This window comes from Syzygium oleosum, unplaced genomic scaffold, assembly GCF_021117445.2.
Source record: "Syzygium oleosum isolate NSW1041296 unplaced genomic scaffold, Sole_v2.1 Sole_v2.25, whole genome shotgun sequence".
Taxonomy (NCBI): Eukaryota; Viridiplantae; Streptophyta; class Magnoliopsida; order Myrtales; family Myrtaceae; genus Syzygium; species Syzygium oleosum.
Window position 1 is genome coordinate 3,265,207 of NW_026607509.1, and position 137,549 is coordinate 3,402,755.

At 42.4% G+C, this 137,549-nt stretch overlaps 18 protein-coding genes across 26 annotated transcripts in view; 6 read left to right on the forward strand and 12 right to left on the reverse strand.

Annotated features, from left to right (window-relative positions):
• Positions 1 to 1,564: 1,564 nt before the first annotated feature.
• Positions 1,565 to 3,200, reverse strand: LOC115671469 (1-aminocyclopropane-1-carboxylate oxidase homolog 4-like). Its single transcript, XM_030593039.2, has 2 exons — positions 2,202 to 3,200; positions 1,565 to 2,046 (listed from the first exon to the last, which is right to left on the reverse strand). The coding sequence occupies exons 1-2, from the start codon at positions 3,051 to 3,053 to the stop codon at positions 1,780 to 1,782; spliced, it is 1,119 nt and encodes a 372-aa protein (XP_030448899.1). The 5' UTR covers positions 3,054 to 3,200; the 3' UTR covers positions 1,565 to 1,779.
• A 5,188-nt stretch (positions 3,201 to 8,388) lies between these two features.
• Positions 8,389 to 11,797, reverse strand: LOC115671638 (beta-fructofuranosidase, insoluble isoenzyme 1). Its single transcript, XM_030593263.2, has 7 exons — positions 11,416 to 11,797; positions 10,680 to 11,130; positions 9,931 to 10,333; positions 9,576 to 9,734; positions 9,130 to 9,374; positions 8,953 to 9,043; positions 8,389 to 8,802 (listed from the first exon to the last, which is right to left on the reverse strand). The coding sequence occupies exons 2-7, from the start codon at positions 11,123 to 11,125 to the stop codon at positions 8,611 to 8,613; spliced, it is 1,536 nt and encodes a 511-aa protein (XP_030449123.2). The 5' UTR covers positions 11,126 to 11,130; positions 11,416 to 11,797; the 3' UTR covers positions 8,389 to 8,610.
• Positions 11,798 to 28,224: 16,427 nt separating this feature from the next.
• LOC115663441 (pentatricopeptide repeat-containing protein At2g33760-like) lies at positions 28,225 to 31,780 on the reverse strand. Of its 2 annotated transcripts, none has more exons than XM_056302758.1 (2): positions 29,600 to 31,780; positions 28,225 to 28,359 (listed from the first exon to the last, which is right to left on the reverse strand). In XM_056302758.1, exon 1 carries the CDS (start codon positions 31,537 to 31,539, stop codon positions 29,674 to 29,676), a length of 1,866 nt encoding a protein of 621 aa, XP_056158733.1. In that variant the 5' UTR covers positions 31,540 to 31,780; the 3' UTR covers positions 28,225 to 28,359; positions 29,600 to 29,673. The 2 variants fall into 2 exon arrangements, with proteins under 2 accessions (XP_056158733.1, XP_056158732.1); XM_056302757.1 differs by lacking the exon at positions 28,225 to 28,359 and adding an exon at positions 29,148 to 29,364.
• Positions 31,781 to 31,984: 204 nt separating this feature from the next.
• LOC115663442 (uncharacterized) lies at positions 31,985 to 35,068 on the forward strand. The gene is made up of 3 exons (XM_030585439.2): positions 31,985 to 32,938; positions 33,895 to 34,063; positions 34,357 to 35,068. The coding sequence occupies exons 1-3, from the start codon at positions 32,135 to 32,137 to the stop codon at positions 34,800 to 34,802; spliced, it is 1,419 nt and encodes a 472-aa protein (XP_030441299.1). The 5' UTR covers positions 31,985 to 32,134; the 3' UTR covers positions 34,803 to 35,068.
• A 4,681-nt stretch (positions 35,069 to 39,749) lies between these two features.
• LOC115671639 (auxin-induced protein 15A) lies at positions 39,750 to 40,640 on the reverse strand. Its single transcript, XM_056302760.1, has one exon. The coding sequence runs from the start codon at positions 40,554 to 40,556 to the stop codon at positions 40,170 to 40,172; it is 387 nt and encodes a 128-aa protein (XP_056158735.1). The 5' UTR covers positions 40,557 to 40,640; the 3' UTR covers positions 39,750 to 40,169.
• A 5,626-nt stretch (positions 40,641 to 46,266) lies between these two features.
• Positions 46,267 to 49,313, reverse strand: LOC115671429 (uncharacterized). 2 transcript variants are annotated; one of them, XM_030592990.2, is made up of 6 exons: positions 49,044 to 49,313; positions 48,260 to 48,439; positions 47,814 to 47,895; positions 47,623 to 47,730; positions 47,125 to 47,283; positions 46,267 to 46,643 (listed from the first exon to the last, which is right to left on the reverse strand). In XM_030592990.2, exons 1-6 carry the CDS (start codon positions 49,293 to 49,295, stop codon positions 46,447 to 46,449), a joined length of 978 nt encoding a protein of 325 aa, XP_030448850.1. In that variant the 5' UTR covers positions 49,296 to 49,313; the 3' UTR covers positions 46,267 to 46,446. The 2 variants fall into 2 exon arrangements, with proteins under 2 accessions (XP_030448850.1, XP_056158734.1); XM_056302759.1 differs by having other exon boundaries at positions 47,125 to 47,286.
• A 7,369-nt stretch (positions 49,314 to 56,682) lies between these two features.
• LOC115671428 (rho GTPase-activating protein 5-like) lies at positions 56,683 to 60,963 on the forward strand. Its single transcript, XM_030592989.2, has 5 exons — positions 56,683 to 57,506; positions 58,861 to 58,981; positions 59,201 to 59,320; positions 59,577 to 59,807; positions 60,080 to 60,963. Exons 1-5 carry the CDS (start codon positions 56,854 to 56,856, stop codon positions 60,665 to 60,667), a joined length of 1,713 nt encoding a protein of 570 aa, XP_030448849.1. The 5' UTR covers positions 56,683 to 56,853; the 3' UTR covers positions 60,668 to 60,963.
• Positions 60,964 to 62,159: 1,196 nt separating this feature from the next.
• Positions 62,160 to 65,783, forward strand: LOC115671431 (uncharacterized). Of its 4 annotated transcripts, XM_030592991.2 has the most exons (9): positions 62,160 to 62,325; positions 62,502 to 62,674; positions 63,077 to 63,252; positions 63,627 to 63,694; positions 63,775 to 63,876; positions 63,990 to 64,145; positions 64,649 to 64,768; positions 65,367 to 65,493; positions 65,597 to 65,783. In XM_030592991.2, the coding sequence occupies exons 2-9, from the start codon at positions 62,565 to 62,567 to the stop codon at positions 65,701 to 65,703; spliced, it is 966 nt and encodes a 321-aa protein (XP_030448851.1). In that variant the 5' UTR covers positions 62,160 to 62,325; positions 62,502 to 62,564; the 3' UTR covers positions 65,704 to 65,783. The 4 variants fall into 4 exon arrangements, with proteins under 4 accessions (XP_030448851.1, XP_056158869.1, XP_056158868.1 ...); XM_056302894.1 differs by lacking the exon at positions 62,502 to 62,674; XM_056302893.1 differs by lacking the exon at positions 62,502 to 62,674 and having other exon boundaries at positions 63,632 to 63,694.
• Positions 65,784 to 65,976: 193 nt separating this feature from the next.
• Positions 65,977 to 68,775, reverse strand: LOC115671427 (putative pentatricopeptide repeat-containing protein At3g11460, mitochondrial). The gene has a single exon (XM_030592988.2). The coding sequence runs from the start codon at positions 68,702 to 68,704 to the stop codon at positions 66,767 to 66,769; it is 1,938 nt and encodes a 645-aa protein (XP_030448848.1). The 5' UTR covers positions 68,705 to 68,775; the 3' UTR covers positions 65,977 to 66,766.
• A 1,000-nt stretch (positions 68,776 to 69,775) lies between these two features.
• LOC115671489 (signal recognition particle subunit SRP54, chloroplastic) lies at positions 69,776 to 78,873 on the forward strand. The gene is made up of 15 exons (XM_030593069.2): positions 69,776 to 70,038; positions 70,439 to 70,571; positions 71,992 to 72,059; positions 72,141 to 72,242; positions 72,888 to 73,040; positions 73,183 to 73,260; positions 74,002 to 74,127; positions 74,255 to 74,357; positions 74,678 to 74,778; positions 75,501 to 75,638; positions 75,843 to 75,986; positions 76,641 to 76,716; positions 77,386 to 77,471; positions 77,599 to 77,724; positions 78,490 to 78,873. Exons 1-15 carry the CDS (start codon positions 69,838 to 69,840, stop codon positions 78,592 to 78,594), a joined length of 1,740 nt encoding a protein of 579 aa, XP_030448929.2. The 5' UTR covers positions 69,776 to 69,837; the 3' UTR covers positions 78,595 to 78,873.
• Positions 78,874 to 81,224: 2,351 nt separating this feature from the next.
• On the forward strand, positions 81,225 to 87,268 carry LOC115665931 (ABC transporter B family member 29, chloroplastic). Its single transcript, XM_030587749.2, is given in 11 exon segments — positions 81,225 to 81,865; positions 82,203 to 82,289; positions 82,375 to 82,482; positions 83,070 to 83,177; positions 83,179 to 83,337; positions 83,659 to 83,742; positions 84,614 to 84,830; positions 84,958 to 85,043; positions 85,445 to 85,632; positions 85,782 to 85,911; positions 86,769 to 87,268. Coding segments are annotated over 11 exon segments (1,920 nt in total). The 5' UTR covers positions 81,225 to 81,259; the 3' UTR covers positions 86,916 to 87,268.
• A 5,150-nt stretch (positions 87,269 to 92,418) lies between these two features.
• On the reverse strand, positions 92,419 to 94,076 carry LOC115671490 (uncharacterized protein At3g28850). The gene has a single exon (XM_030593070.2). It carries the CDS (start codon positions 94,042 to 94,044, stop codon positions 92,722 to 92,724), a length of 1,323 nt encoding a protein of 440 aa, XP_030448930.1. The 5' UTR covers positions 94,045 to 94,076; the 3' UTR covers positions 92,419 to 92,721.
• Positions 94,077 to 100,249: 6,173 nt separating this feature from the next.
• LOC115671491 (uncharacterized) lies at positions 100,250 to 101,612 on the forward strand. The gene is made up of 2 exons (XM_030593071.2): positions 100,250 to 101,423; positions 101,455 to 101,612. Exon 1 carries the CDS (start codon positions 100,332 to 100,334, stop codon positions 101,181 to 101,183), a length of 852 nt encoding a protein of 283 aa, XP_030448931.1. The 5' UTR covers positions 100,250 to 100,331; the 3' UTR covers positions 101,184 to 101,423; positions 101,455 to 101,612.
• A 5,883-nt stretch (positions 101,613 to 107,495) lies between these two features.
• Positions 107,496 to 110,772, reverse strand: LOC115671377 (heme-binding-like protein At3g10130, chloroplastic). Of its 3 annotated transcripts, none has more exons than XR_008814443.1 (9): positions 110,281 to 110,772; positions 110,084 to 110,170; positions 109,893 to 109,963; positions 109,462 to 109,563; positions 109,226 to 109,330; positions 108,646 to 108,781; positions 108,096 to 108,182; positions 107,867 to 107,977; positions 107,496 to 107,773 (listed from the first exon to the last, which is right to left on the reverse strand). XR_008814443.1 is itself a non-coding variant. In XM_056302890.1 (9 exons), exons 1-8 carry the CDS (start codon positions 110,522 to 110,524, stop codon positions 107,903 to 107,905), a joined length of 930 nt encoding a protein of 309 aa, XP_056158865.1. In that variant the 5' UTR covers positions 110,525 to 110,771; the 3' UTR covers positions 107,496 to 107,773; positions 107,867 to 107,902. The 3 variants fall into 3 exon arrangements, 2 of the variants coding, with proteins under 2 accessions (XP_056158865.1, XP_056158866.1); XM_056302890.1 differs by having other exon boundaries at positions 108,073 to 108,182; positions 110,281 to 110,771; XM_056302891.1 differs by having other exon boundaries at positions 107,496 to 107,977.
• An 803-nt stretch (positions 110,773 to 111,575) lies between these two features.
• On the reverse strand, positions 111,576 to 116,214 carry LOC115671505 (1-(5-phosphoribosyl)-5-[(5-phosphoribosylamino)methylideneamino] imidazole-4-carboxamide isomerase, chloroplastic). Of its 2 annotated transcripts, XM_030593095.2 has the most exons (9): positions 116,072 to 116,186; positions 115,891 to 116,013; positions 115,714 to 115,778; positions 114,728 to 114,935; positions 114,364 to 114,449; positions 113,868 to 113,969; positions 113,489 to 113,622; positions 112,403 to 112,451; positions 111,576 to 111,954 (listed from the first exon to the last, which is right to left on the reverse strand). In XM_030593095.2, exons 2-9 carry the CDS (start codon positions 116,003 to 116,005, stop codon positions 111,778 to 111,780), a joined length of 936 nt encoding a protein of 311 aa, XP_030448955.1. In that variant the 5' UTR covers positions 116,006 to 116,013; positions 116,072 to 116,186; the 3' UTR covers positions 111,576 to 111,777. The 2 variants fall into 2 exon arrangements, with proteins under 2 accessions (XP_030448955.1, XP_030448954.1); XM_030593094.2 differs by having other exon boundaries at positions 115,891 to 116,214.
• Positions 116,215 to 118,527: 2,313 nt separating this feature from the next.
• LOC115671503 (cell division protein FtsZ homolog 2-1, chloroplastic-like) lies at positions 118,528 to 125,286 on the reverse strand. The gene is made up of 8 exons (XM_030593093.2): positions 125,014 to 125,286; positions 123,552 to 124,324; positions 122,632 to 122,931; positions 121,366 to 121,456; positions 120,389 to 120,513; positions 119,613 to 119,705; positions 119,171 to 119,236; positions 118,528 to 119,033 (listed from the first exon to the last, which is right to left on the reverse strand). Exons 2-8 carry the CDS (start codon positions 124,206 to 124,208, stop codon positions 118,914 to 118,916), a joined length of 1,452 nt encoding a protein of 483 aa, XP_030448953.1. The 5' UTR covers positions 124,209 to 124,324; positions 125,014 to 125,286; the 3' UTR covers positions 118,528 to 118,913.
• Positions 125,287 to 125,927: 641 nt separating this feature from the next.
• LOC115671553 (RNA polymerase sigma factor sigE, chloroplastic/mitochondrial) lies at positions 125,928 to 129,404 on the reverse strand. The gene is made up of 5 exons (XM_030593173.2): positions 128,706 to 129,404; positions 128,401 to 128,547; positions 127,477 to 127,713; positions 126,792 to 127,055; positions 125,928 to 126,413 (listed from the first exon to the last, which is right to left on the reverse strand). Exons 1-5 carry the CDS (start codon positions 129,402 to 129,404, stop codon positions 126,216 to 126,218), a joined length of 1,545 nt encoding a protein of 514 aa, XP_030449033.1. The 3' UTR covers positions 125,928 to 126,215.
• Positions 129,405 to 137,012: 7,608 nt separating this feature from the next.
• Positions 137,013 to 137,549, reverse strand: part of LOC115671666 (transcription factor SPEECHLESS) — a 3,070-nt gene continuing 2,533 nt past the window's right edge. Inside the window, exon 3 of the mRNA XM_030593283.2 lies at positions 137,013 to 137,347. Within this exon, the coding sequence (XP_030449143.1) occupies positions 137,282 to 137,347 (66 nt within the window). The 3' untranslated portion in view covers positions 137,013 to 137,281. The remainder of the gene's footprint in view (positions 137,348 to 137,549) is intronic.

The following is a 137,549-nucleotide window of genomic DNA, read 5'->3' on the forward strand; positions in this document are numbered from 1 at the left end:
CCTTCCCTTCTTTTGACCTTACTTTTTACCACTGGTATTTAAGGATAAGGTCTTGAAAAGAAGATGTCTGGCGATCTACCGAAATTGATAAGGCCCTTCTATTCTGTTGCTTCGATTGGAAACTCAACCTCGGTTTTTGAGGTGGACTAATCAGCTTTTGATCAGCTTCTGGTCTCCATCCACTGATTGTTTTTTCCTTCGCTCCTGGCATATGACCATTTCTCTTCTTGATGTATGTGCCATTACCGGTTTAGTCCTTGGGGAGAAGATCCAGGTCATGCTGACTAAGCCAATTGTCCGTTTTTAATGAAGAATCTGGAGAGGTCACCCAAGAAGAGCATACGGCTTGCCTTTTGCTACGGCTATGGAAGTGTATCTTCTATCAGCAGGCACTACATATTTATAGTGTGTCCGTTTCTCGAAAAATCGGTGATTTGAAAAATATTTTTTGAAAAATAATCACTTATAAAAAAAATGAACGAAAAAATCGCCCACGAAAATAGTTACGCATAGATTGTTATCGATGATAAAAATATTTTCCGTTGACTAATTTTCTAAACGATATAAGCAAATCATTTTTCAGAAAATCTTTTTCAAATAACTCATTTTTCATGAAACGAATGACCATTAAAGTCAAAACCTACTCCCACCGAAATGAAAAATATTCTGGTTATCTTTTCTAAAGTGGCCCTCCTAATTGGGGTTTTGCATTATGATTCACGTAAGTCATCACGAGTGATGCTCGGGATACAGAGAATTTGTCATAGAAGGTTCTTTTTTTCTTTTTGACCGATAACTAAAAATCGAGACAAATTGTGATGAGCAGTATTCCAAGTGTTAGGCAGGACATATATTCAAACACCCAATAGGGCCCTATCTCGTCGTTTTCTCTAGTAGCTCATGAACCGATTTGAATTTCTGTAAGCATTTGTTGTCGGGATGCTATGATACTCTTGACGGAGGAGACACATTAATCTATTATGTCTCTGCCATCTTATGCTTAATATTGTAATCTTTTCATGCAATAATTAGATAGCTTATCGCTGGAGATTTTATTAAAGAGTCGCCATCTCGTGGTACATATTAACTAATCAAATAAGTATATTATCGTAATTTCGATTTTCTCTCGTCATATGTGCTCGATGCTTTGATTAGATCATTTTTGTTGAATAGGTTAACACGATTAATGGTACCATAAAACCTTCCAACGATAGGTTTGCATAGCTCAAGGCAATTCGAGCTTCTTATGTAAGTTCTCATATCTAGAGATATCAACTGGGGAGTTATCAGATAAGAGAGGGTAATGCCTCCATTCGACGACTCGCTAAAAAGCATCTTCTTGCGTGGTGAGACGCGTGTATCTAAACTTTTGAATATCTCGATCATTACGCATCTATTTGTTTGGAACTAAATTATTATCCAAATTTTGGAAAATTATGGAAAAAACGTATGTAGAATTAAGTGTCAATACGAGTGTCGTCCTAAAAATTTCAGAAATTTTAGATTTGGAAGAGTTGGGAAATTTAAATTAAGCAAAACCAAAAAGCAAAGGTCGATCAAGAGAGACTGAAATAGCAGTGCTAAATTAGCAGCAAAATCCAGTAAAAAAGAACAAAAGGTTGAGAAACATCGTGATGCATCTTCTCTTGTCCATATCCCATGCCGGCGCACACCTCCGTCAGAGAAGACTCACTCTTCTCTTTTCCAAAGAAGAGTGCACATAATGAACCAGAGAGACACGAGAATGGAGTTTTATTATCTGTGCGGACCCAAGCGCATTCAATTTGGGATCTTGATCTTCTCGATCATGGACTTGCTGTCGAAGCCCTTGCTGAAGAGGTTGTGGAGGAACTCCTGCTCGGTGAAGTCCCTGTAAATGGCGGGTCTCTCAGGACTCAGCAACTCGGGCAAGGGTCCATAGTAATTGCTCGATCTGCTCCGCCACTTCGCCAGGTTGAAGAACATGACGATTGAGATTCTTGGCTCTTCGGCCGAGTTCGCTGCCACGCAGTGCTCTACGCTTTGGTACTCCCCATTCGACACAATCTGTCAAGTGAACAAAGCAAAACGCACTGGTTTCAGTAGGCAAGGTTAATGGTAGTCAAGTCCACTGATTAGTTTTGTACCAAAGATGTGACCATTTAACTCACCAAACTAGAGATATCAGAAAAGGAAGAGCAAAAACCAAAAGAGAAGTGCACCTGGAGGAAATCACCAACGTTGACGATCAGCCCTCCACGCACAGGGCTCACCTCCACCCACTCGCCGTCGTGCTTCACCCTCAAACCTTTCACCTGGTTCTGCATCAGCACCGTCAAGAACGATGAGTCGCTATGCGGCGTCAGGCCCACAGTCCGATCTGGCTCCGGGCACGGCGGGTAACATAACCCAACGAGAAGCCTCTTCTCCGAGAACGTCAGCTCCTTGAACCTCCCTCCCTCCAGCCCTAAGCCCTCGCCCAGAAGTTCCATCACATTCTCCGCCACCTCCGTTGCGTGGCGGTCCCATGTCACCACCTCCCCCCGGCATACCTCCGGTATCTCCTCCGCCTCCGGTGGATCCGGTCCCATCCACACCTGCAGCGCGTCGTGCCACGTCGCCGCCTTCGACCGGTACAGGTCGTTGTTGCTCGAGTACATGACTCCGCGCCCCTCCTCGCGCCTGTAGTACTTGGACTTCTCCTCCTGCGACTGCTCATGGAAGGCCTTGATGGCCTCAAGGGTTTCGTTGATCGCTGAGACGGGTACGCCGTGGTTGATGAGCTGGAAGAAGCCCCAGGTTCGGGCCGCGTCCTTGATCTGGGTGACGATCGCGGGGCGACGGTCGGTGGAGTTTAGGTCGGACAGGTCGATGACGGGGATTGAGAGGGTGGCAGCGTTTGAGGATGGCTTGAGCTTTGAGAGAGTCTCTGGAGGGTGGACGAAGAATTCGGGTATGGAGGTGATGCCCGAGTCGGAGAGGCCCTTGACGCCCGATTTGGACTCGTCGAACTCCTTCACCGCCTTCATTCGGTCGTCGCTCGGGGCAGCGGTGTCAGTGTTGGCGGCCGTCATTGACGTCGAACTTTTATGATCGGCTTGACGAAATGTGCTTGTAATTCTAATATTGGCGATATCAGAGTATCGACTTGCTTACTCCGGAAAAGACATAAGCGTGGAAGGACTTTATATCGTGATGCGCGGATGGTCAAATTGAGAACAAGAAAAGTAAAAGCAACTTTTTTCTCTTTTCTTACCAAAATTTAAAGTACGCCTTAAGCTTTTAAAGAGAAGATACGTACAAATGACAAGACCTGTCACCAAGGCGATCTTATCCTGTGACACATGCTAATTTTGAATATAATTCATAGATAGCTAACCTAATTTCCGCGTCTATACCATTATTTGATTGAAAACATTCACTTGTGAATATAATTTCTGGCACGCGTCTAAAGTACTTGATCTCTTATTTGATCACGAGCATTAGATTACGTCAAACACTTTCATAAAATGGTCAAGCGGGCTCAAATGCTCCAAAAGAACGTAAGAACTGCCCCCAAAAGATAATTACTATGAGATCAATGTAAAATGATCATCGCAATAGAAGGACTTCATGTTAGAAAGTTTGGATCTCTCGCAAGGGGTCGAGGCAAAATTTTCGTATGGACTCAAAATAGGGGAACCTATTTCGTTTCTATCATTAAATAATGCATGTCTCACACGACCTATAAAATGTAATAGTTGAAGTGTGAGTTCATGGGGTTGCAGACAAGACTTTGTGGCAAATCGAGAACAATGATGGAGCTTACCGACCAGCACTCGGCGGCGGCTCGGAAATAGACTGTGCCAGTGGGGCTATGGAGGGGAGAAAGCCACCGCTGACTCACCTACCCCCAGAAGCTTTCTATTATCAAATCCCCTTTGAGAACATCCTTCAAACCCACCACCGCTTAAAGCGCAAATAATTAATTATCAATCGATCGGTTTCGTTCTTTTCTACTTCTGTAGTTAAACCCGTTCATATCCCATAAACTCTTATCTCTTTTAAAGCTCTCCCGTAGGTTCTCAGTTACTGTTTCTAAAGTTGAGAGCCTGCTTAGTCTTTGATTTTCCTTTCCTCTTTTTTTGATTGCTTTTTCTTTTGTCTCCTGATCTGGTTTGGGAGTTTGTGTATGTGAATAAATTTCTGTAACTTTTTTTGGGTGAACGTGAAGATCAGTTCGGCCTTTCGTATAGTCAACAGCCACCGAGAGAAATGTTCATGATATGACTCCACAATTTCTTCGAGATTAAGCTGATTATCTCTCCCAATTTAGATTTATATTTATATCTAAGAATTTTACTCTCTCGAACTATATTTAGATATAGATCTGTTCATGAGGTATGAGTGTGCTTATTGATGCAGACTATGATTTGTTATTCGCATTTTGGCATTTGTTTTGTTCTACAATTATTTGGGACTTGATAGGCTTGAAAGCCTTCAATGTATATGAATGGAATCTTTCTTTAGACAAAAAAAAAAAGTGCAAATAATTCAAATGTGCACCAAGCATCTTACCTAATCTATGGATTTGTAAGATATCGCATGAATCTGGGATTTACTTACCTAAGATAAGTACCATTGTCATAAAAAATTATGTATCCGCAACAACTAATTTGTTTGTTTTTTAATCGTGCGTGCTTTGTTATTTATACCCTGAGTTAATGAGCCATCCGGGACGTGCTTTGTTATTCACACCCGAGGCCTGAAGCGGGCCATCAGCATTGCTTGGCTTGTCCCAAGACGGACCTCTCATCGAGAGCATCATGTTCTCGACAAATATTGATCCGACTAGTTATGTAAGATGAACGATTAACGGAAAATCATGTTCAAGCACATATATTATGCTCAATTTGAAGTACACAATGTATACATGAAGAGGGGACGAGTCCCTCGTAGTGTACTCCACAACTATGATTATTCAACGAAGATCATCGAACCATGACAATATGTTAATTAACCAAATACTACTCATTGGGTGCATTTAGTTCAGCATTCTCAAGGGACTTTCGGGGAATACAAATACCTTTAACTCAAACCCCCTTCGGGAAAATGCAAATAGCGTTTGGTAAAAAATCTTTTGTGAAGTTACTTTGGTCAAAGTAATGTTTGGCAAATCTTATTTTGCAAAGGGCTTTGGATTTTTTTTATAAAAAAAAAAAGGTTACCCTTCACCAGAGCCGGCGATGGGCTATAGCTGCCGGCGAGCCAGATCTGGCGCCAGCGGCTGTCGCCCAAGGTTGGGCCCCCAACATCGGGCCACCGGGGGTCGTGCGACCTCAGACGGCCGTCGCCTAGGTCGCGCAACCCCGGTGGCGACTGCTTGGGTCATGAGACCCAGGTGACGGACGCCTAAGGTCGCGCGACCTAGACGATGGCTGCTTGGGGTCACGTGACCATCGTCCGAGGGGTCACCCGACCTTCGGCAGCCCGAACTTGGGCGGCTTGACCTTGGGCGACAACTGCCGGCGCTAGATTTGGCTCTCCGACAATTGTAGCCCATCGTTTGACCAAGGCGGCCGTCGCCTGGGGTCTCGCAGCCCGCCGGAGTCGAGCAACCTCGCCGGTTGCCCTCAGCCCAAAGAAGATGAACAATCATGAGGGGCAAAATTGGAATATTGAAGAATTAGTGAGGGTAGTTTGGGAAGAAAAAAATATGAAAGCTCAAAGCTGGTCCGGACTAGCCTTGGGCTTTCAGCATTCACAATTCTGACTTTCGGCCGAAAGCTAATTGTAAATGCTTGTCAAACGCCTCAGTATTTCCCCAAGGGGCTTTCGAGGCCGAAAGCCCCTTGGGAATGTTGAGCCAAACGCACCCAATAAACGCCCATGAAATCCTTCCATCTCTCTCTCCGTCCCTCCCTCCCTCGGCCGCCAGCTCTTGATCGAAGCATGACCTTATTGGTATATGTTCAATGCGTTTGATATCTCATCGAGATCTTGATCGCAACGCCGAAATCTGAAGGAGATGTGTCCACCAAAAGCTCGTCACCATCGATGAGCTTGTCCATGGCACCAAGAGTGAGCTCCGTCAGGGAGCTTTGTCGCTGTTGTGTATCTGAGGAGAGACACTCGTGGGACAGAGTTGAGAGACAATGACGCCGCAATGGCATTAGCAATGTCACTACGGATAATGTTGGCGCTAGTGATCGATGTGATTGTTGGTGGTGGGGGTAGGGAGCATGGAAAGTACAAAAAAAAGTTCTAAAACTATTGTATTGGTACCGGTTGAGTTTTAAACCTTTTAATCTGGTCAATTTAGTCCTCAACCTTTTGTATTTATACCAATTGAGTCAATTCGACCAATTTTGGCTAGAAATCGTTGACGTGGAAGTCAGTTGTCTTACGTGACACGATTGGTGTTAACGTGGACAATTTTTAATAATTTTTTTGAAAAATTTGAATTTATTAATTTTTTTTCTTTTTAACTCTCATCGACCATTGGGCGAGGGCTTGCTAGCCCTCGCCAGCCGCTGGTGTGGGGGATTTGGGCAAGGCCACAAACCTCGGTTGTGGACCGCGACCCTCGCCGACGGCGGCAAGGGCTTGTTGGCCCTCACCTAGTGGCCGGCGAGGGTCACCAAAATGAAAGGAAAAAAAGAAAGAAAAAAACAAAAATCAATAAAATAATAAAAAAGAAAATAAAAACTATATTATTAAAAAATTATTTTAAAAAGTCCACGTCAGCATCGTCTGTCTTGACACCTACGTCAATAATTTCCGGCCAAAATTGACTGGACGGACTCAATTTGCACAAAGGCCAAAAGTTTATGACTAAATTGGTTCAATTAAAATGTTTAGCACTAAATTGATACCAATGCAATAGATTTAAAAATTTTTTGGTACTTTTTCCGTAGGAAGCATAGGGAGAGAGAGAAAAAAAAAAGAGGGTCAGGATTAGATTTTCCTGCGGAACAATAGAATACTAATCAAATTATAAACCAGTTTTCGGATTACAACCTGCTAACTGTAAATCTTTTCACTTGCTGGTAATTCAATACGTATTGATTTGTGTTAAAAAAAATTGCTGCTTAAAGAAAAGGGCCAGAACTTACTAAAGTTTGATTGTTCTTTCATTGAGTTCCAACGTTAATTTGCCTTAGTAACTCTTATTTACTAACTTTTTTTATAGAGATCACCAACCTAAAATAGTGTCACTCACCAACTTTTTTCCCGTTAAATTACCATCTAGTAATGGGTTAATGACTCTCGTTTGCGTAACTTAGGTGCACTTATTTGACTTTTTTTAATTTTCCAACATTTTACTATTGTTTACAAATTTTTATCTACATTTCTTAGCAACACGTTTATTTTTCCAACTTTTAGAATTTACCAATCTTAATTAAAGTGACTTACCGATTGTTCTTTTTACCGCCTCGTTTTAGAGCATATTTGTTTATGTTTCAACAAAAGCAAAATACAATTTTTTGTTTTCTCCATGAAATTTTAAAATATAAACCGAATTTAATAAATTATGAAAAATATATGTGATTGAAGTCTCAAAACTTGTATACATTGAATTTTTTAGGTGTTATGGTGTAAGAATAAGTAAAAGTATCTCCGTTGCAAAATTTTAATCAAGCAAAAGCAAAAAGTATAAACCTATCTAGTCAAACCCTTAGTTTACTAACTCTAATTCGAGTTAATTTTCAAGTTTTATTTTGCTTACTACCAAATTTCCTTATCATTTATCAACTTGTGCATACATTTCTCAATTATGCCCTAAATTTACCAACTTTTATGTGAATTTACTAACTTTAATTTACGCGATTTATCAATTTTTCTTCAATTAATTCATCAACTAATTTTGGGTTATCAATCCTCATATGAGTCAGTTACCAAGGTTTATATGTTTTTTTTTAATTTATCACCTTTTCTTTTGGGTTACTTAGTAGAAAATAAGTGGTAAATCTATATGATATTTGGTAAATTTAAGATGTTGGCAAAAAATTATAATAAAAATTGGTAAATATAAAAGGAAGATTTTTTTAACAGAGATAAGAGAAGTTTGGAAAAAAAACCGAATGATGGTTGCTAATTAACTTCGAAAGGGGTTAGTAATGCAAAATTAATTAGTAACTTAATGTTGAAAAAGGTTGGTAAGGCAGATAAAAGTAGCAACTAAATAAAAAAAAGTAGGAAAATTTTGAAAAAAAAACAAATAGAAATTAGTAAGCTACTCAAATTAGGGTTGGTAACCTAAAATAAGAAAGTATTTTATTGGAGAAAAGTTGGAAAGATACACACAAATGTAAAGTTGGTACGTTCTTGTAATAGTCGGTAAATTTGAAAGATAAGAAATTAAAATAAAATTGGCGAATTAAGAATATCAAACAAACATTAGTAAGTAATTCAAATACGAGTGGATAATTAAAAATATTACTTTATTTAGATGACCATTCGAAGTCTCTAATTAATGCAAGCAAATTACTTATCAGCTGTCTACAAAGAAGATCTAGGCAGCCATCGCCTCTCGCTCAAAGGGCGATTATTTACTAATCCAAGCACTCACTATTTACACCGGCATCAAACAAAGCCACACTCCTCTCCCTAATGTTTGCCTAGAGTCCGAGACATACTGACGGTTTTACTCTACTCAAGAGCTTGGTTCATCACGGGCCGGTTCATGCTCCAGGCGTCGAGCGTCTCGATCGTGATTGTCTGAGTCCCGTTGTTGAAGGCAAAGAGACGGGCATTGTCGGACAACGCGAGCGTCGGGTACACCCTGGATGTGATGCACGTCTTGCCTCCGGCCCCGAAGCTCTCCACCACGGAATGATCGATCTGGACATTCATATCTCACATTACAATTTCGTATACAAATTGAATGGATGCACATTCACTGAATTCCGCCCAGTTTTGGCGAAATCACAATCAACCCTCCGACTGGAACGAGAAATGAGTTAAGGATTATGGATGGATCATATCACTTACCAGACTCCTCAGAGAAATCTTCCCATCACTCAGATCCACGTCCACGAAACCAGCAAAAGATGGTTTATAGATATCTGATTTTAGAGACGAGCTGCATTTATCCAAAAACCAAAAAAATTAAAGATGTAATCACAATATTGGTCCATCAAGAAGCTTATTATGAACAAGATGACAAACCTCCTTGCATCAGAGCACATGAGGACCTTGTGCTTGTTTTGATCATTGGCCTTGAAGATCCTGAAGAAGACAGGCGTGAACTCTTCCAAGTGCTCGGAGGCCAGCGTCAAGAGCCCGAAAGGCCCAACGTTGCCCACAACTCCCGAGCCCTTTAGGCCGCAGAGGTCTTGTGCATTCACCCAGCTCGAATCAAATTGCTCAGCCCCGTCCAGGCTTGAGAACGAGAACACCACGTCCACATCAGCCTGTGAACATTCACAATGACAATATAAACTAGGAGTTTTCTTCACTGAAGCACGTGTTATTATGTAAAAATCTGCAAAATCCTAATTTGTCCTAAGTAAACCCATCAACATAGGAAACAAATGCTAAGACGCCGTCAGGTAAGGATCATCAATCAAATTTTTGGCACACTGGACTAAAGATTATAAAGCAATTATGTGGACCTGAGCGGCTGTGATTCCCTTAATCTCGACATGTTCACCATTGTTGAGCTTGACACCGCTCATGTGAACATTTTGTCCCCTTAGAGTCTCTAGCTCTTCAATAGGCCATTGCAACAGTTGCTTCCCATTGCTGTCGAGCCATATTTTCCTTGGAATCGCCTGCACAAAGCAATTCCATTCAGAAAGTCGAAGTGGGATCAATTAATAAAGTGGCGTGTGATAGTCATAAGAAAAATGATTATCAATCTCGAAGCATATAAACCAATTTAGGTTTTGTGTTGTTTTAACTAAACAGTTCTTGAGAGAATGAATAGATTGCCCCCAAAAGAAGATTAGAGTATATCTCTTGAATCACCTGAATCCCAGCCCATCCCTTTTGGACATCAGATTGGACAGCATCGGACTCATTGGCCCAACCCCACATAAGCCTCCGGTTCTTGACCGGGTCGAAGAATGTCTTGGAAGCGTAGAAGTTACCGTAATCGTACCTCAGCCCGCTCCAACCATCGGCCGAGGTGTTATCAGGCACGTACCTATCCTCGTTGGGGTGGTAAGTCCCGACCGTGTAATACTCGTACCGCGTCAAATCGAGGCTGACCTTTAACACGTGTTTCACGCCCTGGCCGAGCACCGACGTGTCCAGCCCGTTGGCACTGTTCTTCGAAACCGGGAAGAAGTCGGGGCACTCCCACAAGCCGGTTTTCGGCGCCGAGTGCAGTGGGTGCTTCGCCTTGATCCAGTGGACGAAATCCTTGCTCCTGTACACGTAATTCACATTTTCGAGTCATTATCGGGTTGCTGTTAAATGATAAGCCTAACCTAGTCATAACGCCCTTTATAATTGTACTATTGAATAATAAATTGCATGATGCCGAGAAGTTTGTCATATTTCAAATATAAGTTCTCACCTAAAATATGAAAAACAAAAGCATGCTTAGTGTACATAAAATGTACAAATAAGATATGATCATTGCAATCAACCGGTTCGTTGACAGCTTAGTCGGTCCTACTAGAATGCGAAGGGAGCATACGATTAACACAATATACCCAAACCAACATGTCAGCATTGTGTAAATATGTCACACCAATGAATATTCACCACACCTGTACAAATATGCCATCCCCCGATGCTTCCTTCTACTGCCGACAAGGATCTTCCAGTGCCCGTCCTCGAACCACGCGGTGGTTGGGTCACGGAAGGCGCTGGCATTGATGCCGGGCCCGGGGACTACGAGGGGGTTGTCGTTGGGCTTGGTCCACTCGCGGAGGTATGGGTCGGAGGCGTTGGCGGGGACGGCGTAGTTTTGGACCTGACGGTGCTGGGTGTCGATTCCAGTGTAGAGGATGACGGGGCGGTTGCCCGGGAGGATGGTGGCTGACCCGGACCAACACCCGTTAATGTCGAATGGCTTGGTTGGGTAGATGGCGGGAGGGAGGGCCTGCCAGTTGATCAGGTCCTTGGACACTGAGTGGGCCCACACTATGTTGCCCCACACCGCCCCTTTTGGGTTGTATTGGTAGAAGAGATGGTACAATCCATTGTAGCGCATGGGTCCTGCTCAATTCAATCATTCGATTTCACTCACATAAGGAAAAAAAATATGATTAATGTAATGTAGAATGGTTGCAAAACTTAATATAGAATAAAAGTAGGAAGAAAGGAAAAATGGGATCTTCATAAATTTGATGTACTCAACAATATGACAGATTCAAGCTAACAATTGAATAAAAACTCGTCAATATCCTATAAGAATATGACACATCAATTTGTACATTAAATAATGGACTAATCTTAGTATACAGTAAGCAATATGCAAGAAAAGTTGGGTGAGGAAATTACCATTTGGGTCTGCCGGATCATTACATTCGAGGTGGAGATTTCGGAGCGCACAGCAGGATAGGAGAACAAACAAACAGAAAAGTAAGTCGGGTTTAGTTGAAGTGGGTGATATCGCATGAATAAAAATTCAAATCGAAACCCTCAAAACATAGATCGTAGCATCAGGCAAACAAAATGGGAAAATAGGGTTTTCATTAACGACTCCTTTTTCACAGTAACAGGCATGCAGCATTACGAAAATTACTTCCCAAATTCATCCTTTTTAACCAACTTTTGTGCTAAGATCTAACAGAGACCCAACAAAGATGCACACGGCACTCTCCATCCTTGTCGCGCCAAAAGCTTATCTTCGAAAATCGACCCCAACATCTCATTGTGGCCAAACTTGTGGACCTGAACTTTTCGTCGGGGGGGGGGGGGGGGGACCGACCGAGGCTGTATCGGTCCCATCAAACTTCTGATGAACAAAAACACGAATCTCATGACAATCCCCTAGACAATTTCCAGATATTTTATGTCCACAAGCTAAGGCGAGGAGGATAACGCTAAGTCAGGCGCGAAAAACAGCAGAGTGTTTCGTAAATTTTTCGTAGATATTACATTGTTTCTTTCACTTCTTCCATGCAGCATTTCGTGGATTTAAGCTAACGAAATATATCTATAATGGCATTTTTTTCCGATATTTTTTCCCATCCTCATATCTTTTGGGCTCTCCGAAAGTTTGCGGGACATTACATCACAAGGACTCCAAGAAGCAACAAAGGAAGAGAGTGAAGAACGATTGAGAAGAGCCCTTTAAGGCAGAAAATCATAGGACTGTCAAAGGGATCATTCGCTACAGAACTCAGCAATAATCAAAACCCTTTGACTGTCCAAGTAGTCTAATGCCAACGAAGGAGTCGCCCAGGTGCAAAAACGAGGACTTTTGCTCGCAAAACGACACGTGCAGAACAATCTTAATTTGGCCCTGACAATGAAATTGATTGGAATGATCGTGAAATAGTAAATACAAAAGGCAAGAGGAAAGAAACAAAAGTCATATGGTGTGATGGCCCCGCAGACCGATCGAGGATCTAGACCTCCTCCAATGACCAATCGTATTCGTGGTCCTCATGGCTTAGACGGACGGACCACGATTTAGAAATATGATGTAATTGTCAATGATTCATCATCCCTAGAGAGACTATGGCATTTGCTCCACGGCTCAATTTGGTCGATTACGATCTATGTGGTCATGTCCCTACCATAATTCTTGATTCGAAAGTGCAAACCAGGATGGGTAAGAGTTGGCCCAGCCGCCTAGGTCTCAGCTCTACTCTAATAAACATTTGAAAAGCGAGTTTGTGTCATCATCCTGGCAAAGACGCCTCTCCATTAGATGTTGCCTGCCACTTAGGGCCGCCATCTACAAATTGATGTCCATTAAACTAGATTTTTTTGGCTAAGTATGGCAAAAAATCAGATGGGAATATAAAGAACATCTTAGTCGCCTCCCCTATTTTTACATGCTCTAAGATAAGGGTGCCTTTTTATTTATTTATTTTTGAAGAATATTGAACTCAACCACCATGTTTTGGCCCATCCATTCATTGCTTCGATCCCCACCTCCCATTGGCTCTTACTCCCAATACCCAGAAGATGAATCACCCTTTTTATAGAAAAGAAAAAAAAAAAAGGAAAATTGAAGAAGAATAACTTGTGAAATACGCAAAAGAACCCATGCAGAAAACCGCTACATCGGATCTCTACAAGGGATGACTTCGCCGAATATAATGTAGTTCCATGCATACCTGACCTACATTATACGATGATGTATTGTGGAAGACTTTTAGAGACGAAGTTTTGCTGAAGACAAGGAGAGTCAAAGCGCTTGACCCTAAACAATCAGCATCTAAAACGACGAATAACACCGTACAGATGAAACACGCGAGAAGAACGTAAAAAGAAGAACATGTGTGATATCTTGTTCCAGAGGGAAGAGCTCAACAAATAAGTATACGAAGTCGTACCGTTGATCCAGTGCTTAGGAGGTTGAAAGTGGTAGCCAGTCCGGTGGGCGTGCTTCACCGAGACGGCAGGGAGGGATTGATACTCGGGATAAATCCGGTGGCTGGCCTCGACGGCGCGGTTCTCGCCGCCGAAATCCAAAGCGACGATCGCGAGAAGAAGATAAAAGACCACTGCAGAAGATCTTCGAAGAAACCACGAAACGTCCATGGCGAAAGAAGAGGCTCAAAGGGAAGAGCGTGAAAGAGAGAGAGAGAGAGAGAGAGAAGTTATTGTGGATGAGGTTGATGATTTTTAAGTTGAGGATTGCTCGCTTATTTATAGGGAGGGAGAGATAAGAAGAGAAAGAAAGTGTCCGGTGGAGGTTTAGAAAAATAAGGAGTTTCTTTTGGATATATCTTGGCACTTATTTAGGTAGATTTTTGTTTTTATTTTCGAGAGGCGATGACGTGGGTAGGCCCTCGATTATTTTTTAACATTCGATATGATCCCTGAACGGACTTTTTCTGTTCAATTTAATCCTTAAATTTTCAAAATCCACTAAATATATTTCTTTCATTGAAAATCCTGATACTCTTGACTGCCATGACCATGCAGTCCACGTGGCTTCCATATGGCTTCGACATAGCAGTTCACGTCATTATATTAGGAGAAAATATTGCGTGAGTGGTATTAGCCCAATGAACAGGAAAATCCATGAAATGACTACATTGAGCGGGTTTTTTTAAAAATTCAGGGATCAGAATAAATAAAGAAAACATTTAGGGACTACATTCAATATTGAAGAAAAGTTTAGGGACCATCCATGTTATTACTCACTTTTTATTTATTTATTTATTTAAGGTTGTGATTCTGTTAAGCCATTGACTCAATTTAAGCATTTCATGACATGGAAGGCCTTGGATTTAGTCAATCTTACATTCTCCTCAAATTGAGAGAGGATTCCAAATTCTTTTTTTAGTCTATTTCGTGTTAAAATAAATCTATTAACAGAAGCAACGTCCGTCTTGTGACACGGGCATAGGTTTGATTCCTTTTTTTTTTTTGGTCAGCAAACATTATATCTTATACTAATTCAAGTAAAAGTTTGCGACAATATACATGATTAAGAACAAAGCAATTCCAAAAGACAAGTAGGGGGATAAGCGACCCAATTAACCGGTAAATATTTATTACGGTGGGCTTTGGCGATCCAATCCGCAACTTGATTACTTTCTCTTCGGCAATGGGTCATCTTTAAATTGCTGAATAACTTTGCGCGGGCCTGGGCTTCGGTGATCAATGCATAAGCTTCCCAACTCACTTGATCTGCTCCCTCGCTCATCATCTCCACCAGATCAGTTCGATCTGTCTCTAACACGATCTTCAGTTCATTTTTTGCTTCAAAATGTTTTAGGGCTTCAAGTACAGCAGTGGCCTCCGCTTGAATCGCCGACGAGACTGTTACCGATCAAGCAAACCCATCTATCAAGATACCCCGGCTGTCTCGACATACACATGCAATGGCCCCTTCCCCTGTTTCGGCAACAAAAGACCCATTTACGTTAATTTTAATCACCCCGGGAGGAGGAGGGGTCCAAATCGGAGGTGATTCTTTCTGTGTTAGCGGTTTTCCATTCGTTTTCTCTGACCATTTGCTGAGGTTTTTCTCCGTGGCGATAACTCACTTATTTTAGTGCAGTTCCATAGTGGTACGTGAAAAATAAAATCTCTCCAATCATAGTTAAAATTAATAAAAAGCATAGTTTATTTCAGCTTTTCTGACGTCATAATCCCGATAAATGTTTCTATTTGCGCTCTTTTGATGTACATGAATTTGCAAAGATGAGTGGAATGTTCGAATAAACACAATTTATCATAATTAAGATGTTCTGAGAACATAGGATTATGCCCACATTGATAATGGCTCCACTTGATTGGTAGTAATCTATCGCGTTGTTACAAAGGACTTATCTGATTTATCATATGCTCCTATTTGACCAGAATTAGCTCAAGGATTTGCTTAATTCCCTTGATATAAACTGTTGAGTAATTATCGCCACAAAGCGTAATTAGCCTAATTGTCGCCACACCCGCTTGCCTACCGCGAGGGTACGAGTTCAAATCCCTAGATCGAGATGAATTTCGTGATGAGAGATGTTCATCTTGTAGGTAAAGAATTTGCTTGGACGATTACTTAATTAATTTTCGTGAAGTTACAATAAAGGCTTAATCATTAGTTATAAGACAAAAATGAGTGGTATATTACTAGGGATAATTATCCAATCAATCATAATGTCGATTCAGTCATAGACTTTTCAATTTTATCAATTTAGTCATAAATCTTTACATAGAATTTCAATCTAGTCCTTCTGACCAGTTCTCATTAGAAATTGCTGACATGACGATGTGCCACGCAGGACGGCCAGCAATAGCCGAACTGCCATATCAGTGATTTCCGGCGAGAATTGGCTGTAAGGACTATATTGGAATTGCGCGCAAAGGCACATGAATTGACGAAATTGAAAAATCCAGAACTAAATTGGCATCGGTACAACCGCTTTAGGACTGATCGGTAATTTTTCCTGAAAAAAAGTAAGAGAGGACAAATCAATCACACTCTATACGTAGCCAAAATGGGTTGATTTAGGGCACATTCCCTTTCGGACTTTGCTTATACCGAAAATGTCCATTATTTCTACATTCGCATCGGCAAAGAGAATCTTTAACCTGAAAGATTCGAAATACCCGATCACAACCCGTTTCGTCAATTGGCTTAATCGCTTTTCCAGCACGAGACACAGATCGGTTGGCCTCGTTTCTGCTTGAGGGTTTCTTCATTCACGCGATTCGCAAAAAGTCTTAGTGACATCTCGACTGTTTTGAGCATAGTATTGGGTGGGGGTGGGGGGTCATCAAGGCTTGAAAGCTACGTCAACAAGTTCTCTGTGTGTCTTTCGACAAGGTTCTTTGTTAGTGGGGAAAAATTTGTTTCCTGTGTGCAGGTGGACAATTTATTGATGTCTTAGATCGAAACTTTGGTCCGGATTTGAAAAAACAACAAGTTCTCTGTGCAGGTTTTTCCCGGAACCGAGATAGCGAGGCCCGATTGAAAAAATAATACTGTGAGTTTAAGGACCCGGGTAGATAAACTATGACCTCGCGCATCACATCGAAAAAGAAATCTAAGTACGAGTTGACATTGCAGTGTGGTTTGCGTAGGTCCTGTACGCATGAATGGCAAGACAGGGAAGAGAGTGTGGGTTGAGGGCACTCCTTTTCCGGGAGCATATTCATCCTTTTCAGAGAGAATTTTTCTTAGGCACCGTCCACTTCATTTGTCAGGCAAGACAAAGGACAAGAACCTGAAGGTGTGGACACTGGGAAAATGCAAAGTCATCAGATCTGGTGCTTCGCTCCCTGCCACTTTTTATGGGAAAGACGACAAACACACCCTACATACACACTCCGATCCCAAGCCCAATCCTAGAAGGTCTTTAGAAGGTAATGTGCTGTCACAGATTAACACCAACACGAACCACCTCTCGTCTAGTCTTTTGCGTGCTAAGTCTGCATGGAGACTTGGCACTTGGGTGACCATCGAATCTGTTTTAGGACATCAGGCTGTCCGGGGCAAATCCTTATATCGATCTGGGTCCATTTGGATCGCCTTTTTTTTTGTAGCCATTCATTACGTGGGACTCGCACGATCGTACAAATTCGATCGTTTGGTGTTGATGTGTATATATACAAATTTGATTGTCAGGCCTACATACTCAAGCTATTCCCACAATTTAAAGTTCTAATGGCAATGTCTGGCCATTTTTGTCTATCGAAAGGGCTGGTAAAGTAACTCAAGACATATCCATGCTATTATTCATGTTTGTGCAAGCTGGAAAAGCTATGGCTTAGAAGTGAGATATGCAGTGTTTTCGAGGGGAGAGGCGAAATTTTGCCTAAAACTTCAGAGATTCTTCTCCACATGAACAGAGCAGGAAAAGCACGACGACAACTCATACAGCTGGTGGTAGGAATCCACTCCCTCTTCATGTCTGCCACCATTCTCGTGGATCCCCAGAACACCGCCCCCCCCCCCCCGACCCCAACAAATGCTGAAAGCCTCTGGATAGATTGCACTCGAAAGGTGAATTGGATTATCACAACCTTTATATGATTTGATCGATGCCCTTGAGAACTTGTTATGTAACTCGATACAATCTACTGTAATTTTCAATGGAAAAAATTATCAAAAAAATCATACATCTATTGCATTTTTACCAATTTAGTTCTAAACTTTTTAAATGTGCCAATTAAATCCTAAATATTTTCATGGTTTGTCAATTGAATTCATCTAGCTAATTTTGACCGTAAATCGCTGTCGTGGATGCTAGTTGTCCTACGTGTCGTCTTACATGGCATTGCCGGCATTGACGTGAATAATTTTTAATAATATTTTTTTTCAATTTTTTATATTTATCTATATTTTCTTTTTCCTTTTTTTATTTTATCTTCCTTCTTTACTTTTTTCTTTTTCCCTTTTTCTTTCCGCTACCCTCGGGTGAGGGCCGCCCTCGTCGGCCTTGGGTGAGGGATGCCCGGGCCTGGGCTAGCGAGGGCTGCCCTCGTTTGAGGCCGGCGACCTCTGCCAGACGGCCATTGACAAGGCCCAGTGGAGGGAAAAAGGAAAAAGAAAAACGAAAGAAAAAGAAAAGAGGAGAAAAAGGGAAAAAAAAAGAAAAAAATTTAAAGAAGGAAAAGGATAAAAGAAAAAATGAAAAAAAATAAAAATAAATAAAAATTAAATTTATCTACGTCAGCGTCTGTCGTGCCACGTAGGACAGCGTCCACGTAAGCGAATTTCATCCAAAATTGATCGAATGGACTCAATTGGCAAAACGTAAAAAGGAATATGACTTAATTGACACAATTAAAATATTTATGACTGAATTGACAAAAGTGCGATAGGTTTATGACTTTTTTGACAATTTTCCCATTTCCAATTTATTAATTTTCTAATTAGTATTTTAAAAATTGAAACTTTGACCCAATTAATAGTAGGAACCCAAATTAATTTCATATGTTTCTTCTATGGGACATTATGGTGGAGTTTATAGTGTTTGACTCTGTTTCTTTAGCAGAAAATATTCTCCGAAAAACATTTTTCTTATTTTCCGGCGTTTGAATTGCTTAGGAAAATGAGTTAATGAAAAATGCTTTCCAAGTCAACAGAAAAGGTTTTTCTATCAAAACTTAAATTTAGAAAAATGATATTTTTTAATTAAAAATCGGAAATCATTTTCCAAAATATAACTAAATATTGGCTCTTGGATCAGAAACTCTACAATTGAGCATTAAAACCCCAACGCTCGTTCCTAAGCCCTTGGCAGCACCATGTCCAGGTCCATCGAGGCCGGGCCTGGCACCCCAGCTCAAGTCCATCTAGGCCATGCCCGAGACCCCGGTTGTGACACCCCAGAACGTCATGCGCGACACTTATCTTTTTCAATTATTACTTATAATTATTATGATCACATGTAAGCACATTAAAGCATTCACAAAATTCCATACGAGTTTAATAAAATACATAAGGATCTTTTTATATCAACCACAGTATTACAATACAACGTCCAAGCAAAAAATATAAAATACATAACTCCTGGGGAGAGTCAGGGGCACCTAACTTTAACATTGTAATGCTACACTCCAAAGGCTGCCTGTACAAAAGTCAAGCTACCCATTACGGGTAAATAAGTTTGCCCATCAACTTGTTGTTGTTGCCATCAAAACCCTCCAATGGTCCAACTAGTTCACCCTTGATATTCAAGTACCACACAACAAATCGATGGAAAATCCACTCTAAAAGCTCTACGTCGACCCATATAGTGGAAATACACTTAGGGTGCGCATGACAATGTTTCTATGCCGGGGAACTATTTCTACTCAGAAATGGTTCTTTTTTATTCTATGCCCAGAAACAATTTCTAAGAATTTGAAGGCGTTTGGTAACTGTCCAAAATTTCTATTCCTGGGATAGAAAAGAACAGAAATACATTTGGTAACTACACAAAATTTCTTTTTATTAATAATATTTTAAATTGTTTAATATTTTTTTTCTTTCTATCCTTCCTTCTTTGGCCATGGCCGGTCGCCGGCGCCGGCGACCGGCCACAGGCCAGGGCGTCGCGGCCCTGGCCGCCTGCCTCGCCGTCGCGACCCACGGGGAGGTCGGCTTCGCCGTGGGTCGCAACGGCGAGGCTCGGCCTCGCTAGATCTGGGCGAGGTCGACCTCGCCGTCGCGACCCACGACGAGGCTCGGCTTCGCCCGATCTGGGCGAGGCCGACCTTGCCATGACCGACGGCGAGCCGCCTCGCCCAGGCGGCGAGGGTCCAGCCCTCGCCCTCGCCGGCAAGGGGGACCCTCACCTCCGCCGGCGAGGGCCGTGACGCCCTCGCCGGCCCTGGGCTGTGGCCGGTCGGCTGCCGGCGGCGGTCGGCGGCCGGACCGGCCACAACCCAAGAAGAGCAACTCAAAAAGAAGAAAACAAAAAAAAAGAAAAAGAAAAAAAAAACTGATTCTCAAAATTGTGCCGAGAAACAAGAAGCAACTTTTTTTTACTTCTTGTTTCTCTTCCAAAACTGTTTCTAGGCACAAATTTTTGCAAAAATGTGCCAGGGAACAAAAAGTTTACCAAACGCATTTCTGTTCCCAAACTATTTCTGGGAACAAAAGAACAGAAATTTTTACTGTTTGGCACGTTACCAAACGGGCCCTTAGTATATACTATTGGTGATCTAGGTATAAGCATATCTTCATAAACATAATCAGAATACGTGGAAGCTCCAAAAGAGGTGGCGGTGGGGGCGGGGGGGGGGGGGGATCCATCTTAAAGTAGGATATCACCTTATCACTCAACCTGGTGCTAGCAATAGCATGAGTTCAAGACAATACAAAGGCATCATGTATGACGAGTGCAAGAATACATACATTACATTTCTTATGATGGAAACCGATAACAACATTGCATGATAACATTTACTCAAATACAAGAGGATGACATAACATATTATGAGGCTCGATTATAACGAATTAATTCACTAATAAACATTTGTGCCCATATATTTCAGTATATGCCTATAAATATGCATTATATTCATTACTTCTTCTCCTGAACATTCCCGAGTCATCTTGACACACGGCGCATCTCGACTCCCGAGGCATATGAACGCACGAGGCATCCCGACGCACTGGGCATCGTCACCTCTATTATATGGCAACGGAATTATATAACATATTACTTCCGTATATAATCACATAGCAATAGTGCACATAATAACACTAAAATCTTATGATCTTCCTTACCTTAGTAATGAATTCAACACTCATTTATTATTTCTCCCATGGCCATTCTCAAAATTAACATTCGGTACACAACATCATCTTATACAAATTATTACCTAATCTCAATTGCCATGTCTTTTACATATATTACTTACACGAGTAATAATTACATCTAAGTAATCAACAACATGAACTTTGACGACTCAATGAATTGACTATGTGAACATCGAGAACATTTAGTTAGTAAAATGATAACTTAGTATTATCGTTAGAAAATGACAAGTTAGAAATCGACCACTTTGGGAATGACCTTTTGAAAATCGGTATCTCAACAATTAGCCAATTCGTTAATATCGACGAATTGGTCAAGAAACCAGTTCTAGAGGAGAAATCAGTAAATTATTTAAAATCGATGAGGTGATCGAAACCGACGGAATAACGGAAATTGGAAAAAGGTAAATTTTACACAATAGTTAGAAAATCAACAACTTAAAAACAGAAATTTGTATCTCGGTAAAAGTCGATGAATCGACAACAATTTAGTTAGCCAACACTTAGTTAGAATTTCGTGAATGTCATTACCCTTTTTCTCATCCAATATACAACCACATCTTTTGGGAAGTCAGTTTAAGTCAAATGAACATGACAAATCAACATGAAATCATCCAAACTTTCTCACACTCAACTTCAAAGGTCAACTAACATTAACAACCATCAAACAACGAAGTCAAGAACACCAAATAGATCAATCTAACGTAGTCCATAGAGTTTCACTTACCTTAAGAAAGGCTTAACAACTTCAAAGCTCTAGTCACCTCATCGATGACCGAAAGATTGAGATAGAAACTTCAATATCACGAGTGTGGGACCTTCGCTTTTACTCGCAAGATTCGAAAATGAAAGTAGGGGAAAAGTTGGAAGTTGGAAGTTAATGGAGTGAAGACTTTTATCTTTGGAAGTTTGAAAGCTCTCCAAGATCAATACTATCGGCCAATATAAGGTTGTCGGAACGAGAAAATTAACCAAGGTTAAGCTAATAAATGTCTTGGGTTGAATAATTAGGTAGAAGAAAATGTGTTCCAATAGAAATGCTTTAGGTCCCTGAGTGAGTAGCTAGGGTGTACAAGTGATCTAATAATATTAACTTCAAGGAGATATTTTGATTCAAATGATGATATCTCCTTCTCGACTAAGCAAAGAGGGTGAGTCAACAAGGCATTTATGGGCTAAGGTTAACATAGATGATGCAATGCATGATATCACGAATAAGGTTAACATAGTATGTGGCTAAAGATGATTGGTGGAAAAATGAAGAGAGGTGGCGCAAATAAGAATGATAAATGGCTCGGCTATAGTTTCCAATGTAAATGTTTTGTTAAGTTACCCAAAATATCTTATAAATCAGTACGTAAACAGGAAAATCAGTATTCGTTATAAACATTGTTAAATCGAAAAATATTTTGGACCCGCTAAAATTATTTGTGAACACTTCTGATTGTTAGGAAAATTTCAATTACGTAAATTTAAACTTGAAAATTCTCAAATTGGAAATTTGAAGTTTATCCATCCACATCTACAACTAATATAGCACTAAATCAATCCCCGTCTCATTACACCACCAATATACATGTCAACCTCTCATCGAATTAATTCTAACGCATCGAACTTTGGGCGACTACGTTGCGGAAAATCGTTCTAAATTTTATTACTAAACATGGAAAATTCCGGATGTCACAACTGTTCCTTTCTCGAAGAAATTTTGTCCTCAAAATTTAGAATTACCTGTCCATTCAAATAGTTGTGGATACTTGCGCCTCATATCATCTTTGCTTTCGCACGTTGCTTTTTCTGATTTGTGCCCTAAATTGTTGACTCAAAATCCAGCACATGTGTAGAATTTGGTTCATACTTCCTTAACATTGATACATGGAAGACATCCTGTATATTGGAAAGTCTTAGCAGTAGTGGTAATCGATAAGCTAAGTCACCAATCTTCTAGAGAATTTTGAAGGGTCCTATAAATCTTGGACTTAGGTTACCTTTCTTTCCAAATCGCGACACTCCCTTCATTGGAGACACCTGAAGGAACACATGATCCCCAATGTTAAACTCCAATGGCTTTGTTGCTTATCTGCATAACTCTTCTGACAATTTTGTGCAGTTTTAAGTCGATCCCGAATCACTTTTACTACATTCGAAGTGATTCGCACTAACTCTGATCCTGTAAGTCTTCTTTTTCCCACTTCATTCCGGCAAATAGGAGTTCTACAAGCTCTTTCATACCATGCCTCAAAGGGAGCCATACTGACACTTGTCGAAAACTGCTGTTGTAAGCAAACTCTACTAAATGCAAATTATCATCAACTACCTCTAAAGTCGATCACGCATGCTCGCAACACATCCTCCAATGTTTGTATGGTCATTTCTAATTGACCATCAGCTTGGGGATAAAAGCGGTACTTTATTGAAGTAGCAAGTTGGAGCCTCTGCCGAAAATTCATAGTAAACTTTGGGTCTCAATCATATGTGATAGTTATAAGCAGTCTATGCAGTCGAACTATTTGTTAGACATATAGTTCTACGTATTTCTCCAATGAATAGTCTACCCGTACTTCCAGGAAGTAATTACCCAAATGGAATCGTGACATTTTGGTGTTCTTGGCAACCCTAGGACAAAATCCATCATTACATGCTCCTACTTCCATTCAGGTATTTCCAGTGGTTTCAACATTATACCCGGCTTACGAAATTCAGCTTTCATTTGTTGAAACGCAAACATCTAGAGACATGTTTGGCAATATCAACCTTCATACCATTCCACCAATAGTGCTGACGAAGATTCTGATACATTTTCGTACTTCTTGGGTGAATACTATAATTACTTCGATGAGTCTCGTATAAGATTTCGTTCCTCAAATCAACATCATTAGGTACGCATAGACGTCCATAAAATCTTAAAACTCCATCCTCTGATACTTGAAAGTCCAGTTTTTTTCCTTCGAAAGCCTCTCCTTGGATTTTTAAATTTCAAGGTCCGTTTGTTGCAAGGTCTTGATTTTTTGCACTATTTCTGACTCAATTCTAAGAGTAGCTATCATACTTGAAAGACCACACATATCAAATCTTAACTCGGAATCTCGAGTCTCTTCAAGGAAGGTTCATTCCTTGACCACTATATGTGTAACTACTTGTGTATACTTTCGACTGAGAGCATCCGCGACTTTATTCACCTTTCTAAGATGACTCAAAATCTCACAGTCATAGTCTTTCAATAATTCCATCCAACGCCTCCATCTCATGTTCAATTTTTTTGGGAGAATAAGTACTTCAAGCTGCTATGGTTGGTGTAGATTTCAAACTTTTCTCCATACAAATAGTGGCTCCATATCTTCAATGCAAACACAATTGTATTGAGCTTTAGATCATGGGTCGGATAGTTCAACTCATATGGCTTCAACTGTCTTGACGCATAAGCAACAACATTTCCATGTTGCATCAAAACACAACGAAGTCCCTTATGCGATGCATCGCTGTAGATTACAATACCTCTAGATCCTAATGGTATCATTAAGATCGGAGCCGTAGTCAATCTTCTTTTAAGTTTTAAAAAGTTTTGCTTGCACTTATTCGATCACTCGAACTTCGTATTTTTTCTTGTCAATTGAGTCAACGTAGCGGCGAGGCGGTAAAATCCTTCTACAAATCTCCGATAATTTCCGGCTAGACCTAAGAAACTCCGAACTTTAGGGTCGTCGTCGATCTCAACCAATTAATCACTGACTCGATTTTTGTTGGGTCAACAAATATTCCTTCACTTGAAACCATAAGGCCTAAAAATACCACACAATCCAACTAAAACTCGTATTTGCTAAACTTAGCATGTAATTTGTGCTCATGAAGTGTTTGGAGCATGAGCATTAAATGTTGCTCATGATCATCCAGGCCTTTTGAGTACACTAGAATATTATCAATGAACACTATTACAAATTGACCCAAAAATGGCTTAAACACTATATTCATCAAATTCACAAATGCTGCTGGAGCATTAGTGAAACCATAAGGCATGACTAAGAACTCATAATGACCATATTGAGTTCAGAAAGCCGTCTTAGGAATGTTTTCCTTCTTCGACGACTCAACGAATTGACCATATGGACATCGACAACACTTAGTTAGTAAATTGATAACTTAGTATTATCGTTAGAAAAAGACAAGTTACAAATCGACAAGTTGAATTGGGTATTCAGAAATCGATCACTTTGGGAACGGCCTTTTGAAAATCGATATCTCAACAATTAGCCAATTCGTTAATATCAACGAATTGGTCAAGAAACTGATTTGGCATGAGAAATCAGTAATATATTTAAAATCGGTGAGGTGATCGAAACGAACAGAATAACGGAAATTGGTTAAAGGTAAAATTTACATCATAGTTAGAAAATCAACAACTTAAAAACATAAATTTGTATCTCGGTAAAAGTCGATGAATCGACAATAATTTGGTTGGCCAACACTTAGTTAGAATTTCGTGAATGTCATTACCCCTTTTCTCATCCGTTATACGATCACATCTTTTGGAAGTCGATTTAAGTCAAACGAATCTAACAAATTAACATGAAATCATCCAAACTTTCTCACACTCATCGTCAAAGGTCGAACAAAAACTAACAACCATCAAATAACCAAATTAAAAGCACCAAGTAAATCAACCTAACTTAGTCCCTATAGTTTCACTTACCTTAAGAAAGGCTTAACAACTTCAAAGCTTTAGTCACCTCGTCGATGACCGAAAGATTGAGATAGAAACTTCAATATCGCTGGTGTGGGATCTTTGCTTTTACTCGCAAGATTCGAAAATGAAAGTAGAGGAAAAGTTGGAAGTTGGAAGTTAATGGAGTGAAGACTTTTATCTTTGGAAGTTTGAAAGCTCTCCAAGATCAATACTATCGGCCAAAATAAAAGTTGTCGGAATGAGAAGATTAACCAAGATTAAGATAATAAATGTCTTAGGTTGAATAATTAGGTCTAAGAGGTAGCTAGGGTGTACAAGTGGTCTAATATTATTAACTTCAATAAGATATTTTGATCCAAATGAAGATAGCTCCGTCTTGGCCAAGCAAAGAGGGTGAGTCAACAAGGCATTTATGGGTTAAGCTTAACATAGATGATACAATGCATGATATCAATACTAAGTTAAGCTCAATGTCATCAAGAGTATGTGGTTAGAGATGAGTGATGGAAAAATGAAGAGAGGTGGCGCAAATAAGAGTGATAAATGGCTCGGTTCTATAGTTTCCAACATAGATTTTTTTTTTTTACATAGATGTTTTGTTAAGTTACTCAAAATATCTAGTAAATCAATATGTAAACAGGGAAACCGATGTTCGTTATAAACACTGATAAATCTGAAAAATATTTTGAACCCACTAAAATTATTTGTGAACACTTCCGAATGCTAGGAAAATTTCAATAAAGTAAATTTAAACTTGAAAATTCTCAAATAGGAAATTTGAAGCCTACCCGTCCACATCTACAACTAATATAGCAGTAAATCAATTCCCATCTCATTACACCACCAATTTACACGTCAACCTCTCATCAATTTAATTCTAACGCATCGGACTTTGGGCGACTACGTTGTGGAAAATCGTTTTAAATATTATTACCAAATATTGAAAATTCTGGATGTCACATCGACCACTGCGCCCAGGTCCAACAAGGTCAGGCCTATGTCCTCGGGCGCTCCTACTCGGGTACATCAAGGCGGGATTCCTGTGCCCGTGTCCAGGTCCCCACCCCCCGTGCATCAATGCTAGACCATGTCCATCAACACCGAGCCCATGCCCCGGACCCCGATCGCCCACACCTGGGTCCATTGAGGCCGGGCGCCCGGGACAAGGTCCCCAATGTAGGCACTAGTACTGGAGTCTCTAGCTTGGCCTCGATTGACCCTGCCCCGTGGCACCGACTAGGGTCTTGGGCTCGGCCTTGATGGACTCAGGCTGTGCGCTGGGGACCTGGGCTCGGCCTCTGTGGACCGGGGTTGGGGCACAAGGGAGTCGGGTATGGGCACCGAGTTCTCGGACTTGATTTCGGTGGACCCAAGACCAATGCCCGTGCTCATACCCGGGAGTCGACGATTTGAGCTTGAGACCCTGGTGCTCGTGTCGGGTTTTTTGGCTACCCATGCGCAAGTTATTAGCACTCAAATAGTATATATTTATTGAAGAAAACCAAATAAGATTTTTCTTACCAAATGACGAAAAATATTTTTCAGTTCACTTTTAGGTCTTAGCCAAACATCGAAAAATATTGTCATTACTCTAGAAAATAACTTACCGGAAAATATTTTCCAGAAATGTCACATTTTCCGTGAAACAAACAAAACCTTAATTGAATATGGAATTCTATTCTTGTTGCTTGAACTAGTAATGGAAATCTTGTGAGGATATAAAACATAGCACTAAGTTCCATTTAGTGCCCCCCCTATACTGCTAGATCGGGGCTTGTTTACAGTGCCTGTGCGTTTTTCCACGGCTAATTATCATGCAAGCCAATAACCGTCGGATCAAAGACAATGAATGTCGACCGTCCAATGAGAAAGTTTTGCTATCAACCATTGGATCGTCCACAGCAACTTGGCCGGGCGAAGCATCACGGCACGGGGGAACAATCTCTAAGCAAGAATCAAAAGCACTCTCAATGCTGTTTTTCAGGTACAAGCAACCATTTGCGAGAAGTAAGCCACATAACATCAATGGACGCCACCATGATAAAGACTCCCCCTTTCATTATCCAACCCATTGCTGTCAATTTGTCATCGTGCTTGTTGCTGTCTAAAAAATTAGTGAAGAGATTTATATCAGCTTCAGCTAGATATAGAACCCGATACAATCGCTAGAAGACTTCTGAGAAAACTGTCCTTTTAAACCCGGGCAGAACACGATCTGTGACGAGGTGCGGCGGGTGCAAATAAAAAATCGAAACCCAAAAAACCCGGATCATACCGGCCCGCCTGAAATGACCGAGGCAGTCTTTGGGCCTATTTCAATTCTTGTTTTGGGGTGGGATGAGATTTTGGTCTTCATATGGTGAAGCTCGAGATGGCGTAGACCTGCCCGAAATTTCATATTTCTAACAAATACGACAAAGTAGAAAATGCTGCCCTTTGAGGCTGCACCAAAGTTTGCAGCAAAAGAGGATAAAGAGAGTCAAACAAGTAGCCACTCCCGCATTTTAATTCGAAAAGAAGTCTGAGAGAGTAGCAGTAACCGCATCAACATGAGAAAGAGCATTTAGGAAGGCATCGGCTATTAGCCGGCATTCTGCATCCATCTTCTGTTTATCATGAAATTGACGAAGAAGTACTCGGAATGCCATTCCCCTTCTTCTAGGGGAGGCATAAAACAATCCAGGAGTTCATATTGAAAATTCTCGCTTCTGCTACTCTCTCCTGCAGCAGGATTCTTCAAGTTCTCTGAGACGAGGGCTCATACAGATCCATCGCGGTACAATGTTGGAGAATCCAGGCCAACAATGATGTGTTGACGTCAAGCAGATCGAAAAGAACTCCCCTGAAATGATGAGGATGCGCTTGCATGCTTTGGTATACAAAGGACCTGCCGAAGCATTCTAAATCCATGAGCTTAAGAACAGAATATAAAGGAAGAGTGCATTGAGATTTCTTCAACTAGACTGCAGTTCTTTTGTTAGCTCTAACTCCTTGGATGTATTGCCACTTGAAATATTCTTCCACGATTCCATTTACGTGCCGACAAAAGGCTGAGTGGCCAAGTATTATGCAGAAACAATTATCAAGATAAAGTGAAATTTCTGCTGGCTTTTGGCTTTTCCTAACAAAAGCTAGATTCAAGTCAACTCATTTTTCTATTCTTGTCACTGTTCAGTTGTTATCATTGGTACAAGTCAGCTAAATTGCTTTTAACACTCTAAATAAAACACAACAAAGAATTAACAACGACGACAATAACAACAACGGCGACGACAACGACTACAATGTCCATTTTCTTTCCAGAGGTGCTTTCCAAATGGAATAACAAAGTTTTGACCGTCCTGAGAACTTCTGAATAAACAAGAGCTAGTTGCATCAGATTCTAGCTACTTACTATGATCTCATCCATACGAAAAACAAATATTCTGGTCCTGGAATGGAACAGCGTATCCTTATTGGGTCCTTGTTAATAGAGGACACGGCAAAGTCGAAGAAGTAGGAGTACTAGTAACTTATCGTAAATTCCCTGGAACTGTACAATATTTCAAACACAGGTGATTATCCAAGTTTCTATTACCAAGGTCACATCACATGTATTTCCAAACTTAAAGCGGCTAGTCATTCTCTAGGGACTATGAGTCTTTCCACAAAGGGAATAACAATAGTATATTCGCATTTTGGGCAGCAAATGATAATTGCTACCTGAACATCCCCGAGCTGTTGTTTTTTAAGCTTGACTAAAGCTTCTTTCACAGGCGAGCAATCTCACCAACCGAAATTTTAGCAACTCTTTGTTAGGAATATCAACATGAAGGTCAACCAAGCTAGACAGCTTTTACATCAGTGCCATGAGAGCCCATCTGTCCAGCTATTTGAATCCTAAACAGTGGCTCTGCAATACATTATAAAAGGATGACATTAGAGGAGGAAAGCATGGTATTTGAATCCTCACAAGATATCAGTTTCTAACAGCACTTTTACAACGCCTCTTCTAATTATGCCCCAGAATGAATTTAAACGCTTTCTGGAGAACAAACCGACAGTATTTGACAACTTCACTTCAATTATGCTACACAAGCAATGAATTTAATTCTTTTTAAGGAATCTTTTCCTCTGATTTCTGTTACCTTTCTCTTTTTCTGGGGATGACTCGGCATCCAAGGAGAAGAGGTCACAGACGTCCAGAAAGCCAAACGATCAGTTACCAATAATCTCCACAAGAACAAGCACCTTCCTCGAAGTGATGAAATCTGTTTGCATCTCGGACGACAATCGCCCTCTTAGTGACTGCTGATACAAACTTAATAAACGTGTGACAGTCCCCACAAACCCTTAGATTTTTTGTGATTCTGATACAAGTACCCTCAGGAGTTGCAAGAAGCCCAAATGCAATTGCCAGTTTCTCACTGTGTGTTGATAGAATTCCTATCTTAACTTCCTCGTCAACGTCATGCAGTACAAAATCTGTATCAGGGGAATAGCCAGCCAACTCTAATTTTTCAAACAGGTTCCTCAGGAAAAAGTAAATCTCCTGAGAACGTGGATGATTAGTATCTCCAACAGCAAACCGATAAACCTTGTTGGCCACTTCAATCCAAGTCCAACCGGGAACTTTTTTCAATCTCCGTTTGGTCATGAGGTCCCTAATCTTGGCCATGTCTTCCCATCTACCAGCATTTGCATATATGTTCGAGAGCAAAACATAATGCCCTGGATTATTTGATTTCAACTCAAGAAGGGACTTTGCCGCTCTTTCTGCCAAGTCTATGTTCCTGTGTTTCCTACATGCACCAAGAAGGGCTCCCCACAAACCTTCATCCTTCTCCACTGTCATATGGTCTATCAATTTCAGGGCCTCGCCAAATCTCCCAGCGCGGCCTAAAAGATCAACCATAGAAGTATAATGCTGCACATCTGGTTCTAAACCGTAGTCATTTTGCATCAAAGAGAAAATTCGAAGACCATCCTCAACTAAACCTGTATGACTACATGCATACAGCAACGAAACAAAAGTGATCTTATTCGGCAATATCCCACAACTTAACATCATCGGAAACAAGTCAAGAGCTTTCCTTCCTTGCCCATGATACCCATTAGCCGCAATCATGGCACTCCACGAGATAACATTCTTTTCCTTCATAGTCTCAAAAATTCCCCTTGCAGAACCGAGACAGCCACACTTTGCATACATATCAATCATAGCGGTCTCCAATATCACATTGAGAGTTATACTTTTCATGCGTATGTAGTTGTGGACTTCTCTAGCCTTATGCAAAGCACCGAACTTGGCACAGGCATGAACAATATTTACCATAGCAACCTTATCGGGAACAATTCCTTCACGTCTCATCCGATCAAACAATTCCAGTGATTCGTCAGCATCCCCAGAATCTGCAAGCCCGCCAATCATGACAGTCCACGTCACGAGGTCCTTCTCCGGCATTTCAGCAAACAACTGCCTCGCGTCCTCAATCACCCCGCACTTGGCATACATTTCTACCAGTGCCGCGCACACAAACCGATCCAAACTCAACCCATTTTTCCACGCAACAGTTTGAACCACTCGACCCATTTGCAAGTCCGAAGTATCTCTACAAGCCCTTGTCACCATAGGCAATGTGTAGTTGTCAGGCTGAGCTCCCGAACGAATGAGTTCCCTGAAAGTCCCATAACACCTGAAAGAGTCGCCTACTTTAGCGAACCCACCAACCATCACACTCCACGAAACGGGGTCTCTCTCTGTCATCACTCCAAACAGGGCATACGCATCTCTTAGAGCTCCATGGTAAGAATACATGTAAAGGAGCTTGTTCACTACGTACAGGTTACGGAGCATCCCAGCGACGGCGACGAGCGTGTGAACTTGTCTGATAGTTGGAACGCCCTTACAGTTCAGTAGAGACGAAACCCAGAACTTGGGGACGAAAAAGTTCGCATCTTCAGACGCTCGATGGTCACGAGAGTGAGGGAGAGTCTCCGGGGCCGAACGAGCCAACGAAGTCGAGCGAAAACGAAGCTTTCCATCGCTTGGCGCCAGAAGAAAACAGCGGCCTTTCCGTTTAAACATCAAATTCAAAACGGGTCTGAATTTCTAACTTAGCTTCGCAGCGCAAGGAGACTCCTTTTGTTGGGCTTTCCCTCCTGCCCTGCTTCTTTTCTACAGTCGCCGTCACGAGATGCGCAAGCGTAAAGGCAGGTTAAACTATCTTGTCTACGAGACCAAATTCATCCGCAGCTCAATCCTGCAGCGGTAAAAAGCGTGTGATTTATTGATTTTTCACGTTCGGACTAAACAAGGAAAACCTCGGGCGTACAGATGCAACGTCAAAATCTTTGAATTTTTCCACCAGCAAAACTCCCATACGCAACTCTGGACCCAGATGCTCTTGGACTCACGCGAATGAAAGGGACAAAGAAGTACTACAAAAGAGTAAGCAAAATAATTGGATCATCGCACTGTCGCGTGCGTTCTTCCGATCAAACGTCACATGTCTGTCCCATATTATATTTTCAGACAATGAAATCTTAAATTAAAGGGAAAGATAGTTAATGCCTTGCGGCTTGCAGAGTGCTGCTGGATGCTGCTACTCTGAGTCGGAGTCGCACCCTCTCTTGGCGGTTCTTGATATCCTATCCTCCTCTTCCTTTCGCCCTCGCCGTCGATGTCTGATCAGAGCCCCGACCCCCCGCCGCCGCCGGAGCCCGCGACCCGAGCCGTGGGCGGCACCGAGTACAGCTGGTGCAGGGCCGTCCCCGGCGGCACCGGCATCACCGTCCTCGCCCTCCTCCTCGCCAAACCCCCCGACCTGTCCCTCCTCCGGAATGCCCTCCACGACCTCCAGAAGTCGCACCCCATGCTCCGCTCCAGGATCCGCTTCGACCCCGTCGCCAACGCCTTCTCCTTCGTCATCCCCTCGTCCCCGCACCTCGAGATCACGCCCTTCGATCTCTCCTCCACGTCCCGCATCCTGAGCGGCGAGGACGGCGACGGCGCGGACGGCGCCGGGACGGCGCCGTTACACGTCATCCTCGAGCACGAGATGAACCGGAACGCGTGGCGCGGCTCCGGCGACGACGACGCCGACGCCGACGCGGACGTGTTCCACGCGAGTCTCTACCACCTGAGCGAGGACCGGTGGGCGCTGGCGCTCCGGCTCCACACGGCCGCGTGCGACCGGGCGGCGGCGGCGGCGCTGCTCCGGAAGCTGCTGCTGGCGGCGGCGGCGGAGGGGCGAAATGGGGAGGAGCTGCAGGAGGAGGAGGAGGAGGCTTATCTGGGGATCGAGGAGCTGGTTCCTAGCGGGAAGGCGAACAAGCCGTTCTGGGCGCGTGGGATGGACTTGCTGGGTTACTCGCTGAACTCGTTCAGGCTCGCGAACTTGGAGTTCGTGGAGGCGGAGCCGCCGAGGTGTTCTCGGATGGTGAGGTTGAAGATGAACAGAGACGACACTCAGAGGCTTGTCGCCGTAAGTTCCGATCAGCTTTACTTTTTGCTCTTTTCCTCTTGTCCGTTTTGACAGTCTCGTTCGTTTGAGTTGAAATATCTACATAAACTACAGCAGTTCTTTTCAATCCTCGGGAAAAATTTAGATACAGAACCTTAGAAACTGCATAAATAAGATATTGAATTGCATGTAACAATGCCGGATATCACGGTGAACTTGATTGGAATGGACAAGTTACAACCATGGAGTTGGGCCGATTGGAAGAAGGAAAAAGATGAACACACGGCGGGGACATTGCCGTGGTCCAGCTAGAAACTCTTGATCCTTTCGTGACGGGAGGGGGCCTAGGATGTCGACTGTATCGTTCAGGATCATGTCGCATTGTCGCTCGCGCACGCAAATACGATCATCTACCGACAGACCGTCCATGAGCCGAACATAGGATCTCTTGTGATCCGGCTGGGGTCTGTATGTTTCATCGTTTCTTCACTCTGGATATGGGCTAGAGGAACTATCTGGTGGTCCTTTTGTTTGTCGAATTCTCGACGAATTAGAATGCTCCGAGTACTTGTTTTCAGGGGCTTGACCCATGTGAAATGACCGAGGCATGACCATTGCATTTGAGAATTTCGAATACTTATTTTAGGGAGAGGAAAAACTCCCGCGTTCCGTTGTTCAAGTCCGAGCTGTTAGCATTGAGGTTTGTTATTGATATCGATCGATAGCCACACATCCTTGTTGCAGGATATGTGCTGTGTATGTATTGGCTATAGGAGAATCGGTGGGCATTCTCTCTATTAGGATTCTTAGGTTGCCCGATCTGTTTGTATTGGATGCAAGAAATGTGTGTAGGGCTATTGCCGAAATGGGGAACGTCTCGCTGCCTATGAATATCTTGGGAACGGATTCAGGTGATGCTTGACGAGTGATTTCATCTGATACATCGCTCAAACATACTAAGTTGCGAAGTACTGCAGGGATGCAAGTCGAGAGAGATCAAACTGTGCGGCGCTTTGGCAGCGGCCGCCCTGATCGCGGCACATGCCTCTAAGCAACCTGCCGATAGTAAATGGGAGAAATATGCTGTTGTCACCCTTGTCGACTGCCGTTCGTATCTCGACCCACCTCTTTCTGTTCAACAGCCCGGTAAGCCTAATCGTCTTTTCTTCTCAGATGAAAACTTTTGAGTACCTTTTGTCTATTCAAGGAGTATGAAACTACTCACTTGGGTCATATTGTATAGTCTGCAACCTATTGGCATTTTTAGTTCTCTTCTCTATTCTTTAGGCAAAGATGGGGTCTTGGACCTTACTCTGTTCATGCTGCATCATTAGAAGCTATTAGTGCAAGCTGATCTCTCCGCATTTTGTATGTAGCAAGTCATCATAGTTCATCTCTAACCCGAAAAATTGCTCATGCTTTGTTCATATTCAATTCAGGGTTCTATCACTCGGCCATCCTCAACACGCACGATGTATGTGGAAGCGAAAAGCTATGGGACCTGGCAAAGAGAACCTACACGGCCTTCGCGAACGCCAAAAGTTGGAACAAGCATTTCACCGACATGGCCGACCTCAACTTCCTCATGTGCAAGGCCATCGACAACCCAGGCCTCACCGTGTCTTCGTCCCTCAGAACAGCCTTTGTTTCTGTGTTTGAGGATACCGTCGTCAACGAGTCGAATCCACTGCACGAGGAGATCGGAGTGGGAGACTACATCGGGTGCGCCTCTGTACACGGCGTCGGCCCGTCTATTGCGTTCTTCGACACCATACGGGATGGAGAGCTGGACTGCGCATGCGTGTACCCGTCTCCTCTGCATTCGAGGGAGCAGATGCAAAAGCTGATTGATGATATGAAGAGAATTCTTGCAGAAGCTGATTGACAATTGATTGCATCATATTATGACTTGGTCCCTTACCCAAAAACCTGTCCAACAAGACTGGTACTCCATTTCTCGATGCCCTTATCCATGACCTCTTCAGGAGGCTTCAAAGCATTCCTTCCATTAACAGTTTGAGGCGCATAGAACATTAGCTGCCTGCGAGGACTGCCCAGTACCTCAGCATCACTTCTCAATCCATTCATCCAACACAACCGAGTCAATTTGTTTATCAATAAGTTCATAATCAATTGCCTCTTTGCCTTTCATATCGTGCACACGCTCTTTCACGAGTTCCATCAATTTTACTTCAAATGGATGCAAAACTCCGTCTCTGAAAAGGTTCTGACCAAACTCCGATCTCACATGCATCGTGCCCATGATATGAGTAATCAAGAGCAACAAAACTCCAATTAGGCGAGTTCATATACTAAAAACTGAGTTTCTGGTGTCTGTCCTTGGTGGAAAACAGAGTTTGAGCCAACTCATGACAGATCATAAAACACTGATCATGGTGCCGACTTGTCGCCAATCAAAAGCTTCGCAGAGACATGAGCACACGCACGAGTCGAACAACTCAATGGGATATTTGAACCAGGGAACAAATGAATTCAATTGAATCCATCTTTCGCAGCTCAAGCTTACTGCATCCAACAAGTCGAATTGAAAAGCTTGCATCGAATCCCCCATTAGATTCGGCAATCGAATCCTGCCATTGATTAAAACCTAGGGTCAAAAGAATTAACAAGATATGGTACTAGTAAAGTGGTGCCCATGTGGACACAAGTAGAGTCACAGTTTGCAATTCTTGCCCTCTGCATTATTAGTGGTGAAAGAAGGGACTCGTATACGTGCATTTTGTGTACGCCATAGGTTCGTTTCTTCGCCGTCCATCTTGACTGCTTGCTTCTAACTTGATCCATCACCTTAGTGGAAATATTTCACGAGCCCGCTCCACACTTTTCTAGCAAAGATACTTTATAATTCGCACAACCCCATCTTCTTTGGTATTCTTTTTTGTTAACTGAGGTGAAGGCACATGCTTCTTGGCCGAGGAAGCTCTGTTTCGCATGAATTATATACTAACTATGCGTTCGTAATAACTTGTTCATCGATATTAATATCAAAACTTAAGTTTAAGTACACAATCTATTTAACTTATCTTTTACACAATTTATGGTCGTCGTCATTGATTTCGCGAATTAGTTATATCTGCAAACCGTAAGTATCTATTAATGGTGGTACACATGGGTTGTGTAACAAATGAGGAACATGTGTCTCGGAACATATAAAAAAATTTAATATTACAATGACGTTTCGCACTTATTGAGACGAAAAAAAGGGAGTACTGTTTTTTACTTTTACTAATCAAAGCGAAGAGTCAATTTGAGAATATTCTCGTATATTAAAGGATTTGGGTTCATACCATGAAATACTCCAAACTGGTATATCTGTGACAATTTTACCCTTAACTAATTTTTTGACCACTAAAAAATCCAAACTAGTACACATGTGATAAATTTATCCCAAACTAAATTTTTTCACTACCATAAACCCAAAACTGGTACGTTTGTGACAAATTTATCATTTGTTAAATTAGATTAACACAAAAAAATCATAAATTAGTACACCGATGCCAAATAGAGGGTAAAACCTCAAAATGATATATCCGTCAACTGTCACGTGTCATTTAACTCAGCAATTTGACAGTAAAATTTAACGGAAATTAACGAATGATAAATTTGTCACACGTATACCAGTTTGGGGTTTTTCGTGATATTAACGCTAAATGATTTCCATATGGTTTCCACTTTTCGTTTGACCCGGTCGAAGGCGCATGCCGAGTCTCACCCTTTGGCTTTTCAAAGGTTTTTTTTTTTTCTATATTTTTTTAGTGCTAGCACAATTTGATTTATATATATAAAAGCAAGACCTTGTGTGAAAGGGGGGCTATTAACAGCCGTAGAACGTGGGCCGTCGCTGTTTTTTACCAAATCAAACCCAACTTTTTCCAAGTCCCGCGAATGGGATCCGGTCCCCTTTTTACCGGGTCAAACGGAATCGGAATCGATGGGTTAAATGAATGAAGGAAGAGTTGAACGGAGCACCTTGCACTTGCACTTGCACTTGCACTTGCAATTGCACTTGCTGTCGCTTCATGGAATCTCCGCCGAGCAATGGCGCACGATCGGGATTCAGTTCGAAGACCAATGAACTTTTTCGGCAATGTTTGCTCGTAACTTGTCTGTTTTCATTACAGTAACGGAAGGTTTCACAAATGCGTTTCTTATTCTAATATGTCGGTGCCCGCATGCCCCGCGCCTCCAATTTCTTCAAATCTTTAAGATTTTTGCATTTAATTGATTTCCGAACTCCGAATGAAAATAAAGATGAGACCTTTTAATATCTTACTTGGGACCAACCATCGTCCCATCAAAGTACTGATGTAGTGGTGTTCGCTGATAATGCGCTCGAATCTCTGTTCTTAGCCCGACATTTCGTGTCCTGCCTGGGGAGAATATGAGAACTCAATATTCCGTTGACCATTTAAAGGCAAGAAGTGGGGATGTGAATTTGGGAAGATAAAATTAGGCAGACCTGTAGGAGTAGGTTTTGCTCTAATCAGGATTTTTTCCTCTCTCATGAAGTATACTGACTTGGGTTTTTGTCCGCCGAAGTTGGGTCGGGTGCCGGCTCGGCCTGCCTGGGCTCTCGGCCTTGAATGCTCAGGCGCCTTGTCTCCTACTTCCTCGCACCACGGGCACCTCGAAACACATGCCTCGGACTCGTGTCGATCTCCCGGCTCAATCCTAGCTCTAATTTTTGGTAAAGATTTTGTGACGTAGATTTCAAGCGATTGTTGGGTGGGAGAAACAGACGCTGAATTCTTTACTGCGCACTGTACTCCTATCAGTGTTTCGACAAATCTAAACCGTTGACTTGTGAAATGAAATAGTTAACGACCGAGATTCGTTGAGGCATCCGTGGAATTGTGATGTAGAGAAAAGTGCCAAAAAAGTCCTAAACCTTTTGCATCAGTGCCAATTTAGTCATAAACCTTTTTTAGTGCCTTTTTTAGTGCCAATACTAAATGATTTAGTCCAAAAAAGTCCTAAACCTTTTGCATTAGTGCCAATTCGTTGAGGCATCCGTGGCCGGCGAGGTCGAGCTCACCGGCCTCTGGCCTCTGGCCGGTCGTCGGTGGCGACCGGCCAGAGGAAGGAGGGGGGGACAAAAAAAAGTGGAAAAAAAAAGAAAAAAAGGAAAAAAAATAAAAATTCAAAAAAATATTAAAATATTATTAAAGTTGTCCACGTCGGCGCCACGTCGGCGCCGGTGACCGGCCGCCGGTTGGCAGGCATCCACGTCGGCAAATTCCGGTTAAAATTGACCGGAAGGACTCAATTGACACAAAAACAAAAAGTTTAGGACTGAATTGGCACCAATTTAAAAAGTTTAGGACTTAATTGGCATCAAAAAAAGGTTTAGGACTAACTTGGCACCAATGCAAAAGGTTTAGGATTGAATTGGCACCAAAAAAAGGTTTAGAACTAAATTGGCACTAATGCAAAAGGTTTAAGACTTTTTTGGCACTTTTTCCTAGAGGGTCTTCATCCGAACGCCGGGGTAAGTACAGCGCAAGTGCCATAACTTTTGTACGGAGGACACTTAAGTGCCATAACTTTTTTTTGGCTCACTTAAGTGCCATAACTTTCAAAAAAATGATCACTCAATTGCCACTTACGAGCTGATCGTGAGGGCCCGAAACCGCGGCTTTTCCGATCGAACGGTGACCTTCCCGGCGAGGCGAGCACCACCAGCTTGAAGAGGGGGTGTCGGTGAATCATTCCATGGCCTCCGTTCGTCTCGAAATTTCCGTTTTAGCCTCCGTTGACGAAGGTAAAAATGCTTCGTAGTCACACAATTTGTCTCAACAAATTGTGTGACTACGAAGCATTTTTACCTTCGTCAACGGAGGCTAAAACGGAAATTTCGAGACGAACGGAGGCCATGGAATGATTCACCGACACCCCCTCTTCAAGCTGGTGGTGCTCCCCTCGCTGGAAAGGTCACCGTTCGATTGGAAAAGTCGCGGTTTTGGGCCCTCACGACCAGCTTGTCAGAGGGGTTGGTCGTGAGGGCCCGAAACGTGGCTTTTCCAGCCAAACGATGACCTTCCCGGCAAGGCGAGCACCACAAGATTGAAGAGGGGGTGTCGGTGAATCATTCTATGGCCTCCGTTCATCTCAAAATTTCCGTTTTAGCCTCCGTTGACGAAGGTAAAAATGCTTCGTAGTCACACATTTATCGAGCCGATTTGTGTGACTACGAAGCATTTTTACCTTCATCAACGGAGGCTAAAACGGAAATTTCGAGACAAACGGAGGCCATGGAATGATTCACCGACACCCCCTCTTCAAGTTGGTGGTGCTCGCCTTGCCGGGAAGGTCACTGTTCGACCGAAAAAGCCGCGGTTTCGGGCCTTCACGATCAGCTCGTAAGTGGCACTTGAGTGATCATTTTATTGAAAGTTATCGCACTCAAGTGAGCCAAAAAACAGTTATGGCACTTAAGTGTCCTCCGTACAAAAGTTATGGCATTTGCGCTGTACTTATCCCTCCGAACGCCTATAAAGTTCTCATGGACACGAATGGGGTCTCTGTCAATGAATCGAAGGAACCATCTGTAATGAAATCGACTTACGAACTAAAGCATAAAACAAACCCCAAAGTTTTGATTAGGCATCATGCTTGCTCTACGTCCAACAGATTTATTTTCGTTTCCGACAACCACCTAGATAATTAACCAGAAAATCACCCCTTCCGCATGTTCTTGTACCCAACACAATACTTGAAAGTTGTCTCGTCCAGAAGAGACGTCGAAACAAATTGCTTTGTAAAATAATTTAGCTGCTAAGTTTTTTCTCCTCTCTTTCTTTCCCAGGTTAAATCAGATGCTAATCTTTAGCTTAACTTCATTAACATCATAATGCGGTTATAGCAATGCTTTTGTTTTTCTGTGGCCTGGACGGTTTCATGAATGGAGAGAAGGTATAGCACTCACACTAATCAAAATAATTTGACTGTCCTAATGTATTGAAACTTTCTCATTCCTTAACGATTTGAGCTCGACCATGAATGGATTACATGGTGGGAGCTGATGCTAGATCACATATGACACATTTCCAGTATGTTTTTTTATTTTTTGGGTAAGGCACATTTCCAGTATGTTCATGACACTCTAAACCAAGAAAAAAAGGGGAGATCAAGATCATATCGATTGCTCCAAAAACTTTCAACTCCCTCACAAAATCACCTCTCTAATGCAAAACCTGTTTGTTCAACATCTGGTAGCTTCATCATCCATGCACTATATGAACTCCTCCACCAATTTCCCAAAGTCAAACCTCCCATTGCAGCCCTCGATAGCACCCAACACCTCTTGGAATGTGGACACGCTGCATGGAACCACCAGCCTCTCGCGCCGCTCGAACCCGAACTCGTTGGACGCCTTCTCGAGCAGCATTTTGAAAAGAGGATGCGAGAGGTAGCTCGTGGGCACTGCAAACCTCCGGTGCTCGTCCCCCACGTAGACCGCGAAGAAGCCATTGGGCGTCTTCGGGGACGAGGGCGCTTCCTCCTCGGACTCACCGAGCAGGAACTCGTGGTGCGGCGACTGCTCACGGTCCACCCCGCCGCCCATCGTCTTGGCCTTCTTTGCTAGTTTCTTGAAGGAAACCATCTTTTTTCCCAACATATGTCAGTTAGATTGGGAAGGAGAGAGAGAGAAAGAGAGAGAGAGAGAGTTTTGAAGTGGGTGAAGAGTTATAGAGATGGTGATCTGATGTCGAAATTATTGCTTAGAAGTAAAGGGTGAGAAGGAGAGATTTATACATATGTTAGGTGATAAATGGCAAGGAGCGATTGTCTCACAATCAAGAGTGGTCGACGTTTGACTTTTGCGGAAATATATTAGAGGGAATCTCTGACTAGTAGTGGAGTTTTCTTCGTTCTGACTTTCAAATAGATCGAAGCAATTTATAAATAATTCTTTTTGGAGATCTGTGTATCAAATGAGAACACAATGATGGAGGGCAACATTTACAACCACCTCGTAGCACTTAGGGTTACCATTGATGTGTTGATGCATTTGCTGGGTGGCTATACAATTCTTTGCACTCTTCATCGGCGTCAAAGGAAGAAGATAATGATTGAGAATAGTACCAATTCCAAGCCACGAATTTTCCTTTTTGTCTCGTGTGCATATTGACAGTTGACGAAGACCATGCATTGTAATTTTAAAAGGTAAAGTCCTATGAATCGTATGGGGTTACCATCTTTTTTCATTTTTTGGGTCAACATGAAATGAGGGCATGTGTTTCTGATCGAGAAAAGTAACGATTACATCGTTGTTCTCCGACCCTCCTCAACTGGCTTGTGTATATGGAAGAATGTCAAGAATCATTTCACGCAATCCCTTTTAAAATTTGCATATACATATCAATCCACCATATAAAAAGGCATATATATATTCGAGTTGAAACTTTTGAAATGGTATCGGGGTCAAGTTTCAACTTTTCCTATAGCTCATTTAATAACTCGATTTGTGCGTATTGTCTTGCTCGTCTTACTATATTCATTTCGTTAATTGCAGAGAAGGAGAAACGATCTATTTCATCTTAGTTTGTACATGAGAGGGGGCCCATGTTTTCTTCCACCATTATGGTATTATAGACTATCATACTCAAAACAATTAAATGCACCACAGAGTTGGGATTACAAAGTCGAACGGATACGCTTAAATAGCATATCTCCTAGTAATAATTCAGCGTGGAAATAGATGCTTATCCGTCATTAATGAGACCCAATTGACTTTGCACCTAAAGCACCAACCACAACCATCTCTCAAAATGACATAATTAGACCTAAGACAAATATGAAACCTGCCTCCCCACTTATCGGTCATGATCTTATCTACTTTCGATTGTGGTGGTGTTTGGACTAGGAGAGGTGGCATGTCGCGTCATTCATAAAAGGTGAAAAGCAAGGAACACATCGTAATATTCACCAATCGTCAGTGTGTACCAAAAGTGCTTTAACACAAGATATATACCAAAGTCTAAAAAGCCTAATAATTCTCCTTTTTTTCCCCTAATTTCAACCTCAACTTCAGCGGAGAGAGAGACAGAGCTGGTGTGGCCGTTTGGGCGTGACAATGTTTATGCATACTACGAAGAAAATCATAGAAGCAGTTGAAAATAGAGATTAAGAACAACGGCAAAAAGCAACATAAAATAATATAATAAGAGAAAAATTATCGAAAAGTCTTAAATATATTGCATTTGTAATAATTTAGTTCTATATCTTTTAATTTGGCCAATTTAATTTTAAACATTTTAACAATTTACCAATGGAGTCCATTCGGTCAATTTTGATCGAAAATTAATGACGTGAAAATTAGTGATCCTACGTGCCTCGACCGACGCTAACATGAAACATTTTAGAAATTTGTAATTATTTGTATTTTCTTTCTATTATTGTTAAGGGCTTGCGAGGGCTGCCGAACGAGGCTCGGTGGACCCCACAGGCCACTGGTCGAGGCCCGGCGAGCCCTCACCTATATCCGAGTGAGGGTCGCGGCCCTCGCCCATTGGTTGGCAGGGGTCACTAGGCCTCGGCTAGTGGCCAGCAAGGGATGACCGGTGGCCCCTGCAAGCCCTTGACAATAAAAAAAAAGAAAGAAAAAAATAATTACAAATTTCAAAAACTATCAACATTAGCACCGATATGTGCTCCTTGGGGATAGACAGCTTCCACATCATTATTTTCTATCAAAATTGGTCGGATGTACTACACAGATAAATTGCCAAAATGTGTATGATTAAATTGGCTAAATTGTCAAAAGGTTTATGACTGATTTGACATAAGTACAATATGTTTAGGACTTTTTCGATAATTTCCTCAAATAATAGGAAAACGGGATTCCCGTGCCACTCGGGACGAGAAGAAACATCAACCGTGAAGAATCGCTTCGCTTTGAAACGTTTGCATGCGGAATTCAAAGCCGCCCATCATTGGCCACGAGAGAGAGAGAGAGAGAGAGAGAGAGAGAGAGAGTTTGACAATGGAGCATGGAGCAGCCTCCGGTCTAGAAGGAGACGAGAAGCGAGTACGTACCTGTCCTTCGGAGACCAAAGAACCGCACGGTGTGAACGGGACGACCGTAAATGGCGCGCCACTACGAAATGCGACGACCGACTGGGGGATCGACTGCGACGGGAGAGCGGACGCCTGGCTAGTCAAGGGTCGTACATGGACGAGCTTTATTATATTCCAAAATCTCACCCGTCCTCCGGACAGAAGGTGCTGTATGTATCTGTACCGGCTTATCCACGGACCACGTGGTGATAATCCATGTGTTGTATAGAGCGAGTTCGTGTTCCAAGTTGACGAACTTATATTAAGGAGAAACGAAGGGAGAGATGTGCAGAGGGCGTCGATTTTCTTCGTTCCTGAGGTCAGCCCGGTCGGGCCAGGTCCTTCCGGAGAATTTTCGTGTGCCTGCTGCCAATTTTTTCTTTGCTCTTTTCCCGTCAGATTTGTCGCAAATGTTGAACACGCCTGACGGATCTTTATTGCGTGATTGGGATGTGTCTTGAATCATCCGATAGCTTATCATGCCATTCTTTTTCTAATCCCCCCCCGTGTCCCCCCCCAAAATGCGTTGTTTTGTCTATTGAGAAGGAGAGATGGAATGCTCGCGAGTTTGACCGGGACCTGTTTTTGAGTGCAAGCCTATATGGACAATAATGTTAGGAATATTTAAACGTTAAACCACGTAATCATGCGATGGATTAAGCAAGGTAGGAGGTTCCGAGTTCGAATACTTTGAGACGGGAGGGACAGAACATTGAAATATCGAATTACGCTTTCATCTAATAACTTAAAAACTGTAAGAAATTACCCAAAAAAGTCTAAAGCCATTGTACGGACGTCAATTCAGTCTTCAATTTTTTAATTTGGCCAATTTCGTTCTAAACATTTGACGATTTGTCAGTTTAGTTATTGTGACCAATTTTTAATCGACGATCGCTAACGTGGCGATCCAGTCAAGGCCGGCTGTCCTACGTGGCCGGATCGAGCGAGGGTAGCCCTCGCCAGCCCCCAGGCAAGGGTCAACAGCCATTGCCAGGGCCTCGGTGACCTCGCAGACTAGAAACCGAATGAAGGAAAAATAAAAGAAAAGAAAAGGAAAATAAGTATTTTTATAATTTTTTTTAAAAAAAAATTAGAGAAATTGTCAATGTCAGCTGCTCATGCCACGTAAGACTGGTTACCACGTTAGCGATTTCCTGCCAAAATTGACCGAAAAGGACTACATTGACAAATAGTCAAAATGTTAGAACTAAATTAGCAAAATTATAAAGTTTAAAACTAAATTAGCCGCTGTACAATAAATTTTAAGATTTATAAATTTCCCTTAAAACATATTGGTCCTAGACGCGTGAGTATGGAAATAGCATGTTCATATTCTTCAATTTCTTTGACTTTCCATATAAGATGCTTATAATGATAGAGAACATCGAAGCCTAGATTGTGCCTAAGAATTTTCGATGCGTGATGACGTACAAGTATCATCTATTTTCTTGCACAAGAAAAACGTTTTGTTGAAATTATTTATTACATTACGTCACCAAATTATCATACCACAACCTTCTTTGATTTCGAGTTAAGTAATTTGAAGCAAGAAAATAGAGAGTTAGAAAATTCTCGTCGATTTTTTTTTTTCTTTTGACATGAGCAATCTCTTAATTTGTTAACTAACTCGAATAGTTTTAAGTAAGGATAAGCATGGTTTCAAGATAAAACCTGAAACTTGACCGGTGGGAACCTGCAAGTTATAGGTTTCAAGATATGCAGGATAGGTTCCGGGTTTCAAAAATTAGGAAATATGTTTCGACGAGTAGGTTCAGGTGGAACCTGGAACTTGAAACCTTAAACAAGTTTTTTGTGTTTTTTTTTTGTACATGTCTTCGCGTGATCCTGCGGCGCTCGATGGCGTTAGATGATAAGTGTATAATTTGGAACCACTAATTTGAACTTTTATTTTATGATTTATTAATATTTCATATTCTTCGTGTGTCTAAATATAAGTTGTTGTAAGTGGATATAGCAGCAAGTGATGGTCATTAAAGGTAATGATTCATTGTAATTGTTCAATTAATAATACATGTGGAACCTGGATAGATACTAGAACCGATTTTGGAACCTGTGACAAAGTCGCTTTCGGATTCCAAGGTATATAAGGTAGGTTCTAGGTTTTAAAAAATGAGAAACATGTTCCCATGGGTAGGTTTCATGTTTCAGATGGAACCTGTACGGAACCTGAAACACTAGAACCTGGAATAGCTCACTCCTAAGTTTACGAGTAGATACCTTGATTTTGAAAACCAAACAATTTCATGGGTTTCGCGAATTTTACCATACTTATCAAGTTTAAATTAGTTGCTTCTATTATAATTATTCATATTCTTGACCATTTCTTAAAAATAAAAGCACTACTTAATCTTTATTTTTCACTGAATTTGGCATATAGTGCTCACAATAGTTTATCCTGATCCGCTGTTTAACGCAGGATTTGAGAAGGAACTATTCAAAAGGATGGACAAGAAACGAGCATCGGAGAGGGAAGCTTACCTATGGTCAGTGGCGGATAGGTGACTGTTTCCAGGCAGTAAGATCCAGGGCTTCTCATCTTCTGTTTGGGCGTGAAGTCTGAGAGAAATCAAGTAGATGTGCAATGCTCCTACGCTTTCGAGAAGCAATTGGTGGGGATGGTGCTCTCGTCTTTGGTGCACAAAAGGTAGCTCTTCTCTGTTTTGGCGAAAGTCTGATCTGATGGATTTGCTTAATTTCTCGAATGCACTGGACTTGTGGAGTCCCTGTGGTTATATAGACCTATAGATTATGGCATTTTGTAAATGTCTACTTTCACATATTGTTGGGGGAAGATAGAGAAGTGTCCCAAAAAAAAGAGATTTCATTGAAGGGTGCATATAAGTTTTGTCCGATGACGACTATGCTGGGGGAATTCATTTTTTATGTTTGCAATCGACAGGTAAGGTCTCACAACCGTTGCGTAGATTGACTTCGAATGGTGCACAAAGGTATTGATGAACTAGTGTTTTTTGTGTTTATATCATATGGACTGTGTAGCCAATTGGGCAAAATATTACAATGCTGTAAAACTTGCTTGTAACAACACTCTTTTTCTCATGCCATTTTAGTACATGTGATTAATTTATGCAAAAGCTGCAGCTCTAGAGGATCGTCGAAGTCAGACTGCTCCTGTAACTTTCTATCTGTTTCGACTTTGAGAAGGAATTTTTTCACATATCACTTGTCCTGTTCCTTCTGCCATGCGATCGGTGCGACGAGATTATCTGCTGTTCCAAACACGGAAGCAGTAGCTGCAAAAGGCACGTTAATTCGTTCTTATGTTCATAATTCCATCACAAGTAGCCCACCCACGTTACAACTTCAACACGAATTTGTCTTGTTCATTGAAGCCGATGGTACACTGACAACTCTTTAAGGGGCTTGTATCCAGATGCTGTTTTCAGGTCACTGGCACAGGTGCCACGACTTCAAGGAAGGAGCAGTATCTTGCCAATGTGTTTGCTACTCTCAATGAGCCGGTGCGCTTCCACTGCTTCGGATAGAGAAAAACACTTGAAAACCACAGGTTTCACTTTGCCTTCTGCAACTGCTGGCCAAACGTTCTGCTCGACCTCCTTCACGATCGCGGCTTTATTCTCTGAACTTCTGTATCGCAGGCCGGCGGCTACAAATGCATGAAAATACAATGGTAAAATCATATGTGAGCGACACGAAAAAGGGGACAATGTCTATGTTCTGCAGAAGGAAAAAAAGGGGGTGCAATTCTATTAGCAGAGTCATTAGCTTTTTCCAAAAGGAAGGTGAGGAACAAATCATCACTAAAAAAAAGAGAACTTAAACATGTTCAAATAATAATGACACTTCAATGCTTTGCGACGGAGATCTCACCCTCGAACCTGAAATTAATTTCCTCAATGTGACATAATTATTGTAGCATCACGAGTTCCACAGAAAGCTCTCAGGGTAGTCGAAGAGAAGTTTCTTTTTTATAAGGTGAGATCCACTCATTCAAATGATACATGCATTAGAGACTGGTTATGAACTGAATTAACCATGATAGAGCGCAAATGTTGGTTCACATAATGACCAGAAACCACAAGAAAACTGAAGTTAAAATCCGGCCGCAAATATAGTAGTTTCTGTACCTTGGACTGTCAGACTTCTGGCGAGCAGACCTCTCAGATCGACCTGTGTCGCTACTCCACTCAGAAAACCGATGATGAAGAGCCTCCCATCGAAATTCAAGCAATCGAGGTTTCTCTGGAAGTAGGACGCTCCGACACAGTCCAAAATGACATCAACCCCTGCTGTCGAAGCAGTTTTTTTTGTAGCGAGCCTTTTGTACAATTACGATAGCAAAACACAAGTATTATGCAATGCTGCAACATCATTTGCGGACAAATAACTTGAAAATTTTGTAAGGGTGGTCAAAATCTGGGTTTTCAAAGGAAAAATTCAACGCGATTCCTCCACACGCAGCTTTTTCGGGTGATATCAATCATATGATGAAGTTGCACTAATTTATGCATAGCTGTTTAAGAAAATCTCGAATCTATAATGAACCAGAAACACATAATTGAAGGGATAAGAATTCTATGAGCGTGGAGGCAAAGGAAATTGCAGTTAAAAAGGGCGTTATATACCTCTCTGTTCTGTTTCTTCCTTGACTCGCGCGACAAAGTCCTCGGTCTTGTAATTGATGCATACGTCAGCTCCAAGATCCTTGCAAGCAGCTAACTTTTCCTCACTACCTGACGTTTAAGAAATACTGAAGATAGATCAGCAAGTATAACACTCGGTACAATCAGTTTGCAAGAACGAAACTTTGACGTACCTGCCGTGACAAAGACTCGGGCACCGTGGTACTTCGCTATTTGGATTGCGAATGTACCGATTCCGCTGGAACCTCCATGAACCTAGACGTTGTAAGGCAGCAGTTCATAGTTTATGTAGTCATTTGTGCAGGAGAGACTCGTTTAGGCAAAAGCATAATGGACACTAAAACATTGGAAGCTTTGTGCTCTCGTTATCTATTAAAGAACAGATTGTACTGATTTGACGATACAAGGACTGATGAACTTCGGCTGAAATGAAAACAGCAGAACAGCTGCTAAAGTCGCATCATTGAACGACTCATACATTCTACCAAACTTAGCAAAGATTAAGAATAAACGAAGAGATGATGAAAAATCACTTCAAAGTGGATGTTTTAACTAGGTATAATAGTCAAAGTTCTGGATAATACACCAATAGATTCGACAAGCAGGAGAGAAAAGTTACCAAGAACATTTCTCCTGTGGAGAGCCGACTCCTCATGAAAACGGTGGACCAAACGGTGCATGCCACCTCAGGCAAACTCGCCGCATCCGTGACAGAGATGCCCGGTGGAACCGGAAGCACTTGTCCCTCTGGCACGGCGACTTTCTCGGCATATCCTCCCCCGCTGAGAAGAGCGCAAACCTGTAGTTAAACCATCCAAATAAATCACATCACTCATTGAATGAACAATACTGGGTCACAAAATCTGGAATGAACTAAAATGCAGTGGATCAAACTAATCACATATTCATCTCAAAGAACAACATTTTGCACTCAAATGGAATCGAACCTGTGATCCCCACATCCTGATCAATATCATGATTGGTGTCATTACTCATGTCTTGCTCATATCATCCCATAATTTCTCTTGAATCCTTTATAATGAACTTTGCCTCATCCTCAAATGGATAAAGCAGGAAAAATTGCAGATCTTTTTCTTGCTTTTGGGTACCTGCTTGTAATTTTTCTGGACTTAGGGTCAGAACACGGATTGATATCACATTTCAGAAGTCTATCTTTATGAGCGACACCTCTAGACCAATCACCTATCGAATGAATCACTGATCAAACCTCATCTATGGAAATAACTTTTCCGCGGGCAATGTCTACAATTAAGCATCTTTTAAAACATTCATCATCCTTTGTGAACATGAATCACCCAAACAGGCAACACTAAGCTGTCATTGACCAAACAGATAGGATCACAGTACTGAGAGCAAAATTCGTTCGCCAAATCGAGAATCACCTGATCTCCGATTCTCCAACGAGAGACGTTCTTGCCCACGGCTTCCACGACACCGGAGCATTCAAGGCCCAGGTATGTGCTCGATCCTGGTGGAGGAGGATAAAGGCCTTTCCTTTGGAATGTGTCAGCTAAATTCATTGCCGAAGCCAACACTCTGATCAGCACCTCATCTTCTTTCATTTCTGGGTCTCCCACTTCTTGAATCCTGAGAACTTCTGGACCACCTTCAGTTGTTATCACCACAGCCTTCATTCTCTTTTTCAGCACTTGTTGAATTTCTGGCTTCTTTAGAAAGATTTTGCAAGTGAAAAACAAGTGTGCACTCGTAAAATTGTCCAAAAAGTCGTAAACCTATTACACTTTTGTTAATTCAGTTCCAAATCTTTCAACTTTGCCAATTGGGTCCTAAACTTTTTCATTTCTTGCCAATTGAGTCCATCCGGCCAATTTTGGCCGAAAATCGCTGACGTGGACGCCGGACGGCCAGGTGGCGCTGACATGGACATTTTAAAATAATATTTTAATAATTTATGATTTTTTAATGTTTTTTGTCTTCTTCTTTTTTCCTTTTCTCTCTTTGTTTTTCTAGTTCTGAAATTAGGGCCGGCGAGGGTGGCCGGCCGACCCTCGACGGCCACGGGCGAGGGCCACTAAGCCCTCGCCTGGCCAGATCTAGCGAGGGCGTCGCGGCCCTCACCCAGATCCGGCGAGGGTCACGATGCCCTCGCCAGCCCTAATTTTAGAACCATAAAAATAAAAATAAAAAGAAAGAAAAGGAAAAAAAAAAAGAAGAAAAAAACATTAAAAAAATCATAAATTATTAAAAAATTATTTTAAATTGTCCACGTCAGCGCCACGTGACCGTCCAATGTCCACGTCAGCAATTTTCGGCCAAAATTGGCCGGATGGACTCAATTGTCAATAAATAAAAATGTTTATGATTCAATTGGCAAAGTTGAAAGGTTTAGGACTGAATTGGCAAAAGTGCAATAGGTTTATGACTTTTTGGACAATTTTCCCAGTGTCAACTCTGATTTATGAGAGTGATATACCAAAATCTGTGAATTTAACACCACACTTAGGACAAGATCAATGACATCTGGACCTGCATTAGGTAGTGCAGAGACATTTTGTTCTCCAGTTTAATGAAAAGACCAATCGACACAGAGTGCCAGCTGAGATTAATCATCAGCGATTGATCACACTAAAAAATTGTATACATGGTTCCAAATGTCTATGATGGTGACATTTCTCTTAACTCTACTTCGACGAATCAATATCATGATGAGGGCCAAACATATTAAATTAAAACAACTTGATAACTCAAATGGAATCACACATTCAGGATCAAACAAGCACGTAACATTGAAAAGAAAAATTGTGCCGTTTCGGCATTACTTGCAGCTACACTGATGGACATACTGGTCAAGAAACTGCGACTTTGGCCTGTAAAACTATGAGAATGATCTTTCCCCTGATCAACAAGAGTTCTTCTGGGCTGGCTGTATGCTCGTCTTAAGTAAATGAATTCGGGCTAGACAAAAATCTCATTAATCTCATGTATCAAGTAAAATGCGAGTTAAAGTCAAAATGCAGGGTCGCCAGCATGAAACTAATTGCATTTTGTGGCATGAGGAGTCAAACTTGATCCAGCAACTTTTATCGTCAATAGGTTCGTGATCTAATTTTCTCTAAAACCCCACCAAAATTCAAACTTTGAATCTTGTGGATCAAGTAAAATGCGAGTTAAAGTCAAAATGCATGGTCACAACATGAAACTAATTGCATTTTGTGGCATGAGGAGTCAAACTTGCTCCGTTGCACATTACGCAACTTTGCCCAGTTCATGATCTAATTTTTTCTTTAAAACCTCACCAAAATTCCATTTTTAATCTCGTGGATCAAGTAAAGTGCGAGTTAAAGTCAAAATGCATGGTCACAACATGAAACTAATTGCATTTTGTGGCATGAGGAGTCAAACTTGCTCCGTTGCACATTACACAGCTTTGCCCGGTTCATGATCTAATTTTTTCTCTAAAACCCCACCAAAATTCAATTTTTAATCTCGTGGATCAAGTAAAGTGCAAGTTAAAGTCAAAATGCATGGTCACAACATGAAACTAATTGCATTTTGTGGCATGAGGAGTCAAACTTGCTCCGTTGCACATTATGCAATTTTGCCCGTCAATTGATTCGTGATCTAATTTTTTGTCTAAAACCCTACAAAAATTCAATCTCGTGGATCAAGTAAAATGCGAGTTAAACTCAAAATGCATGGTCACAACATGAAACTAATTGCATTTTGTGGCATGAGGAGTCAAACTTGCTCCGCTGCACATTAAGCAACTTTGCCCGTCAATTGATTAGTGGTCTAATTTTTTCTCTAAAACCCCACCAAAATTCAATCTTTGAATCTCGTGGACCATGTAAAATGCGAGTTAAAGTCAAAATGCATGGTCACAACAAACTAATAGCATTTTGTGGCATGAGGAGTCAAACTTGCTCCGTTACACGTTACGCAACTTTGCCCGTCAATTTATTCATGATCTAATTTTTTCTCTGAAACCCCACCAAAATTCAATTTTTGAATCTCGTGGATCAAATAAAATGCGAGTTAAAGTCAAAATGCATGGTCACAACATGAATCTTTTTGCATTTTGTGGCATGAGGAGTCAAGCTTGCTCCCTTGCACCTTACGCAACTTTGCCGGTCAATTGGTTCACGATCTAATTTCCCCTAAAACCCCATCGAAATTCAAACTTTTAACACATTCCTTAATTAGCAATGGCCAATGGGCCATACCGGCCCAAGCACGACACGACACGATTGGTCTCGTACTTGGCCGGTCCCGCAGTACGAGGGACCGGGCCGGGCCCATTAGGAAGGGGCCGGCCCATGATAAGCCCCTTTGCTCCTGGCCACTGCATGGATGGGCCTGGGCCGGCCGAAGCCCAAAAAAGATGATTGGGCCAAATGTGGCCACATGAGCCCAAAAAGAATTAAAATGGGGCCTCAAAGGCCCGGCCACCGTGGCCACATGAGAAAGGACCACCAACCCGCGTGGGTTCAATTACAACTCGAACCGACTCCATTTCGACAGCACCAGTACTCCCCACAAGGCACAAACCAAAAGAGGATCGATCTCCAAGTGCAGACACATGTAAGTCAAGTGTAAGAAACCATTCCGACCAAAAAAAAAAAAGCATAAGAAACTATAATTTTCTAGAAGTAAATTGTACAGATAGGAAAAATTATATTCTTGGAGCCCGTTTGATCAGCTGGAACCCCCGTTTTGAAAAATATCTTCCTAAAAACGATCGCTTATATCGATTACAAAAAGATACAAACGACAAAGTCCACAAAAATATATGAAACATTTTTGTTGGCTAATTATTCCAACCGATACATACAATCAATCATTTTTAAAATAATATTTTCCAAATCGTTCGTTGTTCACGAAATGAATGGATCCCGAATGTTTGGGGGTCTCTCCCGGTCTATTATTAAACCTAATCTCACTTCAATTATCCCAGCCAGGCTAGTATTAAACCCGGCATCTAGCTAACAAGGGTTCGATTCAAGGTGCTGAACATTTCTGGTTCGAGACCAAAGGCTATCATTAAACAGCAAAAGTGTCAGTGAGTTCCAGCTCTGCTGCACTCTTCGGTGTACATGCGGTTCAGTGGGTCAGAGAAGGACTGAAAAACAGTGGACGACTCCATTGTCTGTTGCTGTTGCTCCTCTTTAGCTGGAAAAAGTTGATCTCTTTTCGAGGAGCTCTCCCTCTGTGCTGCCAACCAGGGGTCGGGCGAGCTGCGCAATTTGAATTCAAAAACAGTGCGATGCTTGAGGAGCCGGGTCGCAACGGCTGTTTTCCTCTCTCTCAAAAGCTGCTTTTTTCCTTTGAGCCAGCCACCAGCGCACAACAAGCGCAACGTCTTCCGGTCCTCCACTCCTCCTCCTCCATCGGCAGCGTCCCCCCATTCACTTTCCTCTTTTCTACGTTTCCCAGGTCTTCTGGGACACAGGCACCCTCATAAGCAGCAGTAAAGATCCTCGCAAGTTGTTCCTTTGCTTTCCTGCAACGGGCAAGTCATTTGACAAACGAGAAACTTTGTCCATTATGGAAAGAAAAGGGACTTCACTGTATATCATTGGGAGAATTTTTATCGTGCTCTCGTTTATCGTATCCCGACACAGTCCTTGTCTCGACGGTCGAAGACAGCCTAACATCTTATATTTGGAAAGAGAGATGAATAATAAAGGTCTTATATGAATTCCTATCGGAGCCTGAAAATATAGATAAGTCCAATCTATTTGAAATCCTCCAATGGGGCTCCAAATCGAAAGTTGGAAGTAAGCAAATACGAGTAAAGAGCGTTAATTGTTTGCAATCAGTATACATGATATACCTAATCTAATGAGAAGAATATCACATACTTTGATCTACACTTCAATATTTTATTTCGAGTGAAAGATACAAGAATTCCAGCTTCCAAGAATTACGTTTCTTATTAGGGTCATAAAATTAAAGCCAAAAATCAAATGTCATTTGTAAGAAAATAAAGTCAAATGCCACAATCGCATCAGACAAACTCCAACGTACATGGCCCTTCATCTCACGAAGGTAATAGGAAGCAAATCGACGACTCCACCGGGCAGGTAGATCACGGGCTTTAGAATATGATGCCACACGATAGAATAAGAGTCCCACTCAACACAGTGAAATCTTCATGTGATCTCATGATCATTTCAATTGCTTCGATTTTTTTTCACTTGTTAAACCAAGTTTGATCTAGTCAATTGAACCCGCTGTTCCCAGTTATTTCATATCCCTGATGTAGGGCTTCTTTCGCCTCACACCCTCCGAAGTACACCTTAACAAATCTCTACCTCACGTGTGGGTATTTTGTGTTAAGTCCGTTTCCCCTTAATCCAGATAATCCTTCAACACGAACATTATCTCAATTCGAATCTCCACATTGGCCGGACTAAGTTTGGCCGATGTTGGAGAAAGAAACAATGTCCGCTCTATAGACTCTGCTCTCATCGTCTTGGCTCAACCAAGTGCGGTATGAAGCCGGAAGAAACCATTCGCCACCTCGATTAAGAAGTCACATCCGAGATTCCTTTTTTGAGATGTTGACAAAACACCGACCCACATTGGGGCCCACCAATCGATCTCGTCAACACATCGAATTTACCTTCGCTCGAAAACTTAAGCAGAAGAGTTCTTATTTAACTAATATAAATTGACCAAATCTCCTTGTTCTTACGCTTGTGGACCCAAATGGTTCACGGCATCGAACCATCTCGCGTGCCGAGATGACCCCATTTTTCCAATACAACTTCCACGGAAAACCGCAAGGGACGTTTTGGCGATCCGGACATGATAGACGCCTTCGTTTCATGGGGTCCCCCCTCGGGAAGAAAAGAACAAGAAGAAACAAAAGTACAAAAGAAGCAGGGGCCCTTGGTAATGATAATCTCTTTGCAATTGATATTTTAATCGCATAAGCACATGATCATATTGAAATTTAAGCAATTATTCGGTAATCGCGTCGTCTTTGACTAATGGCCCTCGCGAAGTCGCTTTCGCCCCCGCAGCACATATGTACGGGGTTCATAAAGCGAGTTTTAATCGTCTTTAGAGAATTTCTTGAACGGCTGCTCGTGATCATGGAGTACCCTGTTACTGTTCATATGTCCAAGCAACCAATGCAGCTCGGTGTTTTGAGCCTTCAATAGAATGAAAATCTAATCAGAATGAGGAGCTTGATTGTATTTTCAACCACTTCATAAAACAAAGTCAACGCAGCATAGGCAGAGTGAGGAAGACGGCTCTGCCATTGAAGATCCAAGTGCAAATGCTGTTCCGTCAAAAACCCCACAGGAGCCAATGATGGAGTAGCAGAGCATCAATCGTTTGCCTTCATACCAAAGTTACGAGATAGGTGCAAGACGACATACAGATTAGAAGGCACTTAAATTTTGTGAGTGCACTCTTAATGGAGTTTAGTGTTATGATTTATCATAATTCATTAGTTTTTCTTATCAGTCATCATTATTTTTAAGTTGCTTGAGGGAAAAACCTTAATTTCTTGTCGCCCTATCGATCCTGGCCAAAGTGTTAGAAGGGGAAGGCGAGGTCAGGAAATGCCGGTCCCCATCTCGCACCTCGCCTCACCTCACCTCACCTCTCCCCTCCTCGGCGGAACACTAACCCCACCTCGTCCCATTACCGTCCCCGTCGACGCTCCGAACCCGCGATGATACAGGGTGTCCTAAGACTGGTGTGCAGTTAGGACGCTAAGAAGACCAAGGCAATAGGGTTGTTACAATAAAAGGAAATCGGTGGCCCCCATGGAGACAAGTCCAAGACAAGATGTTTTTTCGAAGAGAGAGACAGAGTTGGGTGAAGTGTGAAGGACCGGCCTTCAGAATTTTGAAGACTGACCAATTTAGCCAGTTTTCTGGTTCTGGGTCTCTTACCTGTCAAGACCCAAGTCTCTGCAAGCGAAGCTTAAGCTTTTTTTAATGGGAATTAACCCAGTACAAAACACCAAATTACGTCATTATCGCAGGGTGGACAAGAGAGAACACCCTGTCACCCCTTCATCTTGAACAGAGACATGCTATCTTCTTTACTCCGATCGCTTGAGGAGAATGGATTATTATATCTAAATCTCATGCGAAATGACGAATCATTACCCATTTCTGTTTGGGATAATGACACAAACAGTCCCTAAACTTTGGCTTAATGTGCAATTTGATCCCTAAACTTTTAATTTGTTCAATGTGGTCCCTGAACTTTAACCCAATGTTCAATGTGGTCCCTGAACTTTCAATTTGTTCAACTTGATCCCTAAACTTTTAGTAAATGTTCAATTTAGTCCCTGAAATATATGAAAATATACAATATAGTCCCTGAACTTGAATTGATTGAAGGACTACATTGAACATTTTTATAAAGTTCAGGGACTATATTGAACATGTACCAAAAGTTCAAATACCACATTGAACAAATTGAAAGTTCAGGGACCATATTGAACATTGGGTTAAAGTTCAAGGATTACATTAAACAAATTAAAAGTTCAGGGATCAAATTGCACATTGAGCCAAAGTTCAGAGACTGTTTGTGTCATTTTCCCTTTCTGTTTCCAAGCCCAGATTTCCTTGCGTTGGGGTTGATCTTGAATGGACGTACATGGCAGCCAAGTTCACGTGAAAGTGAATTCTTTCCGTATTTGTCAAAAGTGGTTCAAGATGATCACATCCTCACTAAAAAAAGAACATGCAGCGGTCCAAATCTGGTGTGCTGTAAGACTCGATCGAATTTGGGTGATTGAGAATTTAGGACCACAAAATTGGCTCCACTCTACCCTAATTCTAGTTTCTTTTCTCTAGATGAAGATTAATCTTTGTCTCTGCCCAAACCAAACGGGACTGAGCTGTTCCAATTACTTGTAAGAGATGAGCAAATTTGTATGGATCTGATGACCCTACACGCGCGCGCACACTGTCTCTCCGCTTTTTTTATCATCTTTTTCTTTGTTTAGTATCTTGTTCTCTGTGGTCCTTTTCTGTATAGGATATAGAGACATGGAACAAATCTAGACCCTTTCTCTCTCAAGCCTCTTCCTCTTCCTCTGTACCAAACACACTCATTCTCTGTCTCTCTCTCTCTCTCCCCATAAGAAAATCTCTTCTTCTACCGCTTCTGTTGCCGTTTCAAAAGTGCCCACAGCTAAGCCAGCCAAGAAAGCGAGTATGAAGGGAGGAAGAGCAATAAAATACATTGGGTAAAGTGATGATAGTCACGTCCTACCATACAAAGACCTTACTTCAATCCAACTCTTACTCCTTATTCAATTCCCACATCTTGGCCTGTCACTCAAGTTCCAGAGAGAGACAGAGAGAGACTCCTTTCTTGGCCAAGAAAATAATTCTATTTCTTGTTTTTTCGTGGGTGCCTCAAGAAATGACCGAGGTACTCCATTCCCCATCTCACTTCCCTTCACCAACAAGCTCGTCCACAGCTCCATGTGCACCCCCCAATAATAATACCCATCATGACTCGTACCACCGCCAACACCCCCTTGGCCTCGGCCCTTCAATACAAGGCCTAGCGGTATCCCAACAACAACAGAGAGTGTTGAACACCCAACCAACACAAATAGAAGAAGAAGAAGAAGTAGAAGAGAGAGAAAGGGATAGAGAGGGAGAGGAGGGAGATCAGCTGTCTGTATTGGCCCTTTTGGTAGCCGCTTTTAGGAAGTCACTGGTTGGGTGCAGCGTTAGTGGGGGTGGGGGTAGCAGAGATATTTGTGCTGCAGCAATGGAAATTGGTGTGCCCACTGATGTTAGGCATGTTGCTCATGTCACCTTCGACAGGTTTGATGGGTTTCTTGGCCTTCCTGTGGAGTTTGAGCCAGAAGTTCCCAGAAGAGCCCCAAGTGCCAGGTGACTCTTTTTGAAAATTCTCTCATTTCGAAAATTCTCTTGTTGATGGGTCCATTTTTCTTCTTGGGAAGAGGCCTGGTTGTTTGATCAAATGCATTCTGAAGTTGGTATTTTCCTTCTTTGCATTGGGAATTCGAATTTGGGGGTATTATATGGCATTTTCTATGTTGAATTTTGGAAAATTGTGTTATGGGGGTCTGATGATTGTGATTTGTCTGAACAAAAGGAGCATTCCAGTACAAATTCTGGGGTAATTCTAGTTCATCTCTCTTCTTATGCATAAATTTAGAAGTTTGTTGGGGAGTAAGATACATGGATTGCCCTACTTGTCCCTTTTTTGCTTGCAACTTATATGGCTTTGATGATTAGATCCTTTGATCAGCATCTTCTGAGTCACCAGAATTTGTAGCTGAAAATGCTTCCTTTGTTTTTGTGCTTTTGGTAGATATTGCGTAGTGAAGATGCTGTAGGATGCGGTTATCTAACCATGTATCACCGATCTATTTTTCTTTGTTCGAGGAAAGCAATTGTTTGTGCGGTTTAAATTTCAGTTATCAAAGTGAGCTGATTGTCAGTTTCCCAATTCTCTCCTTGTTTTACTTTTCTGTCAACATGTATATAGTTATCACCAACACTGTGTTACTTTTCTCCAAATAAAAGTTATATTTTCTCCTTTTTCAAATTTTGATATCTGAATGGAGATGTAAACCACCATGAGTTGTGTTTGTTTGTGTTGAAAATCCATTACTGAATGAACGATGTTTTCTGGCCCAAAAAGATTAGCTAAATTAGCTTGTCCTATACTAATTATTCTCTGTTGTTGTCCGCAATCAATCAATGGTTTGAGTTTTATCTTTTACATAAATGAATTACCTTCAAGGGTTGGCAATTTTACTGCTGCTTTTATGTGGATACATCATGGTGGGAGCCATCTAAAATTGACTTTCTGGCCGTTTGATGTACTATCGGCTAGACTAATCACTCCTTTGTCGGCATAAAAATCATCTTCTTGATGATACTTACTGTTTCGGAAGGATCTTGAGTACTATGATGAGAAAATCAGTTTAGCTAGCAAAATAATGGAGAAAGGAAGATAAAATCAGTTGGAGCAAAATGTGTCCTTCTCTGTGTCATTGCAGTCTGGATCTTTCATTGTCCTCTGCAAATCAAGGCCTCTCTGTGGTCATGTTGACAAACACCATGCAACAAAAGAAAGTTTCTTGTACCCTGGCCCAGCAATGAAAGATTAATCAAACCGTTTATTTTTATACTCTCTGCCAGAAAATGTCTGCACTCGGTTTTGTAGCTTTTTGTTGGCCAGATCAATAATGTGTTTGTTATTTCGTATCTGCAGCACGACTGTCTTTGGCGTTTCGACGGAGTCTATGCAACTTTCATTCGATTCTAGAGGGAATAGCGTGCCTACGATACTACTCCTGATGCAGAGGCATTTGTATGCCCAAGGAGGCCTCCAGGTACCTAGATGGAACAGTAATTCCATATCCTCTCTTTTTTTATCATATCTTCCGGTTTCAAAGCTTTTGCTTTGAATTCAGTTCCTTCCTATGAGTGCCTGCCTTCCTTGAGCATAACCACTGTTTGTTTTGGAAGATTGCTGCAAATCGTGGAAAACATGTGGGGTCTATTGATCTCCTTAATTGCAATGTTTGACCATGTTGTCTTTTATTGTTCAGACGGAGGGAATTTTCAGGATTAATGCTGACAATGGCCAGGAGGAATACGTTAGAGAGCAATTGAACAGAGGAGTGGTACCTGACGGTATTGACGTGCACTGTTTGGCTGGTCTTATAAAGGTGACTTTTGTGGCCTTTCTTTGAAGTGTGTAGCTTTTGATTTCTGATAGAAATTAATCTCGAGATCAAATTTTTTATATGTGCTTGTCTGGCTGGCTGTCACGGATGCATAGGGTTACCAATTTTCACAAGTTGTTGATTTACCTGTAAGAGAAACAAGTTTCCCAAATGTGTTCTTCAAGGTCGCTGGATTGGTCTGTGATTGAATTTTGCCGGTGTCTTTTCTTCTTGATGAATGAAATTGGTCTTTGTCCAGGCTTGGTTTAGAGAACTCCCCAGTGGCATTTTGGACTCGCTCTCGCCAGAACAGGTAATGCACTCACAGTCGGAAGAGGATTGTGCTAGGCTCGTGACGCTCCTCCCCCCAATGCAAGCCGCTCTCTTCGATTGGGCCATCAATCTAATGGCTGACATTGTTCAGTTTGACCATTTGAACAAGATGAATGCACGGAACGTCGCCGTGGTATTCGCACCCAACATGACGAAGGTGAGTGGATCATGTTTTCAGTATGATGGTGACTTAGCATGCTGGTGCCTAGGGCCTTTAAATTTGGAGTCAACGGGATCGATGGTCCCGCATGATTGTCGATAGATTTACATTAAAACCTACACGACACTCTGTTCTCATCAAATTCAAATGGAAGTCAGACTTTAAAGGAATTGCAATTCTTCGTTTCTAACAGGAGTAAGATTTGTTTGAATTATCTATATGAGCACATAGTCTAATACATTATTCATATGGTTGTGCTATTTGAGCAGATGGCTGATCCCTTAACAGCTTTGATGTATGCTGTTCAAGTGATGAACTTCTTGAGAACTCTTATTGAGAAGACGCTGAGAGAAAGAGGCGACTCCCCCGTTGAATATCCGCCTCCTCTTAATGTGGATCCTTCTGACGGCACTGGGCCCCAGAGTTCTTCTGTCCCATTGTCCGAAGAAGCCGAAGCTGAAGAGGGACGCAGAAAAGAGGAACTTTATGTGAAGGAAGAACCTGCTGCGGAGTGTTCTTCTCGTTCTGCTGATAACGAACTTTTAACCGGAAGTGAACCTCAAAAGTTATCCTCCATTGAGAATATAATCCCCAGTGGAAACCGCACTCTAGTTGACAGTTGCCCCTGGGAAGCTGCCTCCCAAATCGGTTCGCTAAAGAGTGAAGTCTGCAACGGTCCTTCGGGCGGTTCAAATGGGGCCGTGCTGAGGATCATTCCAAAGAGCAGTTCCAATTTCAGGAGAGGATCAATGAAGGTGAAAGAGGTGCAGATCATTCAGAAAGCAACACCGGCCGAGAAGGGCAAAATCATCGGTAACATAAATCCGAGGGCAGAGTTAAGGGAGGCTTGGCGATGAAGGGGGTCTGGGTCCACGGGTGGGTTCGATTTGGGTTGGGAAATTGCCCAACTGACCAAAAGTTGGCATGCTATGTATTACTGTCCTTTGAGAAGTGCTTTTGTTTTCTAATCTCAACGTGTGCTTGTAGAAAAAGAGGTCCTTTATCTGTTGATGTTCTGGAACATTTCCTCACAGGCTCACATCATGTGGAACAGTCCCTTGTGCATTTCTAACATGCTGCTAGACTCGGACTGAATCATCCCAGTCCTTTGTGTTCAATTAACGTGAAGGAAAGCAGACCCTTGCTTCAAGTAGACTTTGGATTCACAGTACAATGGGTTGTGTTAGTTTATTCTTCAATATGACCAGTCAAGATGTCAGTCAAAATCCGAGTAGATGGTCAACATAAAGGAATGTTTGAATTTTGTTGTGTAGGGACTCGAACCTGTGTTATGTGTGTCAAGTCTATCTACAAAACTTCATTCTTTAACCACTAAGCCAATTCCATAGAGTTAAGAAAGAGTTTCAAAAGAAGACAGAGTGTTTTTTTTTCTTATGATGAGTATGACTCTCACTTTCATGGACCGGAGAGTTAAATGCATCGTGGGAAAATGACACAAATAGTTCCAGTACTTTGGTAAAAATGTGCAATATGATCCTCAAACTTTTAATTTATTCAATGTGGTCCTTAAACTTTAACTTAATATTCAATGTAATCTCTAAACTTTTACTTTGTTCAATGTGATCCTTAGATTTTTGGTACATATTCAATTCAAGTCCATGGACTACATTGCATATTTTCATATAATTCAGGGACTGCATTAAATATGTACTAAAAGTCCAGAGACCACATTGAAAAAATAAAAGTTAAGAGATCACATTGAACATTAAATTGAAGTTCAATGATTACATTGAACAAATTAAAAGTTCAAGAACCACATTACACATTGTGCTAAAGTTCAAAAACTGTCTATGTAATTATCCCATGCATCATCTCATCTATTGGCTTATATATAATCCCTCCGTACTTAGCCACAGCCAAATCTTTTCCTCATTGATTCACACTCCTTCGTCTCCTTCTCTCATCTTCATGGGCCATAAGAAGGTTGGCTGTAAAGAAAATCCAAAATCCTATCAGTTATCTAGTAACTGATAAGATAGTGCTGAGAATCGATATGGTGCAATTTCCTTTAAAAAAGAAAAAAAATATATGGCACCGGTTCCATTTATCCACCAAACATCGGACCCGGTTTCAAAGAACGAGGAACCGGTCCCACCAGTCTGGTTCCTGGCTGGGAATAGGACCGCCTAGGAACTGATTGCCCTGAGTGTTCGGGAATCGAGAATGCCCCGACCGACCGAGAAAATAAATAAATAAATAAAATAAGACGGGCCTGAAATGTCAGCTCTGGCCCATTTGGGCCCAAAAATGGGGCTGGGCTGAGCCCATCTTTCGAGCTCCCATCTCCCCTCGGTCGGAGATTGGTCGAGAGTGGAACTGATGAGCTTGTTTTCTCCGTCGAAGGAGAAGGGTAGAACGCCATTTCCCATCCGTTCGAAGGTCCTCTCTCCCTCCGCCTCTCTCGTCTTTCTACAGCTCGGCAACCGGGAGCCGCCGCCGCCGCCGCCGCCTCGCCGCGGCGAGCTCGCCGATCGGCCGGCCGTTCGAAACCAAGGTGAGCGTCGCGTTGCCCCCCTCCCCTCTGTGCGCGCGCTTGTCAGATCGCGAACGGGCGGTGCTTTCTAGCGTACGCGAATTGCTTTTGTCGGAGATTTCATGTGTCGACACCTGCTGTCTTGTCGTGACGGCTCATCGCTTTGTCGTCCTTGTCGTTGTCGCCGTCGTTTGTAGGTAGAATTTGTCCCCGCGGGAGCGCTTAGGATTTGGAGAGCGCCCCGGGAGCTCTCGTGCTGAATGATCTTGTTCAGGCGCGCGGTGATTTCCGCCATGAACGCCGTTTGCTTCCAGAGGAATTTCTGTGCTGCATTGTCGCCGCTGGTCCCGGTACCACTTCCCTCGCGCATGTGAGATACTCTTCCTTTTCATTACCTTGCCCTCTGAGCCCGATAGAGTTGGAAGCTCATTGGTGCCTTCGCTCTGCGTCACTGATAACTAGACCCCAGGACATTGTCGGTATATGCTATAGAAATGAGAATGCAGTTTGTGGCATTCTTTCTTTTCCTGGTGAACTATAGTTTCCGTATGCTTTATAACCTTATGATCGAGCATCTAAAACTTTTCAGCGCCTTCACTATGGATCTTTAATTGCATTGGAAACCTTGGGATGTCGACGGTGTGCGCTGTTTGTAGAAATGAGAATACAATTTGTGTGGCATACCTTTTCTTTTTTCTTGTGAATTATGGTTTTTATATCCGAATAACCTTATGATTGAGCCAATCAAGAACTCTTATTCATTTTTTGATAGGGAGGCGCATCTCTGGTATGTTGTGCCCAATGAAGTGAAAAGCTCATCCCTTTTAAGTAATTATTTAGATATTTTATCACCATGCGAGAAGGAGAATGTTTCCCGCATGCGGGGGGAGCAGCTCCAAAAGGCAGCTTTGCTGGCCCGTGTCCTTGTTCGAACTACCATTGCAAGATGTAAGCTCATTCCTACTGATTCCTTATGTGCCCTTGTTTCGTCTGCAGCTTTTTCTCTTATTTGCGATCAGTGTCAGTGAATCCAGTCAACTTTTGGCCAGTAGCAATCTAGCAGATCTATACGTTTATGTGTTGTGGTCCACGTAGCACTGGTTCTATAAGTTCCTAGCAACCTCATTCACTTTCATTGTATAAGGAGAAAAGAACCTTTTACTTACTTGTTTAATGTTTTTTATGGAGATTGTTTATTTCTGTGCTGCTACAACTAGAGTTTTTATTTTTGTGTCATAGTCACATGGATAGATTTTGATCTTCTTCATTTAGTAATAGGTTGAGGTAATGCGATGCATTTAAGCAGTAAGTTTTTATATTAGATCAGATTAATGGCCAAGTTAATCCAAGATCCTTGAAGTTTAAGAAGAACATCCATGGAAAACCCGAGGTGAGTTTGTACTTCAATGGCTAGAGATTTTAAACTTTGCTGCAGTAACTTGTCTGATGATTTTCTATACCTTGTGGTAGTTGGACTGGGATGAGGATCAATTCCAGTGTGCATCACGGCTACAATTTAACATCTCGCATACTTCTTCTCTTATACTTTGCGGAGTGACTGTAGATTCACCGGTTGGTACTCTCTTAAGCTTGCAAAGCAATTATAAGTTTCTGCTTCATCGTAAGTTTCTTTGATAGTCTACTGATGATATTGATTCCCTGCATCCTGCTCTTCTAATTTGTAGATTGGTGTTGATCTTGAAGAAAAGCAAAGGAAATTGAAGAACAATATTTTAGCCTTTGCTAGGAGGTACTTCACTCCGCTTGAAGTGAAATTTTTGAGTTCAATTTCAGACCCTGGAGTTCAGCATCAGCATTTTGTGAAATTATGGACTCTAAAGGTACCCGGATCCTCTCTATTATTGAAAGTTCATACTGGTTTGTTAAGATACTCTGGAACGATCATCTGCTTCCGATTCTTTTTCTTTTTCTGTTCATTACTTCTAGTATTAATTTTGTGCCACGTGGCCTTCAACAGAGAAAATAGTTGTATTCGTGATGCATTTTCTTTTCTTTTTTTCTGTCCTCCTAAAGACAACATGCACCTCCTTTCTGCGTTGTTTACTATTGCTTTTTCCTGGAAAATTAGTTGTTGCTGAATTGGTCATGGTTTGTGAACATATACCGTATTTCATGCTTCTGGGTTAATCTGATGTAAGGTGTGAAGTTTTTAAGAAACTATGTATGCAATACTTTCAAAAAGAATTGTTGCAAATGCTCCTGATCAGATTATTGACTTGGTGCGGAGGACATAATCATCACATTTACGAATGTTATATCAAGTTTCACAGGGCTTAAGTAGCCTTTCTCGGTAATCTTCCATTTATATGAAGCTCTTCTCCAGGAATCTTATGTTAAAGCACTGGGAAGAGGCTTCTCTGGACTACCTTTCAGAATGTTTACCATACAGTTCAGCACTGCCGAGAAGGGAGACTCTTGTCCATCTGGTGAAAAAAATAACGTGGTATGAAAAGGAATTGTATTATGGAACTGCAACCTACTACTTCAGAATTCACATTTGAGCTTCACTTACAAAATTGAGCGACCCATCATCATTCCTTTTTTCCATCTTTGGCCAAATCTAAAAGTTCTGCAGCAAGTCGCAGATCTGGAATGCTTTTCTGCATTTTCTTACGGCATAGCTGCTGAAATTACCTGCTTTCCTCATGTTCCTCTTGAGACCTTAAATTCTGTTATTGCAGGACTATAGCAAACCCAATAGCAATATAGAAAATATTTTGATGGGCTTCTTATGCACTACATTTCATGCCTTGAGACTCATTCTTCTTTTTATTCAATTATAATAATTTTTTTAATCTACTTGACTTAGTATGCTTCACATAAACTGTTGGAAAATGTTCTCGGGCATGTTTTTCCTTCTTTATCTGGATGGCCCTGGTGGGGTGTTGATCTGGTTCCTATGAAATGAATAAATGTCTCTATAATACGACTTTCTGATTTGATTTTATCCTACTCTGCTCATTTTCATCTCTACAATTCATCAAGTGATGCCTATTCTTTGTGAACTCTTGAATCTGCATTTAACTTTACAATATGCTCAGGGTGAGATAACTGTGAAATCTCTCGAGGACGCTAATAGCTTCGGCAGCAATTGGCAGTTTGCTCTGCTGGAATTAGCAGGCTCTCACTACGCTGCCATCTGCATGGAAAAGGATGAAGCTGTTGAAGGTATAATCTTAATTCTCACTGTACATCTAGGGGTAAAGCAGGCCTCTGTCACGAGTAGGACCAAGTAACTGTTGTAATGGTTAATATTTGCTGTTGTTTACAGGCGAAGTGCCTACTCCAATGAAGTTAACCGTGAGGAAAACAGTACCGTATGTGCGAGATGAACTTATTTCTGGACCCGATGCCGTTGTAATTAGTGGCTTGACTTGAGGACAGATTATTTGTCCATTTGGGTAACGTTTATTGCTAGTATTGCTATGCTATAATAGTTGACAGCAAGAATCTCACTAGTGTGGATGTTGGGTCAAATCCATAATCCGTCCGATGTTCTTGATCCGCTTAAGAATAGAAAAAAAGTATATTGATTTAAGAAAGATTTTGCAAGAATGTGGTGGGAAATTTTAGCATGGGTTGCAGCTCCGGCCCCAAACTTTTTCTCTCGTCTCAAAAAAATTTTACTTTCCGTCGGTATTGAAATCTGTCTCCTGTCAATATATTGTCCAGTGATTCAATTAAAGATCCGACGTGCATCTCACATGTAATCGGCGATTCGACATTTCGGTTGTACAATTCATTTCGCTCAAATTGAAAAAACATATTTTTCTCAGCATTTTCTCTCCAACTTCGGTCACTGCCAAAAAAAAAAACTTTGGTCGCTGCCGGCAATTGTGCCACCTCCCCGTGCTGTCGGCCCTCGCATGGAGTCCTCCCGCCGTCGCCCATCACCTCACGTCCCTGTTGGCTCACACGAGCTCTGTCACTGTCTCTCTCCTTGAAGCCACGTCGCTCGTGACAGCCACCTTTTGCATCATCGGCCTTGGGCAACACCAGATCCAGGGTCGCCCAAGGACGGCAACGCCGACACTGGACTCGGATCAAGCTCACGATCTGACTTGTGGACGAGGATTTATAAGAAGTCAGCCGCAGCTTCTGAAGAAAATCCGTAAACCAGTCCACAGCCATTCCCTTCACAATCTCCAAAATCAGGGAAGTTCTTTTCCATTAACTGAAGCAGACACGAGGATTGAAGGAAGAGATAGAAAGGCTTAATAGCGACAAGGAATCACTTCAGTTGGAATATCAGCAATGCAGGAATATGAGCTACTATTTCCGATCAAAAGGACGATTCTCAATAATCTCGGAAGTTCCATTCCATAAGGCACTGCCAAATTACCAACTCAAAAGAACCCCGAAAGTCTCCTGCACTCTGGTTCAACAAGAAGTTGCCCCGTCTTTCCTGACTCGCGTTCCTTCTGAGTTACATTTGACCACTTCACCAATAATCTTTGCAAGAGCAGACACCGCCCTCGAAATGATGGAAGCGAGTCGCATCTCTGACAACAAATTGACGATCCACTACCTTGCTTACCAACTTTATAAACAAGTGACAATCTTCACAAACCCTGAGATTCTTAATTACGACAATCTCCGTCCCACGCTTCGTGTTCAAGAGTGCGAATGCGATGGCCAACTTCTCACTGTGGACCCCCATGCCAGACAACCGCTCGTCATCTCTCCTTTCCAGATAATTCTTGTCCAAATTGTAAATCTCCTTCAACCAATCCTCGAGTTCGTACAACATCCTGTATATTTCTTTCGTCTGAGCATGACCTCTATCCCCTGCTAAGAAGAGATGAACTTTCCCTCTGTGTTCTACATGGCTACAGCCGGGCTCCTTTTTGAGTTTCCGCTCCCTCATCATCATCCGGACCCTGAGTATGCCATCCATGTTGTTGGCCTCATTATAGGTGTTTGACAATAAAACATAGTACCCAATATTGGTAGGCTCGAGTTCAATGACACGTTCGAAGGCCAACTCTGCTAGCTCCACATTTTTGTGGATTTTACAAGCACCCAACAGAGCACCCCATACCGCACCATCGGGATGTACCCGCATCGTATGGATAAGATCGAGGGCTTTTTCTAGCTGACCTGCCCGACCTAGAAGATCCACCATGCAAGAATAGTGCTCTGGACCAGGCTGCAAGAGATACTTCTTTTCCATCGCATCAAAGTACTTAAAACCCTCATCAGTCAACCCTGCATGGCTACATGCGGACAGAACACTAACAAATGCTGCTCCATCAGGCCTTATTCCACCTTGCAGCATCTCTTCAAAGAGCTTGACTGCAAGTTCTCCTTGTCCGTGCATCCCATATCCACCTATGACAGCTGTCCAAGAAACAACAGTTTTCTCGGGCATGGCATCAAAGACAGCCCGAGCCTTTGCCAATTTGCCGCACCTGGCATACATGTTGACAAGCGCATTATCTAAAAACGGGTTGGAGTTAAAACCGCTCGACTCTATCTGCCTTTCTACCTGGCAGCCAATGTGGTATGCACCGAGGTGAGAACAGGAGGACAGAACTCCAACAAGAGTCACAGAGTCCGGTCGAATCCCACACGACTTCATCTCCTCGTAAAGGTCTAAAACATGGCTAGCAAGTCCATGCTGTGCATATCCAGAAATCATCGCATTCCACGTGATCAAACCCTTACAACTGATCGAGTCAAACAAAACCCGGGCATCCTCCACCGACCCGCATTTGACATACATGGTCAGCAAACAATTCCCAACCGACGAATCGCAGTCCAAACCAAGCTTTACGCTGCAGCAATAAAGACACGTCCCAACGCCCAGATGCACGGGGAGGGAACAAACAGGGATCAAACCCAACATGGTGACCGAGTTAACCGACACCCCCATCTCCCTCATCCGGCAAAACAATGAAACGGCGTCCGAGAACCGGGAATTCGACGTGTACCCAGACACCAAAGCGTTGTAACAAACGGTGAGGCGTCTCGACTGGGGACAACGATCAAACACCTTACGGGCGTCGTCAACCAGCGAGCACCGGGAGTACATGGAGATCAGGGAAGTCAGCACGAAGGGCTCGGCCTCGCACCCGGCCTTGAGGACGTGCCCGTGGAGCTGCGCGCCGGCGGCGGGGAGCGAGAGGGAGGCGCAGGACTTGAGCGCGAAGGGGAAGGTGAAGGCGTTGGGGGGAGCGCCGGACCGGAGCATCTGGCGGTACAGGGCGAGAGCTTCGGGGAAGCGGGAGTGCTTGGAGAGCTCTCGCAAGCGGGTGTTCCATGGGGCGGCCGTCGGGGCGGTCGCGCCGCCGTGGGTTTGCGAGGGTTTCGCGGCGGAGGCGGGAGGAGGCGGGGCGCGCGGGGGGAGGATCTTCTGCTTGGCGCATTGCCTTCGCATAACAGTGCGAGTCAGCTCTTCTACTCTTCACGCTCGTGTCTTGGTTCCAAGCGAGGCGATGCGAATCCGATACGCGGTGGAAAAAGGAGGGATGATAACGCAAATACCATGGAGATTTTCCAAAAAATAACTGCCCCCGAATTAATGCCAATTTATCAAAATTTCCCCAAAAAAAGGACTTTATCTCAAGATACCCCTGGAAGTGGCAACTTCATCCCAATAAACCCGATTCGATATGATATTAATCGTGTCCCTATTTAAAACAATTTTAGGGCTTGGCCCTGTTCTGTTGTAAGAGAGTCGAGAATATTAAAGGATAAAATCGTGAGTCCATACGATTTTTAGTGGTATGTGACTTCCATATGTTGGTTACTCCGTTGATCTCAACTTCCATTATTAGACCACTTACGAATTCTAAGAATGATGACTATTCTTACCGTAATTTTCGCATATTTAAAAAAGAGATTAATTATGCATGCGCGGAATTAAATGCTAGTAATTACATTATATCCGATGAAATTTCATTATGAAAAGTATAATTTTCTTTGGTAATTACATTATGTCAGATCATCTTATTCTCATCAATACTTATTTGAATCTATACTGAGATCGGTTCTTGAGAGTACTTGTAAATCGAGACTTTTGTCTTGAGTGATCACTTCTATACGTTTTTTCACTTGTCACTTTTGCTAACACGGTATATTAGGACGAGAAACCCCTTTATTAAATTATATATATATTCATGTAAATGACTTATATTAATTATTAATGGTACCACTTTACAATGCCATTTTATGTATTTTTCCTCGAGATAATAAAAATTGAAAACTTGGTGTGGGAGAAGAGAAAAAGAATTTCCATGGACACGAAAATTTACCGGTACTGGTAAACTCGCGACCCTTTCGAAACGTCCGGTCTGTTGACGAGCTCCCTCGTCAACATTTTCAACGGCTGCGATCTTGGGAAGCAAACTGACTACCATGGAACGCGAAACACCGTGGCCAGGCAGCAACGAGATAGAACTAACGGATTTCCAGTGGATAATACGGGAACTGCACAGACGAAGAAGCAAGCATCGAACCAGCAAGGAGGCAACACGAGCTTCGCTCCGGGAGCAAAGACCTCCGGCGGCGATGGAGGCCGTGCACGTCTCTTCCGCCGCTTCCCGCCACTTCGCCGTCGCCGGCGCCGGCGCCGGCGCCAGCGCCGCGCAAACTCGCTCGGCGAACGGAGGCCTCCGCTCCTCCAAATGCACGAGCCGTTCACCCAAACTTTGCTCTTCCTGGACCGGCTTCGGCACTTCGACTTCGCTCCGTCCGAGGAATATCTTCGCCGTAAGTTTGTTGTTCGCGTGGCTTGGCTCGATCGCTTTCGGGATTAGCTAGGAAGTGGCGTTAGGAAATTATCTTTTGGCGCGATCGTTCTTGTGGAAAGAGTGAACTAAATGGTGTGAACTAGCAGTAGTCATCTTTGCTGTGAGTCGGTTTCTGCTGCGGCGGGAATTGCGGTACCGATTCTTAGTCACTGTTTGGCTGTTGAGAAAAATTGATCTGGAAACATGTTTAACCTGTTCCGAGAGAGAAAAGAAATTGACAAATATGGTGTTAGTTAACTTTGCTTTGGCAATTTGTCAATGGCAGAAGTAGGGATGCTTGCCGAATTTCGTTGGGCATGAATGAGGAATTGGATTGGTCTTTGGTCCTGTTTCTAATTGCTGTTTTCAAATGCATACAGAGAGAGATATGGGCTTTGGTGAACTCAAAGAGTGTTACTGTCGAGAGACATATGCGGAGCGTTGTTCGAGCTGAAATGTTTGGGCAGTTAACTGGTGGCCTTGAAGCAGCCTGGAACAAGCTCAAAGGAGAAGGTTGGATTTATTTACCTTTCTCGCATTGTTGATGTCGTCATTGGCTTGTTACATATTGCTGTCTTAGATCAAACTTGCTTGGCCAGAAGAGGATGCGGTTAGGCTTGCTGTCAATGATTGGACACTTGTGTTGGAATATGCAATCTAGATATCTACTATTTTCACCATGTTGTTTAAGCATTTCAATCTTGCACTTGATGTCACTTGCTATTTATAGCAGCTTTACTTATCACTAGATCAGTCTCAAATGACAGAAAATAGAAAGATTTAGCAATTTGAACGAATTTTGAAGAGAGGGGGTTGCTACTGAAGTGTGCTTGTAGTTGAGGTATGGTTTTCTTGAGCAGAATCTAAAGGACCATTGATGGTAGTAGCCAGTGGAGAGAAGGATCATAACATCTCTGCAATGTTTTGCTACACCATGAGCAAATTCCTGGTGACACTTCCCATCAAAAACTTTTACCAAAAATTGCGATGGACTCCAGAATATGATGTTAATTAATTTTGCATGAGAAAATATGAAGGACAATGCGGTTATTTTAAATGTGTATGGGGAGCACTTTCATTACCTGATCTGAACGTCTTCCATTTCTGTCTCATCATTCACATCTCTGCTCTTATTTTTCTTGCTGCTTTAATTTAACACACAATGATCTGTAATTTTTTCTGCTGGTTCCAATTAATTAAATCTGGATTTCACTAATAAGAAATTTCCAAAGGCATATAGTGATCTGATGCCATATGGTTGCTCACATTTTAATGTAAGCTAACAATTTCCCCGTCTCCATCTTCTTGTAACCATGCAGCTGCATAGTCATCGAGTATGTTCTAACAAGACTATATTAGTCAGTATGAGTGTGAGTATTACCTGAAAAAATATAAATTGCAGATGAATGAAATCATCTTTCGGCAAAAATTATACATGTGTGTGGAATGTAGTTTTCTACCAATGTAAAACTCTATATCATATAGGATTTTTCTTTTCTGTAATTTGATTTTCTGTTATACTTCTCAGTCAAAGTCGATCCTTGAGCCCATATAAAAAACAAAAAGAACGCGTTATTTTGATTCCAAGTACTGTGAGATCCGATTAGAGATTTTACATTTTATTGGGGTGACTAAATGAGATCTGATGCACGAAGGGTATTGTCCGTATCGAAGCAGTATGTTGTCTTCAATTGTTTTCTCAGTTATAGCTCTCTCTCTCTCTCTCTCTCTCTCTCTCTCTGCATTTCTGCAATCAATGATTACATTGTCTAAAGCATATCTCAGTCAAGTTACCATTTTCTTTAATGATCAAATGCACTCCTTCACTACAGTGGAATGGTGAAAAATGATTTTTGCACTCTGAATCTGAGAGTGTAGAAGTCCATACCTTTCTTTTGTACTGACTATACCATTCATGGCAATTTTATTGTAGAAACTTTGACAAAAGAAAACATTGTTGAACCCATGCGGGATATAAGAAGAGCACTTCTAGAAGCAGATGTGAGTGCGTTCATTTGTTAGCTTGAGCTAAATTCTGTCTTTGGAGGCAAGAAGCATGCCTGTTACATCTTATATTCACAGGTAAGCCTTCCAGTCGTTAGAAGGTTTGTGCAATCTGTCAGTGACCAAGCTGTTGGTGTCGGCCTTATCCGTGGAGTAAAGCCAGATCAACAATTGGTCAAGGTAGGATGTCTACAGTGTTTACGAAAATGTACTGGTTATTTATTTAAAAGAAAAGTGAGCTTAATTATATCTTTATTCAGCTACCAATGAAGAACCTTTACACCACCGCCCGCAGCGGCTGCGTTGGTTCGCGCTCTCTGCCCCTCACGAAGGGTGGGGAGTTCGAATCCCAGCGTAGTCGTTAGGGATTCTTAAGTCGTTAGGGATTCTTAAGTGTGGCGCCGTGGTAGTGGGTCCTGCGCTAGCGTCACCCGGGTTTACGTCGCCGGCTGTCGGCTGTACGGCGATTCCCGGGTCATCAAAAAAAAAAAAAAATGAAGAACCTTTACTAATATAGAATAAAAAGAAGAGGAACCCGAAAAAATAATGTCATCATATTGTTATATTTTATTTTTCCTAAATTTTGGGAACATTTGCTAGCCTACTCTGTTCTCACAAGCTTTTTGTTAAGTTTTTCTTTTGGCGCGAAAAACTCTGATTTATCTCTTGTACAATAAGACTCTTAGTTTCTCTCAAAGATCCCGAATTTCATCAGAGCTAAGTTGTCACTCTAATGGGTTATGAAAAAAATGTATAATGCTTGATGAAAGATGACATTTTATGATGACTGCAAAGGACGCAACTAAGAATCGTTATCTTCTTCAGATTGTCCATGATGAGCTTGTCAAATTAATGGGTGGAAAGGTTTCTGAACTGGCGTTTGCAAAATCTGGCCCCACTGTAATACTACTGGCTGGTTTACAAGGAGTAGGAAAGACCACTGTATGTGCTAAATTGGCTTACTATCTAAAGAAACTGGTATCTCTCTCTCTCTCTCTCTCTCTCTCTCTCTCTCTCTCTCCCTCTCCCCCCATATCCCTGGGTTGGCTGTTGCTTCCATGCAGTTTTGGGGCAGTATTCTATGGATTTGCTCAGATGATTAACAATTCTTTGGTTGCAGGGGAAGAGTTGCATGCTGGTTGCTGGAGATGTATACAGACCTGCTGCTATCGACCAACTTATCATTTTGGGTCAGCAGGTACCTAATTCTCATTTGCATTCTATTTTACTGCCAAGGCAACATGAGATTTTTATTGTTCAAATTTTTCTTTATATTTCATGTACCTTTATCACGGACCTATGTTTTTTTGTTGTGGTGTATGAACAGTGCTACTGTGCTGCTTGTAGTTTTGTTATATCAATGAGATTAAAAAGTTTTGTTATATCAATGAGATTACACTTCTAACTATCGGAGAAGCAGCCTAGCCTACAGATAGAGAGGTGCTTTCCCGGTGGGCGAATTGACAGATGCTCCTGTTTTCTTTCTTCAAGACGGCAGACTTTATATCTACTAGAAATGGTGTTCTTAAATCCTAAAGTCGAGTTGAAAAACGTAGGGCAAGTCTGAAACTCTTGGGAAGATTCAGTCTAGTTCTTCTTTGGCGGCATCTCATAAATTCCTATTAATATTGCCATTAATTTTGAGTCTATTCGCAAGTTATTTCTAGGGGAAAAGAAGAAGAGAGATCCTCTTTATCTACTTCAAACTAGCTGGTTTTATAATTAATAATTGTGCTATTTCTTTTTAAGGACTAGCAAAAGACTAGGTAAGCTGGCATGCATGGCAAAGACTACTGTGATCATGACTGTTTCCACAATGATCCTTGAGGAAGTTTTGGGTTGTCAAGGCAGTGATATTTTAACTTTTGACAATCCAAATTAAAAGTTAATATAGAAATCTATCACATCCTGCTGTCTACTAATGTGGATCTTTTCACAGGTAGACGTGCCAGTTTATTCTGCAGGAACTGAAGTTAAACCTTCAGAAATTGCTAGGCAAGGTCTAGAAGAGGCTAAAAAGCAGAACATAGATGTGGTTATAGTGGACACCGCTGGAAGACTTCAGGTGCTGTTCTTTATGCATAACCGATCAAATATGACTATATACTGGGCACTATTTATCATCGAGAAACGAAAATTTGAATACCAATTACCATGTTGGCATATCTTTACCTTCTCTTTCTAACAAATAGATAGACAAAGCGATGATGGATGAGTTGAAAGAAGTGAAGCGTGCACTAAATCCAACGGAAATGTTGCTTGTTGTGGATGCAATGACTGGACAAGAAGCTGCAGGTGTTCAAACATTCTTACTTTTTAAATCTTACTGTGCCATCTCAATTGCAATGGATTTATACTCTTGTGTCATTTCTTTCTTAATGTACATGTGAACAATGGTCACACCTCCTTATCCATTCTAAATGGTATAGATGTCTGATTTCATTATATGAACACTGATCTATTACATTGGGGTGTCTTAATTTTCAAGACGTGCATTATTTTGCTGAAGTTGTTGTGTTTGCCAGTTAGAGGGCAATTCTTATATTGTAATGTCTTATTAAAAGAAAATAAGTTGTTAAATCATTTTATTTGGTTTCATCTCTCTCCTTATGCAGCCCTGCTCACAACATTCAATCTTGAGATAGGGATTACTGGTGCCATTTTGACGAAATTAGATGGAGATTCCAGAGGAGGCGCAGCCTTGAGTGTCAAAGAGGTTTGGCTTCACCAATTTTCTCTTCTTTATAATATAATAGTGAAGCATATGATGATCTGCCCTTTAAAGTCATATGACTTCATGAGCTTTTACTTTTCCAAGCATATTTGTGTGGTAGTGCCCCACAAAAGTTAGAATCACATGCCTGTCAGAGGCAGGTCAATTCCCTTCGCAGTTCCTACAGCTTTGTTTCTCTTGACTCTTCTATTGAGGCCAAAGTTCCTCTGGTAAGATATGATATGTCCATGGCCATCATTGTTGGGGCTAGGAGCATCTTGTCTTAAATCTGCGCATACCACACTGACTTGTTTTTCCCAACAGAACCGTTTCAACATGAAACCATTTAGTACAAAATTTTGAAGAAAAACTATTCAGAATTTTGAAGTACAATAACTACAAATCCACCCACATCCTCTTCTATATACTGGAGGAACTCTTTTTGATTGAATGATATGCCAATGTACTCGTTTTACTTGGCCTCAGGAATTCTACTTTTCATGTACTTCAATATTCCTAGTGTAATTTGGTGGCTCCTCATCTGCACCTTTCTCTATCTCCTGTATTCTTGCCATGATAGATTGAAAGTCTGAAACACATGTTATAACAGTCGTATACAGTTGGTATCATCAGTGTTCAACAAAAATATTGCTGTCTACTGACAAAGTAAGTTTCTCTGCGAACTCTCATTTCAGAAGTGTATTAATGATACTTGATGGTGGCAGGTCTCTGGAAAACCAATTAAACTCGTAGGACGGGGCGAGCGTCTAGAAGACCTGGAACCTTTCTATCCAGATCGTATGGCGGGGCGTATATTAGGAATGGGAGATGTTCTGTCATTCGTAGAGAAGGCTCAAGAAGTTGTGAGTTCCGAATAACACTTTCCCTTTACATGATATTCATCAAGCTTATATTGGCGGAGAAGTAATTAGTCCAAAATGTCTGAGGATTTGTCCCAGAAATGATGCTTTTGGTGCTGCATCCTCTTCCTTCATCCTACATGTTATGCTCTCCCTATAAAACTACCTAGGTTCTCTTAATTTGGGCCTAACTATTTGGTTTGGTAGATGCGTCAAGAAGATGCTGAAGAATTGCAAAAGAAGATAATGAGTGCAAAGTTTGACTTCAATGATTTCCTGAAGCAAACTCGTGCTGTTGCACGAATGGGTTCGATGACTAGGGTCATTGGGATGATACCTGGCATGGGAAAGGTATGCAGAATTGTTTGTGCACTGTATCTTTTTGGCTGAGATTAATGGTTAATCAGAAATTCCCCTAGGAAAGTATCATTTTATGCTGAAACTGAAGATATTGGTTAATTATTGAGAACTTGCAGAAGGATTCATATAAGCCGAAACTGCAAATAAGGATGAAAATTTTTTAGCGCTATGGTGTAGAAGGATCCATATAGCTCATCCCACTTTGGGGGACAAGGCTTAGGTTGTATAGTATGTAAAGATTGCAGAAATAGTGTTTGATGTTATGGACTTTTTTAATTCTTCAGAAAGTTCTTCACAGTTTTGTTAGAAGTGAAATGTTATTCTTTGTTGGTTACTTCTTAAATAAGAGTAAAATGAAACAATTTGGAAAACATTTTCTTTTACCTCAACTTTGCAGGAGAAAACAATAAAAAGAATGTAATGATATATCTTATAGTGCATTGGATAGCTTCTCCTGAACCAAATTGGTCGTCGGTTTTGATCCTTCTTCTTTCCATTTAAAACAAGACTAAAATGCTTGATCAAATATTACCTAATACCATTACTAAAATGCTTGCTTGATCAAATATTACGTAATATCATTACTCTGTTCCTGATTCTATTATATATGGATAGAAGCTCAACTGAATACTTGGAACCAAACAGGTCACTCCTGCACAAGTTCGAGAAGCCGAGAAGAGCTTAAAGGTTATGGAGGGAATGATCGAAGCAATGACTCCTGGTTTGTACTTTGTCTTCTGATAAAATCTCAATTGACACCACTTTATAGATAACTATTAGATTGTCAAGGAGTACTTCAATACATATAGGTCTAATAGGAGGATGTTAGGGAACAAGCATTTTTTTTGGCCAAAAGGGGAAGTAGCAATTTGAAGCACAATAAACAGAACACAGAAACTGCGAGAAGAAGCAGCGATTGCAAAGCTGCGGTGGCTTATTTATTTTTTCTGGAACATGTTAGTTTGTGGTATGTATTCTATCTTCAACCATACTGGAGCTTTGTGTGTTCTTCATGTCTATCAGACTGAATCAGCATATGTCAGCAATTCTAAATTAAATTGCACTTGATTCTGTCGTAACACCAGCCCCTTATAGTTTGATAGATTGATCTCCCTTACATGTGATGTGGGCCATATCACTTTTTCTGTGGAATGTGCACAGTCATGCACTTTGGACTCCACTTTTTGTAGTATACTTTTGCTTAGTGGTCGTCTTGAAGCTGTCAGTCCTTTTCATATGATCAGTGAAACTCAAATAGATTCAGTGTGAATCTTGCCATGGTCAAGCTGATCATAGAATTCATCCTCTCAGAAAAGAATAGTTTCATTTCTCTGTCATTTACTGAAACTGGTTCTGTCAGAGGTTGCTGATTGTTCTGTCTGTTTTTTAGAGGAAAGGGAGAAGCCAGAGCTTCTAGCTGAATCTCTGGTTAGGAGGAAAAGAGTCGCTCAAGATTCTGGAAAAACAGAGCAACAGGTAATTGTGATTGCTTCTGGAATTTATGCTTGGTGCAGCAATCTCGTTTACCCTTAGAGTGAATTGTACTTTTCCCTTAGATTTCTAATGTATTTGTGCTTACTAAAACAAATGAAATCAACATTAGGTGAGTCAAGTTGTTGCTCAACTCTTTCAAATGCGCGTGCGGATGAAGAATTTGATGGGTATAATGGAAGGTGGATCCATTCCTGCACTGAGCAATCTGGAGGAGTCGCTTAAATCTGAACAAAAGGTGACCTAATTTGATTTTAGGGGCATTAATCGTCTATCGTATTATCTGCTGGAACATTTGGTCTCCGCTGCTCAAATTTGAGATGCTTACCCTGCAGAACTTCAACTTGTATGGCTAAGCATGTTTATGGCTGGTGGTGGTCGTTTGACAATGTTGAGAATCTGTTTGGGATAATGACACAAATAGTCCCTGAACTTTGACTTAATGTGCAATTTGGTCCCTGAACTTTTAATTTGTTCAATGTAGTCCCTGAACTTTAACATAATGTTCAATTTGGTCCCTGAACTTTTAATTTGTTCAATGTGGTCCCTGAACTTTTAATATGTGTTCAATTTAGTCCCTGAACTATATAAAAATGTTCAATATAGTCCCTGCACTTGAATTAATGGAAGGACTATATTGAACATTTTCAAATAGTTCAAGGACTAAATTGAACACATATTAAAAGTTCAGGGATCACATTGAACAAATCAAAAGTTCAGGGACCAAATTGAACATTAGGTTAAAGTTCAGGGACTACATTGAACAAATTAAAAGTTCAGAGATCAAATTGCACATTGAGTCAAAGTTCATGGACTATTTGTGTCATTTTCCCAATCTGTTTCTATATCATAACATTCAAAGTAACAATAACAAGTTTACTTGCTTTTGCAAGCCCGTTACTGAGGGCGTCAAATAACCTGCCCAAGTCTCACTGCTTTTCGTTAAATGATTGTTAGCCTCTTCTTTTCCACTTTCTTAATAGTTAACTGGGTGTGATTCTAGGCTCCCCCTGGGACTGCGAGGAGAAGGAGAAGATCGGAATCAAGGAGGCAATTTGCAGACTCAGCATCAACAAGGCCCGTGCCTCGCGGTTTTGGGGCCAAGTAAATTTCATTGCTCATAGTTCGCGCCGCTACCCGGATTCAGTTTTGAGTAAGTCAAGGAAGTAGTTCATGATATCGCTCCTAAAACTGCCATTGCCGGAATGGAATGAGGATGGTTCTCAGGACACGTAGTCATAGCTGTAATACGGTATTCTCTTGAGAGTTTCCCGAGTTGTTATTGTATCATCTCATCGAATGATTTTACTGATAAATTTTTTAGCGGCTGGCCCGTGAACTTACGTTCTAACATGTAAAAATGCGTAAAAAGAGGTCTCGTTGATAACATCGACTCCTTACCGTAATGCTTTGATAAGGTTTCCAACGGCATACCATGCGCTATGCAAAAGAGTCACTCGGCCAAACTTTTTTCCAGAAGTTAAAATGCATTTTGTGATTGAAGTGCTCTAATAGCATAATAGATCAAGCTTTACTAATTACGCGTGAATTTTATCCAAACTATTTTAGGAGATCTTCTCACCAAATCCTTACCCTAAAAAGAGCTACTACCGCTTGTTTTTATTTTAGCTCAGTGATTCCGATGGTCTCGAATCCTCGACCCAAGGCAATGGAAACGTGAGAGAGAACTGCAAAAGGCTGCATTGTAGTTGTTACTGCAATGGGAGCTGCAAGGGGTGCAATAAATCAGGGGCAATGACACAAATAATGGTAAAGAGGCGCAGCCCTTCCTACGGTTTTCGCGGGCAGTTATGTACCGAGAATAGGGTAAAGTGTTGTTAATCAATCCATGCCAGAATGCTCCCTCTTTTGCTCGCTCTACAATTTGCAGACGTTCCATATATCCATTGCACAAGGTGCTTTGTTCCTAAAATTATGCTTAATTTCATGGATGTCTTGCCAACAAATATCCTAAGAAAACTTAGTAAAACCCATTTGAAGAGCAACTATTTGATTTTCCGAAGCACCGAGTACACATTTCATGAGAAAAAATCAGTGCACCCGAAATCATAACAATTTTGCTTATTTGGTTGCTTAACAAGTGTCATGGGAACAGTTTTTTTGCGAAACCATTCGTAAATAATTGAAACAGTTCATGTTCCGTATTGCAGTTAACCCCCAATTTCATCAGCCCAATTCCCTAAAAAACCCTCAACTTTAGCCTTTGTCCCAATTGTATCCCAAACTTTTTTTTGTCTCATAAAAAACCCCAAACTTTCACTTTCCCCATTAACTTTTCGTCCAATTTTTTAATATTATTTTTTATTTTTTCGAATTTTTTTTATTTTTTCTTTTCTTTTCTTTTTCCTTTCCTTTTCTTTTTTTTTTTGTTTCACCTTCAACCTCTGGCCGGTCGGCGAGGTCGGCCCCGCCGGCAACAGGCGAGGCCGAACCTCGCAGTTCTTCGGGCGAGGCCGACCTCGCTGCGATTCTTGGGTGGGGCCGAGCCTCGCGGAGACCGGCGAGGGCTCGGCCACACCTGCCGCATGGCGAGGCCGACCTCGCCAATTCTCGGCGGGGCCGAGCCTCGTCGTGGTCCGGCGAGGCTCGCCCGCCGGCTATTGGCGAGGTCGGCCCCGCAAGGCCAAGCGAGGTCGGCCGAGCCTCGCCGGCGGCCGGCGGGCCGAGCCTCGCCCGCCCACGGCGACGACACCGGCGAGGCTCGGCCCCAAGAATTGGCGAGGTCGGCCTCGCCCAAAGAACGGCGAGGTTCGGCCTCGGCCGACCTCGCCGTTCTTTGGGCGAGGCCGACCTCGCCATACAGCCGGCGGGCCGAGCCTCGCCCGGACTATCCTCGCCGTGGTGGTGGCGAGGCTCGGCCGAGGCCGAACCTCGCCGTTGCTTTGGGCGAGGCCGACCTCGCCGATTCTTGGCGGGGCCGACCTCGCCAATGGCGGTGGGGCCGAGCCTCGCCCGGCCACGACGAGGCTCGGCCCGCCGGCGATTGGCGAGGTCGGCCGCCGCTGGGGCGAGGTCGGCCTCGCCAAAGAACGGCGAGGGTTCGGCCTCGGCCGAGCCTCGCCGACCACGGCGAGGATAGTCCGGCGAGGGCTCGGCCGCCGGCTGTTGGCGAGGTCGGCCTCGCCGGCGGTCGGCATGGCCGAGCCCTCGCCAGATCTGGTGAGGCTCGGCCCCGCCGGCTGGCAGCGAGGTCGGCCTCGCCCCTAGCAACGGCGAGGTTCAGCCTCGCCAGTTGCCGGCGGGGCCGAGCCTCGCCGTGGCTAGCGAGGGCTATTGGCGAGGTCGGCCTCGCCCAACGCCGGCGAGACCGAGCCTCACCAGCGGCCGGCGGGGCCGACCTCGCCGGCCAGAGGTTGAAGGTGAAAAAAAAGAAAAGGAAAGGAAAAAGAAAAGAAAAGAAAAAATAAACCAATTCGAAAAAAATAATATTAAAAAATTGGACGAAAAGTTAATGGGGTAGATTTGGGACAAAAGTGAAAGTTTGGGATTTTTTATGAGACAAAAAAAAGTGTGGGATATAATTGGGACAAAGGCTAAAGTTGAGATTTTTTAGGGAATTGGGCCCAATTTCATCTCACTCGTTCCCAACTTTGGTCCAATGCATCACGGAGTTTGCGATTTGTGCAGGAAGAAGAAGAAGAATAGGGAAGATGCGATTTCACACAGTGAAAAAAATAGTTGGCAAAACTCACTCATATATGCCGTTGCCTTTCCCGCGCTCCCCTAACTAACTCCTCCTCCTCGATTTCACCATGTTCTCCTATCTCCTCATCACTCCGCACCTCTCCTCCTCCTCTTCCCTACCCTACAAACTCCACCTCAACCCCAATCCCGCGCTCCTCCGATCGACGCACCCCCGCCTCGCCGTCGCCGCCCCCCGCCTGAACCGCCCCGGAACCCTAGCCGTCGCCGATCCAATCGGACCCTCTCGCCTTCCCCTTCCCAAATCCCTCCCCCTCCAGTCCCTCAAGCCCTACCTCCTTCCCCAGTCCGGGCCCGTCCTCCTCGGCTGGCTCTGCGGCGCGGCCTCCGTGCTCTCTCTCTCCAAGCTCGTCCCCCGGATCGGCAAGTTCTCCTCAGGCTTCGCCGGCGCCGATGTTGCGAGATTGAGGGGCGAGGGCTTCGCGCTGGGGGTCCTGGTGCTGGCTCGGGTCGTGTCGAGCTACCTGCAGCACGCGTTCCTATGGGATGCCGCGCTGAACGCCGTGTACAGGGTCCGCGTGGATGTGTTCGAGAGGGTTCTGGAGCGGGATTTGGGGTTCTTCGAAGGCGGGGTCGGGGTTTCTGCCGGGGACATTGCGTACCGGATCACAGCTGAGGCGTCTGATGTCGCTGACACGATTCATGCTCTTCTTAATGTAAGTAATGCCGTGGAGATGCTGGTGCTAGTACTTGCTTAATAACTTTTAACTGTATGTATGATGAAGGAATGAGTTGGTTGGAAGGATAGATATTGGGTTGGACGGATAAGGTGACCGCCATTTGTATCGTGAATTGAGAAACTGTAAGGTTTTGGATAACTCAAACAAGAGTGGTAGAGAATTGGTTGTGCGCCTACAATGCATGTGTGGTTTCCTTTTTTTGTGCTCAGTAAGATGAATATGAGTCAGTATTGATAAAATAATGCAAATGTAATTTGAAAATGCCGAAGGTTGTTGATTTATGTATTTTATTGCATTCCTTTTCTCATTGTAGACCATAGTACCCAGCACTCTGCAGCTATCTGCAATGGCAATGCAAATGTTGACTATCAGCCCCGCCCTCTCTCTTGTTTCTGCTGCGGTGGGTGAGAATTTTTTTTTGGTGACTTTCTAATTTTACACTTCCCAAATTTGTACTTGATTGATATTGTCTTGTTTTGTTGCAGGCAATTCCATGCATGGCTCTCGTAATTGCCTTTCTAGGAGAAAGGCTGCGCCAGATATCTAAGGAGGCAAATCTCAGCATTGCTGCTCTCTCTGCCTACTTGAACGAGGTATCTTTCATGGCATAACTTAAATTTTGCATGTTACAAACCTAAAGAATGCTGAGGAGTCAAAAATAAACTTTTCTAGTGTGAGAGTGATCTATCTAGAATCCTTACGGTAAGGTTTGTTGCCTTTTCGTGAATACTGCTTCAAGTGTAGTCGCAGGAGAAGAGACTTCTTTATTAAGTTTACCTTTGATTTGGAAGTAAAGGAACAACAGAGACTTGTAAGAAAAATTAAGACTTTTTGCTGTTTGCATACCTTGTTGACAACATTAAGATTTGGGTTTTCGGGCGCCTAATTTCTTATGTTCCCTTTAGTATTGATTTCTCAGCAGTAGTATAGGTATGAGGGGTGTCAGCTACTTGGTGCCATTCTTTGATTGACGCATGATTTACGCATCGTGGATTATTGGTTTAATGTCTCTGATTTCATCTGTTGTATGAGGATGCATTCAGATGTATCTAATGACCAGCCAGATATGCATACAAGCCCCAATTGTCCGGGTGCAATTGTCATTTGAACTCCATGCGTGCTCCCATGTTTTTAGTGATTATGCTAATTAGCTATTGCACTTACCATGCTTGTGGCTCAGGTTCTCCCTGCTATTCTTTTCGTGAAAGCAAACAATGCAGAACCATGTGAGATTGCTAGATTCAAGAGGCTTGCTCATGTTGATCTCACTAAGCGTTTGAAAAAAAAGGAAAATGAAGGCACTTATTCCTCAGATTATACAGTCCATTTATGTTGCAGCTCTATTCGTTTTCTGTGCCGGATCTTTGTTACTTTCAAAAGGCTCTTTTGATGGATGTAGAATGGTTTCTTTCCTCACATCATTGGTTCTCGTAATTGAGCCGATTCAGGTGAGATATCAGGAACAAGCAACTCATATGCTCCTTTCCTTGTTAATTTCTGCTGTTCACAAGGTTTTCATGTTTACATATTCCATGCTTCTATTTACAAGTTCTCTGACCTCTTATTGGTGAAGAAGATTTTGCAGCTTTTATTTTCTGCATCAATATTTCATGACTAAGCTAGTTTCATAAATAACTGTGTAACACTTGTCAATGCTCTTTATACCCTCTTAAATTAATTTTATCTATTGTTGTTATCTCTGCTAAAGTGCTGTTCAACCTTTTAGCAGCTATCCTAAGCTATCAATCTGAAAATAAAGAATACCACAGGATGTTGGAAAAGCGTACAATGAACTGAAGCAAGGAGAACCAGCTATTGAGCGCTTGTTTGAGTTGGGGAGGTTCGAAGCCAAGGTATATTCTGGGGTTTATATGTGATACTTTAATCTTTTAAATGAAGACTTTTAGGAAGTGACAGGAGAGTAAGAATCTGGAGCACACAATGAAACGGTTATGCCTTTGCATTGGTTTTAGTACTTTGTAAGTGCGTTTTCACATCAGGCCAGCTGGAAATCCTGGCACTTGCTTCATCTGAATATCTGTTCTCTTGAAAGCTGGGATAAGGTGCATATGCTTCAATAATATTGTGCATGTCTGATCTATTGTGCTAATTTAAAAAATTTCTGATCTCTTTTATGGAGTGTGCTCCTTCTCTTTTGATAAATAGTAATTTTAGGCACAATCAAGCACACAAGGCATAGTGCACAGTCAAACAGAAAGATTAACAAAGATAGTCATCTCAGAGTACATGGGAACTCATTTTCTAAAGGCTCTGTAAAATTAATTCTCAACTCGTGGATTGTCTGAACTCCCTGATAAATCTCATACTTTGTGTAAATCTGGTGCAGGCTTTCCTTATTTTTACAAGTGATGTGATTTGGCCAATAACTGGGAGAGTTTTCCAATAGTTGGAGAAAAAGCATTTGATGTAGAAGTCACAATTTATTTGAGGGCACAAACCATGGGAATCTCCTCCTTATGAATCTAGCAAAAAATTTTACATGCAATTAAAAGTCCAATTATGATTGATTGCACAATTGAACTAGCTTTTACTTCCGCATAAGTCTAGTAATAAGCCTTGGCAACATCATAAACATTTGAAATTCCTTTTGCAGAACTTTGTGGTTGGCAAGATCTTCGTGTTTCTAATTCTCCTTTGCCATTTTTTCCCCTTTGGTATGCTTAGATGATGTCTAATTATTTACCTTGTGAATTTGGAGAACAGGTTATGGAGAAACCAGATGCGATCCACCTAGATAATGTGGCTGGAGAATTGAAATTTTGTCATGTCTCTTTTAGGTATAGCGACAATATGCCACCTATTTTAGACAGGCTGGACCTCCATATCAAGGCTGGAGAGACAGTTGCCCTTGTTGGTCCCTCTGGAGGAGGAAAGACAACCCTTGTGAAACTGCTTCTTCGCCTTTATGATCCTTCATCTGGTTGGCCACTACTTTAGATGAAGATCTATCTATGTTGACCAAGCGAACGTTTTAATGATGAGCTGTTTTTTTAATTATACTCCTTTTTATCACTGTATGTAATCTTATTCAGTTTTCATGTTAACAGGTTGTATTTATGTGGACAACTACAATATACAGAACATTCAGTTGGAATCATTGAGGAGACATGTTTGTCTAGTTTCTCAAGATATTGTAAGTAGCTGGTGATGGAAGGTTTATTTTATATGTACTCATAATGTCTAAGTTCACATAAGTAAGTCTTATATTGTTGAGCTGGAGCTTCCGCACTATGTACTTGATAATACCCCACTTCTCTGTAAGTGAAATGGGGAGGATATTCCTCTGCATGCCCTTTTTTTTAAGATTATAAGCATCAAGGATGCGATGACTGTTACCAGGAGTTATTCGGATGAAAAATGGTGTACTTCTTGGAAACCTGACATGAAGTTGTCTAGCTCCATAGAGTAGTGCTGGCTACTTTATTGATATAATTATAGATACGTTTTGGTCACTTTCATCTCCCTGTCTTTATGTTTTTTAATTGTATCCATCTTAAGGATGGCAAACTTGACTAACCTTCACACATGTTCTAGACTCTTTTCTCAGGAACGGTCGCCGAAAATATTGGGTACAGGGATTTCATGAATGGTATTGACATGGATAGAGTTGAGCTTGCGGGACAACTTGCAAATGCTGATGAGTTCATTGAAAAGCTTCCTGAGGGTTATAACACAAATATTGGACCTAGGGGATCAGTTCTGAGTGGTGGTCAGAAGCAAAGGTGATGCTCACATCGACAAGTCACCTTTATTGTTGAATTAAATGACTGGCAACAGGAATGTAGCTTATTTCATCGTGGCAAATTCAAAGTAATTAGTAAAAGAGTCTAAGCTGTCAAGTTTCATTAGCTTTTCCTCATTTTAAGTGCAGATTGGCTATAGCAAGGGCAGTCTATCAGGACCCCTCCATATTGATCTTAGATGAAGCAACTTCTGCATTGGATAGCAGGTCCGAGCTATTGGTGAGACAAGCCCTACAACAGTTGATGGAAACTCGTACTGTGAGTACTGTGGCTTTTCTAATTATTATTACTTAAAGTTTTTCTCTTCATAGGGATGTATCTGGATGTTTCAGATTATCAAAGCCATTTGTCAAGTACGTCCCCATTGTTATCCTAGGCTTCATAGAATTTATACAACGTGTGTGCTTATGAGATTCCTGGCGGTCTGCACGTTAAGTAATAATAATTAGAAAGCGGCATACTGCACGTTAAGGTCCATATAAAAAGCGGCATCTCATTAGTTACTTTTCTCACTTCCTACTTGATGATGATTAGAGAGAAGATAATTCCTGAGAACATTGTACCTTTTTTGCATGGTAGAGAAGACTAGGCACCTTATCATCATCCCAAAGTTGAAAACCCACCTATTTAATATTTTTTAATAATCTGCTCCCTTTGTTTTCTCATAAAATTTTCCTTTTTGTAACTCTTTACTATTACAATACACCGAGTGAAATCAGTTTTGTGAACTTCATGAGGAAATTACTGTTTCCACCCATTCTTATATAGAACCGAATTTGACAGTTTATGGTTGATCAGGACTTATCAAGGTCAGATAGTGACATTAATTGTATTTCTTCCCATTCGGGGGTTCATGCTGGTGTCGACCAATTCTCACCAATAACTTGAGGTCCAAGCTTCAAGGATCCCTCTTCCGGCCCCTAATAATAAGAACAGTAAATAAATAAATTTGGTCATTTCTGTTTATTTGGGCATAAAAGGTCTCCTTGTTTTCGGTGTTAGTATTGGATTTTTCCCTTTAGCTTGTCCAAGTATCACTCCTTTTCTATGGTGATGCTGTTACTGTTGGGCCACCGACCCATGCACTAAATCACTTTAATGTCAACACTTGATAGGTGTTGGTGATTGCTCATCGCCTGGAAACAGTTCTCATGGCTAACAGAATATTCACTCTAAATGATGGGAGGCTACAAGAGCTGACTCGATCATCTCTTTTGGGTGGTCGCCCAAACTATCTACAATCAGAAGGTCTCGTGTTATAATGTAATTCTCTGGGCAACTACTATGAAGGTGCACGGAAATGTTATTGCTGGCGTCAACATTTGCGTTCAGCAAAGCTGCCAGGATTCTGTTCTTCTTGTTGGTTGGTGGAAGGAGATGGAGATTTCTTTCGGCATAGCAGACTAAAAAGATATTGCACATGCATATCGGCATTGAATTATGCTGCATAAAATGGAAGTAGTGTAGTCACATTAATGAGACAAGGTACATCATTTGTTTTATTCTTGATTTTTCTTTCCCATAGGAAAAAGTGTACCACTCGAAATGTTCAGAGTTGCTCTGTTGAAGTTCACATGACATCATATTCATATCTATCCATGAAAGTAATTGTACAGATGTGTAGTCATTTTTGTACAGATTTGTACTCATTTAGCTTCGCATCATCATCATCATCGGAAAATTAGAGGATCCCAAACATCTGCTATACGGGTTAACATTCTGAAAAGCGTGAGCTTTGCTGAGCCTTACAGCATCTGTCTACAAGAGTAACCTTCTGCGGTTGACAGTCATGTACAAAGAGCCCACTATCCTCTTGTCTTTTGAATGGGCAAAAGGACACCAGAAGTGCCATAACTTATGTACGGAGGTCACTTTGGTGACATAATTTTTTTTCGAATTACTTTGATGCCAAATTGGAGGAAAATAGATCATTTTAGTGACTCCTGCCAAAAAGATGATGTGGCATTTATATTTAAAAAAAAATGGTCTGATTTGTACACGTGGAAATTATGTGACTTTTTTTCGAATTTTTTAATCTTTTTTTTTCCCAACTTTTTCCCGATCGGCGGTCCGACGACCGGCGACCGACCAAAGGGGAGGGCTGGCGAGGCCGACCTCACCGGCCTCTGGCGAAGCTCGCCCCGCCGGCCACCGGCGAGGGCAAGCCTCACCGGCCCCTGGCTGGGCGAGGTCGCCTCGCCCAGCAAAGGCGAGGCCGACCTCGCCATCGTGACCCAGGCAACTGCGAGGTTGGCCTCGCCAGATCTGGCGAAGCTTGCCAATGGCTGGCTGGGCGAGCTTCGCCAGATCTGGCGAGGCTGACCTCGCCGTCTCCTGGGTCACGACGGCAAGGTCTCGCCTCGCCAGATTTGGCGAAGCTCGCCCTGCTGGCCACCGGCGAGCTTCGCCAGATCTGGCGAGGCCGACCTCGCCGTCGCCTAGGTCACAACGGCGAGGTCTCGCCTCGCCAGCAAAGGCGATCGCTTCCTCTCGGCGAGGGTCGCCAGGCCCCGGCCAGGGGCCAGGGACCCTCGCCGACCACTTCGCCTACCACCACCAGCCCTTCCCGGCGGTGGTGGGGTGGCGGCAGCAGCGGCGAGGGAGCCCTCGCCACGGCTGCAATGTTTGATGTTTTTTTTTAATATAAATAAATATAATATAAATTTTATTTTTCTAAAAAAGTACATGTCAGCGGACTAAACGGCCTCGTTTTTTGTTTTTAATGCTGACTGGACCTCTCCGGCGAGCCATGTCAGCGTCACGTAGGATTTCCGGCAAGCCATGTCAGCATTGGCACTAAAGTGATCGTTTTTCAAAAAAGTTGGCACCAAAGTTATCCAAAAAAAAGTTATGGCACCAAAGTGACATTCATACACAAGTTATGGCACTAATAGTGTCCTTTTACCCTTTCGAATGTAACTTAAACCGACAATTTCCGTAGTAATTGATAGTGCTAAGGAAGTTTACCAAGCATCAAAAGTGAAGTCTCTTTACTTTTAGCTGGTACAAGACCACTTAATATGACGGTTGCTTAAGCGACCTTCTTTTATTAAGAGCGGAAAAACGAGTCATATAGGAGAGGGGAGAGCCCTCTAAGCACCCAAACTATGCCTAGAACTCTCTAATATGCCCATTAATAAGAAGGTGCTTATTGCCCGCTCGCTGTCTACTAAAGGAGCCCTATGGTCGAGCTGTTTGGTTGGCCTCTGATGAAGAAAAACTTAGACGATTAGAATGGACAGTCTAGGCATGCTTGCCCGCTTTCCTTGTTCGTGAAGATCACCTTTGAAACGAACGCCATTCAGTTCTTAGTGCAAACCACCTTAGAAATTGAACATGTTTTGGCATTAGCGTCAGACATATGAAAAGCTTTTTTGAACCCTAGCTTCGGAGTTTCCTTGAATTATAGCTATCCTCACATTTTTTACTTCAAGGAATGGCCAAAAAAGAAAAATGGGACAAGTGCACTACAAGTCCTAAAACTTGTCATAAAAGTGCATTTGAATCCTAAAATTTGCAAAAGGTGCAATTGAGTCCTAAAACTTGTCAAATTGGTTTAATCGAGTCCTAAAGTTAACACCGTCTAATTTACTAACGGAAAATGCTGACGTGACGCTGACGTGTCTTATTTTATTAATTTTCTTGAGACACATGGCGTCCAACAAGCGCAACGTCAGAAAAAGTTGAAAAAAATGTAAATTAAATTAGAAAAAGCTACAAAAAAACAAAAACAAAAAAAAGGAAAAAAAACCAGGACCAACAGCTACGGCGATGGCCAAGCCCTCGCCGGTGGCCGCCGCCACAGCCGTCGGGAAGGACTGGCGGAGGTCGCATGGGCCTTCCTGAAGCCCGACGACCCTCGCCGGCCTCAGGCGAGGGCCTGCAACCCCCGATCTGGGGGAGGGGGCGACCCTCACCCCAGATCTGAGCGAGGGTTGCCGGCCCTCGCCTGGGGCCGGTGAGGACCGGCGAGGCCTCACCTAGGGTCGCCCACCGGCGAGGCCTCTCCCAAGGTGGGCGACCCCAGGTGAGACCTCGCCGGTCCTCGCCGGCCCTAGGCGAGGGCCGGCAACCCTCGCTCAGATCTGGGGCGAGGGTCGCGCCCTCCCCCAGATCGGGGGCTTCATGCCGTCGTCGTGGACCGATGGGGCCTCGCCCGAGGCCGACGAGGGTCGCCAGGCTTTGGGAAGGCCCAGGCAACCTCCGCCGGCCCTTCCCAGCGGCAGCCACCAGCGAGGGCTTGGCCACCGCCACAGCCGCTGGTAGAGGTTTTTTTTTTTATAGCTTTTTTCTAATTTAATTTTTATTTTTATTTTTTTTTGCTGACGTGGCGCTTGTTAGATGCCACATCATTGCCACGTGTCTTAAGAAAGTAATAAAATATGATACGTCAGCGCCGCGTCAGCATTTTTCGTTAGTAAATTTAGGACTCGATTGAATCAATTTGACAAGTTTTAGAACTCGATTGCACTTTTTGCAAGTTTTAGGACTTGTAGGGCCTATTTGGTTCGGCTTTTGGGGAATGCATTTGGCAAAATACAAAGGCCTTTAAGCTAAAAGTCTTTTCCGAAATGCAAGTAGTGTTTGGTAATGTGTATTTTAAAATCACATTTGAAAGCAATTTTTGTCTAAATAACTTTTGGTAAAAATTATTCGTAAAAGACTATTGCTGATTTAAAATAAAAAAAAAGCTGGCCAACCTACCACCACCTTCGACTAGATCTAGTCGCCGGCCAACCGCCGACAGCCAGATCTGGTCTGAGATCAAGCGCGACCTCAGGCGTCGCATGGGTCGCGCAACCTAGGAAATTTGCGTGACCCAACCCAGGCGACGCCTGAGGTCCGGCGACCCCAGGCGGCGTCACTTGGGTTGCGTGACCTCGGCGACCATCGCCTGGGGTCGCACGACCCCCAAGCGGCGATCGCCAGGGTCGTACGACCCCCAGGCGGCAGTCACCGGGGTCGCACGACCCCCAGGCGGCGATCGCCAGGGCGCTAGCCCTCAGGCGGTGGTTGTCGGCCACCGGACCAGTTGCTTGGGAAGATGATGAACAGTGGCAATAAACAGTGCCCGAGTTGCATTCCGAAAATGTAACTTCCCAAGGCTCCTCATTGACTTCATTCAGCCAAAGGCCCTTTCCAAGCTTTGGAAATGCAACTGCATCTCCTCAAAGCTTGCCAAACAACTTTGTATTTGCTCAAGGGACTTTAGACCCCCAAAGCAGCATTCAAATTCTGAACCAAACGGGCCCATAGTGCATTTGTCCCAAGAAAAATTAAAGAAAGAGCTTTGCTCAGTTGGCCTTCCTATGCTGACAAATCCCTCCATTCTCTTCTTAAAGTCTACGACAAACAAGTAGGAGAGACAGGATTTGAACCAACGTAGAAAAACCGGGGGCGAACCAAGCGCTTGCGCAGAGGAAGAAGCGAATCAATTGGAATGGAGAAAGGGAGGAGAGGTGAAAGAGAGAATTTCGAGCTTGCAAGCAACAACGGTTGAAAAGCCCTTGCCACTCCTTCCACAAGTCTTGGGCCACCTTTTCAATTCATCTTCTATGAGGTTCATCTGTAAAGGGACTTCATTAGGCCTTTCTATATGCACGCGTTCGCCAGAATGCCTCCTGAGTTATGGGTAGGCTATAGAAAATTGATTTTGACCTTCGAAAATTGGAAGATTGGAACGATCGCGAATCCGTTAAAGCCGGAGGTAGCGCAAGGCGATTTGTATGAAAGCGATCAAAATTACTTCGGGCTCACTGGGGCCTTCAAGGTCTTTTCATGCCGAAGACGCGGGTCCAATTCGCATAAGGGATAGGTACTCGTTCCCAGCCGCAACTCTTTCGTCTGCTGTCCAAGAACCTGGGAACTGGCTTCAAGTTGTCATATCGAATTGCTTTCCGTTGTCTGAGTCCGAGGATGAACAAGAGTTGGCGCCGACACTTCCTCTTTTGGTCAAAGAGACTTTTTTCTCCTTTTCAACGACATTCTTGTCTTGGTCTTCATTTTTTCTGACTATGGATTGGGCACTACCAACCTAATCCGTCACTGACTTTTTCAGGTTGTCGATAAAGCACTTGCACTTTCTGACTTCCTCAACTTGCTTCTCTTACCACCGCTCGCCCCCGTGATTTCTTGGCCAATGTCTAAGCGGCACGAATACACCGACATGAGAGGAGTTTTCGTCGTGACTCATAAGATGTCTCGCCCGAATGAATTAGTGGGTAATTAAAATGTTAGAAAAATCCAGGGACGATACGGCCACAGATTGATTTCGAAGCCCTCCAATGAAGGCAATCGATGGAACTGAGAATTGAGGAATCACCCCTTGCTCTTGTTTGAGCTTTATGACTTTCAATTTTCCCACGGAAGGTGGTTTGCTAATGTTTGAGCTGATTGACGCGGCGAAAACCTCATTGTCTAGTAAGCTCCTTGGCCAGCTATCTTGGCAAGAAGATAATCTATGGGAGTTTCTTGGCACTCAAGGTTGAGTTCGAGAAATTGAGGTGCGGGGTTTGGCCAGGCGAAGTAACGAAAATGTATCCGATTGCAAATCTCGCAATGAGGGTTCGACCCCGTCCTTGCCGTCCTGGAGTGGCCAGCAGCATGGAACTTGAATTATTCACAAATGGCATAAGAGGGCTTTCCTTCGTTAGAAATGCACAGACAACGTGTTCTGGAACTTCCCGACCAAAGAAATGCCACACGAGACGAATTTTTTTGAAAGCCCCTCGCAACAGTAAGCGGTAGTTACATTCAGAACAGATGTAGGGAAATGAACAAACTTCCATATCATCCTATTGAATCAGCCTGTGGAGATATAAACATAATCTCTTGCAAACCAAAAGATTGTTACATCAGATACATATATAGCAATAATCTGCAATCGAAACGATTAGCAAAACAGGAGGGACTCCTCAAAAACACACACTTCATCAGAACCAAGCCCCAACACTTCCTACCCCCTAGTTCAGTCTTTACATCAGATGGAACAAAATCAGAAAACCCAGTAGAAAAAAAAACAAAGAACCCAAAAACAGAATTAGCTAGACGAATCCAATCCAGCTCAAATCAACAGCAAATGGGGCAATGAATCAACCCATTCTCATTGCACTCCCCACACTTGAAAACCTTCTTCTCTTCCTTGTCAAAGACCTTGCAACTCCCACTGCACTCCATGCACATCACAAACCTCACTCCTCCACACCCTTCACAGCAACTCAGTGAAGTCCTTGGAATGCCATCGAGCAAAATCCCCAATTTTCCCTCCTCCTCCAGCTTCACTACCTCATCAGCTCCTCCGATCAGCCTTCCCTTCACAAACACCAGTGGCACCTTCACCTCCTTCGACCCCATCAGCTTCCTCAGCTCCTCCTTGTAGCCCGAGTCCATGGACACGTCTCTCTCCTGCATCTGAACGCAGTGCGACTCCATCACCGACCTCACGGCATTGCAGTCCTCAAACGTCTTCCTGATGCCTCTCAGCGTGGTGGTGTATATGACGACCACATTGTCTCCACCACGTGGGCATTTTTGCTGAAACGCGCGGAGGACAGACTCCGGGTCCTTAAAATTTCTCTTCTTTCTGATCTTGGCTGATGGCGAAATCATCTTCTTGATCTGCTCTTTGCCTTGAGACAGCTCTTTCTCGTACGAATCCAGCAGCTCCGGATCGAACAGAGGGCCCAAACTCCGCCGAGACGAGACCCCGTGATCACTCCCGAAGCTGTTCCTCTTCCCTCCAAACGGAATCCCAACGGTCGAAATTCTCAGACTCTTCGCCGCTTTGCACGAACTGTCCGACGACTTGTTTGATCTCAACCCCTGTTTCGGGGTGACATCGGATCTCCCCACGAGGCGGTTCGACCCATTCCCTGCGCTGCTCCCCTTGTTTTCCTTGCCTCCATAAGTGTTCGCCTTCCTCGGGGAACCAATCTGGTTCATGAAGTTGAGCGGAGACTTCGCATCGATGCTCGCCAGACCTCGGAGCAATCCCCGCGGCCTCGGGCTCGGAGCCTTCCGGTTCTGGTTCGCCGGCGCCGGCGCTCCGTCCTCCAGGCCTTCCATGAGCTCCCACGCATTGATGACTTCAGGGGGTTCTTCACTGCGAGCCGGGGACCCTCCTCCCTTCAATCTCTTGCTCTGCACGGCGACTTCTCGTTGCTGCTGCTGGGGCAGCTGCGGCGACGGCAATCCTCGCTCGTCGCTGTCCAGCCTGAGCAGGCCGTAAGTGCTGGAGGTGAGGGAGACCACGTGGTTGGGCATGGGGGCAGGGCGAGCCGCGCGGCCGCCATCGTCGAAGCCGACCTGACCGTGACCATGCCGAGGATGGTGGTGCTGACGAGCTTCGAGTTCCCGTTCTTTCCTGACGTGCTTGGAAGAGACGCAGCCCATTTGCTCGGTGCTATCTTCTCTCTGTATTCTTCTGTGGCTTGCGAGTGGCTTTTGTTCGGGTGTTTTTTTTTTTTTTTTGTGGGCGGAGTGTTGGGAGGGTAACCGTTGGCCTGTCCGAAAACGGGGCCCAACGGTCGAAAATTCGAATGTGACCGAGAGATTAAATGGAAATTGTAAAAAAAAAACAGTTAGTACACAACACAATGCGCACGATGACAAGTGCGTGTTTTGTCGGGAGCCCCCCCGTGGTGCTTATTTATTTTTGCAGACCCCCCCACAGCTTTTGGAAATTAGCTTTTGGCCCTCGCCTCGCGACAGTTGTTTGCAAAATTCGACTTCCCCCTTCTTCAAAAATCCCTCGTGCCGAACAAAAGACAGCATACTACGACGAGAGGCATTGGTCGGTGCGTGAGATGCTCGGGTCGGGACGATCCCGGTGCACGGCTAAGGACGTGTCTAGATAGACTTTGATTTTTTTTTCTATTTTTGCTCAATTTGAATCTTCGAGTCCAACGTATTTTGACTTTCTTTCAACTCTAAACACCTCAAATTCTTATGATATATAAATGTTGACACGCAGACTTACACTTTTTGTGTTCTTGATATTTTGAAATTGGAACAATATTTTGAAAATTTTGATGGAAAAGTAAAAAAGTAGTAAATTTTTTGCTTAAACTTAGCTGTTAGCAACCAAGCCATGAAATTTATTAAATTTGTTTTTAAACGTTATACCGTGATTTTTTGTGTAGAGATTGAAGTATTCCAATGTCAGGTTCCAATAGCTACTTCACAAGATAGTCAAAGTTAGACCTATGGCCAAAAAGTTAGGTGTATTTGCCAGCGATTTGCCGAGCAGCTCATGAAGTACCCCGGGTGAAAGTTGGGACCATTTTGAGTCAACATTTGCCTTGGCAAAAGCCAAAAACGTTGTCCTAATCTTCCTTCTTCGATTTGCAATCTTCATGAGAGAGAGTGTGTGCGGTGGCGCATCAACGAGTAACCCTTGGTAGGTCGCCGGTGGCTTGCGACCCAAGTGAGACAGATCTCGCCCAGGTTGCTATCGACCCCAGGCGAGTGCGAAGGGTCATGCGACCTCGATGCCGCCCCCTCGGGTCCCGCAACCTCTAGCGTGGGTGGTGTCTCCTTCACAGAACCGCAACACTTTTAGTGTTTTTTTTTTCTCTCGCGTTCTAAAATGTGTTTCATAAAAGTGAGTATTTTTCACGCTACCAAACACTATCCGATCTCAATTAACACTCTGACTTATTTTTGCCTTAATTCAAAGTTTTTAAGACAAAGCATTGCCAAACTCACCATCAAATTCTCGCATACATAATTCATGTCCGTTCAGTCAATTTTCTCATTCATCTGGGTCCACTGTCCTTCCCACTATCATTTCCTTTTGTCAAAAATGTCCATCCAACAATTTAGGGAAAATTATCCAAAAAATCCGAAACCTATTACACTTTTATCAATTCAGCCCTAAACTTTTTAATATTATCAATTGATTCATAAACCTTTTCGTGTTTTGCTAATCGAGCTCATCCGACCAATTTTGGCCAAAAATCACTGATATGGTAGTCTAGTCAACGCCAACTGTCATACATGGAAAGGCTAGCACTAACGTAAATAAATTTTAATAATTTTTTATTATTTTTCCGTCAGCGACTGATCAAGGGCCGGTGACCTCCGCCGACCACTAGGCGAGGGCCTACGACCCCCGCTAGCCTCTAGGCGAGGGCCATGAAGCCCTTGCCAGATCTAGCGAGGCGAAGGGGTCGCAGCCCTTGCTGTGGCCGGCAAGGGCTGGGCGAGGGCTGCCATGCCCTCACGTTGCCAGATCTGGCTAGGGCTCGCAAGCCCTTGCCAAATCTAGCGAGGGCCGCGACCCTCACCCTTGGCCAACGAGGTTTTCGTGGCCCTCGCCCGTCGACCCTCAACTAGTGTACAACGGCCCCGTCGACCCTTTGAACCAAAAAAGAAAAGAAAATTAATAAAAATATTATTAAAAATTATTCACGTCAGCCACGGTCATGCTACATAGGACAGCTGGCTTCTACGTCAACGATTTCGGGCCAAAATTGACAGGATTGATTCAATTGGCAAAACTTGAAAATGTTTAAAATTCAATTGACAAAAATGTAATAGATTTAGGACTTTTTAAATGATTTTCCCATACTATTTAAGTCCTTTCAAGTCCTCGTCTTTGCTTGTACTATGATAATAGTGTCACTCTCTAACATCATTCGCATTAACAAAAACCAAAATGCTCTCATTTGCTGCGCACGCATTACATGATGGAGAAAATCGAAACAGCTTCCACAGAAACACCACAGGAGAAGTGTACCCTTAAGATCGTTCAAAGAAGTGGACCAATCGAGGTACGTGAAAACGGATTCAAATAGAAGGTTTTAACGGATACAATGAGATTCAGGGGCCAACGCACCGGATGCAAAATGCAAGGAGCTTAAAATGGCAAATGCTCAACATCAGCAATTCTAAATAGGGGAAAATTACATATGGACGTGGCAATCGAATAATGTAATTGTAAACTGTTCCTACCTCGAGCAATACATTCCAAGTTTATCCTCCGCGGGCATTAAAGGGGCAATGTGGTCGTTTTTATAGTATTTATATCGAAAATTGGGATGAAAGTTGATTGGGTCTAATCGTATTTTACCCCTTGTCATGCTGACTTAAATAGGGGCTTAATGAGTTTTGATTTGTGAGTTGTAAGATAGAATTGTGAACCCATTTAAAAACCTTTCACGACTTATGATGGCTTTGGGATTTACCTAGGGTCAATTTGAAACTCGAAATCCAAAAGCCATTTGGAAAAGCGAACCTTATCTTTTAGAGTACATAAGTTATCTTTGTGATTTTGTGTGTAACCACAGAACACAAAATGAATTATTACCACGCATTCGAGTCTAGTTTCGCATCTAAGGATCTTCAGATGACAGATACTACTGTTTAATCTTGAATTTTTTACGATCTTGTGTTGTGTTGGAGCCCATAAATTTCTCCAATTTGAGATTATAAAACAGAGGTTTTGAATGCGGTTGCCAAATTGAGGCTGTTCATCTTAGATTTGGGCAAGATCGAGCGTCTCAAATACACCCCCTTTCCTTCCATGGTTCATAGTATGAAAATTTGGCCCAAAGAAATAATTGGTATTCAAAGCACATCTAGTTCATTGTCAATTGGGAAATAGAATTGAACCAGTCATCCTCTGGTGGTCTTATGGATCTTTCGGTTTTGGGCGAAGAATTTTCGTCGACCGAAGGATCGGACAACGAACAACGGTGCGAAACAGCCAAACCTTGAGGCCATCTCTTGGAATAGAAAAGTCGAGATTTTCCTCCGAGCGTGGTCCCTGAACTCTTACCATTCTCTTACGACAAGGTTGAGAAGTCAAACAGCACGTCTCTTCTCCAATTTATTTCTCCTTCCTTTGTCCCGCGACAGAACGGCGGGACCTTGTGGCGGCCCCGCGGTCGGTGTCTAGGCAATTTTTCATCGCCGGGGCGCCGGGCGGGGATGCGATCCCGTCCCTACCACCCCCCGGCTCTCCGCCCGGCCTTAAGCACGGTTCCGTGTTCGCAATCTCGCATAACTCACTATAGATTGCAATTTTGCATTGAGCATTCCATTTGCACCAAGAAGATCTGTGGAAAAAAGTAGGTGCAATTATTGGAGTGAAATGGGGCAAGCGAAGATGGATGGTCTCTTGTTTGCCCGCATTTATCACAAGGTGCTCAGATCAATTGCTGGCCACAGGAATCCAAAGCACGCATGTAGTAGATAGAGAAACAATCGAAAAGCGACGAAATTTGTTGAAGGCATCAAGGACTTTTTCCTCCCTCCCAATGCTGTCCCTGTCCTATCGTATGGTTGTACCTAATTGGGCTAATTTTGCCTCTTCTTGATCCCTCCCTTTCACCTAACCACGTACCTCCAGCAGTTTCAATTTGGTCCTCCAGTGTTTTGCGTCCAATTCTAGCTTGGTTTATTCTCTACAAAGCAATCGTGCTGCAGTTCGAACTTTCATCGAGGGCTGCGATGTTGGACTCCTCCGATGCGAACCTCAACCTGGGGTTTTGAAACGAGTCTTGGAATGGTACCCGCAAAGCTTCGCTCCGTAAAACTCATATTTTCTGCAACTTTCTAAGTCATAATACGCAATCTGGGCTGGACCTAGCTAGAAAAAGAGTAATTTTCGCATACGCTTGATGGTTACCGAAATTATTACGAATAGTTAAAACCCTCGAGTTACGGTGAATAAGACTACCAACCGTGTAAAGCTTTTGCTGCATTACATTACGTGTCACTGCACATCGGCACCTCTTGACGGGGCTTCGTGACTTTCGTCTTCAACTGACAGATCGTAATTGATGAGCGATCCGATGACTAACTCGGGATGCCCAAACGAAAAATTCCACTGGTTCATATAATTTGTAGAAATTAATGAAGATGGAAGGTGCGCGAGAATCTCCGGTCAACCACCATTACCGATCGCACGACTTTTAAAACCCCACACATGGAGCCGTGGACCGTAGGTCAGTGTCTAAATGTCGAACAGGGATGGGAGCGACAAGGACATGTTATGTTAATTGTTATGTAGCATTACTATGATTATGATTCTGATTATGATTATGATTATGATGGGCAAAGACAAAGGAAGACTCGAGTCGTCCCATTCACCAGTTTGGTATCCGTTAAAAAGAGAAGGTCTAAAATCCCTTTTGTCTACTTCTGCTTTGGTTTCTATATATTTATATTCTCTAATTCAACCCTTTTCTTTGTTTAACATGGTAAAAGAGTCGAAACAACAAACCTTGTGGACCCGTGTTCCGATTTCGACAAAAAGAAAAAAAAAAAAGGCTCGCGTTTCTATTTTTTTTCCAATTAGAATGACCGCGTGGAATTGATCAAAATTACTGCTAATCGGTTCGCCGTTGCCGTAAAATACTTAGGCCAAAGTGGGTTTTAATCTCATTGTTAGAGGCTTTTCCAAGTTACCCTCGCAGTAAATAATAATAAAAAAGATACACGGTTTTGACCGAAAAGAAAAGAAGAGGAAAATACAATCGGCATTTTCATTCTCTTCCCACTTTTTCATCCATTTCTTTAACGGTTTCCCCAAACTACCCCTACGTTAATTAAATAAGGGATGAAATTATATAACTAAAACAGACCTTTTAACAACTTTCCCACTTTCACCCCCACTTCCCTTCCTTCACGCATTTTTGCTTTTAATTCCCACTTTACCCTCGCTTTGCACATTACATTTAATATTTTTTTTAATGCAGATTAACCTTTGAATAGAAGACAAAGAAAAAGGTACAAAACAACCACCCCAAAAGAAAAGAAAGGATGAAAAGGTAAACGACAAAAGCTGAGCTTTACCCACTTCGCACCAAGCACTACACACTCGTGGGAGTTCCTTAGCTGTTCGTACAGCGCCACAGCCCATCTCCTCCTTTTTCTCTCGTTCTTTTTGTTTGGTTTAGAAACAAAGAACTCCATTACCAAAAACACCCGAGATTGTACACCATCGCATCGCATCGCCTGGGGCACGAAACGCCGAACGCGGCACAACAGTTCCCGCCGTCCCGGTCCTGCCCTAAACACACTCGTCGCGACGCCGCCCGAGCAACGGACAAAAAAACAATCGATATCCCCGAAAAACTTAGTAATGCCGAAATGTAGAGGACGGCACAAGGTCCGAGCCGATCAGAATTACAGGCGGATTAACAGGTGAACAACTCGAGAGCCGGCGACGTGAAGCCCGATGCGTGCAGCAGCAGCAGCAGTACTCACGGTGAGCAATTTCGGGGTCCATAGCATAGACGGTTTTGGGAATTAATCGATCCCCCCGGACATAGAGGACCCTCGCCCTAAGTGCAACCCAAGACTTAAAAGGAAAGAGAAAACGAAAGAACCGGGGTGGAAGACCCCGCGAGAACCTTTACTTTCCCCCCCTCTAGTTCTAGTACGTGCGCGCGCACCACCTAAAGGAGTCGTGAAGTAACGACCACGGTGCTTTCGAGCCCGATTGATTGCTTTTCGGTTCTAACTCGAAAAGGAAAAAGGAAAAGGAAAAAGACAGAGTCGTGACCCGTGTGTTACCCCCCGAAACCAACCCGCGAAGCACGAGTCAACTTCGCTCCCCAATTTTCCTCTTTCCCTCTCTCTCCCCACGGTCCGACAGGCACGTATAAGGTCGCACGCTCTGTCACGCTTTCCCCCCTTCACTCCTCCTTCCGACCACCCCTTCCCTCGCGATGCCGCAGGTGGATCTGGAAGCTCTCGTCTCCGCCTGCGCCGGCGGCTCCCGCGACGGCAAGATCTCCTGCGAGACCGCCGCCGCCGGCGGCGGCGAGGAGGGCGGCGGCCGTCGTGGGGAAGAGGGTCCTCCCGATCTCCCTCCCGACTCCGTCTTGCTCTCCAAGGACGCCGTGTTCGACTGGTTCGACCGCAACGCCTACTACGAGCGCAAGGATTCCACCAAGGCCAACTCCAGCTCCTCCCCCGCCGTCGCCGCCGCCGCCGCCTCCAACCAGATCCTCAACTCCCCCACCAACTCCAACTCGCGGCGGTCGTCGTCCAACTTCAAGTCCAAGGCTTCGATGCTCGGCCTCCCGAAGCCGCAGAAGTCGTGCTTCGTCGACGCGAAGAGCCGGCGACCCGGCAAGGCGGGGGGCAACGCGGGGTTCTTCCCGAAGTGGTCGGGATCGGCGGGCAAGTCCGATCCGCCGGCGGTGGAGCCGTCCTCGCCGAAGGTCTCGTGCATGGGGAGGGTGAGATCGAAGAAGGAAGCGAACCGGCGGAAGAGGGGCGGCGAGCCGGCCGGAAGGAGCAGGACCGGGCTGCTCGCGACCCTCCGCGCAATGTTCGGACCCGGCTGCAGGAAACGGCGGTCGGTTCTGGCTGACGTGGAGCGGGCGGAGTCGCCCGGCGCCCGGGGCGCGAGGAGGCGTCCGCCGGCGAGCGGCGCGCCGCCTACTACTTCGGATTCGCCGGCGGCGAGGGGCGCGGCGGAGGCTGAGGCTGAGGGCGGGGAGCCGCCGGGCCTGGGCGGGATGAAGCGGTTCACGTCCGGCAGGAAGTCGGAGTCGTGGGCCAACGTGGCGTGACCGGATTGGGGGGGTCGAGGCGGACACGTCGGTGGGGCTTGGAGGTGGGGCCCCGCCGGGAAGAAAATTGGTACGTCGGCCACCGCCGCGTGGGGCCCAGCGTCGTTTGGGGACGGTGACGGGGACGACGATCCCGGGGGGGTGGGTGTTTCGTTGCGATGACGTGGCACGTCGTATTGCATGCCTTTTGCCTTGGGAGAGGGAAAAATTAGGAGGAGGCAGCGTCGTTTTGACTGTGTAGTGTGTACAAAAGAGAGAGAGAGAGAGAGAGAGAGAGAGAGAGAGAGAGAATATACATAAGTTCGTTCTGTGCGTGTAAATCTGTGTCTTTCTTCTTATCTTCGATTAGTAAGATATTACACGTACAATTTCATGTTTTTTTGGAAAAAAAATTTCCCTTTCGATATTAATTTATCATATGCGATCCGATATTGCTGGAGCGTCGTAACGGCTCATATTCTTCAAAAGGAAAAGTCGACAAAGTGAACCGGACCGATTTGTGTTTTGGTTGCCCGAGTTTGTGTCGAGAATTTGTTAAGAGGGTCAATGTGTTTGAATTATATTAGTGGTGAGAGATTTTTTATTTTGGGTGGTTCTGGTAGGGGGTCAAGAAACAAAATTAAATTAAAAGATTATATAAAACGAAGTGAAGACATTCGTATAAAGCCAGAAGAGCGGTAAACGGCGTGGAATCTAAAGCCTTCAATTGATTGTTGTAACATATGGCTCTTGAATTTGAGTCTTTTTATTTAAAAAGAAAACAATTCCTGATTATATTTCCTTAAACTTTGGAATGTAAAGAAATTGGTTAATTTTGGTGGGGTCAAGATTTTTGGGATGGACATGCAAAATATGTTCGAAAATTTGGGGCCTAAACATAATTTGAAAAAGTTGGGGGCCCCCCTCCAGCACCTTGGTCATTTCTCACCTTGCTTACGTAGCTTCCAATTTCTGTTCTCTCTCTATCTCTGTTTTTTTTTTTTTGGGTCTTTTTATCAATTCACAAATATAGAATGGACCCAAAATTTTTGCTACGATGGGAGTGGACTAAAATTCGAATCCAGCCTTCTCGATTTCAAAGCAATCAAATATAGATAGATCAGAGAATCAACAGGGAAAAAATCTCATTTAGTGTGAAATCCACTAGATAAATGACGCGGTGAAAACGGGTAGACAAGATTTGCAACTCGCGACATGCACAAAGGCGCACGCTCGCAAAAGCGCAACGGAAGAAAGCCCTAGATTATGTCATATTCAATGGATAAGCTATCTCATGTATGAGAACATAACAAGTTAAGACTATGAGAAATCATAATCTACTATATCAAAAGGCGAACAGTATCTACTAAATTAAAGAGCACATATATCAAATTCCTAATAAAGTATTTAAGAGCATCATCTAGAATATTCGAATAAATCTAAAGAAGCTATAGATGAGTAAAAACCATAAAATATTCGACCTCGGATTCTGAAGTGGTTAACAATATAGACAACAAGTTCTCCAAGACCCTAGTCCCTCCTTACAAACAACAAAGCCAACAAGGCCCGAATACAACCTCGTGGAAGAACAAAAGCAAAACAACCTAAATCTTACGTTGTAATGAAATAAAACTGTAATATATCTATGATTTCAGTGCTTGATTTTGCGAATAGCGAATAGAATAAGAAAGGAGTAGTATTACAATATCAAAATTGCCCCTTTAACATTAGTCATAACAGTAAAAATCATTCCGCAACAGGCGTAGCCTATTATTGAAGGCCAAGAGGCCGCTAGTTGTTCTCAAAAGCCATTCTGAAGAGAAGCTTCCTTTAGTTACAAGACATGGGCCACAACACTATATCATGATCTGTGCCAAATTTTGATACCAAGAGCCCAACGTCGATGAATTTACTTTCAAATGGGCAACTTTGAACAAGATGTTACAACTTCCACTTCTTTCTTAGTCGATCCACATCGACAAAGTACTAATGGCACAACCCACTTGTGCCCGAGCTGGTTCATCGCTAAACCCGCCGTACATGAGTAGGAATCGACTCGGAAGTCTTAAAAAGAGGGCCTGCAATAGGCGAGGCTTTGGCCCTTCCTCTTGAGCTGCACTGTGGATAGCAAGCGCCTTTTGTCTTCATCAACAGAGCACCAATTCCACAATAACCTTGAGGAGAAGAGATGCCATCGGGCCAATTGTTATCTGAAATGCGAGGCATGCGCACAAGTTATCGGATGAGAGACAGGCTAATACCGAGGAAGAGTCCCCTCAATCACCCGGGCGATGCCATGATCAGCCTCAAGCATTAAAAAGGCAACGTCGATCTAACGATGGAGACATTGTGGAATGCGCCGCTAATACATCTAGATCATCGAGACAAGCCCATTGCACGTGAGCAAAGTTAAGACAATGGGCTTCTTGTCTGTGACCCCAATCTAGAAGCCATAAAGTGTCGAGTAGAGTGGCACTGTGCTGCGAAAAATAAGCAGTCGTGCTTTGAGTTGTGCTGACAGAATCTCATAAGACCTGAGGAAGGAATATCATCTGTTCATCCACACGGTAGAATTGCTTTTACATTTGGGATTTGCCCTGAAGGATAGCTATTACATTTGTTGGTGACTTTCAATGTGGACGGCACCGGAAGACCAGAAATCTAACATCTTCTCTGTATGCCCAAACAGTAGCGTCTGTCGCAAACGAGATTGACTGACTTGAGAAAGGTTCTGTCTGTGTCTCTCTGGATTTTTTGATTGACACACTGTCAAGTTCTATAGTTTCAACTTTGATAATATTTGAGTGCCCGAGTGCTATGAATCAAACCCTGATTGTGTTTCTTCTACATTGGCATCGAGATAAGTTCTCTTCGCACTGCGATCCAGTAAGCTCGTTTTCGACAATGTCAACTTATTGTCTACACAAGCAAATGTTAATAGTTCTTTTTCTCATACTTGGGCTAGTTCGCCTCTTAACTCCCCAGTCAGGATCTCTCGTCGCCAGGTCATCTGTCTAATGGTCGTTACGTGAGATTTTTGAATCATCGGAAACAAACAGTACTCGTTTTAGGCTCGCCTTCTTTGCTAATGAATACTCTGCTTCCGCCAATTTTCAAAAAATGATTTTCCGCCGTCTTCTACATTCTGAAATGGCTAAAAAGAGCACCACTTGCTCGCACTTTGCGCGAGCGCACAATCAGGTTATGAAACAGAAGACGAAAATGCAGAAAGACAAAACGTTTACATGATTTGAAAAGGAAAAAACACCCAGGGTTAGAAGATAATTTCTCTTCAAAATCCACCTAAATGCGTAGCAATATCAACCAGCAAAGCATTTGGCAGACAGATCGTCAGCATGACAGTATGGTCCATTGGCAACCTCTCTCTCTCTCTCTCTCTGTGGAAACTCTTGTTGCTTTCTCTCACTAGAATGCGAAACACGGTGTTCCACTAATGGAGAAACTAGCATGCAAGTGCATGTTATTGGGTGTTGTTGACGACGGCCTCCAAGCACTACGCTACAGTTTTTTCCTGGTGAACACTCTCCACTTCATGAAATGATTCGATGCTCTTGCTTCTGAAGTGGGCCTACATCATCTTCTCGTAATCCCCACATCAGAGAACATCCAGAGCAACAACTTTATAAATTAAATCCCGCGCCCGGATAAGCAATGGAGGTGCTTCCTGTACACAGCACTTTTTTAGGCAACTGAACACCAAGACAATATGCTGCAACGTGGAGCAACTCTCTCTGTGACAAACATTTTGGTGGAAAGTGATGAGGCAAAGAGGCCAACGCTGCACAACATAATTAGTCAACCAACCAATTGGTGGTTGACTCCGTTCCTAAAGTTCGACTTTGAGCGGCCCTAGTGGATCTTCTAGGGAGATCCTAAATAGGGAGAACCAGTCATGGTGTGTTTAGCTATGATCAATGATCAAATTGAACCAGTCTATTGTTTGAACCGCACTTGCAAAGATTTATCGTGGCCCTACACGAGTTCCCTGGATGGGAACAGACTGAATGAAGGAACCTCCAAAATCTTAGTGACACCGAAAACAAAACTACACCATTAAGATTTTTTCTCAACTCACTCATCTACTGCTTGTAAACAGATGAATACAAGAAGAAAAGGTTGAGCTTGTGTGTTCTAAGCCTTGCAACTTATAGTGATCTGCCTTTTTTTATTCATCAAATGGAATTCTAAAAGTGGATAATTACCTCAATGAGGAAGTCAACTATCAAAACCCATGAGGGACAAGTCCCATTCATGCACCAACCAACTATCAACACGCTGGGTTCCATAATGATCTTCAGTCCTTTTCGTAATCAACCATGCACTACAAAGTCATTATTTATATGCAAAGCCCCACATTCATCAGACTACCTTAGTGCTACAGATTTTGGAGAAGTATTTACAAGCACAAGCATGGGCAACTGCTTAGCTCTGGGAAAGGAGATCAAGATTGTGAAAGCAGAAGGGAAAGTCATTGAGTATAGGACAGCGCTGAAAGTCCAAAAGGCGAAAGTTTCTTTACTAGATCAACAGATTGAGGATCACAAGGAAGCTGGTCCTTTAAGAGTGAAGCTGATAATCAGTAGAAGAGAACTGCGGCAGATGCTACTGAAAGGAGCAGTTTCAGTAGGTGACAGGGGATCGCCACTTCTTGAAAGAGAACAAACTTTGCAGACGGTCAACATTGATGACAGCGGTCATTGCAAAGGATGGAAGCCTATATTAGAAAGTATACCTGAAGTAGACTAATATAGCTCTCTCTCTCTCTCTCTCTCTCTCTCTCTCTCTCTCTCTCTCTCTCTCTCTCTCTCTCTCTATGATCTGAAAATGCCAAGTATACAATGTAGCAATTATTGATGTAAGAAAAGAAAGTCTTTAAAGTTGATTAACATTGTTACGTGGTTGAATGTCGCTTGTTGTGATCGTACCACAACACAAGAATACGCTAACAACTAGTCTCAAGAGATAGTTATTACAAAATACATGCTCAAGTTAACTGAATGATACTAGGAAGTTGGAAACTATCAGCTGATGAATCTGCCGTCAATGAAAAATGTATTTGCATCAGGTGATTTTTCCATACAATATACAGAAAAGCCATTGACACCGTGACTAGAAGATACACAGCTCATGGCAACAGAAAAATGCAGCAATGCTTTCAACTGGAGAGGCCCCTCCTCACTTACCAACTTAGAGGACACGTTTGTCTATGAAGAAAGAGAGCACTGAACTGTTCCATTAAAGTTTTGTCAATCACATAATGTTTTTTTTTTAATTTGGTCAATCAAGAATTACTTAATGGCTTAGACACTAGCTATTTTTAATTTAGTTAACTGTTACACCTATTATGACCATGCTTTAACACTTGGATCAAGGTTTGTCTTCTCGTAGATTTTGTCTCCTTGCGTATTGTTTTTTCTCTAAGACTTGGAAGGTTTCACAGTCTCAATCCTTCTTGCGGTCATTAAAGGCCCCAAAAACACAGAGGTAACTGCTTGATGGTCATTCTTAACCATCTAAGCAGGTTGGAAAAATTAAAATAGTACCACAGACCAGGGCACTTTTAGGGACTAGCCCTCTTCCACTTTGTTGTGGAAAGCTTTACGAGACAGACAATCGGAATAGAAAAAGTGTAACGAGGCTATCATGAAGGCAAACAAATAGCTTCCTTTAATTAATAAACAAAATGACTGTTTAGCCAAAGATGGATTTCACTCCACAAATTGGATCCAAGAACTGTAGACTTGGGGAAGCCTTTATGTACAACCTACTATATATACATTCGTTATTTCACTTTGGACGAATTAGCCAGCAAAGAGAAGATGCCGGAGCAACAGTAGAGCTCCATAGGATGCATGCTGACGCTAGTAAATGCCATGTGATCATGGCTTAATGAGATGATGTTAAATTAAGCAGACACTGGCAATGATATTCATAAGATTTTGTGATCTAGGGAAAAATTTAGACATTACTTACCATCATAACTATCAATTCCTCCTCCAAGAGCAGTAGTTGAATGCTTCTGGTGCACATGAACCGTTTTTTTGGGCTTTCTTTAGCGAGGAATGAGTGAAGGAACATCAGCTTTAATCAATAGAGGCGCCGGTACAGGGTATATCAACCATTGAATCATGTGCATCTAACAGAGGCCCACATGATCCGGCAGCTTAGAGTAGCTGCGCTTGTGCACTGGGATCATGCAATAAATTTGACTCCTCTGGTCCAACGGTCTTACAACGTGGCCGTATTAGGTGCACGAGGCTTCCCACATTAATAGCTAGATATAATAAGATGACTGCACAATTAAGCATACAATTAGCTATGAAAGAGTTTTCATTGACATGAAATCTTTCAGGACATTCAGAACTCCCAGTTCCATATAGTCCTCTGGTTTACAAAATATATCTGGCTCAAAGTACCCACGTTCACCTCTACGTATATACACACGTAGTTTCTACTTCACAAAGGATATGAGGTTATTTATACACCATTCCTCCAAGTTCTAGGATTTCCAGAGAGGAGCTACTGTTCCTTTCCACCCCTGGGGCAACCTTATTACAATGTGTAGAAGGTAGCGCAAAAGGTGGATTGTGCTGCAATCGTAGAACAAAAGATAAAAGAATAAGAACCTTTCTATGTATACACAGGTAGTTTCTACTTTACAAAGGATAAGATGTTATTTATACACCATTCCTCCAAGTTCTAAAATTTCCAGAGAGGAGCTACTGTTCCTTCCTTTCCACCTCCAAGGAAACCTCATTACGACGTGTAAAAGGCAGTGTAAAAGGTGGATTGTACTGCAATCATATAACAAAAGATAAAAGAATAAGAACCTTTTGTTACTAAAAGTTTGCGGTAACAAGATTTTTCCAAAAACGAACGCTGGACCTACCTGTGCAACTTCCACAGAAGTACCTTCTTTTATTCTGAACTCTCCATCGCTTTTCAAAGCATCTCTAAGTTTTAACTCCCGCTGTTTAACTTCTTCATCAGTAACAAAACCTGATTTCGAAGACAACCAACTTATGATTAGGCAATTTAATTGATTCCTGCCAGAAATTCCTTATTACCAAAAACACCATATTATGTAACTAGTGCAGTGTCCATGTTGAATCTGAAGATATAACATTGCCGAGAAGAAGAAAAGCAGCACGAATGGTGACTCGAAAATGTTTATGCACATATGGGAAAGGGTGCATGCTTACCAAATTGCACACCTTATACCGAAAGAAAAAATTGCGCACAGGAAAAAAATAAAGGTTATATGTAGATTTGACTCATCCATACATGTCACACATCATATTAACTATGCGGTCAATATTGATTTACACATCATGCTGACTACACTTATGACCACTTCTATTCATGCAATTCAGGATGTAAATCTATTTCCAAGGAGAAAGGAATTTCTTTGAACTCAATAGCTGCATAGGTTGAGCTTCATCTGTTTATGGAGAGAACAAACCTGAAAAGGCGACAACAGCAACAATTTTCTGTGGAACCTCTTTAATCCTTACTGATGGATCTCTAGGTGATGGTATATTCGCACCATACTTTGAGGGCATAACAAAGGACATCTGCCACTTCCCTTCATTTTCCACCTACATTCAATAATGAACAAGCAAATAAAATTTGAAATGAAAATGCTGAATCATCTCAGCAAATATACTTTGCTGCAAAAAAGAAAATTAACACAACATGTCAGGGTTAAGTTCTTAATAACCAAAGGAGGGATATCCATAATAATTGTCTTAGTTCAACATAAGAAACTGGAAGTTGTGAAGTATCCTCTAAAGTGATACTTAGAACATATTGCAGAGAAAAGAGTCTGAGATTCACAAATTAGAGCTAAAACATTATTGATGTCAATAGATCAGTGTGCCCTCCCTAACGTCATGAACAATCAGCCAATGCCTTCTCTTTTGAGGAAATAACAGGGATTGCATGGGCATAGACTTAACCGCACTGCATCTAGCCAGCAGCATAAAATCCTAGAACCTACAAAAATCAAACTTGACGTCCGACAAGGACATTGGAAAACTCACCTTCTTTGTTATTACAGGTGTCGTCATTTCCATTTTCTCTCCATCAGATGGACTCTTGCGTGTATAAACAGGAGTAGTCATCTCCATTTGCTCCTTTGTTGTGTTCTGATTTAGACAAAGATCCACAAAAGCATATTAAGAAATAGAACGGTCATTTTTGCGACGATATAGAGAAGGTAACTGAAGGAGTGCTACCTTACCAAAAAAAAAAAAAAACTGAAGGAGTGCTTAATTACCTTACCGAAGAGGTACTCGGCTAAGACATTGAAGGATTGAGAAGCCCCATTGAAGTCAAATCCAGTCTTTCCAGGCATTGTCGTTTCCGCTATGTAGTAAGACTGTTCAAATTCACAAATGCAAAGTGGTAGCCACAAGTACCAGCTAAAGTATTGACAAGAAGGCAAAAACACAACAGCAGTGATCGGATAACATAGTCCAGGAATTTCAAAGAACCCCCTTGTTCCGATAGTTTTATGTGGATATTCAACTAAAATCTTGACTTCGAATCAAAGAGGAGGAAGAAACTTAACCAGAATCCGCCCCGTGCACGGGGAATCAACAGCCATGCACATGCTCGACCGAAACGTGCTGTTTACACCAAGTACAACTAAATGAAGGAAACATAAATTCTCAGAGGAAGAGAGTGCACGCCATGCGTAGTTCATACCTCCACTTCTCTTATTTCATATTGGTCTCTCCTGCTCAAAACTTTGAACTTCACGGTCTCAAGATCTGGAACTGAAACCAGACAGTGCAACCAAAAGAAAATGCCGAAAAAACACAGTTTAGACTTTTGAAATATCCCAATCACTCCATTCAAAGCTTATTCCCACCAGGAAAAGGCAAACTTATACACACCTGCCATTAAAGCCTCCTCCAAATTGCGGCTCTCGAACCTCTTCGGGAACACGTATTTCGCGGTTTCAGTCGCCAAATCCACCAGAACTACACCACAGATTACAATAAGCAAATTGAGCCCAACACATACTCGCACATGCTCACGCTCGAGAAACGATTTGGAAAGAGGCGAAAGAGTTCGGTGGGAAAACGTGTACGTCGCTGGGAGACGGAAGAGGCCTGAGAAGCGAGAGCGAACACGAGCGTCACCCGGGCCTCGAAGGCGGAGATGGGCCGCCTCGGCGAAGCAGAAACGGCGGCGGAGGCGGCGGCTCTGTCGGCGGCCATGGACCTGACGACGGCGCAGCCGGCGCTCCTCGATCTCTTGGGAGATGGCGAGGTCGGTACGAGAGCTCTCGAGAGGGACGGGCCGATCCACGACGAAGGATCGCGCAGAGACATGATGGGTATCAGCGGGTTCCGATCGGGGGAACTAAATTTCAGGTTTCGGATTTCGGGAGTGACGGACAGTATTTGAATTTCTGTTACACTGAGTTCGAGTGGTCGTTAAAGGCTGTTCTTCCGGGAATCCCCTTCGCGCGTGTATTATCTGTGAAAAAAATATCTTTTTTTTTTATTTCCAGAAATCACTGTATAATTTCTTTTCTTTGGCCCGAAATTTCTCGACTGTCTTTAAAGAACATGACGTTCAAGGTGGTCTCTCCCCGACCACAGGAACAAGTAAGGCTTTTGAAGAAGATGGGATGCGCATCTTCTTCAATCTTAGCTTTCAGAGCAACGCCTATGGGCACCGTGCATTTGCTTCCCGTGGTACAACAACGACTGAAGCTTAGCTCTTTCAGTACGAATGTCTTCAATGTCTAAATGTCCAGAAATATGACTCGGAGGAGTTGGTCATATCCTAATACACAGCAGGCAGTTCTGTCTCCTCTGCCGGACGAGTGTCTGAAAATCTGCCCTTTGACTCCTGCTAAAAGCTCCTTTGTGATCTTGAGCCACCACTCCGGCTGCAGCATCCTTCGAATTATCTATCCAACCGTCACTTTTATCTGGACATTTAACAGCACTCCTCCTAAGTTGCAGGAACTCCTATATGGCCCTTATTTATCTTTTCAACTCTTGCCTCAGGTTCAGGGGATCACATTTGGTACATTACAGAGTTCCTCAAATTGAATTTTGGTCTAAGCCCGACAGTGAATTGCTCGAAAATCGCCATTTGGATTATTGGATTTAGAACATGAGACATTTGATGCATAATGGTCTCATGTATCAAAGCAATAGAAAACTGTCTTTTTTCAATCAAGAAAAAGATTAAAAAAATTAACTACTCTTTTCATCAAGCTGAGAATTCTTTATTCATGCTGAGTGTCCAGAGTTACTTTAATTGTTTGGACACAATCCAAAATTTACCCCAAATCAATTGCTTCTCGAGCAGTGAAGGGTTCTGGGTTCATGAATCCATGCTGATAAATCGTGAACAGAAAGAAGATAGAAGAAGAAATCAAACTCAATCCAAACTAAGGCCTCGGTCACACACTTCATTCTCAATCCGGTCCACAGCTTCACTGTCTACATGATCTTTAGCGTTATAAACGGCCTTCTGACTAAGTGAGAGAGAACCCAATATGGTAGTCACTGATCATGGCCACCAGCCGAATCGATACAAAGAATCACAAGATAATGTTAAGAGATGATTAAACGGGCAAAGCCTGCTGCTGAGCATGCCACGTCACGACGTCTTTGTATGCCAAGTTACCCCCGAAAATATCCAAAGCACTTCCTACCGTCACATCCACACGGCCCATGCCGGCCACTTTTATCCTCTCCAGATCTTCCATTACTGTGACACCGCCTGCGTAGGTCACCGGAATCTGACATCCAAAACAGGCTAATGTCAATGTTTGCATGCAGAACATGCCATACTTGATGCCCAGCAACCAACAGATAAACAGCAAAGTGAAAAGAATTCTTTTTGGCAATGAAATGAAAACACACACGTCTTGCTAACAAAGTGAAAAAAGAATAGCATTTCCACAATCTCAAAAATGCAGTAGGATGTTCTAAAAAAGAAAAAGGCCATCACATGACTTGCCACATCTTAAAATCCACTGAGGTTTAGGTGAGGATCACCATCATAAGACTCATGAAACTTCAGGTCTTGGTCTATCTATGCATTATACATGCAAAATGTTAATCTTTATGGCAAATTGAATGAATTTCTAACACGAGTCTGGAAGGAAACATTATCAACCAAATGATAACTAAAGGATATAGACACCAGCAAAGAACTCGCCAAGTGGAAATTGACGTATTACTTACCAGAGAGTACTTGCCAAGCAAAGCCACAAGCTCTTCATCAATTCCTAGTCTGTAGTAAACAAGAATTTAAGGTTAGATACATGGAGATCAGTACATTTAAAATGTAGTGAAAGTCGAAGTTGCAAAGCACAAGGGGACTATTGTCATGGACAGCATTGACTCACTGCCTAACCGTTACTAGTTGAAAATTCGTGATAAAATTCCACATTCTAGGGACAAATCACGTGACTATTTTATTAGTACAATCAAAAATACTATTGCAAAGGACATGTCTATGCCCTTGCGAGAGTAGAGAGCATCCATTCACTTAAAAGATTGGTAAGAGATGGCTTCTGGACTTGTTTAATGTTACTTAAAGAGAAATGGGCTTTTTATATTAGGGTGAAAAATGAACTAAAGGATATCCACATTAAGAAGCTACGAGTCATGACAACCAAAATCTGAATTTTGTGGCAGATTGAAGACAAATGTAGGGGAAAACCGTTAGAACAACCAGGAACTTGTTTTCTTTAATTTGTCAAAGAGAAAATCAAAATGTGTTGTTGGTTAAGTAGATGTTCTTTTTTAACATAAATGGTGAACGAAAAAGAGACCGACTAGCATGTGAGAGGAATGTCTTGACAGTACCACTCTACAAGTGCTTTACAACTTAAAAAGAATGTACACATGAAGTCCGGAACACCACCAAGGAAAAAATTGATTGCTTCTAGGTCAGTGTGAAGAAAAATAATAAAAATATTTATTTGGACAAAATCATGTTTATCTTTTGTTAAATATCATGTGTATTGAAATAAAATGCTTTTTACCAGATTGACAAATTCTTATAATGGGGTCAAAAAACAAAGGCTCGGCATCAAGCACAGAAAACCAAAATTCTTCTTCCTCCAATTAGTCTTCCAGCAGTAAGAATAATTAGTGACATAAAACAGTGACATCTAGTAACTATTGCTATCTCTTAAAACTGTCACATATAATAGGTTAATAGCAGTAAACAATAACAAGACCAAGGCATTAATAGAGGTGCAGTTATAAAGCAGAGAAGGCTTTTCCCTTTTAATAGGTGGAGAAGGAATCATAGGTACGTACTTCTTTCCTTCCACGTCGACACCATGGACCAAGAACTCATCAGCATAGCTGGCGAGAAACTTTAATATCTTCTCATCCAGATACACGTCAGTAAATTTCTGCCATCTGTCAGTGACAATTGCATATTTACCCTCCTGGACATAAACCAGCAGCGAAGATAACGTAAATTATGGAACTTAATGAAACTAAAAAGAAAAAAAAAACAAAAGAAACATTGGCCTTGATGAAAACTTTGTTCAGCTAGTTTGACACCAAAGTAAAATTCACCTATATCTCAGCACATGGCATTAACTTTCAGAAAGTTTAAGAAATCAGAAGTTCCTCCAAAGAAGATATGCCAACTGTTAGACAACATTTATGAAAATAAACTATATCAAACCTTCTTCCTGCAGCTGAGATCCAACACCAGACGACCTTTTCCCACCACATGCACAAGATCCTTAAGCCTTTCAAGGTCCATTCGTCCATTATTGAACACATACTGTAACAAGAATGTCAAAAGAAAAGAGCTCAATTGCACTCACTAGTACAGTTTTGATAACAGGAAGAAGTATGACAGATATAATGTTCAATTTCATTCCCATCTATCAGAAATTTGAAAACTTTTTTATGCTGCGAGTTTGTGAGTGTAAACAAGCATGGGAATGATACCATCAAAAAGCTACAGTTTGAATCAACATGTTCATGTGAGATCTGGAAACTAATTATCCTTTCAAAAAGCTCGTAATTACTGCTCTGTTTATCCCCTGCTTTCACTAAATACCTAGCAATACGGTGAAAGGAAATAAGAACAAGAAAAGGACTGTGAAATGAAAAATGCTGAGCATTTTTTTCCGCAAAAGAGAACAGGAAATACTAAAGTAAAAATGACATACCGATGTTACAATGACATGGCTTGCCCCTTCTCCTATGAAACTCAGACAATTTTCTGAATTGATTCCACCTCCTACTTGCAGACCGCCTAGCATAGGAAGTCCTCACCGTAAGTTCAGTAGAAGAAACATCTGTAAGTTTCAGGTGATAGTATCCACCATAAGATAAGAAGGAATGTGGCCACAGGCTTTAACCACCAAACCATGATTAATGAAGAGAAACATTCTCAGAAATAGCATGGAACAATATACTTTTCCCAAGCCTTGCAGATGTCAGAAAACATTCTTCCATAACCCCTGATTTTCATTTAGAATTATAAGCAATTGTGCAAGTGTGTATAATTAATGACAAGAAAACTCAACCTACCAGGATATGCATGCAAAGCTTCAATTGCTGCAGCTTTGCTCAGAGGATCTGCTCCAAGCACGATTACGTGACCACCTATCAGCCCATCTTCTCGGTATAATTTTGCATACTCTGCTGATGACGTGTCTGATTCAAAATTGGTCACAGGAGCAGATTCATCATCCTTCAAATCACAAAGGGTCGACCCTACAATTTGTTTCACTTTACCCTGAAAATAATACATTGAATTTGATCAAACGGCTGATACAGTGACCAAGTGAAGCTGCAGGTTGCGTTCCATGGAAGACCACGCTACAAATGATACATCTAATTGAAAGGAACAAGCAACATCCTCCATTTAACCATAGCACGGGCCTTCTTAACCCAATGAAAAACAACGGGCAACACAACAGGTCAAATAACGATTTAAGCAAAATTGACATCTGAGGCAATCCCAAAGAAACAAGTGGAACTTATTCTCATGGAAACTCTTGACATAAATGCAATATATGGAGCAGCCAAAGATACAAAATTGTGGATGGAACAATCGACCAATGAGCTAAGTCAATGCGAATAAGAAGAAACAAATAAGCCGTTATTGACTCTTAAAATCATCAAAATCCAAAAGAAAAAAAAATTACTTCCAGTAACCACGACATCCTTATGCAGAAAAAAAGATGCATTTCAGGGACAACCAAGTCAGTCTCCAGCTGGGAATTCACCATATCTGAAGAGCAACGCCAGACCCACCAATACCCATTCAAATGTCGACGCATCACTTCCTAAACAGATTTTGGAAGCAGTTATTCGTACGCCTACTAAGCATGACTCCTTGAAAGCTCATAAAGATAGAGACTTTAATAGCAAAATGTTTTTTTTTCTTTTTGTGCCCCTTCAGAAGAACAGATACTGAGAACATACATGAAGTGCACCAATAACAAACAACCAAAGGAAGCTACTCCATCGAAACTCAAAACCATTATAAGGCCCTCGCAAAAAGGGAGCACCTTGTGTATATCGATGCAAGGACGGAATCGAACGGCACAACGTACGGGCATTCGCGCCGAGGATCCTGCGCGCGAAAGCAAAACCAAAAGGCAAAAGAAGATCAAAGGACGGACTTGAAGAATGCAAATGACCCAGAAACGCTTGGCAATCTCGGCGCGGCTGGAGACCACACGTACTCGAAATGGGTACCGTCGGGGCACAACAGCAGTCGCTGCGCGAGCTGATCGAGGAGCAGAAGCCGAGACGGAGCGAGCTGGGATCGGAAATCGAGCTGGCGCGGAGGCTGCTCATCCTTACTCTTGAGATTTGTTGATTTTGAAACTGGAAAGACGGAAGCTTTTTGCCCTCTCTCCGTGGGTTTGGATTTCCTCCTTTCGGGTTACGAGGTACAGTATCGAACTCGAGCTCTCGAGGCTGTCTTGTTTATTTGCTTCTGGCTTGCTCGTCGGAAGAGCCGCGACACGAAACGAGAGGGGAATTCGTAGTCCCAGTCAGTTCTTGTAGCCGCCACCGCCGAGTGCCGATGTTATATTTTCATCCCCTTGTCCGTGAAAAAATCTTAGTCTAGGGGAAAATGTGAAAGATAGTCCTACATTGACCACTTTAAATTCTGATTTCGTGCAATTTAGCCCCTTGTACCTCTTGAATCAGACTGATTTCGTCCCTCAAATCGGCACCTCTGGTGAAACTTTTAAGGGGCAATTTATACAAGTTACTAGCAAGGCCTTTCCCGTTGTACCGGTCCGGTTCCCGGTTCTAGGCGTGGAATCACCCACCCGCCCACCCGGACCGAACTAGTAAAACATATATACATGGGTTAATATCACGAAAAACCCCAAACTGATACACCTGTGATAATTTTACCTCGAATCAATTTTTTGACCATCAAAAACTTCAAACTGGCACACCTGTAATAAATTTACCCCGAACTATTTTTTTTACCACAAAAAACCCCACACAGATACACTTGTGGCAATTTTACCCCGAACTATTTTTTTGATCACCAAAAACCTCAAACTGGTACACTTGTGACAATTTTACCCCGAACTATTTTTTTGACCATCAAAAACCCTAAACTGGTACATTTGTGACAAATTTACCCTCCGTTAGTGTCCGTTAAATTGGATTAATATCACGAAAAATCACAAATTGGTAAACTTGTGACAAACAGAGAGGTAAAATCCCAAACTATTACACTTGCCAATTACCACGTGTCATCAAACTTAGCAATTTGACAGTAAAATTTAACGGAAATTAACAAAGGGTAAATTTGTCACAGGTGTACCAGTTTGGCGTTTTTGGTGGTCAAAAAACTAATTCAGGGTAAAATTATCGCAGGTATACCAGTTTGAGGTTTTTGGTGGTTAAAAAAATAGTTCGGAGTAAAATTGTCATAAGTATACCAATGTATAGCTTTTTGTGGTCAAAAAAATAGTTGGGGGCAAATTTGTCACAGGTGTACCAATTTGAGATTTTTCGTGGTATTAACCCTATATACATATATCTATAATTTTTAAGAAAAATTTCAACCAAAGAAAAAAAGAAAACATTTTTAGAAAAATGAAAACCGTAAAATCCCTAATTTGAAACTCGACTCTCAACTCCCATCAACTCACGACCGCGCCTCTAGCTGTTCATCGCCTCCCTCTCTCACTTTCGGTCATCTCCATTTGCGTGAAACTTGATGAGACCAGTTCCACCGACCCACCTGGGAACTGGACCACCAACGAGCGGTTCCTGGTTTCAATTTCTCAAAACTGGTCCTTAGTGGGCGGTTTCCGATTTCATGTTGGGAACCGCCCTCCCGGAGTATGCTCACCCCTAGTTGTATCTTTTGCCTTCAATTGGCTGGATTGGAGGTGTTAGCACGTCTTAATTTTCACTGCCAATTGGTTTTAAGGGAAGACAACAGAAACTTATCCACCAAGAATTTTGGCTTATGTTTCTGTGGAAATACAGCATGAGAAAACCAAGCATCTAGTGAGTCAAGGTGCTCCACAGGCTTTAGGAAAGTGAGAAAATAAACTCCACCCAGTTGTATCAAAGCAGGTGAAGGGACGGGCCAAAAAGAGGAGAGCCACCATCAACTTCATTATGGATTTTGAAGTCTGGCCATGTAAATGCTGAGAAGTGAAAGTGAGGAAAACACGGAAAACCATCGATGCATTAACCCATTTTATTGTTGTATCCCCATATAGCTTATGGACTCCATGACCACAACTACTACCCTCATTCAATATGGAATACCTCTACAACCCATGATGATCATTACACTCGAAATGGCACATGCAATATGTGTAGCTGAAGCCTGAAAACTCACAAGATATTGTCCACGTGCACACAGTCATCCAACATAAACTTCTAACGCGGCGAAACAATCCCGAGGTCAGACCACTAGAATCCTCCCGTGAACCACAGCTAATTCCCAGCCCACGAGAGGTAGGCACATTCCTAAACAAAACTATCAAATTGCAGCAAACCGAGAGATTGAGCTGTAGACGTAACCCAAAAAAATAAAGGAGAAACCTAAAGTTGACTGCATCGATTGAACCCAAAAAAAGAACAAGCAGATTGATGAAAAGCAATAGCCCAACATGGTGGGGAAGATCAACAACGTAACAAATCAGTCGCACAAAAACCAAAGTCCCAGCGAGCAAGCAGGCAATGAAGCGCCAGGGGCACGGAAAACCAAATCTTGACACTTAGATCATGAGAGCACTGAATAGAAAGAGTTTAAGAATTTGTCACCACGACATTTATCACATGCCAATAGCCCACAACGACAGATGACCATCTCTACGATGTCACCAAAGTACTAAAAAGTTTATATCTCTTTCATCCAAAGAAATAAGATAAACTGACGTTTGGGCGAATATACTGCTAAGTAGATGAAGCTAACAAACTGTAGGAAATCCTAAGACTTTTAAACGTGTGGATGCAGCTCGAACATGTGACAGCCAAAAGCTGCACCAGACCATCATCCGATGGCCGTCCAGATACAACATAAAGCAACTCTAATACCTGTAGAAAGGAAACACTACCAACGCATTTGCATTTGGCTACGTTTCAAACAAAACCTGAAGTTGCGTAAGAACTATACATGATTTACAAAACTTAGACCTCTCGTGAAAGGTAAGAAGCGGAAATCTCACGGGAGGCAACTCTTTTATGGTAATATAAACACATCCAAATAAGATATTCAAGCTCTTGGAAAGCGTGAACGCCCCTTCTTCTTCAGGAACTCGGGGATCTCCACTGAAGTGCCTTCACCATATGAAGAGGGTCGCCTATTTAATCCATCTCCTTGTATCTGGCCTGACTATATTTTCAAAGAAATGATTCAGCTTCGGTACCAAAGCAAACAGATGTAACAAACAAGCACACAAATGGAGATACAAGAAGATAAAGGAGCAAAATCTTCAGGGATTAGATGGTCGGGGGGGGGAAGGTAGAAACCTGAAGTGACCTTCCTTCGCTTTCTTCTTGGCGTTTGAATCCAGTTGCAATTAAGGTAATGCTGACCTGATGCAAAACAAGACAAATGTCCAATCAGAAAGTATTCTTCTCTTTATTGACATCTGATTGCAAGCCAGAATGACCAATCATAGTTTGCTTCTGTGGAATACATTCAGGCTGCAAAAGCATAAGTTGCAAGAAAAATGGGGAAAGGATGAACCTCTTTGTGATCTTATTAATGACATACATGAAGGCTTTAGCAGTTCCAGTGATAAGGATATATTTGGATGGCACTCCAAAGAACAAAATAAGTGCATCATTTATACATGGCCACTATTGTGCCTAAATTGATTGTTTACCATAAATTCGCTTTTCTGTAATCATATCTTTGTAATAATGCCTCTATTAGTGCTCAACAAAATAGTCCCTGAAACGCCCTTACCTGGCCAGATAGTGATGGATCAATCACTGCTCCAAATATCAGATTGGCAGTTGGATCCACTAGGTCATATATGACCTCTGCAGCAGCATTTACCTGCATCATAGCCCCCATAAGCAACAGGACAAGGGAATGTCAAGATCAGGAATTTAGTATGCGAGTATTCTACAGCGTCCAGAAAAGATCAAGTGACCAAATTGTTACTCAATGAGGGCCCAACTTTCCAATTTGTCATGCAACAAAAGAAAAGAATGAGAGACTGGGTCATTTAGGAAATGATATACTAAAAGGTCCATTGGAACCAAAGTATTACTGAGCTAGAGACTTGTATGCACCCAACCTTCATCAGTTGGATAGACCCAAGAATCAAAAGCCTAAACTGCAGCTAATTCTTCATTCGTGATGCATACAGCCCAGACAGGACAGTTGACTTCATGTTATAATTTCTTTATGCTGCTACCTGTCATGATTTGCACTGTGCCTTCCAAAATGAAAGTAGAAGCATCTTGTTATCAAGCATATTGTCCGTGCTAGTAAAGAAATCTAGCAGAAGTCTGTCTCATTTATAACAACTATTGAAAGGTTTAATTAGCAGCAGAAAAATAAATGAATCATCTTGGGGTCCGAAAAACATTGCATTTATCAGATAAGCTTTTCTCACAACACAAAATTGAAAGTAAACAATAACAAATTGCCAGATAATGTGATTCATCTATTTAAGTTTCCGCAGACTTGGGGAGTAAGGGGGAATGCCTCAAACTGGGAGGGTAGGAGAATACCTCAAACAAGGTCAGGTCGCTTCCACCAGTTATGTTCCAAACTATTCCGGTAGCCCTCTCAATACCAATATCAAGTAATGGAGATTGGATGGCGTTTAATGCAGCATCTCTTGCTCTTGTCTTCCCTGACAAAAAAAAAAGAAAATGACACCCAATAATATTAATGAGTTAAAAGAGAAAGTAGAAGTGGCTTTATTTAATGAGGCCCACGAAAAGAGAATCATTTTTTTCATTTTCATTTCTATATGACAAGTTCCAATATTGTATAAAATTTTCCTCAAATGGTAAGAGAGTCCATGTGGAGCTCTCGCGCACGTGAGGAAATTCCTTAAACCCAAAAAAAATACTAAGTGCAGCCAACTATCTTAGCTAAATACTGTTTTGTGCAATATAAATTTGAAGAAGAGACTATCATGTGTGGTTTGCATGCAAAGCATATTAGAATTAAAGTGATAGGTGGCCTCATCAGCCTAAGTGTCAATTTAAATTCAAAGACCCCCAGGTTTCACAACTAAGTACAGTTCTACTTCTACACTTACAATAAGATACATCTGGCATAACATGGATTCGTCTGGAATTATGCTCAGCATATCTTATGATCCTCATATTGATTCTTGGCAATCAGCAAAACCAGCCACCGGTTTGAACCACATTGCATTAAAAAGTCAGCATTTTTCTTTCTTAGCAATTAATTCCCAGATTTTATTGTACAATACGTCATCCATTTAATATTTATATATGGCTTCACAACACGGGCAGATATATTGCTTCACTAGTGCTTGATGCAGAGTTCATATTCTATGGTCAACTGAAGCTTACACTTCATAAGCAAGGGTATCTGACTTGCGTATGAAAGTAATATGGTCGACTTTTAGCTTTTTGTGTCACCCTAGTTGTGAGAACCTTTACTATCCTTCTTGAGAACAATCTCTGAAAGAAGAAGTCAAAAACTTTTAGATAGCTAAGTTGAATATTACCTGTTGCAGTCCCTATCCCCATCAGTGAAGATCCTGCATTAGCCATTATAGCCCGCACATCAGCAAAATCAACATTGACCAGTCCTGGTATCTGCATGTAAGATGACTCAGCATCATATAGAGTAAAACAACTACGCTGATCCTTAAGAGTGATAATTTCAACGAATAGAAACATTAGTTCATCATCTGAAATGTATGATGCAAAAGGTTCTATTGCAAAAAAGAACTTTTGATATCAACCAAATCACAATGGAGGGCAAACGAAGTCTTGGTGATTGTACGTTTAGGATGATCAAAGTCAACACCTACAAAGCAATGCTTCACTTAGCTAGAGAATGCAGACGTGCATTTACAACCTTGATGAAAAGGGAATTAAGTTTATTTTCTAGCCACACAAGATTTTCCTGTTAAGAGAAGAAAATTGTAAAATTGTAAATGCTTCGCGTTAGCGGCTATAACATTATCTTTGTGCTGCTTCTTGTGCACCAGGGTCAGAGAAGCAATCTATGGTTACCAACCTTTGTATGATCTTTGAACTGAGCTACAGAGAGCTTTGAATCAGAAATGTTTAAGAGAGTGTCCGAGAAAATAAAGAGTAGAGAGGGTCAATCAGCAAGAGCACATTGCTCTATGTATTTTCCTGTGGTGAGAGTGAGTGATGTAAATGTAGTCTTATACAGTAGATATGAAATGTGTACAGCAATTGCAAGACAAAGAATGTTCCATATGATTTGACATAATTTGGCATGTGTGTATCTTGATTGTCTTATACAATTTTCTTCTTATATCACTAATAAGTTGTATCAGAGCCCAAAGTACTAAACAAAGTATTCTTGCCTCAAGCTTTTATTATGGAAGGACCTCAAACTTCTCACTAACAGGGCCCAAAATCAAAAGATGACTCATTCATCTGACTCCTTAATATTTGTTTGGGAGGAGATCTGTATAGAAGGGTTCATATTCAGTATGTCTTTTGAAGAAAAATGAGGCTTGAAATATCAAGCACATCATGAAGCATTGACAACCCTTGGCATCTCTCCTCTTTTTGTCTTGCTAGCATGCCTCATCTAAGTCATACTGAGTCTTGAAAGAAGGACTTCCGCCCTATGTATCAAAGAGCTTCCAACAAGCAAGTCATCATGCAATGGCTGTAACTCAACCTATGATCCCAAACTCTATGTATTTCTTTTGAAATTTCCATTTGTCCAATGCTTTACAAAAGAAGACATAATTAAAGTCCTCAAAAGAGGTGGTAGTAGTCTATACCGTGATTATGTCAGAGATTCCCCGAACGCCTTGCCTAAGAATGTCATCAGCCAGATTAAATGCTTCCGTCACCGGGGTCGATGGCGAAACTGCAGTCAATAACTTGTCATTTGGAATAACAATCAAAGTGTCCACATTGTCTCTCAGAGATGCTATTCCTTCCTGGGCTTGAACAGTTCGTTTTCGTCCTTCAAAAGAAAATGGGGTTGTTACAATACCAACGGTCAATATACCCATTGATTTTGCTACTCCTGCAATTATAGGAGCACCACCTGTGCCAGTTCCTCCTCCCATTCCAGCCTGCACACAATAATTAAGGAACAAGGAAATCAAATGAACATCTAGCTTACAATTTGGGCCCTCGACTCATGATACATATTTGAAGTGGAAATCGTTGTTGCGACACTGTTCTTAATCACCATGAACGGTATAATGGAGGATAAATCAATCCTCAATGATGATGAACAAGCAAAAGGTTCAACAGGACATCAACTATGCTAAGTACCACATTAGTCCATCCATATTATCACTCTCTATGTGCATTGCCATCCAGATCAACCATATCTGTAAAGTAATTATTTAGAACTAAGGTCAAGGTAGTTCCACCACAAAATTATGATTCAAGCGATGATTAGTAACCATAATATTGGCTTATCAAAGACCTTGGTCCTAGACACATCAAGGGAGATGGCTCTTCAACGAATGGAAATGACAATTAGTAGAACCATATTTTAAGTTCATCACCATTTATGAATCAGGATGCAACATTTACAACCACTTTATAAGTCCTTGACAGAAAAAAAACAGCAGGGGAGAAAATTTAAACGACAATGTGAAAACACTCTGCATATACTATCAATAGTAGACTGGAACTGCGACTGCAAGCTGAAAGATAGATTACCATGTAATGTACAACCTACCGTGACAAAGACCATATCTGAGCCATAAAGTGCCTCTTCTATTGCTTCTTTGCTTTCTTTGGCAGCATTCATGCCAATTTCAGGGTTCCCCCCTGCTCCAAGACCTCTAGTGAGCTCAGAACCAATTTGCAAACGATTCTCAGGAAACACAGGAGACATTCTCATGGCTTGGATATCTGTGTTAACGATCCAAAACTCAACGCCCTTCATAGCACTTTCTATCATGCGATTCACTGCATTAGACCCACCACCTCCAACTCCTATAACCTTTATCTTAGCTTCACTGTAATTACTTTGGTTAGACGTGTCTCTTAAGCTTTCCACCACATTTCCCCCCAAACCATCATTCTGTTTGTTTGCTGTGTTATTTCGCTCGCCTTTATCCCCTCTAAGCATGGCAACTTCAGGGTGTGAATTCAGAAAGGGATCTTTACTCAGATATGGGCTAACACTGTGAGAGTTGGTCGAACACATAATCTGAGGCAGAACAGACTTCATGTTTGCACCCTGAAAATTATTCTTTGTTCCAATCATCTTCTCGGGCTTCACTTTAAACCACCGATTCTCCACCAACACTCTGCCTCCTATTAAATTTAGCACTCCCTTACGATTCCCACCAACCGATGGTGCAAGGTTTGTCGATATACAGGTCGACATGTCCAAATGGGTACAAGGATGCCTGGATATGTTAAGGTGGCCAGGAAGTTTCCTCCCAAATTCAATAGACAGAGGCTGAAGCTGAACTTGTTTAGATACAGATTTTCAGCAAATTCCTGTGCACGGATAGCAGACAATTAATGACAGAGCAAGGATAAGCTCGTCAGTGAAGTTATCAGCTCATACAATTTGCCAGAAGTTACGAAAGACAGTCTTCTCCATAATCGAGCATTACAGGAGATAAGCAACCAGCTTTAATTCCAATGACCTTTCATGTCTTATACTCAGAGTCAGAAGCAGACAAAAAGAAACAATTTGACAAAAACAAGAGGGAGCTTAAACTGAACAGCAAATTTGCACTCGTTCCCTAAGAACGATCGCCGTTCCAACAATCTAACCCGGGAGTAAGCCCCATTTCCATCTCCGCAGAGCTTCTCGTTAAGATGAATCAATCCAGTTCGAACTAAGAACCTACATTAAAAAAAAAAAAAAAACTAATGTATCTTAGCTCAGGCGACCGCTCATGCCTCCAAATCTGTCCTCCATCCAAGCAACCGCTGCGCGTCCACTCTTCGCAAAAGCAGAGCGCAAAACCGGCGACGGAGAGATGCGCCGAGCGGCGTCGAGAGAGAACGCCACAGCACACGTATGAAGAGAATCGAGAATCGAAGGACCTCAACGACGGCGCTCTAGCGCGCCGCATCGACGGAGACAACCGCAACCAGCCGGCGAAACGAAACGCATTGAACCAGGACAAACGACTGCTGGAAGAGAGCGAGGGAGAGAGAGAGAGAGAGAGAGATACCTGAGGTAGTTGTAGCGCTCAGGCACCGAAAGAGCAATGCAATGGGTGGAATCGGGAGATGGAAATGAGGCTCGAAGCGACGCGAGCTCCTTGAAGCTCCGAGTTTCCGCGACAACCTTCACGAGAAGCGGTGAACGGCAATCTCCATCGCCGATCAGAAGCTTGAAAAATGGAGGAGGAGGAAGAAGGAGATGAGGAAGAAAGCGAGACTAGAGAGCGACATGGAAGTGACTCCAAAGCGAAAAGAGGGGGACATTCGCGCACTGCTCATCCGTTCATCGGTCGGTCTCCGCCATTACGATTCGTTAACCCACAGGGTTTTAGCTTTGGGCCGGGCTTCTGGAGGAACGATTTTGGGCCGGGCTTTGGGGGGAACGTTTTGGGCCGGGTTCAAGGGGGAAGTTCCTTCTCAGCATGATTTATAGTAAAGAGCAGTTAATATATCTAAGTTAACTTATACCTCATAAGCTTAAGCTTTTGACTGAAAGTGAATCCAACTAGATATATTGATGGACTTGGACTTGGGTTTTCTCTTGGCGATATTTTTCCAAACGAAAAGTGTCAGACTTTTATTGCGCACTCCCAACACCATCGCTTGACTAAACGTGACTAAAAAGCCTCCGTAGTCTTTTAGCGTAATTGTGTTGCGATTTGGTCTTCGTCGATGCAAGAAAATGTTAAGAGTTTTGTTGCCAACAGCTTGGTCGGCAGGAATTTCTTAAAAGTAGTAAAGTCAATATAATGGTCCAGTAGTGGAGTCGATATTTTTTCGTCGTTCATACTAAAAACATGTATGAACAAAGGAATCAGTTGAAGCACCCGGTCCCTTCTTTCTTAGCTTCGTTGTTTTCCTCTCCATCTCAGACAACAATTGAAGCTGGTAATAAAGATTTTCTGGTTAAAACAGAAGCACATTCTAAAAGAACACAACAACCTTTTCACACCGATTCTTGTCATGAAAATTGTGTTGTTTGGTATAGAAATACAACCTTTACAGGGGAGAGAAGTACGTTATTTCTTGTCTGCTCTGCAATATGATACACCTCCGCATAGGAGTAAAGTGGTATAAGATGTGTATTGGCATGTATATAGCCAACAGGGTATGGTGCAGAATAAGTATGCAAACAGTTGTTCAGGCTATGATAGATCGGAAGCGGCGGGGGGAAGATATAGGAAAGTGAGGATATGTACAGTGGACAGGTTCAAACTATGTAACGGCGAAGATAATCTACTCGAGCAGGATGCTTGAGCTTCATGAGAGCCTTGACTTCATGCTTCCGGACCATCTCTCTGGATATGTTCAAGTTCCCAGCGATCTCTCCCAATGTTCGGTCACCTTTACCATCGAGCCCATACCTCTGTCTGACGACTAGACTTTCCTTGGGCTTCAAGGAGTCGAGCTGGAACAAGAAAATACGCAGTCAAAACCAACTCAAATGAGGACCAACAAGCAGAAATTCTTTCAGCGCCATCTTGTATGCATTGTCAGATGTGGCTATAAATAGCTACATTGTTCATCCTACTATCGATGATTCTATATCATTTACCATTAGTTCGAGTTGCTTGTTTTGTTAGTATAGCCAAATGAATTTAACATCTCACGAATCTAATCAAGTGGTATGGAAATCTGGTGGTATATGTAATTTCTCTGCAGTCAATCTCCAATGTCATACCAGAGTACTATCATATCCAAACAAAAGCGGAAATCTTATCATGCCATACACTTCCAGATTAATTAAAAAAAAATAAAAAGTGTTATGCAAGCTTTCTTTGATTACCACATCATCAAGAGCAAGCCTGAGAAGAGCCGGTTGCCTCCTATTGTCTCCACCAACTCCATCAACATCAGTAATTCCACTGATAAACTCTTCTTGCGTGACCGAGTGCCTAGAATGAAGAGAGATAACAGGCCGTGAGGCCCTCATAACTTCGTGGTACCTCTCAGGTGAGATACCAACTTTATTGATTATCTCTTCCTCTGTTGGCAATCTCTGTAATTGAAACATCAACTCAAGTTTTGCCCTTTGGATTTCAACTCTGACCTGCAAAATTATTAATCTCATCAAACATTTCAATCATTTCAGATTGGCAAACTTTAGGTGTTAATTCCACTAGTTCCAAAAAAGTATCTTTTCTCTCAAACCAACAGACAATTGGTCAGAGCCATTAATGAGCCTCCCTCTTAAAAGGCAATATGAGACTTCGCTTTTGCAGTTCAAAAACTGAAAAACAAGCACTTTTTGCAGTCACAGCAAGTTCAATCACTTGATATGCTCCAAAAGCAAAGTTTGTCAACATATTTTAGTCTTCCATGGTAACAACTGAGGCAGTGTTCATGATGCACGATAGGTCTCTAACATTAAATTGCCTGAATCTTATATCTCTAGAGGGTGAGGACAGCCAGGATGCATACATGCTCATGGAACACGAGTAACTGTTACCGGTCAAGGAAAAGAAACTTACCGACTCAAGGCCAAATGACACACGTGTGAAGCTGGAAACGGTCATTGAACGTATAATGGCATGCCTGATCCAGAAGACGCCGTAAGTAGACAGCCGGAATTTCCTTTTCGGTTCAAAACGGTCAATCGCTGTGATAAGTCCTTTCACCCCAGCTTGGCAAAGATCTTGAAACTTTGGACCATTTGCAAAGTCTTGAAAATACTTATTCATAACAAACAGGACAAGCCGAAGATTATGCTGCAATAAATGTAAGAAGTCAATATAATAGATTGGCAAATCGTTCATACTTAAAACTGCAGAGACCAAAGTAAATCTAAAGACATTTCAGCTACTACAGGTGCAGCAAACCATTAGAAAGAAGGACATTGGGACCGTCTTTTGACCAGCGAGACTCCAAGGGAATGATGAGCAAGAAATAAATATGACGGAATGGGACCACGATAGCAACAGAAGAAAAGAACAACATCCTTGGATGGCTGAACCGAATTAGACAAGGTTGTTCATTATTGGAGCTCCTCAGGAGGTAAGTCAGACATAAATAGGATTCTTAAAAAGTTTCTAGTTCACTAATTTATGCATTCCACCATGCCAAAAAGTTAGGTTTTCTCATTTTCTTTCTTTTCCATTCACAATAAGCAGATCTCCATAAGTCAGTTGAATCTTAAGCATAAGATCCACGGCCAACAAGCCTTGGACACAAAAACCAAAAACTCTAAGATTATCGAGTGTATCCATGGTGGAGGATCACATTTAGCGACAAAAATAGCTCAATACACATTGAAATGTCAATAGTTAATTCCTGCCTAAAATTCTAATATTTTCACACACATCAAAGCATCGTGACCAGTCTATAAAAATTCTTATCAGTAGCATCCAAATTTCAGGGGATAGTTAAGATCTAAACAAGAAAGGAGTAGGTTGTACCTTAATAAGCTTGTTTCTGGCAGCATGGCCGACCTCCAACTGTCTTCTTAATTGAGCTACGCTTGTATTTGTTGCATCAGCCAATTCACCTTCTATCGGTTCCCTTTCCAAATCGTTTCGTAAGTTTTCCTTCACTTGAAGAAGAGCCTAAAATTGAGTTGACACAGATTAGTATGACAAAACTATCCAATTTCAATCCATTAAAGGGACAACTAAATCAAAATCAATCTCGCCCATGACATGGACCAGGAAGCTTTTATGTTCTTTTGTCATCAGTTTGACTGCTAAGAGTGAAAAAGTCTCACCTTCATTGGTTGCATCAACTTGAATAACCAGGCATGTTCTGAAGAAGGAAGAACAGGAGGAATCTTCATCTTCTTCCAGTCCAAGCTAACCAAATCAGTTGAAGATGAATATTCCCTAACAAGCTTCTCAATCTTCTCTTCTTCATCCAGAACAACTTTTTTCCTCTGAACTGAAAAGGTCGCTTGTTCTTCCTTTCTCCTTTTTAGTGCAATCCTTCCATCTAGGCTCAAACGTTTTGCATTTTTATTCCAGGTACGGACCACTCTTTTACTAGTTTTAATTTCTTCACCCTTATCAACATCCTTAGTCTTCTTCGTCCCCCGTCTACGTCTCCTCACACCATGATCAACATCTTTGCCATAACAGGTTTCTGCCGCAGGTGCCAGCTTGTATATATTCTCAAGTTTGGCCGCAGCATCATTATAATCAACTTCCAAGGTACACGGGGAAACTTCATCTGTACAAACAGCCTTTCTCGATGGTTTTCTTGCATTTTTCCGTTTCTTCTGTTGCTCCTTAGTGGTTTCTACAGGATAGTATGTCTGTTCATGGTGCGTCAGCAAAGCTGCGCTATTGTTCTTATCCGATCTGAATTCTATGATCAAGGGTCTTTTTGATGCAGATCTGCTAGTTGTAATCTTCGAATTAAATCCCAGCGGTGTGCGAGAAGCTGAGCTTGAGATAGTCACAACTCCCATACCAAGTTGTCGGAGAGTATATAATGTGATAAACGGAAGCTTTCTCAGTGCAAAAAACTCTGCTCCAGTTGAACACATATAATGAGATTTTAATTCCTGATTTGCAGCAAACTTTATACAGCGTCCACACTTGTCCAAAGAGAAAGGCATGCCGCGGCAACTATGTATAGTAAAGGCACATAAAAACATGTGGAACTAGACATGTGAAAGCATTTTGGCCCCAAAAAGAATCACATGAAATTCTGTCAATCACTTGCACTCATTTCACGCAAAAAAAGTCTCGGGACGATATGCAGACAGGGCAAAAGGCAATATGAACCCGATCCACACTGAATCATTAATCATTACTTTTTCATGTCACCATTTTCAGTTGATGTAACCACAAGTCCAGCACATGGAAGAAAGATCGAAAATCAGTAGCCTTGGATTACAACTGCCAAAACAAGGTCATTAGTGGGAATTTAACGAGTGCGAAGAGTTCAATTCCAGACATGGAAAGACACATGGTGGTGAAAAACACGTGGGGTTGTCCGAATGAAAGGTAAGTTAACTCGGGACATGTGGAAGGACATGGCTGGACTTGGAGCAAGTTCAACTGGTTATAGTAGGAAGGGATCCGATTACGCCACCATTATAGAATCATTTGTTTCAATCCCCTGAATATTTCATATAAACAACAGTTGCTGTATGATCGAATTCCATTGAATAACTCTTACACTCAACAACTTCACCATACAAGAAAAACAGACAATAGCTCCAATCCACATAACTGGAAAAGGAACAACCAACAACACTCCCAAAATGGCGAGCAGACCACGCACTCTCTCCCTCATCGAAAAAACAAACTGACCCGACAAAAAACAAGTTCGCCATTCCCCTCGGAGCCGCAAAATGCGAACGGGACGCAGCTAGCGAACCGAAGCGACACGAACCGATTCATCGAGCGAACACAAGACAAGAATCAACGAAGCAATGCCAGAGGAACTACTTCAGATCACTATTACAACAACATCATCAACAACAACAACAAAAAGATCAATCGAAGCACCGAAGATACCTCGCAGCGCACGTCTGGATTTCGCTCCGAATGATGGAGATGTCGGAACTCGAATCAGATCACAGACACAGGAGAGATTCTCCGGCGAGCGAGATTTTTGGGGCTTTAATACCGCACGAAGCAGGAATTCTCAGAGTCACCTCGTCCACAAATTAAATCGCCGCTCATGAACGAATCGACGGCGGGGATCGATGGCGCGAGAAACCGAGGGCGGATGCGACGTACAAGTCAGCTAGGGGAGAAAGAGAGAGAGAGAGACCGAAGGATCTACGTGGCGAATTTTGCAGGAGGAGAAAAAGATATTTTTTCTTTTTTTTTCCTTTTTTGGCGGGGGGGAGCTGGATTTTATTTCATGGATTAGATTGATAAACGTGGTTGGCTGTGATTGGTGGCTCCGTGCGTGACACGAGTTTGTGGGTCCCAGTCGGTGTGAGAGGAAAGAGTGGCACTGGCGCTTGGCATGCGTACACGTAGCCTAACACTGGCCACTTGAAAAAAAGTGGAATTTTATTTATATGTTTTTTACCCTTTTTGTTGTTTTGATTCTAGACACTGCGGTGTTGTTTCTTCCTCGTTAAAATTTTGGGATATGAATTTGAGACTCTCAGTTTTAGATAGTAGAAACTATATAATCGTAGCCACTAGAATAAATTTTCGAAACCGTACCTTGAAAAAGTATTTGTCGTGAATCCCTTATCTTTGATTATGGAGAATACATTTTAGACGATGCTCCGTCTATTTCAAAATTTGACATTTTTTTGTTTTTTCACGAAAATGACAATACAGTGTTTAGCTTAAATCTGAAAATGAATTGGAAGTTATTTTGCGTTGTTTGGAAATGAAAACCTATTTTTATTTTTTCTAAATAAACATGCATTATTCGGCACGCGAGTGACTTAGGCACAGGCAGCTAGGGAATTGGACACAGGAACCGAAATTCCAGGCCCGACCTTTGTGGACCCGGGCCCGATCTCGATGGACCCGATACCAAGCATTGAGGAGCAGGGCACGGGCATCTGGGCCTGTGACCATTAAGGTCGAGCGATGACCATAGAGGCTAGCCTCGGTTCATGGAGGCTATGCTTGGGCCCACAAAGACTGAGCCTAGGACCCTAGTGCCCGTATCCGAGTCCTCGGTGCCTGGGCTTGGCTCGGGACCTCGATGCCCGTGCTTGGGTCCCTAACGCCTGGACCAGGATCCACGGAGACCGAGCCTGGGATTCCGATGCCCATGCCCAGATAAATCAAGGACAAGCCGGGGTCCAGAGAGGCCTGGCCGGGCCTAGGTCATGTCGACAAGAGATTCCACCCAATTTCAGATGCTAGTATTACAGATACTTGAGTTCAACCGTTTTCTTTTTTATTTTGTTCGTAACTTCTTTTCCCATAAAAAAGTGTTAATCCTGATTTCTTTGAATAGCAGAGGACATGAAGAAACAATGGATTTGGGGCTACTAGCATCTCCTTTAATGTAAGGGCAGAGCATGATAGTCATTAATGAGTTTTTAGGATCGAGTTGGGATAAGGTAAAAGTTTTGTGACTGCTTAATGCCAATATTTTGACCTTTCATAGATATGAATCCCTGACTAACCAATCCCTCTTGTGTTATTCCCTATAATATATATCCCCTCCAAATTCAACTTCAAACGAACCACTGGGAATTCAAGTTTTGAAGTCTCATGGGTTCTTTACTGAAGTATACTGGTTTTGGATAGGAGCCGGGGCATTGTTTGGGTTTGTCATCGTCTTCAACTTTGGGTTTTCAGTGGCTCTTGCTCTTCTCAACCGTAAGTGCGTTATGTATTTCTTCTTGTTGAGGTTTCCGTTAACAAGAGCTTGCGCACTCAAGCTCCATGTGATGATGCAGCCTTTGGCAAAAATGGATCAATGCAGTTGCAATCTCAAGGCTCTAGTCACAAAAATGGATCGAGTTTAAAGTCTTGATAGTTAGTTTCTTTTCATCGTCTATCATTTAGCAGTAGTTAAGACCTCAAAAGGGTGAACAGAAGACTTTGGTCCATCAAGGACTCGGGTCACTTCTTGGCCTATCTTTTCTTTTGGGACTTGTAGTGAGGTCATCTAGGTCTACACCTGCACAGCTCGAGACAGCCATTACCACCTATAGGAAAGAGGAATGACGCTCCCAATTGAGCAGCGTTCAATTACTTTCAATGAAATAACTTATTCCGCTGACATGCCACAAGTAACTATCTTAAGTTATGAAAAGTCTAAAGATAGTATACTCTCGATATATCATCATAGTATAATCATAAGCGTTAAACCTCGGATGTTTATCCAGAGTACAACGAAGTGTTTGTTGTTATCTCGGTAGGAAATGAAGAATCAAGGTGTTCTCGAGGATAAGTCGGTGCTCTTGAAAGGTGTAACTGGTGCTTTTAGGCCAGGTTTTCTCACAGCACTGATGGGTGTTAACGGTGCTGGTAAAACTACTCTGATGGATGTGTTGGCTGGGAGAAAAACCGGAGGATACGTCAAAGGGAACATAACAATTTCTGGGTATCCAGAGAACCAATATACATTTGCTCGGATTTTAGGGTACTGTGAATAAAACGACATCTATTCACCTCGTGTTTCTATCTATGAGTCGTTACTTTACTTTGACATGGCTGCGTTTGCCTCCCTGCGTGGATGACCAAACCAGAAATATTTGCATCTACCACCACAATATGTTTTTAGCAGGATTGCATTCATAACTCAAAACAAACTGTGGAAGTGTTTGCTGCTTAGCTGGTTATGAAGTCTAATCGAGGATCAATATAATTCGAATCATTTTTCTAATGGAAAAAAATGTTGTAGTTGTTTATTGAGGAAGTCATGGAGCTTGTGGAGGTAAATCCGCTGAGACAGGCCTCGGTCGGTTTGCCTGTTGTGGATGGTCTATCAACCGAGCAACGCAAAAGGCTGACCATTGTGGTTGAACTAGTTGCAAACCCCTCCGTCATTCTCATGGCCGAACCAACCTCAAGGCTTGATGCAAGAGCTGCAGCTAAGAACAGCAAGGAATATAGTGGACACGAGGAGAACAGTCGTATGCACAATTCACCATTGAGGCCGGGCTTGGAACCCCGGTGCCCGTGTCTTGATCCCTTGCGCCTGGGCTTGGAACAATCGAGGATGGGCTACGGTCCATCGAGGCAAGGGCCGAGACCCGTAGAGTGCTCCATGCTCGAGCTCGATAGACATGGGCCTAGCCTCCATGGATCCTAGACAAGTTTTGGGGACCCAAGCACGAGCACCAAGGTTCCATGCTCGACCTCCATTAACATGGGCCTCGATGGACTCAGGCTTGGCGCCAAGGACTCGGACACAAGCACTGGAGTCCCGAGCCCGACCTCGATGGACTTGGGCCCAACGCTGGATACTCTGGCACTGGCGCAGGCACAGTGGCCCTGTGCCCAACCCTCGACCTCCACAAACCCAGGCCCAGCCTCAATGGACCCGAGCTCAAGTGCGAGGGAGCTAAGGCACAAGAACCGAGTTCTTGAGCCCGATCTATGTGGACCTAGACCCGGTCCCAACGAACTTGAGCTTAGGCTCCGGGGATCCGGGGCACAAGCACTAGGTCTTGAGGTTGGCCTCTACGGATCCAAGCTCAGACGTCAAGGAGCCACAAACGGTACTAGGGTCTCGGGTCAGCCTCTATGAACTTGAGCCCAACCTTTGTGAACCCATGCCCAAGCATCGGGGACCCTGGCACAGGCACCCCTATCCTAGGCCCAAGCTCGAGCTTTGGGGAACGGGGCACAAGCACCGAGTTCTCGAGCCCCACCTCTTTGGACTCAGGCCTGGTTTCATGGGCCCAATCCCGCAGCCAAGGATTTAGAAATAGCGTTGGGGTTCCCGTACCCAAGCATAGAGTCTCTAGTCTAAGTTTCGATGTGTAGTCATATTTTGGAAATAAAATTTCTAATTTTTAAAAGAGAAAAATATTTTTCTAAATTTAAATATAGGTTTTCCATTGACTCATTTTCTTAAACAATTTAAACTTCAAAAAATGATTGCCCGAAAAAAAAATTTCGACAAATAAATGGAGCCTAAAACAAAATTCTTGCTTTGTTTGCTACAGTGACAGCTAACTTGGTGTACAACCCACACAAGACCCAATAAAAAAAACAGATAAACAGAACAAACACATGCTCGGCACTTATGTTTACGAGTTTTGAAGAATGATAAAATTAAAAATTTATGGGTTTATCTTCTATAAATAACCGTGGAATAAAATTAATCATGGTTATTTGTATGGTAGCTGAATGTAAATTAGGAAAATTCCAAAGTTGAATTATCAATTATAGAGCATCAAAATTGAGAGATCTTATTGCATATCTTAATTCGTCTTGCTGTTGTAATAGCCGAAGATATGCACATACCCTTGAAATGTCTCGTCGCGAAAAACCGGCACCTTCCAATTTTAAAATATAAGGATAAAACATTTTGAAGCATTCTAGCAAGTTATTTCGATTTTAAACCACAAAGTAACTTTAATACTTAGATTTTCAAGTAGCCTCTTTTTATTTAGAAAATAAACTTTCGCGAATCTAAAGAAAAATTGTGGGATTTAACGATCATTTTTATATGGGAATTATAATTGTAAAAAAACGATGATGTGAATTCATATCTTTTCTCTCTCATATTTTCAATTTTCACCTTCCTTTCAAAGATTAACCAATTTGGACCCAAAAAAAAATAATCCTATGTTTTTTTTTTGGTCGAACAATAATCCTATATTCATCTTCCTTTTCTTAAAATTTTTTCGGTTGATAAAAGCTTCTCACCATTTTCACTGCAAACAAAGGATAGTGAAGGAACTTCTTATTAGAGTCTACCTTGGGTTGCAGAAAACTCCATCTTCCTTCCCTTCATCCATTCGAGCATATAGTCATGTCCGAATGATTTTCGTGTGCGAAACTTTAACATGGTCCGCTTATTTTTTAGAAACAATTGGTATTTTAAGAAAGTTTTAGTAAATATGTCGGAAATAACTATGATTAAGAAAAAGAGACTGGAAAATGTGGTAAGTGGGTCTACTTGCGGATGAGTTCGTACATTGTCAGTGTATGAAAGGTTTTCCTAAAAGTTTATTTCCTCGTTAAAATGAGCCGTTCAATTTTCTTACCTTTCTTTCATGCATATACTATTTCATAACGAAAAAACCAGGTACTCTCCCTAGACCTTTTGCTGTCACATACCTTCAATCTCGTCCACATAACGCAACTAATGCATGCAAAAAAAAAAAGCAATGAATTCATGGAAAGAGTTGAGAAAAGCAAGAGAGGATCCTCACCCCCACGTCTAATGACAAAGATCCAACGTTGGAGCAGAGCGACAATGAGAATGTCCAAACCAAAGGGGACACCTACTGGCAACAGTGTAATTGAGCGGCTCTAATAATGCAGAGAAAGAATAAATAACACTGTTGCGTAGGTGGACTCCCTACATAAACATTATTTAACCTAGGAGGTACGTTTAAGTAAATTATATTCCATTTTCCGCCTGGTCCATCCATAAGTAGCGAGCTAGCTATATGCTACAGATGAAGGTACATCTCCATGCAATCAATGTAACAAAAAGAACTAATCGCAACACAATATAGGAATTGGATCGAAAAATGAGTGAGTTGAGGACTAATTAGACCTGAATTTTGCTTCTGTCATTCATGGAACAATGGCCCCAGCTCTGGAGAGATTTCCATGGATATACAGATTCATTGTGATGTCTCGCACTGGTGAAAAAGAGAATTCGATAGCCAACGTATAAAGGTGAAAGAAAGATCTCAAATGGTGCACAGATTTAATTTTTTTTTTCTTAACTCGTTTTTTATATCATTGATTCAGAGAGCAAGTTATTGTAGCAGTACTTGTAAAGAAGAAGTTATTTAGCAGTAATGAAAATGGCTTGTGGCAAAAACAATCATACAACTTATGTATTGCAGTATGCTATTATAGTCTTTGGACATATCTATACCTTCATTTCGAAGAAGGGGTTTTGTGAACTAATTTAGTCTTGCTCCTTAATTCGTGGATTTATGCCCCAATGGCTAGTCATCTATATAACAACAACAACAACAGAAAATACGAACATTTCTGATTTTAACAAAGGAGTCTGCTCTTTGCCCTCTACCTTTTCATCCCACTATTTAAGCAAAGCAATTAACATTTCGATGGCAACAGGACAATTTATAAGAAGTCGAGAATGTTGGCACATGCATACATATAATTACATGTACATCTACATTTCACACAAAGTGTATTCATCCAAAAGAACAAACGGGCATTGCTACATATACTAAGAAAATGATCATAACCAGACAAGTTCTTCTCGAGTATCACGTTGTCAAAATCGTCGCTTTTTGTGGCCCCAAAAGTATCCAAACATTTATTCAGACAATTGTCTGATAACTTGTGCCCGTTTCAAAATTTTCTCCAACAAATCGACAAGCTATGGCAAATCCACAAAAAATAAGTAAATGAACTAAAAATGAGAGTAATTGGGAAAATCATATGAAGTTGACCAAGTCGACTGGAGAATCTCATTACGTGATTACTCAAGAAAGGCGTTACATTAATTGCTCAATAAGTACAAGATAAGACTAACATGCTAGTGAGAGGGGGTCATAACAAATACTAAAGTTATGACTGATCTATGATGACTACTCTACATGAATGTTAATGAGAGAATGGTGGTGAAAGAAGCCTTCCCACATTCTTCTTTATTATTAGTAAAAGAGTTTGAGAGAGAGAGAGAGAGAGAGAGCTACGACAGTAAGGTTGGGACCGTCGCTAAAACATCATCACTAGCATATCAGCAGAAGGTTTGCTGTATCTGGTGAGCGAGCTCCTCTGCACTGAGTTGGCATTCGACTCCAATCTGTGGAAGAGAGAAAAAACCAAAACCGCAATCATTAGCTCTGTGAGTAAATGTTTTAATTTATAGCAAGATGGCCAAAGCCCAAGAAAAGCCAAATGACAATTCCTTTTCCATAACCAAGACATGGAATTGTCCTAGTTTTCAGTGAAACATCGTGGTTTTCAAGAGTCATCATGAAGAAATAGAATCGGACAACTTCAGT

Excerpts from the sequence above, each read along its gene's own strand:
- LOC115671469 (XM_030593039.2), bottom strand. The coding sequence starts at position 3,053 with ATGACGGCCGCCAACACTGACACCGCTGCCCCGAGCGACGACCGAATG. Across the intron at positions 2,047-2,201 it reads ACGTTGGTGATTTCCTCCAG|ATTGTGTCGAATGGGGAGTA; the intron begins GTGCACTTCTCT and ends TTCACTTGACAG.
- LOC115671638 (XM_030593263.2), bottom strand. The coding sequence starts at position 11,125 with ATGCGCTACAATGGATTGTACCATCTCTTCTACCAATACAACCCAAAA. Across the intron at positions 10,334-10,679 it reads GGGATGGCATATTTGTACAG|GAGCAAGGATTTCGTCCACT; the intron begins GTGTGGTGAATA and ends TTACGTGTACAG. Across the intron at positions 9,044-9,129 it reads ATGTGCTCTGATGCAAGGAG|CTCGTCTCTAAAATCAGATA; the intron begins GTTTGTCATCTT and ends GGATAAATGCAG.
- LOC115663441 (XM_056302758.1), bottom strand. The coding sequence starts at position 31,539 with ATGTTTAAACGGAAAGGCCGCTGTTTTCTTCTGGCGCCAAGCGATGGA.
- LOC115663442 (XM_030585439.2), top strand. The coding sequence starts at position 32,135 with ATGTCTGATCAGAGCCCCGACCCCCCGCCGCCGCCGGAGCCCGCGACC. Across the intron at positions 32,939-33,894 it reads ACACTCAGAGGCTTGTCGCC|GGATGCAAGTCGAGAGAGAT; the intron begins GTAAGTTCCGAT and ends GAAGTACTGCAG. Across the intron at positions 34,064-34,356 it reads TCTTTCTGTTCAACAGCCCG|GGTTCTATCACTCGGCCATC; the intron begins GTAAGCCTAATC and ends TATTCAATTCAG.
- LOC115671639 (XM_056302760.1), bottom strand. The coding sequence starts at position 40,556 with ATGTTGGGAAAAAAGATGGTTTCCTTCAAGAAACTAGCAAAGAAGGCC.
- LOC115671429 (XM_056302759.1), bottom strand. The coding sequence starts at position 49,295 with ATGAAGGCTGTGGTGATAACAACTGAAGGTGGTCCAGAAGTTCTCAGG. Across the intron at positions 47,731-47,813 it reads CCGAGTCTTTGTCACGGCAG|GTAGTGAGGAAAAGTTAGCT; the intron begins GTACGTCAAAGT and ends CTTAAACGTCAG. Across the intron at positions 47,287-47,622 it reads GGAAGAAACAGAACAGAGAG|CAGGGGTTGATGTCATTTTG; the intron begins GTATATAACGCC and ends CTGCTTCGACAG.
- LOC115671428 (XM_030592989.2), top strand. The coding sequence starts at position 56,854 with ATGATAGTCACGTCCTACCATACAAAGACCTTACTTCAATCCAACTCT. Across the intron at positions 58,982-59,200 it reads ATGCCCAAGGAGGCCTCCAG|ACGGAGGGAATTTTCAGGAT; the intron begins GTACCTAGATGG and ends TTTATTGTTCAG. Across the intron at positions 59,321-59,576 it reads GTTTGGCTGGTCTTATAAAG|GCTTGGTTTAGAGAACTCCC; the intron begins GTGACTTTTGTG and ends GTCTTTGTCCAG.
- LOC115671431 (XM_030592991.2), top strand. The coding sequence starts at position 62,565 with ATGATCTTGTTCAGGCGCGCGGTGATTTCCGCCATGAACGCCGTTTGC. Across the intron at positions 63,253-63,626 it reads TCGAACTACCATTGCAAGAT|ATCAGATTAATGGCCAAGTT; the intron begins GTAAGCTCATTC and ends TTTTTATATTAG. Across the intron at positions 65,494-65,596 it reads AAAGGATGAAGCTGTTGAAG|GCGAAGTGCCTACTCCAATG; the intron begins GTATAATCTTAA and ends TGTTGTTTACAG.
- LOC115671427 (XM_030592988.2), bottom strand. The coding sequence starts at position 68,704 with ATGCGAAGGCAATGCGCCAAGCAGAAGATCCTCCCCCCGCGCGCCCCG.
- LOC115671489 (XM_030593069.2), top strand. The coding sequence starts at position 69,838 with ATGGAGGCCGTGCACGTCTCTTCCGCCGCTTCCCGCCACTTCGCCGTC. Across the intron at positions 74,779-75,500 it reads CAGCCTTGAGTGTCAAAGAG|GTCTCTGGAAAACCAATTAA; the intron begins GTTTGGCTTCAC and ends TGATGGTGGCAG. Across the intron at positions 77,472-77,598 it reads CTGGAAAAACAGAGCAACAG|GTGAGTCAAGTTGTTGCTCA; the intron begins GTAATTGTGATT and ends AATCAACATTAG.
- LOC115671490 (XM_030593070.2), bottom strand. The coding sequence starts at position 94,044 with ATGGGCTGCGTCTCTTCCAAGCACGTCAGGAAAGAACGGGAACTCGAA.
- LOC115671491 (XM_030593071.2), top strand. The coding sequence starts at position 100,332 with ATGCCGCAGGTGGATCTGGAAGCTCTCGTCTCCGCCTGCGCCGGCGGC.
- LOC115671377 (XM_056302890.1), bottom strand. The coding sequence starts at position 110,524 with ATGTCTCTGCGCGATCCTTCGTCGTGGATCGGCCCGTCCCTCTCGAGA. Across the intron at positions 108,782-109,225 it reads CACCTGTAATAACAAAGAAG|GTGGAAAATGAAGGGAAGTG; the intron begins GTGAGTTTTCCA and ends TATTGAATGTAG. Across the intron at positions 108,183-108,645 it reads TGCTGTTGTCGCCTTTTCAG|GTTTTGTTACTGATGAAGAA; the intron begins GTTTGTTCTCTC and ends CTTCGAAATCAG.
- LOC115671505 (XM_030593094.2), bottom strand. The coding sequence starts at position 116,005 with ATGAGCAGCCTCCGCGCCAGCTCGATTTCCGATCCCAGCTCGCTCCGT. Across the intron at positions 115,779-115,890 it reads CCCGACGGTACCCATTTCGA|GATCCTCGGCGCGAATGCCC; the intron begins GTACGTGTGGTC and ends TTTCGCGCGCAG. Across the intron at positions 114,450-114,727 it reads AGCTTTGCATGCATATCCTG|GCGGTCTGCAAGTAGGAGGT; the intron begins GTAGGTTGAGTT and ends TTCCTATGCTAG.
- LOC115671503 (XM_030593093.2), bottom strand. The coding sequence starts at position 124,208 with ATGTCGACCTGTATATCGACAAACCTTGCACCATCGGTTGGTGGGAAT. Across the intron at positions 121,457-122,631 it reads GAATCTCTGACATAATCACG|ATACCAGGACTGGTCAATGT; the intron begins GTATAGACTACT and ends TCTTACATGCAG. Across the intron at positions 119,237-119,612 it reads ATCCATCACTATCTGGCCAG|GTCAGCATTACCTTAATTGC; the intron begins GTAAGGGCGTTT and ends GTTTTGCATCAG.
- LOC115671553 (XM_030593173.2), bottom strand. The coding sequence starts at position 129,404 with ATGGGAGTTGTGACTATCTCAAGCTCAGCTTCTCGCACACCGCTGGGA. Across the intron at positions 128,548-128,705 it reads AGTTGATGCAACCAATGAAG|GCTCTTCTTCAAGTGAAGGA; the intron begins GTGAGACTTTTT and ends ACTCAATTTTAG. Across the intron at positions 127,056-127,476 it reads TGTCATTTGGCCTTGAGTCG|GTCAGAGTTGAAATCCAAAG; the intron begins GTAAGTTTCTTT and ends ATAATTTTGCAG.